The 144,179-nt window shown below is 41.9% G+C and overlaps 1 protein-coding gene, 3 pseudogenes and 2 gene segments (V, D, J or C); all 6 read right to left on the reverse strand.

Moving 5' to 3' along the window:
• Positions 1–7,781: 7,781 nt before the first annotated feature.
• LOC130022878 (immunoglobulin lambda variable 5-39-like) lies at positions 7,782–8,273 on the reverse strand. The segment is given in 2 exon segments: positions 7,782–8,119; positions 8,228–8,273. Coding segments are annotated over 2 exon segments (384 nt in total).
• Positions 8,274–18,284: 10,011 nt separating this feature from the next.
• LOC130022879 (uncharacterized) lies at positions 18,285–81,638 on the reverse strand. The gene is made up of 9 exons (XM_056113603.1): positions 81,579–81,638; positions 79,633–79,651; positions 77,638–77,679; positions 74,446–74,510; positions 69,772–69,787; positions 68,769–68,839; positions 24,789–24,930; positions 24,382–24,690; positions 18,285–18,598 (listed from the first exon to the last, which is right to left on the reverse strand). Exons 1-9 carry the CDS (start codon positions 81,636–81,638, stop codon positions 18,285–18,287), a joined length of 1,038 nt encoding a protein of 345 aa, XP_055969578.1.
• Positions 81,639–116,406: 34,768 nt separating this feature from the next.
• LOC130022880 (immunoglobulin lambda variable 1-44-like) lies at positions 116,407–117,024 on the reverse strand (annotated as a pseudogene).
• Positions 117,025–130,553: 13,529 nt separating this feature from the next.
• On the reverse strand, positions 130,554–131,030 carry LOC130022920 (immunoglobulin lambda variable 6-57-like; annotated as a pseudogene).
• A 981-nt stretch (positions 131,031–132,011) lies between these two features.
• On the reverse strand, positions 132,012–137,872 carry LOC130022881 (immunoglobulin lambda variable 6-57-like; annotated as a pseudogene).
• Positions 137,873–138,673: 801 nt separating this feature from the next.
• On the reverse strand, positions 138,674–143,765 carry LOC130022882 (immunoglobulin lambda variable 2-23-like). The segment is given in 3 exon segments: positions 138,674–138,793; positions 143,237–143,571; positions 143,720–143,765. Coding segments are annotated over 3 exon segments (501 nt in total).
• Between the last annotated feature and the right edge of the window lie 414 nt (positions 143,766–144,179).

Below are 144,179 nucleotides of genomic sequence, written 5' to 3' on the forward strand. Positions count from 1 at the left end.
GCTGAGTCAAGAAGATATGGAATACTTAAAGAGACCTATTAGCATCAAGGAAATTGAAACTGTAATCAAAAGTTTCCCCAAAACAAAAGCCCAGGTCCAGATAGATTCAGTAGCGAATTTTTCCAAACATTTAAAGAGGATCTACTGCCAGTCCTTCTCAAGCTTTCCCAGGAAATTGAAAAAACAGAAACTTTTCCAAACAGTTTCTATGAAGCCCATATCTCCCTAATACCAAAAGGAAACAAAGACACCACAAAAAAAGAAAACTACAGGCCGATATCCCCGATGAACACGGATGCGAAGAATCTCAACAAAATACTAGCAAGTAGAATTCAACAACTCATCAAAAAGATCATACACCATGACCAAGTGGGATTCATCCCGGGGATGCAAGGGTGGTTTAACATTTAGAAATCAATCAACGTAATCCATCATATCAACAAAAGTAAAGATAAAAACCATATGATCATATCAATAGATGCAGAGAAAGCATTTGACAAGATCCAGGACCACTTTATGATAAAAACCCTAGCCAAAATGGGGATAGAGGGGACTTTCCTTATTATAGTTAAAGTCATCTCCCACAAGCCTACAGCAAGCATCAACCTCAATGTGGAAAAACTGAGAGCCTTCCCCCTAATATCAGGGATGAGACAAGGATGCCCACTGTCTCCATTACTGTTCAATATAGTACTGAAAGTACTTGCAATAGCGATTAGGCAAGAAAAAGATATTAAGGGCATCCAGATATGAAAGGAATAAATCAAGCTCTCACTATTCACAGATGATATGATACTATACTCAGAGAACCCTAAAACCTCTACCAAGAAACTTCTAGAAACAAAAGACTTGTATAGTAAAGTTGCAGGCTATAAAATCAATACCCAATAGTCCATGGCTTTCCTATACACAAATAGTGAGAGAGAAGAAAATGACATGAAGAAAACAATCCCATTCACAGTTGTACACCAGAAAATCACTACCTAGGAATTAGTTTAACTAAGGAAGTAAAGGACATGTACAAAGAAAACTACAAAACGCTGCTTCAAGAAATAAAAGAGGACACAAGGAAATGGAAAAATATCCCCTGCTCATGGATGGGGAGAATTAATATTGTCAAAATGGCAATAATTCCCAAAGCACTGTACAAATTCAATGCGATCCCTATTAGGATACCCATGACATTCTTCAAAGAAATGGAGCAAACACTCCTGAAATTTATATGGAACAGTAAGACCCTCGAATAGCTAAACCAATTCTTGGGAAAAAGAAAATGGGAGGAATTAACCTCCCGAACCTCAAACTCTACTACAAAGCAGTAATAATTAAAACAGCATGGTACTGGAACAAAGGCAGAGCTACAGACCTATGGAACAGGGTTGAATATACTGACATGCCCCCCCCAAAACATATGATCACCTAATCTTTGATAAAGGGGCAAGAAATGGGAAGTGGAGTAAGGAAAGGCTTTTTAACAAATGGTGCTGGCAAAACGGGACAACTACATGTAAAAAAACTGAGCTTAGATCTCTGCCAAACACCATGTACAAAAGTAAGATCAAAATGGATCAAAGACCATAACATCAGACCAGAAACCATAAGGTACATTGAAGACAAAGTTGGCAAAACCCTCCATAACATTGACGCTAGTGGTATCTTCAAAGATGTCACGCCACTGGCCAAGCAAGTTAAAATAGAGATAGACACATGGAACTATCTTAAACTAAGTAGTTTCTGCACCTCCAAAGAAACAGTGACCAAAATACAAAGACAGTCTACAGAATGGGAAAGGATATTCTCCAAATACACATCCGACAAGGGGTTGATATCAAGGATATACAAAGTATTGGTTGAACTCCACAAGAAGAAAACATCCAATCCCATCAAAAAGTGGGGCAACGAAATGAACAGAGACTTTCTCAAAGAAGAAATCCGAATGGCTAAAAGGCACATGAGAGAATGCTCTACATCATTAATCATCAGGGAGATGCAGATCAAAACAACAATGAGATATCATTTCACACCACAGAGACTGGCCCACATTCAAAAGAAAAAAAGCAACCTGTGTTGGCGCAGATATGGCGAGAAAGAGACCATCCTTCACTGCTGTTGGGAATACCGACTAGTTCAGCCCTTTTGGAAAACAGTATGGACGTTTCTCAAAAATTTAGAAATTGAGCTCCCATTTGACCCAGCAATAGCACTCCTGGGAATATATCCCTAAGAGGCCAAAAAGTATAGTCGAAGTGACATCTGCACTTGTTTGTTCATTGCAGCACTGTTTACAATAGCTAGAATTTGGAAAAAACCTGAGTGCCTGAGAACAGATGACTGGTTAAAGAAACTTTGGTACATCTACACAATGGAGTACTATGTAGCAGTTAGAAAAAATGAAGTCATAAAATTTACATACAAGTGGTACTACATGGAAAATATTATGCTAAGTGAAATGAGTCAGAAAGAGAAGGACAGACATAGAAAGATTGCATTCATCTGGGTAACATAAAGTAACAAAATAAGAGACTAATACCCGAGAACAGCTGTGATAAATACCAGGTTCTTCACTCCATGGTTTAGAGGACAGCCGCACACTCCAGGGGTAAAGGCAGCTCAGATAGAAAAGGGAGCACCAAATAAAGGGTGCTGGGAAGATCTACCCAGAATGGGAGATGCTTGTTGAAAGTAATCTAAGGACCGAACATGATTGCCACCCAAAGTCTCTTCTGCAGACCACAGCACCCAAAAGGAGAGATAGAACAAAAGGGAGTGCCCTGACACATAGGCAGGGTGGGATGGGGGATGGAGGGGGTGGGAGGTATACTGGAATCTGTGGGGGTGGAGATTGGTACTCGATCATAACTGAAACCCAAGGACAACAACTTCTAAGTCTACAACTGTACCTCATGGTGCTTCACTAAGAGCGATAGCACAGCGGGTAGGGCGTTCGCCTTACAAGCGGCCAACATGGCTGATCCGAGTTCGATTCCTCCGCCCCTCTCGGAGAGCCCGGCAAGCTACCGAGAGTATTCGATATGCCAGACACAGTAACAACAAAGTCTCCAATGGAGATGTTACTGGGCCCGCTCGAGCAAATCGACGATCAACGGGAGGCCCTTTACCTTTTATATTCCAAGGGAGGGCTATAGAAGGATTTCTATCTGTACCATGGTGCTGGTGACCTGAGCAACACAGGCTTAAATTGCGATGTAAATAGTCTTTTAATATCCAGCTCGGAACCTTGCATTCAGACAGGTAGCGAGTGAAGAGCCGAGCCAGTGTATTGATGAGTACTGACCGCAGGTTCTTCAGGTGTTCAGGTCTGACCTTGTCTGGGCCGGGTGCTGTTTGTTTCTTTACCGACGAAATGGCGTGTCGGATTTCGGAAGGGAGAACGTTGGGAACGACATACCCATCCTGTGGAATTTGGTATGTCGGCAAGTGGACATGGCTATCGAAGAGATTTGAGTAGAAGTCATGGATAATCTTCTCCATTGCCGTTCTGGAGGATGTGATGGATCCATCAGGACGTCGGAGGGCAGTCATCTTGGTCTTATAGTTGGCGAAGGACAGGCGGGCGTTATGAATACTTTTCCCGGCTTCTGCCGCATCTACCAGTACTTCTGCTCTTCTCTCTTTGAGGTCTTCCTTGATCGCATCTCTGCACTGCTTTGCAAGCTCGGACGTTAGCTTGTGGTTGCCTGAGGCATGCGCCAAACCACACTGGCGAATTAGCTCAAGAGTTTTCGAAGATAGGCAACTTTTTGTGGCTATCTCTCTCTTGGCGTTCCTTGCACATTCATGGAGGTGCTGAACCAGTCGATCGTATTCCTCGTCAATGTTGTCAACAATGGCATCTTCCCATGTTGCCGCAATAGTACCAAAGAGTTCCCAGTTGGTGGTCATTCTGGGAGTTCTCCTTTTGAACTTTGCAGCCCTTTCTCCCCGCTCTGTGAAGTAGAATTTTGCACGAAGGAGACGGTGGTCCGATCCCGTTCGAAATTTTGGGACAACAGCGACATCAGTCAGGCAAAACCGTCGATTGAATATGATGTGGTCTATTTCGTTGTGGAATCGTCCACCAGGAGACTCCCATGTCCATCGTTTAGATTCTGCCTTCTGGAACTGTGAGTTACCATGAATGGTCTTGGTCGACATGATGAACTCAGACAGTCTCTCACCTCATTCTAGGCCATGGGTCCCGATGTGAAGTTCTTCAGCTGATCTTCTCGGTCCTATCTTGGCATTAAAATCACCCACAATGATCTTGTAGAAGGTGTGGTCTTCTTTATAGAACTTCTCTAGCTCCATGTAGAACTTCTCGATTTCTCTTTCATCATAATGAGATGTTGGTGCGTAGACAACAAAGATAGAAACTGCAGGCAGTGAGCCACATCTATTCAAATGTAAACGTCCGATTCGGGTTGTTAGGCATTCGAATGAATCAATGCTCTTGGCCAAGTTTGTGTTGACAAGGACACCGACGCCTCCAACACCTCTTTTATCGCATGTTCCGAGGAACAATTCTTCTCCAGTGTCGAAAACGGCATGGTGAGATTCATGTCTTCTTGTCTTGGTCAGATCAATGATGTCGTACTTGATCATTCACGCTTGTACCATCAGGTCCTCGATGGATGCATATGATGCTAGCGTACGTGCATTGAAAGTACAGACGATCATTTTTGTCTTCCTTCGTTGTGGCAGCCTAGGTCAGCCTTGAGATTTTGTCGGCCTCTCCTTTCTCATCCTTCTCAGTGCTGCCATGTCGGTGAAGCCTTCAGGGTCAGGTGAATGAGACCAGTTGTAGTTACTGGTTTTGGCATAACAAATACACAGCGGATAGCTTGCCAGGCTCTTCTGTGCGGGCGGAATACTCTCGGTAGCTTGCCAGTCTTTCCGAGAGGGATAGAGCCTTTTGGGGTGACCTCTAATCCCCCTTGTAGGTGTTACCATATTTGAACCCTATCAAATATGGTACGACAATTCCAGAAGATGGGTATTTAGTGTCTTATGATGTGTCGCGCGGCCGCTTGCGGCCGCGCGGGTCCGAAAAACGTCCTGGAGTGGAAGTAGTGTCAAGAGTGGAAGTCTGCCAGTGGGGTATTTATCTGGGTAGGGTGGGTCTCCTGTGCACAATTAGATCCCTGGGTGGTTGATGGAAGCAGACAGGGCAGGGTAGGGTGGGGCTCCTGATTGGAATCCCTTTGTCACCTGTGGTGGTGGGAGCAAGCAGAGAAGCTCTGTCCCTGGGTCCGCCGAGCCTGGAGTCCAAGGTCTCAGAGAGTTCCGCTTATCTTGTTCTGTGGGTCTTCAGTCATGCGTGGGTCTCGGCTGGAGCTGCCGCGCGGGTCCGGAAAGCGTCCTGGAGTGTGGTGACGGCTGGGTAGTGGAAGTAGTGTCCCAATGGAAAACCAGCAGGACCGTACTACTGTTCAAGAAGGGAGACATCTATGACATTGGCAACTATCGCCCGATCTGCCTATTTTCTGTCATCTACAAGTTGTTCACTCGACTCATCTTGAATAGGATTGGCAGAACACTAGATGAAGGACAACCATGCGAGCAAGCAGGATTCCGCAAAGGATTCAGCACCATCGACCATATCCACATGATAACCAAGCTCATTGAGGTTTCTAGGGAGTTCAAGATGCCGCTCTGCTTAACGTTCATTGATTTAAAGAAGGCCTTTGACTCTGTTGAGACGGAAGCGGTCATTGAAGCCCTAGCCAATCAGGGCATTCAAGCCCAATATATCAGGATCCTCCGTGAGCTGTATTGCAGATTCACTACCAGGATCTCACCATTCTACAAAGAAGTGATCGTTGATGTCAAGAGAGGGGTGCGGCAGGGTGATACCATTCAACCGAAACTCTTCAGTGCCACCCTCGAGAACATCATGCGACGACTAGAATGGGAAGGAATGGGAGTGAAGATAGATGGTCGGCAACTACACCACCTCCGCTTTGCTGATGACATTGTTTTAATAACACCAAACATCAGTCAAGCGGCACAAATGCTGGCCAACTTTGACCATGAGTGTGGAAAGGTAGGACTACAGCTGAATCTTACGAAGACAATGTTTATGAGAAACAGCCTTGTTCCTGACGCCCCATTCGCTCTCAATGGAACGACCATCTCCGAATGCAACAGCTATGTGTACCTAGGTTGAGAGGTCAACATGAGAAATGACCTGGCACCCGAGCTGCGCAGGAGGAAGAGAGCGGCTTGGAACGCCTTCAAGAACGTCGAAGAAATAGCTAAGAAGACGAAGAACCTCCGGCTCCGGGCACATCTCTTTGATTCCACTGTTCTTCCTTCATTAACATATGCCTCAGAGACCTGGGCCCTACGCAAACAAGATGAGAACACTATTCAGGTCTCCCAAAGAAGAATAGAAAGAGCTATGCTTGGAATATCACGTTTCACTCAAATGAGAGAACGAATCCGGAGTTCTGATATCCGTCGACGATCAAGGATCAGGGACGCTGTCTCATTTGCCAAGGTGTCGAAAATCAGATGGGCTGGTCACGTAATGAGATTTAAAGACGACCGTTGGACTAGAGCTGTTACTGATTGGATTCCACGGGATGTCAAGAGACCGCGTGGCTGCCCACCTACCAGATGGTCAGACTTCTTCGTCAAAATCATGAACGATCGGTTTGAGGCCCTTCATGTTCCCGGAGCGAACAGATGCCATTGGGCTACACTAGCACGCAACAGGGACAAATAGAGACGTTACTGGCGCCCGCTCGAGCAAATCGACGACTAACGGGAAGTTAAGTGATTAAGTGATATCCAGCTCAATTGTTTCTTGGGCCCTCACTCCACCACCCGTGTCCCAAAACCCTATGCATTTTACTTAAACACCATGGTTTAGAGGGTTGTTCAGGATGACTGATTACAGGCATTCAATATTCCAACACCCACCCACCTTCCTCCCACCATTGTCGCCATTGTCCCAACCACCCCTCAAGCCTGTGTTCCTAGCAGGCAGGCAATAATTTATTTTAAATTGCTTTTTAATCCCTAAAAAATGATCAAAAATTTTTCTGTAGAAGAATATTTGTGAAAATTTTGTGTCTCATCATGGAGACATAAAGTCTTTGCCTGAGGGTTTTACTAAGCTGTTGTTGCAAGTTAACTTTTGTTGTTAATACTTGAGATCGATTGGTCTCTACTTTGCATCCCATCCATCTACTACTGGCATATCAGTAATGTAGATGATGAAGATGCATTTGCTGTTATGTGCTGTAGAAACTCAAGAGCTCTTAACTGGGTTGTCTGGTTGAAGTTCAATTTTTAACTGGAATGTGGCTTTAAGATGTGGGAGTGACTGAAAGGTTTTATCTGGGCAAAAGATGGTCCACCCATCTCCCTCCACGAGCACCCATACCTCTCAGTCGGTAATGGGTGTTTCAGACATATATATAAAAATTTATTTTGTTTCTAGGTTATCTCTTTTGAGATTTATTTGAGTCTCCGCAACAGGACAAATAGATGAGGATCTTACATAGTGGCAGAGGTTGGAAGTGAGTGACTTTTAAAGTTTAATTAGCTGAGTAAAACTATCTCAGCATGAGTTTATCTCTGCATGAGTTGCTTATTGTTATGGAAAGTTCAAAAGAAGGTTTAAATTCAGCTAAGTTAAATAGAAAATTGTTGGATAGATAACTATGAAATAAAAAGTGCTTCCAAATAAAATTTCTACATGCTCAAAGAGATTTGTATTGGAACAGGGTTATTATCTGAGTTTCAAAACAGATGAAAGGTTTTGTACCACTTCCTCATCTGCCTCTATTACTGTGATAAGCATTACTGTACCAAGTCATACAGTAATAGTCAGCCTCATCCTCAGTCTGCAGCCCAGAGATGTGCAGCAGTCCCGCATTGCCTGAGGTGTCTTTGGATCCAGAGTAGCGTTTGGAAACTCCAGATCCCAACTCTGTACTTGTGTAGTAACTAAGGAGAAACCTGGGAAAGTTCCCAGTCTTCTGTTGATACCAGTTTATTCTATAACTGCCAACACTGATACCACTTTTCAGGGTGCAGGTGAGTTTGACTGTTGTTCCAGGAGATGCTGAGACTGAGGGCTCCTGAGTCAGCACAGTCTGGGAGAGGGACCCTGCAAAGATAGACTTGTATTATCTTCATGTAAGAATCGAGTTCAATTCATCAATACTATGAACAAAGAGGAAGTTCTATCAGGCAGATTCTTGAGTCCTATCCATACCTGTGCAGTGAAAGAGGAGCGTGAGCAGGAGAACTGTCCAGGCCATGGTGTACACCACCCTCTGATCCTACAATGGGCACTGACTGCCCCACACCTACTTTTCTCCCTCTGCCAGAGGAGGAGCTGTCCATGCAAATCAGTTAAATTTAATAGCTGCACATCTCCTGCTGAGTGTGTTAATGGGGCTCAGCTGACACTCCAGACAGAAAGGACAGAGTTTTGAGAGGCAGTTCTGGGAGGAAGCGCCTGCAGAGAGCACACACAGGTCCTAGCCCAGAGGACACAGGAGCTGAATCCCACGCATTGTTCACAGGCACGGGCCCCAGGACTTGTTGCTCTGAGTTAATGGTTCTCACTTAGCAGCTGTGCTCAGAAAGTAAGGGAGTTCCACAGCATCTCCTGTTGGCTGGGTTTGAAAAGAAGAGAAAAAATATCCTGACTGCTTCTATTACTGAATATGTATAACCCGTGTTTGTCTAGAAAGATGCGAAATTTGCTGTATTTGAAATAAGTAAAATATTTGTTTTCTTAAAACATAGGAAAAGTTATTTTGTAGGCATTGCACAGAATGGCATGCAATTCAGATAATTTGACATTAAATATCAAGATGTTATATTTTAAGTTTTTTTACTCCACGTATTCTTTTTCCATTTACTATTTGGGCCCACAACTGGCAGTGCTCAGAATCTCCAGGATCTGTACTCAGAAATCACTTCTGGTGATCACCCTTGGGACTATTTGGGATTGCTGGCTTGAGCCCAGTTGTTCATGTGCAAGGCAAATGCTGAATCAATGAATTTCAAAGAAGAGAAATATTCTAACTCTTGTGATATAGTTATAATAGTAGTAAACATAGCTTACTAATATTTATCCAATTATAAAATTATGAAAAAAGTTATATGTTATGAGGGCTGGAGCGATAGCACAGTGGGTAGGGCATTTGCCGTGCATTCAACCAACCCAACTGACCCGAGTTCGATTCCTCTGCCCCTCTTGGAGAGCCATGCAAGCTACCAAGAGTATCTTGCCTGCACAGAAAAGCTTGGCAAGCTACCCATGACATATTCGATATGCCAAACACAGTAACAACAAGTCTCACAATGGAGACGTTACTGGGCCCGCTCGAGCAAATCGATGAAAAACGGGAGGACAGTACTACAGTGCTATAACTGTTGTAAATCAATTTTTAAAACTGTAATGAAGGGTTAATGAATTGGTTAAAGGATAAATTAGTATTCAGAGCCTGGCAAGCTCCCCGTGACGTATTCGATATGCCAGACACAGTAACAACAAAGTCTCCAATGGAGACGTTACTGGGCCCGCTCGAGCAAGTCGATGATCAACGGGAGGGCATTACTTTACTTTACTTATATTGCAATGATGCATGTTTGATCCATATTAAAATACTTTTAAAGTGATATTCCATGTTAACACTTTAATAAAGTGTTTTCTCACAGTTGATTCATGATCAAATACAAATAAATTCTAAAAAGCCAATATAGAAGTAAACATGAAATTTTGACATTGCTCTCCTTGTTTATCTCTCTCACACACATATGCATACAAACTCATGTATATACTATAGATATATTTCATGATACAGATGAGAAAAGAGGAGCTTTATCTTCATTATTATTTCACATTTTAATATGAAATTATTAGAAAATATAAAATAAGTGATGGGAATTGTATACTTTAGTCGTATGTGAATGGAAATGTGCTTCTTATTTTGCATTTGTAGTTTTGGCGAGATGCATGCATTTTACATGTTATAAAGAGCCATTAAATGTAGGCTAGTTTAAAAAAATTTTAATTCCCGTCTCTTCTGATTACTTCATTTAGCATGTTGCTCTCCAGATTCATCCATGTAAGAGATAATTGCATGATCTCGTGTTTTCTCATAGCTGAGTTGCACAAAGGAAAGAAATCCCTGTCTTGGCATTTGTTTGATCAAACTTACCCTAGCAAGTAACTCTTCACTGTGCTTCCCAGACAGGCCCTATTAATGGGACCCAGTTACACAGTTACCACTGGTGCTTTGCTGAAGGAGATTCTTCTTGCTGCAGATTTTGACAGTGAGGATGTTTGGGTCAAGAGAGTTTGATCACTGATTCTGAAGGTACAAAAAGAAGTCCCACAGCTTCAGAGTTCAGAACAACAGTGTAAGCAGAAGAGTGTCTATGTGTGAGGAAGGACACACAGTCATCTTTCAGAGAGACATTCTCTCAGCGACCTGAGGTTGAGTGGGCTTATAGCATTATTTGTTATCTCACTACTGACACTTTTTCTCCAAGGAAACCATACTGCAGTTGACTATGTTAGACCACTGAGATTCTGGGCCTGAAAACTGACAAGTATCTCAAAGCCACTTCCAATGAACCAGTCAAGCTTTATTTTGGTCCAGAGAAGAAATTTGGACTTTATCAGTTCTGTTAACAAACCCTGAAAATTCAAAGACATGGACATACACAAAGAAGAGAGAAAGTTTCTTTCAGGCAATTATCAGAGAAAGAAGTGGGATGAGCTATGATGGGTTATGGAGGAGAAGAAATAGGTCAGAAAATAACAGGAACTTGTATTTATTTATCTCTTTCACCTAGGTGGACAAAGTAATGGAGGCCAGACAATAAAGTCAGCTCTATGAGAGCAATATACGCAAATTGTAGTCCACAGAATGTCAGAATTCTAACTGGTAAAATCAGAGTGAGATTCCTGAAAACAAATCAATACATACATACATGGTCTTTGTATTTATTTTGATTCAGAGTTCAAATTTGCGGGAGTAAAAAAACTGTAATCTGAAAGTGACTTGCAAATCAAATTAGTGCATATTCAGAACATGAAAACTGGATAAGAGTCAGAGATCAGACTCCTGAATCGTTTGAGGTTTTCAACCACTTCCCCCCTTGTACGTGTGTCACTGAGAGAATTCCAGTTGCAATCAGCCATGGAGTAATAGTTAGCCTCATCCTCAGGCTGCAGCCCAGAGATGAGCAGAATCCCTGTCTTAGCAAAGGCATCTTTGGATCTAGAAAAGCGAGTAGGGACTCCAAGGCCCAGGCACTTGTCTGAGTTACCATGGTAGTTAGGGAGATAAGAACTTCTTGGCTTCTGCTACTGCCAGCTAAGCCTGTGGTTTCCAACACTGTAGCCAATGATCAGGCTACAGGTAAGTCTGAGTGTTGTCCCACAAGATGCTGAGAGTGACTGTGGCTGAATCAGCACAGGCTAGGAGAGGGTACCTGCCAAGACACTCATAATTCTGGGAATGAGTCAGGGTCTGAGTCATCATTCTTCTAAGGAAGGTTGTGGGGTATGTCGGGGCTGCCTCTTTGGGTCTGATCCTACCTGTACAATGAGAAAGGTATACAAGTAGGAGAGGAGCCCAGGCCCTGGCACACACCAATCCCTGATCCCACCTCTGAGAATCATCTATCCGTGTGCCCTTTTCTTCTATGTCCATATGTCAGAAGAGGGACTATCTCTGCAAACAAGTTTCCATCCACTAGTTACCCATCCTCTCCCTGAGCCCTGGATCTAGAGGCCTACTCTCAGACCAGAGTCAGCAGGGTGGAAATTTGCCTTCCCCCTTGGGAGAAACCAAAACAAAGCACCTGCGGAAACTAAAGTCCATGCTCTGGTGACTCTGATAGGCCAGAGAAGGTGCAGCTGCAGAGTTCTCAAAAGTGAGTGCACAGGGAACAGCCATCAGGCCAGGCAGCAAGTTTACTGATCTCACTGAACCAAGGAGGAAGAAGCACAGGAAGTTCCACAGTGCCCCCTGCTGATTGTATCTTTAAAAAGTGAAATAAAAATAAAATCGAAAAACATCTCATGGACTAGCTTAATAACTACTTTTAAGTAATATACAACATTTTTTATTTGAGAAAATTAAAGTGTATGTAAAAGCAAGTGGAGCTACCTTCTGGACCAACACAAAATATAGAAAATTTCATGGGAATACTAAACAAACTCTTAAGATTACATGGTTAAATTTTACTTCAAAGTTTTCGTAAGGGCTAGCATGGTAAACAGGCATATTTATGTCCAGAAAAGTGAGCCCTAACCTTGGTCCTTGTCTGAGTCAGTGTACTAGCTCAGGAGATCCTGCAGTGGGCTTCCTGGTTTCTGTTGTGCCAGTTGATCCTGTATTTTTCAACTCTTGTTTTGAATGCGGCCGCCCTAGGTTCTAATCCTTGCCAACCCATATGGTCTCCTGAGCCTGTCTGGAGATGCCTGAATGATCCCTGAGATTCCTGAGCAGATGCTCGAGTATCAGTAGTTGTGACCCCAAAACAAACAAAATGTTTTTTCATAACATTTTAGAGAAGGAAATGTTATCGATTTTTTTTGGAAATGAATAATACAATACTAAATAATCCAATCAAATGAATTTCAAAAACTTCAATTATATATTCTTACAATGTAATTTTGTTTGGATTTTCAGGTTGTACAGCTCTGTGATTGGGAATCACCCTTGGAAGGCTTCAAGGTCCATGCACTTCTGGGTACCTTACTCATGTTTCTGGTGTGAATAGCATGGTGGGACTCATACAGCCCTCAATCAATTTTAACGAGAAATTAAGCTACTTTACAAATAACTAAGTTACAAGAAATTATTGAAATTAAGTCAAAGAAGTTTTTTGGTGTTTTATAAAAATTGATTGTTCAAAGGTTTTCTTATGCTGTATGTCTAAAAATGCATATTTATTTTGAATAGATTATTAGAATATCTGACCTACAAAGTCTTGTGAGTGGAAATAATTGTGGTACATAAAAAGAGGTTCAGGGGCTGGAGCAATAGCACAGCGGGTAGGGTGTTTGCCTTGCACGCTTCCGACCCGGGTTCGATTCCCAGCATCCCATATGGTCCCCTGAGCACCGCCAGGGGTAATTCCTGAGTGCAGAGCTAATAGTAACCCCTGTGCATTGCCTGGTGTGACCCCCCAAAAAAAGAAAAAGAAAAAATAAATAAAATAAAAAAGAGGTTCAAAGAGCAATGGTTTAGTTTAAAACATGGGTTACTAGAGTTATAAAATTGGTTGCAAAACTTTTATCCTATCAATGTTCAAAAGATATCAGACTATCCTGCTGGAATTCGAGACCAGCCTCAGGACTGCTTACTGAAGAAATAAGTGAGGCATTTTAACATTTAAATGGCCAAACTCTGTCCCTTTGGCTCTAGTGGCTTCTGAATATGAATGATTGGGTGAAAATGTGGGAAATGACAGCAATCAGTTTTTTTCCAGATTATGTGTCCATAATCTGAAAAATTATGTGTCCACTGCACCCAGGCTATGAAGTGCATGTTATTATTGATATGGTATGTTAGAACTTTATGGAAAACATTGTCATATAAAAAGAAATGTTTAACCTTATTTGAATTATGTGGAGATTCTAGAACCAGACATGATATTACTGGTAATTTAAACCAGTAATACATTTAAGTAATTTAAACCAGTAGGAGTAATTTAACTGAGTAATTTAAACCAGTTTACCTCAGGAGTGCTTGACACCTTTGCCAGCCATGCATTATCTCATACTATTGTTTTTAACTTTTTTATTGAATCACTATGAGACAGACCCTTATAGCCATGTCATACTATCATAACAAAGAAATACAAGATAAATTATCTAGCATCTGCCTGTGGGGGACGCTTGAGTGGTGGTGGGAAAATTCAAAACAATGGTGGCTGGGAATGTGTAATAGTGGTGGAATTGGTCTTGAAATATTGAATGTAATCAATTATTGTGAAAAAATTTATGAAAATACAATTTAAAACAAAAAACGACATCTTATCATCTCATTCCTAATTCGGTCAAACTGGCAGGCTACCAAATGTAACATGCCCACACGGCAGAGTCTGGCAAACTCCCCGTGGTATACCCAATATGCCAAATACCAGTAACAATGATGGGTCTCATTCTCCTAACCCTGAAAAAGCCTTGAATATGGCACTTTAAAAAAAAAAATCTCAGGGCTAGGACGAAGAAGACGTTACTGGCACCTGCTCGAGGCAATCGACGAACAACAGGGTGGTCGTGATCGTGATCGTGATCGTGACAATTTAAAAACATTAAAGTAAAATAAAAAATTAATTTTTTCACCATGGTTGCAGAAGTGTTATTTTTAAATCTTTATAAAATATTCCATTGATTGAGAAATGCAAATAGTAGGGCACCCTTCTTGCATGTGGACAACTTAGTTGAGACCTGGCACCATATGATCCCCTGAGCCCCATCAGAAGTGATCTTTGAGCACAAAGCCAAGGGTAAGGTCTTATCATTTCCAGGTGAGGCTGCCAAACCAAAAACATAATAATTTTAAAATAAATAAAATATTCAAGTTTTTGGGTCCACTTCCCTCCACCACCATCCCAGTGTACTCCCTTCTCCCAAACACCCTGTGGTTAGATTCCTACTGAAGATCAGTTATCAGTTTCTGTACCTTTGGCCATTTGAAATTCTTCTACTGTGTTTCTTTGTATCTGCACAGGAGAGAGATCATTTGTGTCTGTCCTTCTTCTGATTACTTCATTTAGCATGTTGTCTCGGGATCCATCCATGTAGAAGTTAATTGCACAATCTCATCTTTTCTTATAGCTGAGTTTCACACAGGGAAGAAATCCTTGTCCTGAAATTTCTTTGATCAAATTTACCCCAGCAAGCAACTCTTTACTCTGCTTCCCAGACAAGCCATATTAATAGGACCCAGTTACAGTTACCACTGGTGTGTTTTGCCTAAGGAGATTCTTCCTTTTGCAGATTCTGACAGTGAGAATGCTTGGGTCAGCAAAGGTTGATCCCTGAATCCGAAGATACAAAAGAGAAGTGCCCAAGCTTCATAGTCCAAGAGAATACAAACAATGTTAGCAGAAGAGCATACGTGTGTGAGGAAGGACACACAGCCCATCTTTCCAAAGAGACACACTATCTTAAAGACCTGATTGAGTAGGCTATCACATTGTTTATTATCTCACTCCTGACAGTGTGTCTCCAAGGAAACCATACCTGCAGTTGACTATGTTAGACCCACTGAGATTCTGAACCTGAAAACTGACAAGTATCTCAAAGCCACTTCCAACGAGCCAGTCAGGCTTTATTTTGGACAAAAAGAAGGAATTTGGACTTGATCAGTTCTGTTCACAAACCCAGAAAATACAAAAACCAAGGGCAGATGGAAAGAAGTGTGAAAGTTCCTTTTAGGAAATTGTCAGAGGAAGAAGTGGCGTAAGATATAACAGTCAAGTCATCGAGGAGAAGAAACAGATCAGGGAAGAACAAGGAATTTGTACTTATTTATCTTTTTCAATCAGGTGGACAAAATAATAAAGGCCAGACAATAAGTCAGCTCTATGATAGCAATATACTCAGAACATTAATATATACAGAACATCGCAGCACTCTTTACAATAGCCAGAAACTGGAAGAAATCTGAATGCCCAAGAACAGATGACTGGTTAAAGAAACTTTGGTACATCTACACAATGGAGTACTATGTAGCTGTTAGAAAAGATGAAGTCATGAAATTTACATACAAGTGGTACAACATGGAAAGTATCATGCTAAGCGAAATGAGTCAGAGAGAGAGGGATAGACATAGAAAGATTGCATTCATCTGGGGGATATAAAGTAACAAAATATGAGATTAATACCCAAGAATAGCTGAGATCAGCACCAGGAGGATTACTCCATAGCTTAGTGGCCAGTCGGGCATTCTAGAAGAAAGGGCAGCTCAGATAGACAAGGGAACACCAAATAAAGGGTGTTTGGAGGATCCTCCCAGGAGGGGAGATGCATGTCGAAAGTAGACTATGGACTGAACATGTTTGCCACTCAATGCCTCTTTTGCAGACCACAACACCCAAAAGGAGAGAGAGAACACAGGGGATTGCCCTGCCACAGAGGCAAGGGGGATGGGGGGATGGGGGTGGGGGGGATATTATCTATGGTGGTGGAAAATGGGCACTGGTGGAGGGATGGGTATCTGATCATTGTATAATCAAACCCAAGCACAAAAAATTGTAAATCTACAACTGTACCTCATGGTGTTTCACTAATAAAAAAAATTTAAAAAATATATACAGAACGTCAGGTTTCTAAGTGGTAAAATCAGACTCCTGAAGATCAATCAGTACATACAGGACATTGTATTTATTTTGATTCAGAGTTCAAATATGTGGGAATAGGGAAACTATAATCTGAAAGTGACTTGCAAATCAAATTGGTACATATTCAGAACATGTAAACATAGGATAAGAGTCAGAAATATGTCTCTTGAATCATTTGAGATTTTCAACCACTTCTCTTCCTGTGTGTGTATCTCTATGAGAATTCCAGCTGCACCAAGCCATGGAGTAACAGTCAGCCTCATCCTCAGCCTGCAGCCCAGAGATGAGCAGAATCCCTGCATTGAAGAAGGCATCTTTGGATTCAGGAAAACGAGTAGGGACCTCAGGGTTTAGCCATTGTGTGAGTCACTGTAGTAGTTCAGGAGATACCATGGAGGACTTCCAGGCTTCTGCTGCTGCCAGCTAACCCTATAGTTTCCAACACAGTAGCCACTGCTCAGGATGCAGGTAAGTCTGGCTGCTGTCCCAGGAGATCCTGAGATCTTGACTGTGGCTGAATCAGCACAGACTAGGAGAGGGAACCTGCAAACAAAGACACTCATAATTCTGAGAATGAATCAGGGTCTGAATCATCAGTCTTCTAAGCAAGGTTTTCGGGTGTGTTAGGGTTGTCTCTTCAGGTCTGACCCTACCTGTGCAATGAGAGAGGAACACGAGTAGGAGAGGAGCCCAGGCCCTGGTACACATGAAAACCTGACCCCACCTTTGAGAATTTCTACCCAAGTCCCCTTTTCTTCTTCACCCTATGTCAAAGTAGAGACTATCGATGGAAACAAGTTTCCATTCCTTAATTACCCACACCCTCCTGAGCCCTGCATCTGGAACCCAAATCTCAGCCCAGAGTCAGCAGGAAGATTTGCTTTCCCTCTTGGGAGAGCCCAGCAGGAAGCACCCTTGGAGACTAAAGTCCATGGTCAGGCAACTCTTATAGGCCAGAGAAGCTGCAGTGCAGAGTTCTTATCAGTGAGCTCACAGGGAGCAGCCATGAGGCCCAGGCATCAAGTTTACTGATCTCACTGAACAGATAAGGAACAGCATGGGTACTTCCACAGTGACCCTGCTAATTGTATTTGAAAAAAAAGTGAAATGAAAATAAAATCTATAAAAATCTCATAGACTAGATTAAAAATAATTTTTCAAGTAAGATACAGAATTGGGCTGGAGGGATAGCACAGCGGTAGGGTTTTTGCCTTGCGCAGCCAGCCCAGCCTGAGTGTCATCTTTCAGAACATAAGGAGTAATTCATTAGTGCACAGTCAGCAGTAATCCCTAAGCATTGCTGGGTGTGACAGCCCAAAATCCAAAGAGAAAAATACAAAACCCAAACCCCCAAAATCTAAAGTATCAGTGTTCCATAATAACTTCCTCAATTTACAATGTTCTTTGTAAGTTTTCAGAGCAAATGATTCTTCATTTCATAAGTATTTTTCAATGATTTTCTGAACTTTAATGATGACATAATATAATTAGAATTAATTTTCAAACATTCCATCTGATTATGTTATATTTAATGTATATTAATTTAGAGCAACACATACACTGTATAAAAAGGTTTTCAATTGATGTTATCAATACATAAAATATTGTTTTATTCCTTACTCTTAGTGAGAATGAACATTGTTGGCGATGCTATGTATGGAGGAAATATAATTGACTTTACCCCAATAACATTACCTGTGCATGCCTGGAAAATTCCTTGAATACCAAAGATAAGGAATAGAGTAAATCCTGAATGAGAAGTCAAGTCTCAGACACCAATATTTAAGTGAAGGAATTGATCAAGACCTGGAATAACTTTGTTTATTTGAAAGTTTGCAGGAAGAGTTGTTATTTTTCATCAACAATATAGAAAAAGCTTTGAACAAGGTGACTTCATGAGAGGACCTGCTGTACTCAGCAGCAAAAGATGAAGCTTAGTTCAGGGTTCATGTCTCACTTCCCCACTTCCATCTGTCACTGTGGAAATGGTTGCTGAGCCACAGAGCACAGAAATACTCAGCTTCGTCCTCTTCCTTGGCTCCAGTGATGGTGAGGACTGCCTTGTTTCCAAGCAGGGAACCAGAGAATCTGGCAGGGACATCTGGATGCCTATTACTGGTTCCAGCTATTAGACCCCTGGGTTTCTGGTAGGGATTCTGTTGAATCCAGCAAGCAAGGTGATTGGAAGTCACTAACCCCCCGGTACTGGAGCCACATGTGAGTGTACCTGTGCCTCCAGCAGTTGTGACTAGTGACGATTCTTGAATCACCACATTCTGAGGAGTGACCCGTGAAAACAGACAGGAGACCAAGGACAGAGGATGAGACAATGATATAAACGTGCAGCAGAGCATCCTTTGCCAGTATCCCCCACCAACCCAGAGAGTCCTCCTGACCTGTGCAGTGAACCAGAATTGTGAGCAGAAGAGGAACCCAGGCCATGGTGTAGACAACCCAGTGCTGTGATTTGTCAGACCCCCTCAGCTCAGGAGCAGCCTCCAAGCTCTCCTTATACCTGCTTCCCCTGTGAAGGCGGGGCTGTCATGCAAATGAGTTCCTTAGGGTCTGTCAGCAGTGTGACCATGGCAGAGTTTCTGAGTTGTTCCAAGTCAGTGACATGTACTAGAGGGCTCTAGGGTCTGGGGCTGCATCTCATCGCAGATCCTGCTCTCAGAATATGGCACAGTGCTCCCTCTAGTGACCACTGATGAGAAGATTCACTATTGCTTGTCTTTTTTTCTAGTTTTCTGTAGCGATAGTACAGTGGTAAAGCCTTTTCCCTTTCGCGCAGCCAGCCTGGCCGAGCCGGGTACGATTCTTCCGCCACTCTTGGAGAGCCCGGCAAGCTACCGAGAATATCTCGTCCGCACTGCAGAGCCTGGCAAGCTGCCTGTGATGTGTTCAATATGGCAAACACAGTAACAACAAGTCTCAAAAAAAAAAAATTGAGACGTTACTGGGCCCACTCGAGCAAATCAATGAACAACGGGAGGACAGTGACAGTGTTTTTCTAGTTTTTAATTTCTTTCCTCAGACTGGAAGGTTTTAAGTCTCCAATCATCTAAATTCAGTGTCTGTGATTCCCTAGGCAGGAACTGGATGAATGAGTTTTGTGAAAGAGGAATCTGCACACATCAGCAGATTTCTTTATCCTCCTCCACTTTCCTTAGACAACTCTGTTGAGCAGAGGCTCTGAGGTCTAGGATTCTTTTCTGTTAATTGATGCAAGTTTCTGAGAAACTCATGGAATAATGTGTTCCTTAGGGTCTGTATGGGTAATTAATGATGTCACGTGTAATGCTTCACCTCTACCCGTGCTTTTACAGCTGAGTGCTATTTAGTTCTCAGTTCTTAAATGAAAACAAAACAAAGTCTGTTGTTGATCAAAGGGAACTTGAAGTCCTTGGCATCCTGTTTGTCCTCTGGCTGAGCATCCCAGACCCACCTAAAGTGCTTGAGGATGCTGCTATATAACCCCTGGAATTGGAGAGGTTACATAACCTCAACTACTAAGTCTGAGGTATTTAATGGAAGACTAGCATTAAATAAGGTTTTCTTTATCCATATTTCCTCCATTATTTACCCTCATTAAAAACTTTGGTGCATTGGAGGCCAGCCACACATGTTAGGGGAAAAGGGAGCTCAGGTAGAGAAGGGAGCACCAAATAAAGGGTATTGGGAGGATCCTCCCAGGATGGGAGAAGCATGCTGAAAGTAGACTATAGACCAAACATGATTGTCACTCATTGACTCGTTTGCAAAGCACAACACCCAATAGGAGAGAGAGAACAAAAGGGAATGCCCTGTCACAGAGGCAGGGTGGGATGGGGGGATGGGGGGTGAGAGGGATATTGGGATCCGTGATGGTGGGAAATGGGCACTGGTGGAGGGATGGGCATTTGATCATTGTATAATTGAAACCCAAGCACAAAAATGTGTAAGTCTACAACTGTACCTCATGGTGTCTCACTAATAAAAATTAAAAAAAAAAAAACTTTGGTGTATACCTCTTGTATACCTTGCAAAACGTATCTCTTATTCACAATATTTTAAGTTATATTTGTTGGCACCACCCGGAGTGGACATTCCATTTGAAGATAGTCATCTCAGCATTCTCTCCCCTGTTTGTATAGCTACATTCCAATACCACAAATTTAAAAAATTCTAAAGCTGTCCATTATATTGGAATAATCAGCTTTTGACCTTGAAATATTTTACGAATCACCTAAAGGTAAGGTCACTTCAGCCCATCATTGCTTTGATAGGCTTATAAATGTATTTGTCTTCTTTGTGAACAAATCTAGAAAAATATAGGCAAATTGTCAATACACCAAAATACCCCCCAATACTTAAAACATTCTTCTCAGGAATGATTCCCATAGAAAATACTTAATCTTGGTTCTCTTAGGTCCTGACTTTCTTGAATTCATGTTGGGCTTCTGACTACAACAGGACCTGGCCTTATAACCTTCATGTTTTAATTTGTTTCCTCTATGCTTGAGGCCATTAGAATACAGAAGGTGACTAGTGTGCAACCACAGATGCAAGGTTCTGTGGCATGATATTGCAGACCTCTCCACATTCTTCTTCCTAAGACACCTTAAGTGCATTGGACCTCATATTGTTGCCCCTAAGCAGGAAGTACCTTCAGCAATTTGATGCTCCATTTTCTGACTGACTGGCACAGTCTCCTGCCCCCTTACCTGGCTGTCCTCACTCGGGCCCCTTGGAGGGAGGCGAGTTGAGTTTCCCTCCCCCTGGCCCCTGAACAGAGCCCCAGCAGCCGAAGACCCCCAAAACCAGCCACAGTCATGCTGAGACCACTCTCCACACGTCCGGACAAAGCCTCATGCATGAAGGAACTGGCAGAGGAACCCAGGCATGGGGGTCCCGGGGCTGAGATGTCCAAGCCTGCTCGGATTGGGACTGGGCCTTCTCCACCCAGATCACCCACTTTCCAGTAAATAGGCAACACATCCACCAGCTGCCGCCAGCGCCAGGTTGGTCCCATCAATGGCCAAGACGCAGAGACTATAAAACCCAGCTCCTGGAAGCTCGCAGCCACATTTGGGGCTGAGCAACATCTTATTATCTCACTTTTCCTTTGGAGGACCTGACAGGCTACCAAAAGTATCCTGCCCGTACGGCAGAGTCTGGCAAACTTCCCATGTCATACTCAATATGCCAAATACCAGTAACAATGATGGGTCTCATTCTCCTAACCCTGAAAGAGCATTGAATATGGATCTTTTAAAATCTCAGGGCTAGGAAGAAGGAGACGTTACTGTTGCCTGTTTGAGGCAATCGATGAACAACAGGATGATCTTGATCGTGATCATGATTTCCTGATTGCAGTCAGAAGGTTTTTCTTTGTGAGGGGGGAAATGAAAGAATGAGCCTCAGTTTCTCATTAGCAGCTGTGTTTTAAAAAGTTCAGTTTTAGCTGTCTCCATTCAACACTTTAAGCATCCTCTCACATCTTGGGTTTGCCTTTTTGAGGAAGAGAAATTTGAAATTTCCCATGACAAAAGTTCGACCTTCCACCGCAGAGCTTAGGCTCATTAGGCACTAAGAGAAAATGGGCTATATCTATCTTAAATGGTAAAGTAGATAATGCAAAAGACCTAAATCAGCCAGCTCACAGTGTAAGATCCCTAAATACTCAAGAAAAGCCTGTCAATTGGCAGGTAGCACAAAGACCCACTTTTTCTATAACCCCCTCCCTCCCACCACACACACATAGACACACACAGACACACACACACAAACACACACACACTGACACTCACACACACACACGAGCCATATCTAACTTGCTTCTACACTAAGATTCTATAGTAAGCTTCTATACTATTTCTATTTTCTACTTTGAGCATCATTTTTAACAATATTTTAATTCCTACAAATATTGAAAAATTTGGAAGCATGTAAAGAACACAGAGACAAACTTTCCCTGATCCTGCTTCACTTTTCTGTCTGGGCCCCAGAGAGCGTGAGGGCAGATTAGTTCTCAAGGAGAGAGAGAGAGAATCAGATCAGAGTCAGCAGTGTTTTGAATGTGTCAGAAATTGGTGTCTTGGTTGCTTGACCAGTCTTCTGTTGAAACCAGGATGGATACTGACCCTCAGTGACTACTCCATGCTGAGACCACCTGTGAGAATGTCTGTCTCTTCTGGGTTCACAGTCAGTGAAGGCAGATTCACCACAGCCTGAGAACTGGATCCTGAAATGGAAAGAGAAGCATGGCAGGAATGAAGATTGAAGTCAGAGAAATCCTCCAAAGGCTGGTCACTGAAATCTCCACAAACCTAGCCAGTGAGTAAGGAAGAGGAGGACAAGGAGAAAGAAGAGAGGAATCCACTCATAGTATGACTTTCAAGGACACACTGACCCTTTAGTTGACATTTGACCTCTGGGGCCTCTTTTATGTTCCTTTGGCCTTGAGGGAAGTGTTACTGATGGGTGTGCCTGCTGAAAACCTGAGCCCATTAGCATACATGACCACCCTCAATTGTGTCTTCAATTAAGGACTAGCTCAGCTGGGAGGGGGAAGCCTGGGAATGCTGAGATTTGGGTTAGTCCCTTAGGAGGAAGCACCTGTTGACATTTCTAGTTGAGACCAGAGAGATTTAGATTTTGTGGGACTCATACAGTCTGAATTCGCTGCAAGATCTTGTTCACTTCAAAAGTGTCATGGGCCTGACAGTACAGTGGTAAGGCCCTTACCTTAAATGCACCTGAGCCTGGTTCTATTTCTGGGATCCCATATGGTTCCCTGTACCTGTCAGGATTAATTCCTGAATGCAGATCCAGGAATATCACTAGGCATGGTCATGTAAGGTGTGGCCACACATCCCCCCCGCCCCCCCAAATACAACACTATCCATGGCCCAAAACCAAATTATCAAAAGCATTGATGTTCCCTGGATACTTCCTCATGTTAACAAGTTTTAAATATTTCTCAGAACAGAGGTTCCTTCATATCATAAGAATTTTTCAATACTTTTCTGGAAATTAGTGACTACAGGATATGATTTGAATTAATTTCCAAATATTGCATGGCGCTGGAGCAATAGCATAGCGGTAGGGCATTTGCCTTGCACCCCAGCCTGGCTGCGAGCCGGTTTCAATTCCTCTGCCCATCTCTGAGAGCCCAGCAAGCTACTGAGAGTATCTCACCTTCACGGCAAAGCCTGGCAAGCTACCCGTGATGTATTCTATGTACCAAACATAGTAACAAGTCTCACAATGTTACTGAGTCCGCTCGAGCAAATCAATGAACAACGGGAGGAGAGTGACAGTGCATATATGAATTATGTTATATTTTATGCATATGAATTTATATACACATATACTTATTTAAAGGCCCTCCCGTTGTTCGTCGATTTGCTCGAGCGGGCCCAGTAACGTCTCCATTGGAGACTTTGTTGTTACTGTGTTTGGCATATCGAATACGTCACGGGGAGCTTGCCAGGCTCTGCCGTGCGGGCGAGATACTCTCGGTAGCTTGCCGGGCTCTCCGAGAGGGGCGGAGGAATCGAACTCGGGTCGGCCATGTTGGCTGCGTGCAAGGCAAACGCCCTACTGCTGTGCTATCGCTCCAGCACATATACTTATATTGTATAAAATGAAAATAGATGTTATAAATACATAAATTATTATTTCCTGCCTTACCCCTAGTGAGAATTGTCATTATAATGCTTCTTCTGAGAAAATGTAATTGACTTTACCGTAATAGCATTACTTCATGCCTGGAAAATTTCCTGTGTTTAGCTTGTGTACAAAAAAAAAACTCAAAAGAGAGTAAATCCTAACTTTATGTCAAGGTAGTTCTAGGACAGCAGTATAAAAGTGAAGGAGTTCATCAAGCCCTGGAAAAACTTGGTTTATTTGAAAATTTTCAGGAAGAGTTGCTGCTATTTTTTATCAACAAAATAGAGAAGATCTTGACCTAAGTTACCATTAGAGGACTTGCCATATTCAGAAGCAAAAAATGAAGCTTAACTCGGGTTTATGTCTCACTTCCCCACTTCCATCTGCCACTGTGGAAATGATTGCTGAACCACAGAACACAGAAACACTCAGCTTCGTCCTCTTCTTTGGCTCCAGTGATGGTGAGGACTGCCTTGTTTCCAAGCAGGGAGCCAGAGAATCGGGCGGGAACTTCTGGATTCTTATTACTGGTATCAACTATTAGACCCCTGGGCTTCTGGTAGGGCTTCTGTTGAATCCAACTAGCATAATTATTGGTGGTGACAGCCCCAGCACTGGAGCCACAGGTGAGTGTAACTGTACCCCCAGGATTTGTGGACAGTAACGATTCTTGAATCACCACATTCTGAGAGGTGACCCCTGAAAACAGATGTGACACCAAGGGCTTAGGATGAGATGATATAAAGAAGCAGAGCATCTGTTGCCAATTTCTCCCACCAACCCAGAGTCCCTCTGACCTGTGCAGTGAGTCAGAAATGTGAGCAGGAGAGGAACCCAGGCCATGGTGTAGACAACCCAATCCTGTGATGTGTCAGACATCCTCAGCTCAGGAGCAGCCTCCAAGCTCTCCTTATACCTGCTTCCCCTGTAGAGGTGGGGCTGTCATGCAAATGAGTTCCTCAGGGTCAGTCAGCAGTGTGACCATGGCAGAGTTTCTGAGTTGTTTCAGCTCAGTGACATGCACTAGAGAGGGCCCCAAGGCCTGGGGCTGCATCTCATTACAGAGCTTGCTCTGAGGGCATGGCACACTTCCCCCTCTGGTGTCCACTGATGAGAAGATTCAGTATTCCTTGTCTTTTTTTTAGATTCCAGCCTTCTTTTCTCAGACCTGGAGTTGTTAGGTCCCAAAGTAGCTAACTTCAGAGTCTGTGATTTCCCAGGAAGGAAGTATATGGAGGAATTTTGAGAAGGAGTCTTCAGAAATCAGCACTTCTTCCTTCTCCTTATCCACTTTTCTTAGTTCTTTTGAGCAGAGAACTTAAGCTCTAGGATTGTTCTGTGTTATGTGAAGCATGTTATCCCCAAACTTGTAGAATAATATAGATATTTTGCCATATTGGTGACTACTTATGTCATGTATGTATGCTTCACCAGTCCAATTCTATTTAGAATTTATCTCTGAATGGTGTTTAGTTTTAAGTTCTTAAAGCAAAGCAAACTAAATTATAACAAAATCTCCTGTTGAAAGATGTGTACTCATATCCTTTGTATCCTGTATGTCTCTGTTTGAGATTCCTATTCACATTTTAAGTGCTTGAGAATGGGCTGCCGCAAAGCCCTGCAGTTGGTTTACTTCTATTTGAAGAAGACATAGAAACACTATATTGGGAGGAGTTGCTTGGCTTTGTAGACTTCACAGAGTATCTCTTCAAGTTGCCTGTGTTGGTATCCATGCAGCTGAATATCTTAGCTTTTGAAACTTCAGCAGAGACCATCAGGGCACTCCCAAGTGGCTGCTCCCATTTATGCTTATCTCTAGACACTTTAGGTCTATAGAAATACAGGGCTTTGTGATTGTAAGATACCTGCTGCTCCCTGCTGTCAGTTCATTAGATTTCTCCTTAGAAGCATGACACATCACCCCTTTTGTGGCTTCGACATGAATTCAGGCAAATCTTGATGCTCCACGTGGAATATTTAGGCTTCCTTGTTTATTTAGTCGTCATAAATGAGCCCGTGTTTTTTCATACAATATGCTCTTAGTTGTACGGGACTACAACTAACTGGTCCAGTACAGTTTGGGACTGGACCTGTCAGTAGCTAGACAGTTACACGCACCAACTGCCGTGTAACCCCAATAGCGGCCAGGATCCAGAGATTATCACACCAAGCTCCCGGGAGCTCGCGGCCGCATTCTTAGCCGCGCGACTTTTTATTTACATTTCTCTAAGTTTTCAGGGCACCTAAAATATCCCACCCACACAGCAGAGCCTGGCAAGCTATCCGTGGTCCATGCCAAATAGACCAAATTGATATGCCAAATCCAGTTAAAAAAAAAAATGGATCTCATTCCCCTGACCCTGAATACGGCAAAGTCGAGAAGGATGTGGAAGGAGAGGCTGATAAAATCCCAAGGCAGAAATAGGCTACCAAAACGAAGAAAGACAAAACTGATTGTCTGTACTTCTAATACTTGTATGCTGGCATCTGATGCATCTATTGAGAACCTGATGGTACAAGCACGAAAGATCAAGTATGACATCATTGATCTGACCGAAACGAGAAGACATCAATCACATCATGCCGTTTTCGACACTGGGGAAGACCTGTTCCTTGGAACATGTGATAAAAGAGGCGTCAGTGGTGTCGGTATCCTTGTCAACACAAACTTAGCCATGAGCATTGATTCATTCAAATGCCTAACAACGCGAATCGGACGACTACACTTGAATAGATGTGGCTCACTACCGGCAGTTTCTATCTTTGTTGTCTATACACCAACATCCAGTTATGGTGAAAGAGAAATTGCGAAGTTCTACATGGAGCTGGAGAAATTCTATAAAGAAGATCACACCTTCTACAAGATCATTGTCGGTGATTTTAATGCCAAGATAGGACCAAGAAGATAAGCCGATGAACTCCACATCGGGACCCATGGCCTAGAATGGAACGAACAGGGTGACAGACTGTCTGAGTTCATCATGTCAACCAAACCCTTCCATGGTAACTCACAGTTGCAGAAGGCTGAATCTAAACATTGGACATGGGAGTCTCCCAGTGGACGGTTCCACAATGAAATAGACCACATCATATTCAATCGGCAGTTTTGCCTAACCGATGTTGCTGTTGTCCCAAAAGTCCAAATGGGATCAGACCACCGTCTCCTTCGTGCAAAATTCTACCTCACAGAATGAGGAGAAAAGAATACAAAGTTTAAGAAGAGGACTCCCAGAATGACCACCAACTGGGAGCTCTTTGGCTCTGTTGCGGCAACATGGGAAGATGCCATCATTGACAACATTGATGAGGAATACGATTGAATGATACAGCACCTCCATGATTGTGTGAGGAATGCCAAGAGAGAGATAACCACAAAAAAAAATGCCTTTCTTCGAACACTCTTGAACGTATTCGCCAACGTGGCTTGGCACATGCCTCAGGCAACCACAAGTGAACGTCCGAGCTGGCAAAACAATGCGGCGAAGCCATCAAGGATGACCTCAAAAATAGGAGAGCAGCAGTGCTGGTAGATGTGGAAGAAGCTGGGAAAAGTATTCGTAATGCCCGCCTGTCCTTCACCAACTACAAGACCAAGATGATTGCCCTCCGACACCATGATGGATCTATCACATCTTCCAGAAGGGCAATGGAGAAGATTATTCATAACTTCTACTCAGATCTCTTTAATAGCCACGTCCATTTGCCCACATACCACATTACACATGATGGATATGTCGTTCCCAATGTTCTCCCTTCCGAAACCCAACATGCCATCTCGTCGGTAAAGAAACAAAGAGCACCTGGCCCAGACAAGATCAGACCTGAACACCTGAAGAACTTACCATCAGTACTCATCAATACACTGGCTCGGCTCTTCACACGCTACCTGTCTGCATGCAAGTTTCCATCCCAATAGAAAACCAGCAGGACTGTACTACTATACAAGAAGGGAGACATCCACGACATTGGCAACTATCACCCAATCTGCCTAGTGTCTGTCATCTACAAACTGTTCACTCGAGTCATCCTGAATAGGATTAGCAGAACACTAGATGAAGAACAACCATGTGAACAAGCCGGATTCCGAAAAGGATTCAGTACCATCGACCATATCCACACGTTGCTAAGCTCATTGAGGTTTCTCAGGAGTTCAAGATGCCACTCTGTCTAACGTTCATTGATTTAAAGAAGGCCTTTGATTTTGTTGAGACAGAAGCAGTCATAGAAGCCCTAGCCAATCAGTGCGTACAAACTCAATACATCAGGATCCTTCGTGAGCTCTATTACAGATTCACTACCAGGATCTCACCATTCTACAAAGAAGTAATCATCCATGTCAAGAGAGGGGCTCGGCAGGGTGATATCATTTCACCAAAACTCTTCAGTGCCACCCTCGAGAACATCATGCGATGACTGGAATGGGAAAGCATGGGAGTGAAGATAGATGGTCGGCAACTACAGCACCTCCAAGGTCAGACTACAGCTGAATCTTATGAAGACAATGTTTATGAGAAACAGCCTTGTTCCTGATGCTCCATTTGCTCTCAACGGAACCACCATCTCTGCATGCAACAGTTATATATACCTAGGTCGAGAAATCAACATGATGAATGACCTGGCACCTGAGTTGCGCAGGAGGAAGAGAGCAGCTTGGAATGCCTTCAAGAGCATTGAAGAAATAACTAAGAGGACAAAGAACCTCCAGCTACGAGCACATCTCTTCTTTTCCACTGTTCTTCCTGCATTAACATATGCCTCAGAGACCTGGGCCCCACAAAAACAGGATGAGAACACTATTCAGGTCTCTCAAAGAGGAATGGAAAGAGCTATGCTTGGAATATCACGATTCACTGAAATGAGAAATAGAATCCGGAGTTCTGATCTTCATCAACGCTCAAGAATCAGGGACGCTGTCTCATTTGCCAAGGCATCAAAAATCAGATGCGCTGGACACGTAATGAGGTTTAAAGACAACCGCTGGACTAGAGCCATTACTGATTGGATTCCACGGGACATCAAAAGATCGGTTGGACGCCCACCTACAAGATGGTCAGACTTCTTTGTCAAGACCCTGAATGATCGGTTTGAGGCTCTGCATGTTCCTAGAACGAACAGATGCCATTGGGCTACACTAGCACGCAACCGGGATGAATGGAGACGTTACTGGCACCCGCTCCAGTAAATCGATGAATAATGGGGATTAACTGATTAAGTGATTAAGTGATACTCTTAGATGAGAAAGTTATTCATACGTCCTTCTGTTCAGGACACCAGATTCTCCTTTGTTATTCATCATTTGTCAGAGATGATGGAGTGTATCTCCAACATTAAAAATATTGTTTCAAGCATATATAAACTGAAAACATTTTGGATTTATTTGTACACTCAAGTAAATCGATGAACAATGGGAGGACAGTGACAGTGACAGTGTACTAATTAACCAGGAGACTGTCTTTTTAGTTGTTCCTCTGAATAAGACTGGGAAAATCATTTGCAATTGAGTAAGAAGTGATATATAAACATTTAGGGGTGGGGAGACACAAAGTTGTGTGCACAGACAGAACATGCTTTCATATGTGCCTCATGTCTTTGCATAGTCAGTCTTCACTCACAGCATAGCTTTTGTATTAACATGGATTTCTGAAACAAAGATGATGATTGATGGTCATTCTGGGAGAAATCTGGAAGAACCTACCAACTTATTGATATTTTGGGATGCTGACAGAGTTGATATGATTCAAATAAGTGAAAGTACATTGAAAACTGCTTTGGTTATCTTTTGAGTTGCTTTACTATTGATGGCATTAAACAGAGTGGCTGTGGTGTCATAAAAAGCAGTACATAAGAAGGCAGCTGGAGCTGACATGGTAACCCAGTCTGTCTAAAGAAAAGTACAGAGAGCTAATTGAAATATCTTCAATATATGCCACTGCAATCTACTCAGCAGAGAGAGAATGATCGCAGAACTGTTTCTCAAACCATTGCTTAAGCTTTATGATCCAAATGTAATGAAAACAATGCATTATGAAGCCTTCAGCAGAAAAATAGTAGATGCGTAAAGATGCTATATGTTTTCTTCCCATATATCAATGGACTTATTAACAAAGTGAAATTTCAGTTCTGAAAAGTGATCAGATGTTCAGAGGAGAAATGACCCTATAGAGAGAGACTGTGGAATACTTTGAAGCAGGTCATAGTAAGTGTAAATATTATTTATGTGTCTCCAGATTACCTTGATTTGCAAGGAGGTAAGTTGCATCTCAAGTCACAGTCAGGTGTGTAATTAGAAGCTTTTTATAGAGAAAAGAAATACCAGAGAGCAGACTCCATAACTCAGTCAGTGCTAGAGTAGAAACAGATATTCTCCAACAATCGTGGAAAACAAACCACCAGCCTATAGCCAATGATTCATTACTAAAGGGGACAACTCCACAAATCCCTGATTTAGGAGGTACCTGAAGTCTTAGGATGTATTTATGTGTTTGTTAGCATGGAGCTTATCCAGGATGGTGGCTGACAATTTTTCCTATGATCCCCAGTGGAGGCGGGTGAAGTTTAAGCTAGTGAAGATAGATTTAGAATTTGGTAGGAACTGAACAAGCTCTACTGTGGCCTACTCATAAGAAAAGCTCATCTCTACATCAAGTCTTTTGTTACGCATATCATATGTTGTATCCATGCCCATACTCATTACTAGGATTATATTCATCTACAGTGACAGTTCTTCAAAGTCTAGAATAGCATTCTTTAACCACCATTCCAAGGACTTCTTCACAGGTATAAAAAGGTTGAATCCACCAATCTACCATCATAGTAGTAAATGGATGGTACTGACAGGTCATAGATCTGCTTACAGCAGAGGTGTTATTTCAAAGGTATAGAAAAGGTTGTGAAACATTGATCTAGAATACCTAAAGTAAATGCAACTTTTAAAAGACAGAAAAGTGTGATAGGGGCTAGAGTAAGAGTACAAAGGTCAGCAGTTTGCCTGAGAGGCAGTCAACCTTTTTCCCATCCCCAGCATCCCATATGGTCCACAAAGATCTGCGAAGAGTAATTCCTGAGTGTTGAGCCAGGAGTAACCCCTGAGCGTAGTGGGTTATGATGCCCCGCCTTCCGTGAAAAAACAAATAATCTGATAACTGTAGACTTTGAGAATCTCTTCACTGTATCCTCACTGTGATTGCTTTTGAGTATGTCTTTGATGATCTCCAGTGTGTATCTTCTAGATCTATTCCTGTCCTAACCCTCTAAAAGACCTGCACAGCAGAACCTTCAGATTAGGACCAGACCAAAGATGAGTAATTACTGATGACTTGAAGTAGCTGGAAAAGCATGAACCATAGAGCTGCCTAAGGAGAGGGAATCTGAAGAGCTCACTCTCATCCCTCAGCTCAGAATTATGCTACTCTCCCATAGAGACTTCTCTAACTGCTTTAATTTCATCCCTGTGTTGACACTAGAACTCTAACCAAGACATCTTCAAGAGTGTCCATATATAAGGCAATCTCTAAATTGTGAGTAAATATTCTAAGCTTAAAATTTCAGTCTACAAATTCCACTGACGCTTAAAAAGCAAGCCAAGAGAATACAGTAATCCAGCTTGACACATAGTAGTTTTCAATAAAATGAGGAAACACAGAAATGTGCTACAAATTACGGGCAAAATGAAATCTCAGAAAAAGAATGAGAAGCAACTGAATCTTCCCAGGTCAGAGTGGTCTATGGACTGAAAACTATGGGACCTTCTTGTAATGGGGGTAGAAGATGTTTCTTTCTGCTGTAAGTTACAGCAGCCCCAATCACAACACACAGCCTCTGGCAGAGAAACAGCCCAGCTCCACAAGTAATCTTGGAAATGAATGAAAGAAGAAGCTGAATTTTCAGGGCCTTCTTGGAAGGGGGGCAGGCATAGCAGCCCCAGACACACTAGACCACTGCCAGCATGGAACTGGCCCAGCTCCACAGCTGAATCTCATCAAGATACAAATTGTTCCAGCTCCATAGCTCCCAGAGCTCTTGGCCACAGATACCTCCAAATTTTGTAGCACTGTCATCCCAGTAGGACCACAGAAAATCTGATGGGAAAGTTGTACAGAAAACCACCGACCTCATTGAGCAAAACCAATAATACAGAAGATTGAGTTTGCACCAATCAGCCCAGTAAATCCTAAAACCATAACTTTAGTAATGCCATTGTGAGGCATAATAATTATCACAAATTGATTGTATTGATCTAAGTTTTGATCATTCCATTTCCCTTTGTGTTGGAATTCTTGCTTGTGCAGCTCCTCAGCTACCTGGACTGGGTATCCTGTAGGAATGTTCAGGGAATCCTAGAGGCAATGCTTGGATACTGAGTCTAAGCAATGGTAACGGGTGGAAGGCAGGGACCTATTGTTTCCTGGAGAACAGTATAGATTAATTAAAGATTAATAATTTATCATTGGTCCGGCTTGGGCATTTCCTTTGTGTATGAAACCTTTAAAGGTTTTGTTCCTTTTTAGGGACAGTAGAGATTCTGGGCACGTTTTTCACCAAAAACTGAACGGAGCCCATGTAACCATTCATTTTCCTTCCCATTAATCTTCAGTTTCACCTCCCCTTACCATATGCCCTTGTTCTGCATGTACTGCATTTCTTTTGCTTTTATATAATCACTACTTGTCCTGAATAAACCTGTCGATTGGCCATCAGTCAGTAGCCTGTGTCATAAGGAGCATTGGAATTGACTCCTTGTACCAGGTCACCAGTGGACATCTTTTTGTTGCAATAAGCAATATGACGTAAATTTGTTTGTGCCTGCTAAGAGGACAGGCTTGAGTAGTGGGTTGGAGACATTAGTGGAGGGAAAGAGACAGTGATGGTGGAACCGGTGTTGAAACATTGAATGCCTGAAGTAACTATATTATGAATAACTTGGTAAATCATGAGTCATAATAAAGAATAAAATTTAAAATAAAAAAATTAGTGTGAATTCAAGGAATATTTCAAATATTATAGAATTGAGTAAATTTTGAATCGAAATGCATAGAGATTACAGCAACTATATAGCAAGGTTATTCAAAGACCCAAGGTAACAAGGGCAGGTTTATGTCCTGGTACCTCATCTAAATGTGTCACTGTGTCAAGTACTACTGTATAACAGTGAACAGTAGTATTCAACTTCATCCTCTGATTGGGCCCCCGAGATTGTGAGGGCAGCTTTGTTCCCAAGGATGGAGCCTGAGAACCGGGCTGGGGTCCAGGGGAGTTTTTTGTTTGTGTCATAAATCATTGTTCTGGGAGCTTGACCAGACTTCTGCTGGAACCAATATGGATAGTGACCATCAGTGACTGCTCCAGTGCTAGAACCACATGTGAGAATGACTGTCCCTCCCGGGTTCACGGTCAGTGAAGGCTCCTGAGTCACCACAGCCTGAGAATTGGATCCTGAAATGGAAACAGAAGCATGTCAGGAACAAAAATGGAAGTCGGAGAAATTCCCCAAAGTTTGGTCACTGAAATCTCCACGACCTGGACAGTGAGTAAGGAGGAAAAAGACGATTAGGAGGAGAGAAGTCCTGCTCATGGTGCAGCCTTTCAAGGACATTCTGGTCCCACAGCTGACACAGGACTCTGGGGTGTCTTTTATGTCCCTCTGACCCTGGGGGAAGGGTTTGTGTTGGGTGTGTTTGCTGCAAATCTCAGCCACTTAGCATAAATACCCTCCTCCAGTTCTGTGTCTTCAAGGCAGCACTAACTCTGGGGTTGTTTTTAGCTGGTTTATTCCCCTGGGAGGAAGCACCTGTTGGCACTTTTTCAGTCTGGATATGCTGCAGGCCTTGTTCACTTCAAAAACATCAGTGCCCCCTGTTGATTTCTCAAGATGATGTTTAGTGTATTTCAATTATTCAGAGCAAAGTGGGGTTTTCTTAATAAGTGTTTTTCAGTCTTTTAAAAGATCTTTTTTCTCCATGTAAAACCAAATTCTTATTTTTGCTTTTTTTTTTCTTCAATAGAAGTCATTCAGAATATTGCTAGGATTCAACTCACACCCTTTGAATACTCCCTAGTACCACCACTCTGACTCCATCTTTTACTAATCCTTATTGATACTTCTTTTTTTTGATATTTCTTTCCTTCTGTTCAATATCCTCCTCAAAGTTTCAATTCTGCCTAATGTATACCTATCCTTGCACCCATTTAGCAATTATCTCTTATGTAATTTTCTCTTTCTTTGTATTCATAACTCATTTTATTTGAAAATATTCTTTACTGGTTTTGGGTGTTTATCAAGGTGACATCATGTTTATTGTTAAAAATCTTTGTCTTGGTTTGACTGTAGTTCAGTGGGGAGAGTACCTCCCTCACATGTGGCTGATTAGGGTTCAATCCCCAATATCTCATACCATCTTCTAGCTTGCTAGCAGTGATCCCTGACCACACAGTCAGGAGTAATCCCTGAGTACTGCCTGGCAATAAAGATTTTATAGGTTAGTATGATATTACATGCAGTACAAATATTAGGTCTGATAAATATTTAAAACAGGCAGAGGAAAAAGTATACATTTTTATTCTTTTCTCTATGTTCTTGATGGGTATTTTTTCTGTGAGAATTTTACATTTACAGAAAAAATGCAAAAAATATATAGAGATATCTTATATATGTTTTGTTTTTTACCTGTAATTAGGTATTATGTTAATCTTGATCATTTGGTGTATACTTTAGTTGCTGTTACAATTTCTCCACTTTTTCAATTTCAAATAGTTGTCAGTACACTGAGCTTTTTCTATTCTATTGTGTGGTGACCTCTAATTTAATTTTTACTTTATAATTCCCTAATTATATAGGTCATAAGTTACTGTGTTTATTTTTTATCTTATATTGTGAATACCTAGCAATGTGTTAGACCTATTTTTAAAGGTTATTCATATTTTCTTGCCTTATTCTTTCTGCTGATTTTTAAATAGACTTGCATTTCGTGTTTATTTATTATTGGTCAACTCTCGAGAAATTTGCTAAAGAGTCTGAGGGATATTCTGTATTTGATTCATGTATGTTTTGGTTAGTTTTAATATATGTGTTTATTCAGAAGAAATGAAAATGAACAAATGAACAATTTAATATTCCAGCAAGTAGATTCAGACTTTTCAAGCAATTAAATCATCACCTTGGATATGAGTGATTTTTTTCTGAGTGATCTACAAATGTGTTCCTGAATTACCCTGTATGTGTTATCTTCCATCACAATCTTGCTCCTTGAGTTGGCCTTATGTAAGCTTTTCTTAAAAATTGGGGTGGGAGAAATAATATTTGGGTTGTGGGGTATATTGGGGCTGTCTCTTCAGGTTTGACCCTACCTGTGCAATGAGAGAGGAACACGAGAAGGAGAGGAGTCCAGGCCCTGGTACATAAAAATCCCTGACCCAACCTTTGAGAATTTCTACCCAAGTCCCCTTTTCTTCTTCACCTTATGTCAAAGTAGGGAATATCTATGCAAACAAGTTTCCATCCATCAATTACCCAGACTTTCCTTTTTTAAAAAAAATTTTATTAGTGAAACACCATGAGGTACAGTTGTAGACTTACAAATTTTTGTGCTTGGGTTTCAATTATACAATGATCAAGTACCCATGCCTTTGCCAGTACCCATTTTCTACCACCACGGATCCCAATATTCCTCCCATCCCCCATTCCCCCCACAAGAAGAAAACATCCAACCCCATCAAAAAATGGGCCAACAAAATGAACAGAAACTTTTTCAAAGAAGAAATCCGAATGGTTAAAAGGCACATAAGAAAATGCTCTACATCATTAATCATCAGGGAGATGCAGATCAAAACCACTATTAGATATCATCTCATACCATAGAGACTGGCCCACATCCAAGAGAACAAAAGCAACCAGTGCTCGCGCGGATGTGGCGAGAAAGGGACCCTCCTTCATTGCTGGTAGGAATGCTGACTCGTTCTGCCCTTTCGGAAAACAGTATGGACGATTCTCCAAAAATTAGAAATTGAGGTCCCATTTGCCCCAGCAATACAACTCCTGGGAATATATCCCAGAGAGGCAAAAAAGTATAGTCGAAGTGACCTCTGCACTTGTTTGTTCATTGCAGCACCCACACTTTTCTGAGCCCAGCATCTACACCCAAATCTCAGCCCAGAATCAGCATGATGGAGATTCGCTTTCTGCCTTGGGAAACCCCAAGAGGAAGCACCTACGGAGACTAAAGTCCATGCTCAGGTGACTCTGATAGGCCAGAGAAGGTTCAACTGCAGGGTTCTCAACATTGAGTGTACGTGAAACAGCTACCAGGCCAGGTACCAAGTTTACTTATCTCATTGTACAGATAAGGAAGAAGCACAGGTAGTTCCACAGTGACCCTGCCAATTGTACTTGAAAAAAGTGAAATGAAAATAAAATCTAAACAGATTTCATAGACTAGATTAAAAAAATTTTTCAAGTTAGATATAGAATTGTATATTAGATAAAAAATAAACAGTATTAAAGGATGGGGCTGGAGCGATAGCACAGCGGTAGGGCGTTCACCTTACAAGCGGCCAACATGGTCGACCCGATTTGATTCCTCCGCCCCTCTCGGAGAGCCCAGCAAGCTACCGAGAGTATTCGATATGCCAGACACAGTAACAACAAAGTCTCCAATGGAGACGTTACTGGGCCCGCTCGAGCAAATCGACGATCAACGGGAGGGCCTTTACCTTTACCTTTTATTAAAGGATATGAAAAGTCATGTAGAACTAGTTTACACATTTTCAAGCAAGATATAAAATTGTATATTAGATAAAAAATAAACAGTATTAAAGGATATGAAAAGTCATGTAGAACTAGTTTATACATTTACATAAAATATAGAAAATACCATGAGGGTAGTTACAGAACTCTCAAGATTAAATAGTCAAATTTAATTTCAATGTTTTTCCTAAGGATCTGGAGTACTGATACAGACATCCTCAGATCCAGAAAAATAATCCGTAGCCTTGGCCCTTGTCTGAGTCAGTGTGCTAGCTCAGGAGATGTTACATAGGGCTTCCTGGTTTCTGCTAGATGATTCTGTACTTTACAACCATTTCCTTGAATGTGGCCAACCCCGACTCTAATCTCTGGCATTTCATATGGTCTCTGATGTCAACAGGAGTGATCTCTGTGCAGATCCCTGAGCACTAGTGAGTGTGGCTCAAAAACAAACAAAAATATTTTCATAACATTTATAAAAGAAAATAACATATTTTTGAAAATAAAGAATACAATACTAAATACTCAAATAATTTTCAAAAGAACTAAATTGATATACCTATAACTTTATTTTTGTTTGGATTTGGGGGCAGTACTGGCTATGTGCTTGGGAGTCATCCCTGGAAGGCTCAAAGAACATGCAATTCTGGAGAATTTACCAATGTTTCTGGCATGAAAAGAATGGATATAACCCATTGAGCTAGATCTCTGACTAATCTATAACTTTAAATGTTAAAACAAATGTTCTAAATTACATTTCAAAAATCCCGGTGGTAGGCAATTATATTGATAAAGTGTATACATCCCACTCTGCTGATTTAATCCAAAGAAACATCAAGTGTCATCTTTCAGAACATAAGGAGTAATTCCTGAGTGCACAGCTAGCAGTAACCCCTAAGCATTTCTGGGTGTGACAGTCAAGCAAAACAAAACAAAACAAAACAAAACAAAACCGAAACCCCCAAATCTAAAGTATCAGTGTCCTGTGGTAATGTCCTCAATTCACAATGTTGTTTGTAATTTTTCAAAGCAAACGATCATTCATTTTATAAGTATTTTTTCAATGATTTTCTGAACTTTAATGATAACATAATATAATTGGAATTAATGTTTAAATAGTCCATCTGATTATGTTATATTTAATGTATATTAATTTAGAGCAACACATACACTGTATAAAATGGTTTTCAGTGATGTTATCAATACATAAAATATTGTTTTATTCCTTTCTCTTAATGAGAATGAACATTGTTAGTGATGCTACGTATTGAGGAAATATAATTGACTTTACCCCAATAACATTACCTGTGCATGCCTGGCAAATTCCTAGATTCTGTGATCAGCTTGTATACAAAAACGAAAAGAAAGAGAGTATATCCAAACTTAATGAGATGCCAGGTCCTAGGACACCAGTATTTAAGTGAAGGAATTGACCAAGACCTGGAATCTTTGTTTATTTGAAAGTTTGATGGAAGAGTTGTTATTTTTCATCAACAATATAGAGACGAGGGGCATGGTGCCGCCAGCAGGTCAATTTGTACCTGTGAGGTGAGGTGAGTGCATCAGTAGCCTGATGGCGCCTTCAGACTTCCAGATACCCCAAAATTGCTGCTGTGCCTTTGGCCATACCCAAAAAACTTGGGGCAAAGTTTACCAAGAAAGTAAATGACCAAAAGTTAGGTATCTAGGAAACATACCCACAAACCACCTCCGGCTCAGCTATATAATTGGAGGCATGGCCTCTCTGGTTCCTGATTGAACTACTTAATGTTCATGATCCTAGGGACTCAGAAACAAATCTCAAAACCCAGCGGCTTTTGGCAGAAATGCGTCCGGACCCCACAAAATGTTACTGTCGCCTGGCCACCCCAGGGAGGAAAGGGTGTTGTCACTCCTCCTGTTCCCCATTGGAGGCTTGGTGGCCTTCAGCCTCCAGAGGTCACTAGACAGTCAAGCTTAGGCCCAGAGTGACAAAACTTGTTGAACCTCATGGGATGGGGGTGGAACCAGGTCTGTCCTCCCCACCCCAACGAGACCCCAAGTCATTGCCCACGAACGACCTCTCTGGCTCCTGATCAAGCTGCTTAACGGCCTTGATCCCAGAAACTCAGAAACAAATCTCGAAACCCCACGGCTTTTGGCAGAAATACATCCGGTCTCTGCAGTAGGTTACTGGTGCTGGACCAACCCGGTGGGAATAGGTTTTGTGCCTTGGCCTGTTCCCCCTGGCGGCCCAGTGGCTGCCATCCTTCAGAGGCCACTGGACAGTCATGTTTGGGCCCCCAGTGATGAGACACGCAGGGCCTCACGGGATGGGGGAGGAGCAGGTTCTGTCCTCCTCACCCCAAGGAGACCTCAAGTCATTGCCCACGAACGGCCTTTCTGGCTCCTGATCAAGCTACTTAATGTCCATGATCCCAGAGACTCAGAAACAAATCTCAAAACCCAGTGGCTTTTGGCAGGAATGCGTTCGGCCCCCACAGTATGTTACTGTCACGGGGCCACCCCAGGGAGGAAAGGGTGTTGTCACTCCTCCTGCTCCCCCTTGGCAGCTCGATTGCCATCATCCTCCAGAGGCCACTGGACAGTCAGGCTTAGGCCCGCAGTGACAAAACTTGTTGAACCTCATGGGATGGGGGGGGGAGACAGGCCTGTCCACCTCACCCCAAGAAGACCCCAAGTCATCGCCCAGGAACAGCCTCTCTGGCTCCTGATCAAGCTGCTTAATGGCCTTGATCCCAGAAACTCAGAAACAAATCTCAAAACCCAGTGGCTTTTGGCAGAAATGCGTCCTGAACCCACAGTAGGTTATTGTCGCCGGGCCACCCCAGGAGGGAAAGGGTGTTATCCTTCTGCCTGCTCCCCCTTGGCGGCTCAGTGGCTGGAATCCTTCAAAGGCCATAGGACAGTCAACTCTGGGCCCGCAGTGACAAAACTTGTTGGGTCTCACAGGATGGGGGTGGAGCTGGTCCTGTTCTCCCCATCCCAATGAGACCCCAAGTCATCACCCACGAACAGCCTCTCTGGCTCCTGATTAAGCTGCTCAACGGTCATGATCCCAGAGACCCAGGAGCAAATCTCGAAACCCAGTGGCTTTTGACAGAAATCCCTCCAGATTTAAATGTTAAAATTTCGGAATTTCAAAATCACGTGGCCCTACTGCAGCCACGCGACATCATATGTTATTCATAACCAGCAATAGAACACAAGTCGTCTACTGTTGCCTTTTCAGCTGATCTGAGTGTTGGGGTAAAATCTCAAATAATAATGGAGGGTCTGGTGTCGAAATATTGAGTGTGATCAAAGTAGAGAGAGAGTAATGTGGAAATCATCTGCCCCACAGGTAGAGGATGGGTGTGGGAAAGGAGTATACTGGGGATTTTGGTGGTGGAAAGTAGGCACTGGTGAAGGTACAGGTGTTTCATTGTATGAACAAGACTTAGACCCGAAAGCACTGTAACTGCTCTCACGGTGATCAAATAAATAAAATTATAAAAAATGAAAAAAAGTAAGGTGGAGTTCATGCCCAATTCAATAAGCTAATCAGTGGCTGAATAAATAGCAGTACTCCTAAATAAAAAAAAAATACAATATAGAGACGACTTTGAACTAGGTGACTTCATAAGAGGACCAGCTGTACTCAGCAGCAAAAGATGAAGCTTAGTTCAGGGTTCATGTCTCACTTCCCCACTTCCATCTGCCACTGTGGAAATGGTTGCTGAACCACAGAGCACAGAAATACTCAGCCTCGTCCTCTTCCTTGGCTCCAGTGATGGTGAGGACTGCCTTGTTTCCAAGCAGGGAGCCAGAGAACCGGGCAGGAACATCTGGATGCCGATGACTGGTTCCAGCTATTAGACCCCTGGGCTTCTGGTAGGGCTTCTGTTGAACCCAACCAGCATAATTACTGGTGGTGACAGTCCCAGTACTGGAGCCACATGTGAGTGTAACTGTACCCCCAGGATTCGTGGACAGTAATGATTCTTGAGTCACCACATTCTGAGAAGTGACCCCTGAAAAAAGATGTGACACCAAGGGCTTAGTATGAGATGATATAAAGGAGCAGAGCATCCATTGCCAATTTCTCCCACCAAGCCAGAGAGTCCCCCTGACCTGTGCAATGAGCCAGAAATGTGAGCAGGAGAGGTGCCCGGGCCATGGTGTAGACAAACCAATCCTGTGATGTGTCAGACACCCTCAGCTCAGGAGCAGCCTCCAAGCTCTCCTTATACCTGCTTCCACCTGTAGAGGTGGGGCTGTCATGCAAATGAGTTCCTCAGGGTCAGTCAGCAGTGTGACCATGGCAGAGTTTCTGAGTTGTTTCAGCTCAGTGACATGCACTAGAGAGGGCCCCAGGGCCTGGGACTGCATCTCATTACAGAGCTTACTCTGAGGGCATGCCACAATTCCCCCTCTAGTGTCCACTGATGAGAAGATTCAGTGTTGCTTGTCTTTTTTTTAGATTCCAGTCTTCTTTTCTCAGACCTGGAGTTGTTAGGTCCCAAAGTACCTAACTTTAGTGTCTGTGATTTCCCAGGAAGGAAGTGTATGGAGGAGTTTTGAGAAGGAGTCTTGATGAATCATCACTTATTCCTTATCCTTATCCACTATTCTTAGCCCTTTTGAGCAGAGGATCTAAGCAACAGGATTCTTGTGTGTTAATTAAAGCTTGTTTTCCCCAAACTTATAGAATAATATAGATACTTTGCCATACTGTTAATTGCTTATGTTTTGTATCTATGCTTTACCAGTTTAATTTTGTTTAGAATTTATATTTGAATAGTGTTTAGTTTTCATTTTTAAAAGCAAAGCAAACTAAAATATAAAAAAATCTCCTGTTGACAGGTGGCTATTCATATCTGTTGCATCCTATATGTCCTGTTTGAGCAACCTATCCCCACCTTACGTGCTTGAGAATAGGTTGCTGTAAACCCCTGAAGTTGGATTACTTCTATTTGAAGAAGAAACAGGAACACTTTACCAGGTAGGGTTGCTTGGCTTGGTCGACCTCATAGAGTATCTCTAAAAGTTGCCTGTGTTGGTATCCATGCACCTGAATATCTTGACGTTTGAGACCTCAGCAGAGACCATCAGACAGTTCCACGTGGCTGCTCCTAATTATGCTTATAGACACTTAGACACTTCAGGTCTCGAATATACCCCTATAGAAAGGCTCAGACACACCAGTATAGGGTTTTGCGATTATAAGATATCTCCTTCTGGAAGAGAAGGACTACATGGAGGGCGGGATCCACAGATCCCGAAGGGGGAAAAAAAAAACAGGTTCCAAAAAGAGCCGAGATCATCGGGAAGTCCCAGATGGGGTAGGTACTGAATCCCGCCTCCCCCAGATGGAACCCCGGTGACCAGAAGCCTCTACAAGCACAGCTCGAGTATGCGGGAACTAGGACTGTTCCTCAAAACCACGTGGCTGCTTACGCGGCCGCGTGACATCTCTCTATATACAAAGTGATCAATGGGAAGTAAACCACCCAACGTTTCTCCCTGAAAATCAGAGTTAAGTTTGGAGCACGGCCACAGCCCCAGAAACACAAGGACTTAATGCATAACCCAGCAGCTTGGAGCAGAAAAGTGAACGGGCTATGCGTTAATCCAGGCCATCATGTCTGTCTGGAGGGGAAAGGGTGTTGCCCCATTCGCCCTCTCTTCTCTGGAAAGAAGGATGGCAGCCGCATGGGGGCCTTGTGGACAGCAGGCATGAGCCCGGGGTGTGGGGGCAACTAAAACCTCATGGGAAGAGGGGCGTTCCGGTCCGTCCTTCACGCCCTACCGAGGTCACCAGTTGCCCCCCACGAGCGGCTCTCCAGCACGGCCACAGCCCCAGAAGCACAAGGACTTAATGCAGAACCCAGCAGCTTGGAGCAGAAAAGTGAAAGGACTATGCGTTAATCCAGGCCATCAAGTCTGCCATAGGGGAAAGGGTGTTGCCCCATTCGCCCTCTCCTCTCTGGAAAGAAGGATGGCGGCCACACGGGAGCCTTGTGGACAGCAGGTATGAGTTGGAGGTGTGGGGGCGACTAAAACCTCATGGGAAGGGGGGTGTTCCAGTCCGTCCTTCACGCCCTACCGAGGTCACCAGTTGCCCCCCATGAGCAGCTCTCCAGCACGGCCACAGCCCCAGAAGCACAAGGACTTAATGCAGAACCCAGCAGCTTGGAGCAGAAAAGTGAAAGGACTATGCATTAATCCAGGCCATCAAGTCTGCCCGGAGGGGAAAGGGTGTTGGTCCCTTCTGCCCTCCTCCCTCTGGAAAGAAAGTTGGCGGCCATATGGGAGCCTTGTGGACAGCAGGTATGAGCCGGGGGAGTGGGGGCGACTAAAACCTCATGGGAAGGGGGGCGTTCCGGTCCGTCCTTCACGCCCTACCGAGGTCACCAGTTGCCCCCCGCGAGCGGCTCTCCAGCACGGCCACAGCCCCAGAAGCACAAGGACTTAATGCAGAACCTGGCAGCTTGGAGCAGAAAAGTGAACGGACTATGCGTTAATCCAGGCCATCATGTCTATCCGGAGGGGAAAGGGTGTTGCCCCAGTCGCCTTCTCCTCTCTGGAAAGAAAGATGGCGGCCGCATGGGAGCCTTGTGGACAGCTGGTATGAGCCGGGGGAGTGGGGGCGACTAAAACCTCATGGGAAGGGGGCCGTTTCGGTCCGCCCTTCACGCCCTACCGAGGCCACCAGTTGCCCCCCACGTGCGGCTCTCCAGCACGGCCACGACTCCAGAGCACAGAAACCAATTTCTTAACTATCTGACTTTCAGTAGAAATACTTCCAGGGTCAATAAGTAAAATAGCAGAAATCCAAAACCAACATTGAATTCTTGAACCCAGCTGTAGAAAGCAAATCACTTCACAATGCTTTTTCAGCATGTCTCATTTGGGGAGGGGGGTAAACTCTAAATAATAGTGGTGAATCTTTTATTGAAACAATGAATCTAATCAAAGCAGATAGAGTGTTAACTAGAATTCATCTGCCCCACAGGGACTGGGAGGGGTGGGGGGGTGGAGTTTTATTGGGGTTCTTCACGGTAAAAAATAAGTATTGGTAAAGGGAAATGTGTTTGATATTTGCATGACTGAGACCTAAACCTGAAAGCTTTGTAACCTTTCCCACAGTGATTCAATAAATAAATAAATAAATAAATAAATAAGAAAAAAAAAAAAACAAGATATCTCCTTCTCCACACTATCTAGTCCACTACATTTCTCCTTAGAAACATGACCCATCACCCCTTTTGTGGTCTCCTCATGGGACCTCAGACAAATATTGATGCTCCACTGGGACATTTCAGACTCCTTTGTTTATTTAATGATTATAAATGAGCCTGTGTTTTTTCATTCAAAATGCTCTTAAATAAGGAACTTATCAAAGATAAGTTCATAGGCCCTTCTGTGCAGGACACCAGATTCTTCTTTGTTATTCATCATTTGTTAGAGATGAAGGAGTGTATCTCTAGCATTAAAAATATTGTTTCAAGCAAATATGAACTGAAAATATTTTGGTTTTAGTTATATTAATTAACCAGGAACCTGTGTTTTTAGTTGTTCCCCTGAGTAATTCTGGGAAAATCTTTTGCAAGTGAGAATCAAGTGATGTCTAAACATTTAGGGGTGGGGAGACACAAAGTTGTGTGCACACGCATAGTGGACAGAACATATTTTCACATGTGTCACATGTCTTCTTTGCATAGTCAGTCTTCACTCAGAGCATGATTTTAGTATTAATACAGGGTTGCTAAAATAAAGTTGAGATTTATGTTCATTCTGCGAGAATCAGGAAGAGGCCCTGGATTTCTTGATATGATGGGATCCTTGACAGAGTTGATATGATTCAGGCAAGTTTAAGTATATTGAAAACTACTCTGGCTATCTTTGGAGTTGCTTTACTATTGATGGCATTGAAAAGAGTGGCTGTGGGTTTCATAAAAGCAGTATATAAGAAGGCAGCTGGAGCTGACATGGTCACCCAGTCTGTCTAAAGAAAAGTTTAGAAGGCTAATTGAAATATCCTCAATATACGCTGCTGCAATCTATTCAACAGGGAGGAATGATCACAGAACTTAACCCATTGCTTAAGCTGTATAATAAAAATGCAATGAAAACAATGCATTATGAAGCCTTCAGCAGAAAAATAGCAGATGAGTCAAGATGCTACATGTTTTCTTCCAATATCTCAAGGGATTTATCAACAAAGTGAAATTTCAGTTCTGAAAAGTGACCAGTTGTTTGGAAGATCAATGGCCCCATAGAGAGAGACTGTGGAAGACTTTGGAACAGTCACAGTAAGCGTAAATAACATCATTTATGTGTCTCCAGATTACCTTGATTTGCAAGGAGGTAAGTTGCATCTCAAGTCACAGTGAGTTATATAATTGGAGGCTTTATTTCTATAGAGAAAAGAGATACCAGAGAGCAAACTCCATGGCTCAGTGCTAGAGTAAAAACAGATTTTCTACAAGAATGGTGGAAACCGAACCACCAGCAAATAGTCAATGAGTCAATATAAAAGGGGACAACACCACAAATCCCTGCTCTTGGATGGGAGCCTTAGGATGTATTTATGTGTTTGTTAGCATAGAGTATAGCCAGGGTGATAGCTGACAATTTATCTTATTATCCCCAGGCCCGATCAGCCTTTTGTCTGTCATCTACAAGATGTTCACTTGAGTCATCCTGAATAGGATTGGCAGAACACTAGATGAAGGACAACCATGCAAGCAATTCGGTTTCTGCAAAGGATTCAGCACGATCGTACATATCCAGATGATAACCAAACTCATTGAGGTTTCTCGGGAGTTCAAGATGCCGCTCTGTCTAATGTTCATTGATTTTAAGAACGCCTTTGATTCTGTTGAGACAGAAGCAGTCATTGAAGCCCTAGCCAATCAAGGCATTCATACTCAATACATCAGGATCCTCCATGAACTGTATTATGGATTCACTACCAGGATCTCGCCATTCTACAAAGAAGTGATCATCGATGTCAAGAGAGGGGTTAGGCAATGTAATACCATTTCACCGAAACTCTTCAGTGCCACCATCAAGAACGTCATGCAACAACTGGAATGGGAAGGAATGAGGTGAAGATAGATGGTTGGCAACTACACCACCTCCGCTTTGCTGATGACATCATTCTAATAACACCAAACATTAGCCAAGTGGCACAAATGCTAGGCGACTTCAACTGTGAGTGTGGAAAGGTCGGACTCCAGCTGAATCTCATGAAGACAATGTTTATGAGAAACAGTCTCGTTCCTGACATTCCATTCTCTCTCAACAGAACGACCATCTCCGAGCACAATAGTTAGGTGTACCTGGGTCAAGAAGTCAACATAACGAATGACCTGGCACCTGAGTTGTGCAGGAGGAAGAGAGTAGTTTGGAATGCCTTCAAGAGCATCAAAGAAATAGCTAAGAGAATGAAGAACCTATGGCTCTGGGCACATCTCTTTGATTCCACTGTTCTTCCTGCATTAACATACGCCTCAGAGACCTGGGCCCTACGAAAACAGATGAGAATGCTATTGGAATCTCCCAAAGAGGAATTGAAAGAGCTATGCTTGGAGTATCACGTTTCACTCAAATGAGAGAAAGAATCCCGAGTTCTGACCTGCGTTGAAGGTCAAGAATCAGGGACACTGTCTCAATTGCCAAGGCGTCGAAAACCAGATGGGCTAGACACGTAATGAGATTTGGAGATGACCGCTGGAGTAGAGCCATTACCGACTGGATTCCATGGGATGTCAAAAGACTACTTGGTCGCCCACCTACAAGATGGTCAGACTTCTTCATCAAGACCTTGAACAATCGGTTTGAGGCTGTTCATGTTCCAAGAATGAACAGATGCCATTGGGCTACACTACTACATGACAGAGGGCTGGAGCGATAGCACAGCAGGTAGGGCGTCTGCCTTGCACGCAGCCAACATGGCCGACCCGAGTTCGATTCCTCCGCCCCTCTCAGAGAGCCCGGCAAGCTACCGAGAGTATTCGATATGCCAGACACAGTAACAACAAAGTCTCCAATGGAGACGTTACTGGGCCCGCTCAAGCAAATCGACGATCAATGGGAGGGCCTTTACTTTTACTACGTGACAGAGACGAATGGAGACATTACTGGCACTTCGGTTGTGTGAATTGATGAGTAACGGGAAGTCAAGTGATCAAGTGATCAAATGATCCCGAGTGTAGGCAGGTAGAGATCAAGTTGGTGGAGATGGATTTAGAATTTGGTGGGAACTCGGCCAACCCAGGTTCGATTCCTCCGCCCGCACGGCAAAGCCTGGTAAGCTACCTGTGTTGTATTCAATATGCCAAAAACAGTAACAAGTCTCAAAATGGAGATGTTACTGGGCCGCTCGAGCAAATCAAAGAACAACGCGAGGACAGTGCTACAGTGCTAAACAAACTCCACTGTTGCCTACTCATAAGAAAAATCTAATCTCTGCATCAAGTCTTTTGTTAAGCATATCACATGTTGTATCCATGCCCATACTCATTACTGGGACTATATTCATCCACAGTGATTCCTGTCCTTCAAGGTCTAGAACAGCATTATTTAATCACCACTCGATGGACCTGTCCACAGGTAAGGAAAGGTTGAATCTACCATTCTACCATCATGGTAGTAAATGGAAAGTACTGACAGGTGATAGGTCTGCTTGCAGCAGAGGTGCTAGTTCAGAGGTGTTAAAAAGGTTGCAAAACACTGATCTAGTATACTAAAGTAAATGCAACTTCTAAAAGACTTAAATAATGTGATAGGGGACGGAGCAATAGTACAGTGGGTGAGGGATTTACCTTAGATGTGGCCAACCTCCATTTCATCCCTAGAACCCCATATGATCCCCAGAGCAATGCCAAGAGTAACCCCTGAGAATAACCTGGTATGATGCTCTGATCTCCTTGAAAAAGCCCCAAAAATATAATAGCTGTAGACTTCAAGAATCTCTTCACTGTATCCCCATTGTGATTGCTCTTGAGTATGCTGATGACTGATATCTTAAGTGTGTGTCTCCTAAATCTCTTCCTGTCTTTTTTTTTTTGCTTTTTTGGGTCACACCTGGTGATGCACAGGGGTTCCTCCTGGCTCTGCACTCAGAAGTTACTCCTGGAAGTGCTCAGGGGACCATATGGGATGCTGGGAATTGAACCAGGATCAGCCGCGTGCAAGGCAAACTCCCTATCCACTGTGCTATCTCTCCAGCCCCAAAATCTCTTCCTTTCTTAACCCTCTAAAAACACCTGGGCAGAAGAACCTTCAGATCAGAATCAGACCAAAGATGAGTGATTACTGGTAACTTGAAGTGGCTGGGAAAGCATGAACCATAGAGCTGCCTAAGGAGAGGGAGTCTGAAGAGCTCACTCTCATCCCTCTGCTGAGAATTTATGCTACTCTCCCATAGAGACCTCTCTACTGCTCTCTACTGCTTTGATATCATTCCTTCATTGATACTAGACATATAATGAAGGCATGTTCAGGAGTGTCCGTAAATAAGACAATCTCAGCATTATGAATAAATATCCTTAGCCTAATCCTTCAGCCTACAAATTCCAAATAAAACCTAAAAAGCAAGCCAATAGAATACAGCAGACCAACTCAACACATAGCAGTTTTAAACAAAATGAGGAAACACAGAAATGGGCTACAAATGATGGGCAAAATGAAACCTCAGAAAAAGAATGAGAAGCAAATTAATCTCCCCAGGTTGGACAGGTCTATGGTCTGAAAACTATGGGACATTCTTGTAATGGGGTGGGAGATTCCTCTTTCTGATGTAACATACAGCAGCCCCCAGTCACATCCCACAGTCCCTGGAATAGAAACAGACAAACACCCCAAGTAGTCTTGAAAGGCATGAGAAGAACAAGAAGCTGAATCCTCAGTGCCTTCTTGGAAGAGGCGCAAGCAGAATCTCCTTTTTTCCTGAAGGTCCAGCAGTCCCCAGATACACTAGGCTCTCTCTGGCATGGTGTTGGCCCAGCTCCCCAGCTGAACTTCATCAAACCACAAATGGTTGTAGTTCTATAGCTCCCAGAGCTCTTGGCCATATTTCAAAGTATTGTCCAAATTTCAAAGTATTGTCAGCCCAGTAGGACCACAGAAAATCTGATGGGAAAGCTGCACAGAAGAACACCAAGCTCTTGAGCAAAACCAATAATACAAAAGATTCAGTTAGCCTAACCTGCAGGGGGCTCCCGGTAACCACTCTCCGGCCCGCGGAGGTGGCCCGAGGATTGATCCGATGGTGCAAGGAGGGACCAACCGAATGAACACGAGACACAAGAGACAGAGTACAGCTTAGAAACAGAGAGAAAAAGGGACAGGCTTTATTGAGGGATACAGGCTGTTTATATACGGTCCGGGCAGCTCAGTCAGGAGCAGAAGCAATATAACCATATATGGTAAGGTCAGCAACAAGAGCTTTACCTAACATTCAAGGTAGACATTTGTATATCAAAGGGTCTTAGGGCAGTAGATGCATCCTGGAGGTTACTATAGATAAGGCCAGATAAGATAACTGTCAGCCTGATGTTATTTGCTATAGATCAGGCATCCACTGAGTCAGGAAGCTCTGGCAGACTGTCACCAATGTCTGTCCCAAGCAGTTCCTAACATGGGAACCGTGGCCAGGGTCTATGAGAGGGCTCTTGGCTTCCCACACTAACCAGTCCAGTAAAGACTCAGACCATAACTTCAGTAACACCATTGTGAGATATAACAATTATCACAAGTTGATTTATTGATCTAAGTTTTGATAATTTCATTTCTCTTTGCACTGGAGCTCCTACTGGTGCAGCTCCTCAGCCACCTATGAGAACACTCCAAGGAATCGGAGAGGCAAAAACTTGGATACTGAGATCAAACCCTGGCAACAGACTGAAGCCAGGGACCTAACGTTTCCTGGAGAAAAATGTAGATTAATTAAAGATTAATAATTTCTCATTGGCCAGGCTTGGGACCAATGAAACCTTTGCTGTATGAAACCTTTAAATGAGTATAGGTTTTGTTCCTGAGATACCTTAGAGAATCTGGGTACATATTTCACCAGAAACTACACAGCCCATGTAACCATCAGTTTTCCTCTTCATTAGTTTTCCCTTTCATCTTCCCTTACCACATGCTCTAGTCCTGCACGTGCTGCATTTTTTTGTTTCTATATAATCATTTTCTTACCTTCAATAAACATATCTTTTTGCTGTCAATCAGTAATCTGTGTCTGTGATAATCAGTCACAAGTTGCATTGGAATTGGCTCCTTGTTTCAGGTCATCAGTGCTGAGGGTCAGCACACTTATTACAACACTTTTCTGTTGTAATAAGTAATAGGAAGGAAATTTGTTTGTGCCTGCTAAGAGGGCAGGCTTGGGTGATGGATGGGAAATTGGAGACATTGATGGAGAGAAAGACACACAGATGGTGGGAATGGTGTTGAAAATTTGATGCCCGAAGTAACTATATTATGAACAACTTGGTAAATCATGAGTCATAATTAAGAATAAAATTTTAAATAAAAATCAGTGAAAATTCAAGTAATATTTTAAATGTGATAGAACTGAGTAAAACTTAACTCTAAATGCCTAGAGATTTACAACAACTATATAGTTGATTATTCATAGACCCAAGGTAACAAAAACAAGTTTATGAGCTGGTTCCTTATCTGAATATGTCACTGTGTCAAGCACTACTGTATACCAGCCAACAGTAGTATTCAGCACCATCCTCTGACTGGGCCCCCGAGATTGTGAGGGCAGCTTTGTTCCCAAGGATGGAGCCTGAGAACCGGGCTGGAGTCCAGGAATGTTTTTGGCTCGTGTGGTAAAGCAATGTTCTAGGAGCTTGACCAGACTTCTGCTGGAGCCAGTATGGATCGTGACCATCACTGACTGCTCCAGTGCTGGAACCACGTGTGAGAGGGACTGTCCCTCCCGGGCTCACAGTCAGTGAAGGCTCCTGAGTCCAGCCTGTGAACTGGACCCTGAAATAGAAACAGAAGCATGTCAGGAATGAAGATTGAAGTCAGAGATATCATCCGGAGGTTGGTCACAGAAATCTCCATGAACCTAGGCAGTGAGTAAGGAGGAGAAAAACAAGGTGGGGGAGAGGACTCCTGCTCATGGTGCAGACCTGTTGGCACATCTTCAGTCTGGACATGCTGCATCAGTGCACCCTGTTGGCATGATAATGTTAAGTATATTTTAATTATTCAGAGCAAAGGATTTTTTTTCCTTTTTGGGTCACACCAAGCGATGCTCAGGGGTTATTCCTGGCTCTGCACTCAGGAATTACTCCTGGCGGTGCTTCGGGGACCATATGGGATGCCGGGATCGAACCAAGGTCTGCCACGTGCAGGGCAAACGCCCTACCCGCTGTGCTATCGCTCCAGCCCCGAGAAAAGGATTTTTTTAAAGTTTTTTTCAGTCTTTTAAAAGAACCTTTATTTGCTATGTAAAATCAAATTCTTAAATTTAGCTTTTAAAAAAAATAAAAGACATTCAAAATATTGCTGGCATTCAACTCAGCCTTCAAATACTTCCTAGTACCATCATTATGATCCATCTTTGCTAATTCCTGTTGGTACTTATTTACTTCTGTTCAATATCCTCCTCAAAGTTTTAATTCTGTCTAAGTGTATACCTTTCCTTGCAACATTTAGCAATTATCATTTACAAAATTTCCTCTTTCTTTGTATTCATAACTCATTTTCTTTCTGAAATCTTTTTAATGGGTCTTGGGTGTCTGTCAAGGAGCCAGAATGTTTATTGCTTAAAAATCTTTGTCTTGGGCTTCTGTGCATATGTTACCTGCCCTGCATGTGGCTAGTCAGGTTTTAATCCCCAGTATCTCATATGATCTCCCAAGATTTCTAGGAGTGATTCCAGAGCACACAGCCAGGACTAAGGCCTGAGTACCATGGGTGAAAAAAAGTTTTACAGAGTATTCTGGGACTGCATACAGTACAAATATTAGATCTGGAAATTTTAAACACAGGTAGAGGAAAAATTTTATTTTTTTTCCCTTATGTTTGTGATGGAGATTTTTTTCTGTGACAATTTTACAAATGCTAATAAAACAGAAATTTTATAGACTTCTTATATATGCATATATTTTTACCTATAATTTGGTATTATTGATAAATGCTACAACCTAGATTATCTGATTGCGCCTATAATAACTAAGAATTTACATCAATACTATGATTCTAACAAATAACAGACTTCATACATATTTAACAAGTTTTTGTTTTTGATATAAGGTCACACCCAGCAATTCTAAGGGTTTAATCTTGGCACTTCAGGGTCAGGTGAATGAGACCAGTTGTAGTTACTGGTCAAGAAGGGAGACATCCATGACATTGGCAACTATCGCCCGATCTGCCTATTGTCTGTCATCTACAAGCTGTTCACTCGAGTCATCCTGAATAGGATTGGCAGAACACTAGATGAAGGACAACCATGCGAGCAAGCAGGGTTCCGCAAAGGATTCAGCACCATCGACCATATCCACAAGGTAACCAAGCTCATTGAGGTTTCTCGGGAGTTCAAGATGCCGCTCTGCTTAACGTTCATTGATTTAAAGAAGGCCTTTGATTCTGTTGAGACAGAAGCGGTCATTGAAGCCCTAGCCAATCAGGGCATTCAAGCCCAATACATCAGGATCCTCCGTGAGCTGTATTGCGGATTCACTACCAGGATCTCACCATTCTACAAAGAAGTGATCGTTGATGTCAAGAGAGGGGTGCGGCAGGGTGATACCATTTCACCGAAACTCTTCAGTGCCATCCTCGAGAACATCATGCGACGACTGGACTGGGAAGGAATGGGAGTGAAGATAGATGGTCGGCAACTACACCACCTCCGCTTTGCTGATGACATTGTTTTAATAACACCAAATATCAGCCAAGCGGCACAAATGCTGGCCGACTTTGACCGTGAGTGTGGAAAGGTAGGACTACAGCTGAATCTTACGAAGACAATGTTTATGAGAAACAGCCTTGTTCCTGACGCCCCATTCGCTCTCAATGGAACGACCATCTCCGAATGCAACAGCTATGTGTACCTAGGTCGAGAGGTCAACATGACAAATGACCTGGCACCCGAGCTGCGCAGGAGGAAGAGAGCGGCTTGGAACGCCTTCAAGAACGTCGAAGAAATAGCTAAGAGGACGAAGAACCTCCGGCTCCGGGCACATCTCTTTGATTCCACTGTTCTTCCTGCATTAACATATGCCTCAGAGACCTGGGCCCTACGCAAACAAGATGAGAACGCCATTCAGGTCTCCCAAAGAAGAATAGAAAGAGCTATGCTTGGAATATCACGTTTCACTCAAATGAGAGAACGAATCCGGAGTTCTGATATCCGTCGACGATCAAGGATCAGGGACGCTGTCTCATATGCCAAGGTGTCGAAAATCAGATGGGCTGGTCACGTAATGAGATTTAAAGACGACCGTTGGACTAGAGCTGTTACTGATTGGATTCCACGGGATGTCAAGAGACCGCGTGGCCGCCCACCTACCAGATGGTCAGACTTCTTTGTCAAGATCATGAACGATCGGTTTGAGGCCCTCCATGTTCCCGGAGCGAACAGATGCCATTGGGCTACACTAGCACGCGACAGGGACAAATGGAGACGTTACTGGCGCCCGCTCGAGCAAATCGACGACTAACGGGAAGTTAAGTGATTTAAGTGATAATCTTGGCACTGCACTCAGGGATCACTCCTTGGAGGGCTAAGGTGGCCAAATGGAATACCAGCAATTGAACCCAGGTCAGCCGTATGCAAGGTATGCACCCTATGAGCTGTGCTATTGCTCCAGCCCATTATTTAACAAAGACGTTCTGCTTATGACATTCTTTTGCCTGTGCATGGAATTCAGGTAAACATATTACATTTATTCGTTATTCCTCGTTCAAATCCTGTAAGCCCAGTTAGTTTACCTTTTCTCTGCTATTCCTAATTTTGTGATTTTGAAAAATACTGTATGATATTTTATAGAATGTACATAATATGACCATTTCTGATGTTTTCTCCTGTTTACATTAATATTCTGGGTTTAGGTGTACAACAGTGAGACAGGCAGGTAGATAGGAAAGGCTCCCCATGGAAACGGAATTCCAAGGAAGTAATAAAACCAATAGCCCAAGGCTGCAAAAAATATACCTTGTAGACACAGGAATGGCTCTTGGTGCCAAGCCAAGAGACCCAAAGAAGACTGGGCCCTCGTAGAGAACCTCCAGGAGGAACAAAGGCCAAGAGAGGAATTTCAAAGAGAAACATTAACCAATCCTAGCTCTTTCCCCTTGGCTACCACCCTACTGGTGGACTTTCACTTAGCTAGAAAACCCTACCTGAGGCAGCTTGGGGAAAACCCTATAAAACATATAAAATAGATGTGTGTGTGTGTTTTTTTAGATTATAGCACTGTAGCACTATCCTCCCATTGTTCATCGATTTGCTCAAGCGGGCACCAGTAATGTCGCACAACAAACTGTGAGACTTGTTACTGTTTTTTGGCATATCGAATACATCACGGGTAGCTTGCCAGGCTTTGGTGTGTGGGCAAGATACTCTTGGTAGCTTGCTGGGCTCTCTGAGATGGGCAGAGGAATTGAACCTGGGTCGGCTGTGTGCAAGGCAAATGCCTTACCTGCTGTGCTAATGCGCCAACCTTTTTTTTTAGATTATTAATATCAATTATCTTTATCACATGATGATAAGATTTTTCAGGTAATCAACTTATGTGAGTTTTAGAAAATTATTTACTTCTACTAATAGTTTGTTTTTCTTTTGATGAACAAATAATGGACATGGAATAGTTTATAATACTCCACTTTATCCTTTTATGTTTTATTTTGGGGTCACACTTGACAGTGCTGTGGGCTTATTCCTGGCTCTGTACCCAAGGATCATCTCTGGCAATGTTCACAAAACCGTCTAGGGTGTCAAGGATCGAACCCTATTTGACTGTGTGCAAAGCAAGTGCCCTATCACACTGGCCCCATTTGCAATTGATTAGTGTTGATTCGTCCCTTCCTTATGGACTCAAGTTGTTTTCACTCCTTTGTTATTACCTTGCTATAGTAATTTTATTGATTTTATGATAAGGTCAAAAGATTCAACTTAATTGCCTTCTCCAGCAAATGGTGGATTGTTGTTGAGGTGGCAGTAGTGATGGTGGTGCTGGAATCATTATTGTTTATACTATTATGACTATCAATACTACAACCACCACTATGACTACTACTAATTCTGCTGCTTCTACTACTAGTACTACTACTACCATTGCTGTTGCTATTTCTATTGTTATGGATTGGACATTTACACCAGGGCATTGATATTTTGCCCAGATAAAACTTTGTTCAAAATGTTTAGAAAAAGATAATTAGATGAAAGAGGACAAGCTGCTCACATCAATATTTTAACACCAGAGAAGCTGCTTCATTCTGTGCAGAAGGTGAAATATGAGCTTCAAACTTCAGATAATAATAGTATAAGAGTGAGATTCAGAATCCTGGGGTACTTGGGGTGTCCCAGGGAATAAGCAGCTGCTGAACTCTTTAAGAAGCTCAAGATCAGAAGACACTTTGCAGCCAGAGAGGACTCAGAAGCTAAGTCTCTATCAACAAACAAGCACACATAGCCAGCCCTCATCGGACAAGGAAATTACAGATCATAAGTCCCTGCAGTCAGGAACTGACTCATTAGTACCCCAAGACTCCAGATGCTCCTAGTTGAAACAGCACAGGATGAACGTAAGGTAAGGAGACTTGGCCTGAGACCTGGTCACTGAAGGTCCTTAAACATTCTGGCCTTGCACCCTGCTGTGACCCAAGTTGCTCTTATAATCTGAAGTTTATTGGAAAGCACAATTTTTCTAAATTTTATTATTAAAAATCTGCCATATCAACAATGTTAATGTCTAGAGACGTTTTAACATTAGATTATTGAAAAGCAAAACCTTTATTCTACTTAAATAAGCAATGTCTAAAATCAGAAGTGTTAAAAAAAAAGTGCCCAAAATGGATTTGGTGTGTATTCTTTGTATTCCATTCGATTTCTTTTAGGTTATGATTCTTCCCTGCCCTATCTATGGGGAAGGTAATAAGGAAGAAACTATTTGATTCTGTGGTTCCCCGTTTTCTCAGTAGCAAGAATGTTTGAAGTCTTCCTCCCCCTTTATGACTCTAATTGTACGAATTCATCTTATTACATCTAAGAGTTTTTACTCATAAAAGAAATATTCTCAGAAAAATGACCTCTTATGTATTGGTGCATGCCTTGCAGGCAGCAGACCCATGTTTGATCCCCAACACCTCAAATGATCCCTGAGCATTACCTGAAATGATCCCTGAGCACTGGGATAGGATTTAACCTTGTACACAGTCAAGTGTGCCTCCCCCCCCACAATGGACTTTAGAGTATTCAAGACTCTTACATTATCTCCAGTTCACCATATCATTCTCCTTACCCCCACTCCCTACTTTCTTGGCATTCTCAATTACATAATCCTGAGCCAAAGATTTTCCTTGGTGGCACTTTCAACAGACACTCTTAGAACTAACTGCATAATGTAGAAGTAGAGGTATTTTTCAAATATCACTGTTCATAAAAATCACACTTATATTTCTTCCGAGGGCTGGAGCGATAGCACAGCATTAGGGCGTTTGCCTTACAAGTGGCCAATATGGCCGACCCGAGTTCGATTCCTCTGCCCCTCTCGGAGAGCCGGGCACGCTACCGAGAGTGTTTCGCCTGCACGGCAGAGCCTGGCAAGCTACACATGACGTATTCGATATGCCAAACACAGTAACAACAAGTCTCAAGGCGGAGACGTTACTGGGCCCGCTCGAGCAAATTGATGAACAACGGGAGGACCGTGATACCGTGATATTTCTTCCAAACTGGAGTGCTGGTTGAAATAGATCTTTGCACACCAACAGAAGTTTCTGACTCAACAGGCTGTTATGGGAATTACATTTCCACTAAATTCCCAGTAACACTCCCATTGCAATGCTAAAGGAAATAATTTCGGCTGCCTGTGTAGTTAATGAAATCAATATGACAGTACTGTTTGAATAGGAAGACACTAGCAGGTGGGCTGGGTCTCTGAGTCTCACTGTGGGCTACATAATTTTAAGTTGTTTCTCCTCACCATCATTATAGGCAGGAGAGGAGAGAGTGAACAGGATAAAGAGTCACCTTAGAAAAATGGAGAAACACTGAAGAGAAAGGATGAAGCATATTGATGAACCCCCACATTAAGATATAGCTGCCTCCACTTCCCTGTGTCTTTTCTCTTTCCTCCTTCAAATGATGAGACCTTGTAAACACCTGAAAAATTTGGTTGCACTTCTTCCTGGTCTCACATCATAGTGTAAGTGCTATGGCCCATGTGCAGCTTACAGTGATACTCAGCATCATCCTTTGTAAGAGCCCTCATGATGCTGAGGGCAACTTTTTTTCCAGAGATGGATCAAGAGAAGTGATTGGGGATCACAGAGGGTCTATTAGTTATGTTACATAACACGGGGAATATGGCCTGGTGTATACTGGTACCAACTTGGGTAGTTACCTGCAGAGACTGACCCTGTGTTGAGGCCACAAGTAATGGTGGCAGTCCCTCCTGTAAGTAGGGAGCCTCCTGATGGCTCCTGGGTCACCACTGTGTGGGAATGCACCCCTGAAGATGACAGGAGAGAAACAATCACATAAGATGATGGCTGTCCTGCATCCCTGCCTCATGGCTACCTCGCCTTCTCCCCACCAAGATGGTAGAGTCCTTTCTTCTGACTTGACCGATAGGAGAGGAGACTGAGCAGAAGAATCATGCAGGCCATGGTGGGAAAATCACATGACATGATCTCCTCAGCCTCCTGGGTTGATGTGTGGAGTCCTTGGTTCTTTTCATGCATTTCAGACTCATCAGAGGAAGCAGGGCTTCATGTGAATAAGAGTTCTTATTCTCCACCAGCTCAGTGTTACCACGATGCCCCCTGGAGGAAATCTCGAGAGTAAGAAGGTGCAACCTCACACAGAGAAGAGTCAGCACAATGATTAAGACACTGAGAGACAGTCCCACATCAGTTTCCCCTGTCCCCATGACATTGCTGCTGTATTTATTCTCTAAAAGGTTTTGGCCTTGCAAGATTTTACTTGCCCCCCCCCCCCCCCACACACACACCCTCTCCAGCCCAGTCATTGAGTCTCCATTCCTAACTGCATATTATTTTGAGCACTCTGACCTCCTTCTCTGGGAATGGTAGCAAATCTTCCTCCTGTGTTTGTCCATTAGGAAATCACAGAGATCATATCTGGGGTGTGAAGAGACATGGTTTCCCCTGGACATAATTCTGAACCTTATTCAGAAGCAATGATGGGGGTATTTAGAGTACGGGTTGGACACCCCAAGCTTCACTGTGCGGTTTGGGCAGATATCTCCCTTTGCTCTAACATGTCATGATTACATGAGACAACTTTAATGTACCAGCAGATTTGAGGTAATTATTTAAATACGTAATCATTAAGATATGGCATTCATCTTAATAGCAGATATAAGAAAACTGGAAAATAATTCCTATTTTCAGAAAAAGTAATGGCGTATTAAAGTGCTAATATATATGAATTATGGAGCATTCCATAATTCTTGCTCCAATAAAAATCTCTGGAGATGATGAAATAGACAGGTTGGAGGGTAACAGGTTCACAGTCAGGAAGATAAAAGGATGGTAACAGTTTGTGATAATAACATCAAATTTGTTTTATTACATTGAAAAATAATGGAATTTGACTTATATTTTTAGTTTTTTGGCCACACCTTGTTGTCTTCAAGGGTGATCCTACTGGCCTATACTCAGAAATTGCTCCTGGCAGTGCTGCGGGATCATATGTGGTGCCGGGGATTGAACAAGTTCAATCATGTGCAAGGCAAGCAATGCTACTTCTGTACTAACTCTTTGGCCCCCAATTTGATATTTTTAATTACAATATTTCACTTAATCTCACTTAACTTCCCGTTAGTTGTTGATTTGCTTGAGCAGGTGCCAGTAACGTCTCCATTTGTCCCTATCGCGTGCTAGTGTAGCCCAATGGCATCTGTTCGCTCTGGGAACATGAAGAGCCTCAAATCGATCGTTCATGATCTTCACGAAGAAGTCTGACCATCTGGTAGGTGGACGGCCACGCGGTCTTTTGATATCCCATGGAATCCAGTCGGTAACAGCTCTAGTCCAGCGGTCATCTTTAAATCTCATTACGTGACCAGCCCAATATTGTATTGTAAAATTACAATATTTAGTTTGACTAATAACAAATGCATGGTTATCATCTGCACTTGATTCTTAAGTCATAACAGACAGATTCAGTGCAATTGGTTATAGACTAATGCATCTCTTAGTCAGTGGACTAAATGTATAGATAGGCAGAATAATTTGAAGTGAGGAATAGAGTTGATATCTTAGACAATATTATAAATTATTATAAAACCTATTGAAATATAAATGTATAAATCATAGTTTTAGATTGTAGTTTAAAGCTGGGAATGAAATGCCTTTTACCTTCTTCCCCTTTACTCCCAGGAATCCTTTGGATATATGTGGAATTTTATGGTTCCGTGAAAATTTTAGAGATACTTTTTCTATGTCCTTGGAGAAAGTCATTGGGATTATGATAGGGATTGCATTGTATCTGCAAAAAGCTTTGGGTAGGATGATCATTTTAACAATAGTAAGCCTCCCAATCAATGAACATGGAATATTTCTCATTTACTATGTCTTCTAAAGGTAAAGGCCCTCCCGTTGTTCATTGATTTGCTCGAGCGGGCCCAGTAACGCCTCCATTGGAGACTTTGTTGTTACTGTGTTTGGCATATCGAATACGTCATGGGGAGCTTGCCAGGTTCTGCCGTGCGGGCGAGATACTCTCAGTAGCTTGCCAGGCTCTCTGAGAGGGGTGAAGGAATCGAACTCGGGTCAGCCATGTTGGCTGCGTGCAAGGCAAACACCCTACCACTGTGCTATCGCTCCAGGCTTCCCTATGGTTCCCCCCACAGAGCCAGTTGTCGATTTGCTCGAGCGGGCGCCAGTAACGTCTCCATTTGTCCCTATAGCGTGCTAGTGTAGCCCAATGGCATCTGTTTGCTCTGGGAACATGAAGAGCCTCAAACTGATAGTTCATGATCTTGATGAAGAAGTCTGACCATCTGGTAGGTGGGCGGCCACGCGATCTTTTGGGCTGGAGCGATAGCACAGTGGTAGGACATTTGCCTTGCACGCAGCCAACATGGCCAACCCGAGTTCGATTCCTCCGCCCCTCTCGGAGAGCCCGGCAAGCTACCGAGAGTATCTCGCCCGCACAGCAAAGCCTGGAAAGCTCCCCGTGACATATTCGATATGCCAGACACAGTAACAACAAAGTCTCCAATGGAGACGTTACTGGGCCTGCTCAAGCAAATCGATGATCAACGGGAGGGCCTTTACTTTCCTTTCCTTTACTTTACTTTCTATGTCTTCTATTTCTTTTCAGTGTGACTTATAGTTTATGATGTTTAAGTTTTTCATTTACTTATTCTGTTAGTAATAGGTACCCTGTTTTCTTTGACACAACTAAATGGAAAGTTGGAAAGTTTTTAAATTTCTTTTTCTTTATATCATCATATGTATATTAGTGAACTGATTTTTCAATATTGAGTTTTCTATCCTGCCACTTTACTGTTTGGTTTATTTTTCCTATAGTTTTTTCTTTTAGTTTCAAATAATTGAATGTGTGGGTACACTTCCAAATTCATTCTCTAAGGTGTCACTTTTATATTAAATTTAGATAAAGAGAATATAAGAGATGGGAATTACAAAACACTACCTCTGATAAGTATTGATGTACAATCATTAAACTACTTGGATATAGAATTCAACAGTACATTGAAATAATTATAATGATCGCCATGGGAATTCATCTTTGGTATGCAAGAGTGTCTCACAGTATGAAAGTAAATCATCTCAATACATCATATTAAAAGAATGAAGGACAAAAGCTACGTTAACATTACATGCAGAAAAATGTGGAGAAGATTCAACAACTTTTTGTAATATATATATTCAATAAAATTGGAATGTAAGAAAAATATCTCAATTTAGTATACAGGACACTTTTTTGTGTTTGCTTTTGGAACATACCAGTCTTGCTTCTGGCTCTGTGGGGGGACCATAGGGAGTGTGTGTGTGTGTGTGTGTGTATCTGTCTATCTATCAATCTATATGTGTGTGTGTGTGTGTGTGTGTGTGTGTGTGTGTCATGGTGATTTTATATGCATCTATACTTACAAAGTTGTTTGTGACTGAGTTTTAACCATGCAAGTTTCCAACATCTAACACTTCACCAGTGCACATATCCTGCCACCAATGTTCCCAGTTTCCCTCCCACCCTCTACTTTCCTACCCCACCCTCCTAGCCTACCTCTATGATAAACACATCCCTCTCCCTCCCTCCCTCCTACTCTCTCTCTCTCTTTCTCTCTCTCTTCCATTTTCCTTATTGGCACTATGGTTTGAATACTATTATGAATGCATATCTTGCATATCACTTTACTTCCCTTCTAAGGTAAAAAGGTAAAGGCCCTCTCGTTGATCGTCGATTTGCTCAAGCGGGCCTAGTAACATCTCCATTGGAGACTTTGTTGTTACTGTGTTTGGCATATTGAATACTCTCGGTAGCTTGCCGGGCTCTCCGAGAGGGGCGGAGGAATCAAACTCAGGTCGGTCATGTTGGCCGCTAGTAAGGCGAACACCCTACCACTGTGCTATCGCTCCAGCCTTCTACACACAGATTCCCTTCTACACACAGATTTTGTGTGTAGACTTCTACACTACTTCCCTTCTACACACAGATTTTGTACATTGTGATCATTTTCAACTGTCATTGTCATAGTGGTCCCTTCTCTGTCCTAAACTGCACTCCCCCTTCCCCTTGGTGGCAAGCTTCCTACCATGGACTAGTCCTTTGTTTCTACTGCTTGGGGTATTATTCACATACTGTGAGGTTTTTTTTTTAATATCCCACAAATGAGTGCAATCATTGTTTGTCCCTCTTCCTCTGACTCATTTCACCCAACATGACAGTCTCCATGTTCATCTATGTTGTAAGCAAATTTCATGACTTCATTTTTTCTAACAGCTGCATAGTGTTCCATTGTGTAGATAAACCACAGTTTCTTTATCCATTCATCTGTTCTCAGGCACTTGGACTATTTCCAGACTCTGGGTATCCTACAGAATACTTTTAAAGAACATAAAATAGTGAAAGAATGAATCCACTCTGGCCATCCCATCCCAAATGCCCCCCCCATCCCCGCGCACACACACACACACGCCACTGGTAAATCAGAAGCAACACAAGGATATCCACTTTTACCACCTCAATTCAACATAGTATCAGAATTTTCAACATTAGCAAAGATGACAAGAAGAAAAGACAAAATCCAAGAAATTATGAGGGAATATCTATTTGCACATATATAGTTTATATATAGAACATTCTAAATATCCTAAATATTCATTCTAAATATCCAAATGAAGTTTGGAATACTATGCGGCTGTTAGAAAAAATGAAGCTCACATATGTATTCATATGCCAACTCCTTTTTGAAGTAATAAAAAGTCCTCATAGTAACAAGATTCATCAGAGAAAATATCAATTGCATTTATAGAAATAATTATTGACAACCCCAAAAGGAAATTAAAATATCTGAGTAGTAACTGCCCTAATAGTATCAAATAATTAGGAATAAAATCAACCAAAGAGTGAATAGTTGTATACCGAAAACTGAAAACAGGGAACAAAACCAAAAGAGACTGGTTTCACTTATTTAAGACTGCTTTGCATAAATTAAAAAATACAAACAGTGGCTGGTAAGAGCACTACAATGAATTAAGGGCTAGAATGCATGCTGGTACATACAAGACTCCTAAGTTTGAACTCTGGTAATGCAGATTTTCAATATATATATACACATATATGTTAAAAAACTCCTTCAAGTCATCAACTATATTTTTAAAAAGATAACGAAAGTGACTTCACTAGAGAAAATAAAATAAATAAGTGACTTTAATAGACACATTTCAAAGATTCTCTATGCAGCAATGCACACAAAACATGGACACATGTTTAAATAAGCAATCATCAGAGAAGAATCAAATAAAAGAATAATTAGGCTACCCTACAAAATAAAATAAATTAAAAAAATAATTGTTTGTGAGAACGTGAAGAAAATGGAAACTTTGTGCAATCAAATCTGCCACTATGGAAAACCCATTGTATGTTAACTAACAGAACCTCATCCTCAGACTGGAGCACCTGGAATTTAAGAATACTTTTTCCCCCAAAGCGGGAGTCGAAGGACCAGGCAGGGATCAATGAGTGTTTATTGATTAAATCAGAAATCAATTCCCTGTGGTATTGCTCAAGTTTCTGCTTCACTAGAATTGGTTTGTAATCATCCCTGAGAGTGGCTGTTCTTCCTGGTGTCATGGTCACCAGGGGACTCAGTCTGAGAACTGGATCCTGAAACAAAAAAACTGATTAGGAACAAACACCAGTCAGTTATTAGGAACCAAGGCAGGCCCATTGCTTCCAACTCTAAATTCTGAAAGATCTGTAGATCTGGGAAACTAGGCAAAGAGGCTAATATGGGCCATGGTAAAGGTTGTAAAGATCTCTGACCCTGATGCTCCGAGGGCTTGCTTAAGATGTAAGATGTGTGCTGAAAGTAGACTATGGACCAAACATGATAGCCACTTAGTACCCATATACAAACCATAAGACCCAAAAGGAGGGAGAGAGATTAAAGGGAATGTGCCTGCCACCTTGGGGCGGGGGGATTGACAGGTGGCAGGGTGTGAACATTGGTAGTGGAGAATGGGCACTGATAGGTACTCGATCATTGTATGACTGGAACGTAATCACAAAAGTTTGTAAGTCTGTAACAGTATCTCATTGATGTCGGTGGGCCCTGAGTCCCTTCGTGGTCACCATCTGATGTCGGTGGGCCCCACGGGTGACTTATGTGAAGCGGGGAGGAGAAAGACAGTCACTTTCTCCCCACCCGCCTCTGCCACTTGGGACCCAGGGTTGCTGGGGTCTTGTCTTGCCTCGCAGAAAGGAATTTCAGAGACAAGCAGTGAAGTAAATAGATTTTATTTGGAGGATTTTTAGGTGTGGAGGGGGAGAGAGAGAGAGTAAAGTTAGACACGAAAGCATGAAAGTACACATCTCAAGAGGGGAGATGTGGGCAACACATGTGCTCAGGCACCACATGTGCTCAGCCACGTGGGCGCAAGCAGCACATGGGCTCAGGCAGCATATGCGAGCCCTTCCTTTGTTCAAGGTGGCCTTTATAGGGTTTCTCCAGCCTGCCCCCACGTGGGGCTTCTTTCCAGGTAAAAGTTCGTTGCTAAGGAAGTTACCAGGGAGGTCCAAAAAGAGGAATTTCATGGGGAGGCCTATATCCTGAGGGTCTGCAGATGGTCTTATCAGGCCTTTGTTTTCTGTATCCACAAGTTGGGTCATTCCTAGAATTCTTCTTCCATTGCAAAGGGCCTTTCCCTATCTACCTGCCTACATCATCATGATGATTAATTTAAAAGAAAAAAAGATTTCCTGGCCCAAATCTGGTGCTGACATCTCTAGTGTCATTTTTTTATCTTTTCTTAAGCAACCTGGGTAAAGATCTTGTGCTTGAGGGCCCAATTATGAAAATATAGACCATCATTGAAGTCACCCTCCAATTCTGGATCCTTGGCCAAGGACTCAGTTTCAGGCTGAGATAGAGTAGGATTGTATTTAGTTTGAAGTTTTGTCCCTTGGGAGAAAGTACCAGACGTAACATTTCACTTAACTCAGTATGTGTTTGTGCAGGGTCTACTGATTTCCAACTGAATTTGTTAATCCCCTAATCAACTCTGAGAAGAGGAACATCGTCACCTAATGATGTTCTCAATCTAAGGCTGATGATAGGAATTCTGTAGAGCAAATAGTCTTCTTTCAGACAATATTGTCATATCTTTGTTCTACATTTTTGTCTTATTTCCCCCAATTCAAATACAACCCAATTTTTTTTTGGTAACTTGTTAACAATTTTCTGTAATGTTTTTGTTTGTGCTAAAAATCTTTATGCCTTCTTTTCAATATTGGTGTTACCCTTTGTTGAGTTGTTTCAAAAGAGGTTTTTTGTATATTTGTTTGAATATTACTTTATAAAATATGTACTTTTCCATATACAAATTGCTTCTTTTTGTTTGTATGCAAGAAATGCATCATGACAAAATAGGTTATTTTCTTTATTTTTTATTTAACACAAAATACAAATTAGATACAAATTTCCAACATTAAATACAGAACTTCAAGAAATCTCTTGAATCTTGACTAACTCAGTTCTATGCAGTACACAGTTGCAGGCTTACAATTTCAGTTCACCATCTGCACAAAGGAAAAACACCCATTCTGTTAGACACTGCAAGAACGCACAGAGTTGGGTCAGTTATCAGGGAGATAGAAGGGGAGAGCCACTCTGTATTGGCCAGAACTCTCAAGTGGAATCTAAAACTGTGAGTGTGGTTCCAATGTTGCTTTCTAGTTAATCTTGAACACTTAAGGTTGTGTCAGGCTATAAAGAGATTTTGTTTTCCTTCCTCAGCTCTTACTCAATGAATCTACATTGTAGGATTTTTTTTCTTAATTCAACTTTTCAATCCCAGAAATAGTTCTAGTTTTCTGTGTAATTACTGTAGGAAATGTCTACCAAAGTCCTGGTCAGTTGGTGGTTGGAGAAGGAGTTTGTCACTAGTTGCTTGATCACAAAAACAGTATTTATTTTGGAGGGTCACTCACCTTACTCCAAATCATTAAAAAAATAACAAACTTACCTAAACTAACATTCTGCAAGAAGGGCTACTTTTCAGTTATTTTTATTTAAGGCATCAATTGCATGTTAACTCCATTGGCATTGGCAATATCTAGAAGAAAGACTGGTTAGTCAACTTCTGTGTAAACATATTAGGTTTTTGTTTGAAAGGTATTCTACGCATATTCATGGCATATAGGAGAGGTATTTATTCAATATGTGACAAAATTGGTTCAATTCTTCTTGGGAAATGATTTGTAACTTGTTTGAAAAGATTAATCTTTTTTACCGGATCCAAAGTTTTTGGATAGTCACTTGATTTTGGAAAGGGTGTTTCAATTTCAATGTTTCTGAAGTGGCTGCATCTGCTTTTACTACTTAGAGGGTGCAAGGGGATAATCAATACTATGTATGCAAGGTGATCTTGGTCAGTTACAGAGGGTTGTTACCACAAATAAAAAGATGAAAAATAAACCTCAGCAATTATAAAGATGAGATGTCTGTGATATTAGCTGGAATAACAGATTCATACTATGTCTGATCAGTGTAACATCCTCAATTACACATATTGCTAAGGATATTTGCTGGTCTAATATTACTGAGAAGTACTTTACATAGCTCTTCACTGATCTCTATTTAAGAGTGAACTTTGCCATTTGCCTGCATCCATAGCTACGGAATAGACAGATATTCAAAGTAACACATTCTCTGCTATTTAGGAGAATTTGCAAAGAGAAAAGGTGGGAATGAAGCTGAGAGATTAACCTCTCACAAGAAGTACTACACATCTCATACAGATATGATTTGGGCAGTGATTCCCAGTCATAAAATGGCATGGAAAATCAATAAAAGGGAAGTCATAATGTTAAAAGTAGGATTCAAAGTCTTAAGCAAAGAATGAGTGCTGCTTTATTTATAGAACCCATTATTCTTGAGAATTCATGAAACCCTGGTGAATCAATGGGAATATGATGAGGAAACTGAAGGCTGTACACTGATGTCAAGTTTGCCTCTAGTTTTCTGAGCCTACATCCTATCAATCTAGTGCCAGAATGAGAAGAGAAAAATTACTGGAGGTGCTTTGTTTTAATTTATGCAATCACAATCACAAATCACAAATCATCCTGTTATTCGTCAATTGCCTCGAGCAGGCCCCAGTAACGTCTCTTTCATCCTAGCCCTGAGATTATATTCAAGGCTCTTTAGGAGAATGAGACCCATCATTCTTACTGCTATTTGGCACATTGGGTACGCCACGGGGAGTTTGCCAGACTCTGCCGTGTGGGGAGGCTACATTCGGTAGCCTGCTAGTTTGTCCAAAGTAGGAGTGAGATAATAAGATGCCATAATAAGATGTCGTGAGACCGCGAATGTGAATGCGGCCGCATGGTTCCGGGAGCTGGTTTTTATAGTCTCTGAGTCTTGGCCGTTGATGGCATTACAGGGTGACAGGAGGCCAGTTGGTGGGTGTAACACCCGCCTACTGGAATTTGGAGGATCTGGGTGGAGGATGCTCAACCCCAATCCAAGTAGGCTTGGAGATCTCGGCCCCAGAACCCATGTGGCTTTGTCCCTCTGCCAGTACCTTCATATGTGCGGAGAGTGGTCTCAGCATGGTGGTGGCTGGTCCTGGAGGTCTTCGGCTGCTGGAGCCATGGTCGGGGCGGGGAGGAAAGCTCAACCCGCTCCCCTCCAAGGGGCCCTGGCGAGGACAGCCAGGCGCGGGGGCAGGAGACTGCCTAATTTATGCAAAGCACAATTATATGGAGCGATAGCACAGCGGTAGGGCATTTGCCTTGCACGCAGCCAACATGGCCGACCCAAGTTTGATTCCTCCGCCCCTCTCGGAGAGCCCTGCAAGCTACCGAGAGTATCTCGCCCGCAAGGCAGAGCCTGGAAACCTCCCGTGACATATTCGATATGCCAAACACAGTAACAACAAAGTCTCCAATGGAGATGTTACTGGGCCCGCTCGAGCAAATCGATGAACAACGGGCCTTAAAATCCTTCTCAAAACAGTATTACAATAATTTTTTATTCTTTGCCTCTTATCCATGTTGGAATTAAAATTCTCTCTCCAAACACGGTGGAAAGTTTGAGACTCTCAATTTATATCTTTTCTTTTTTATTTTGTTTTTTGGTAAATAAACACATATTTGAATTATTGAGGCACTGTGACTTACACAGTTATTCATAGTTCAGTTCAAGTGTGTAATGTTCCAAAATCAATCATACCACCAGTGTCAGCTTGCCTTCAACTACGAACGCAATGACAGCTCCTAGATCAGATGCATATCTGATTTGCATATTCTAACAATATTCCTCTTTCCAGTTGCTTTTTTCTTTTCTTTCTTTTTTTTTTTTTGACTTTATGCATCACACTCAGCAATACTCAGGGGTTACACCTGTATCTGCACTCAGGAATTACTCTTGGCAGTGCTCAGTGAACCATATGGGAATTCAGGGATCAAACCTGGGATGGCTGCATGGAAGGCAAACACCCTACACAGTGTACTATTGCTCCAGCCACTTCAATTGGCTTGATTCAAACTTTACCCAATGAAGAAGTATGTCAGTATCAGAGCTTAACTGATAGCTTAGATTCTGAAGTTGAAGCAGGTAAAGGTCCTTGTCTGGCTTGTCACTTTTGGTAATTTATGGTATCTGTGCTAGCCATCCCAGTTTCTCTATTCAAACATTTATCTCCCCTGCCTTTGAGTTTGAAATGCAGCCTCATGAATCCCAGTATACTCTTGGTTCTTGTTACATAAATGATCATGTATCTACCAATTAGAAAATTATCTCATGAACAGAAGGATAAACACATTACTCTCTGGTGACCATCGGCACACATTGTCAAGACACTGTGTGCCTAGATGGTAGTCCTCTTAGCATAGTCAACGAGATGTCTGTGAGATCAGCTAAAACAACACTCATAGAATCGCTGATCAGTGTAATATTTTCAAATTCTTCTTAGGATGATACTATATTCTATACCATACACACACACACACGTACACACACCCCTTTTCACTCCAAAGAAATGGTATTTGACATTAAAATTGTACACCAACTCATTTCTAAAACACAAAGAGCAGAAAATATTTCTGCTTGGGGCATACAGGGTAACTTACTAAAGTATCGTAGTCCACCTGTGACTTCTCTCTGTTGTTGACACATTCCTGAAGCACATCATTATAAGAATCTAAAAGATAAGACACAGAAAAGATTGGTTAAAAGTATGTAATTGGTATTGAGAAATTAAACTAAGTAATTTCTCTTCGTAATGACTTTAATATTAATCATAGGTAAAGTCTGAATAAGATGTGTGTGCTACATGGGACCTCCATATTTTAGGTTTGAAGGTTAAAGAAAATGCTAGATGATTTTAACTGTGGAGTTAATATTGATTATTTCTCTCATAAGACAGAAATATTATCCTCATTCTATCACCACTGATACTGCTCCTAAATGTAGAACTCTTATTTTCCATCTGTACATACATAAACTTCAAAGGTGAACATGAAAGAAGGAAATAGTCCCCCATCCCCCCAAACACAGACCATAACAACCCTATGAGAAAAACAGCTGGGTACATAACTTTATTTTATATGAAAGAGGAACCTGGACCATTCATACTGGTACCACAATCCCTGAGAAGCAGTGTAATGAGCATAGTTCCAGGTAGGAGGGTGGTGAAGGTAGACTCATGTGTGCAGGTAAAGGCTGATGTATGATACTGGGAACTTACAGAGAAAATTGTAACAGTAAGCCTTGTGAGTACACTGAGAAAATATATTCTGAGGAAGCCATCTTTCTTTTCTCCCTCCTACTCTATTTTACTCTCGTTTTCTCATATCATGCTCAACACCAGCACACACACATTTGACAAAAACAATGCAGATTCTGATACAGCATACACAAAGACATTCTTCATGCTCTTCTTGAAAATCTGTTGCTTCCAAGGAATATGACCCATAACTATAGTGCTTCGCCCAGAAATAGCTGTTGTTCACATCTCCAAAATTTATGTGCCCAGAATCTGCTATGTGAAGTCTCTATAGATTGTTTAATAAAAAATGTCCATCCTTTTCATATACAATTTTTATCTACAGTGAGAAAATTTCAAGTACTTACCATATTCTTTATTCACCTGCAATAACAAGAAAAGAGAATAAGAATCAGATGTATAGCGTTCTGTGTATTTATTATTCACTTGGCATCCGGTCAAAAAACAAATAAGTTGAAAAATTCCATCAGCAAGCATGAGAACAACTATGGAAAAAACATGAGCATCTCTGGAGGACTTCCATTCAATCAATGCTCTGCAGTGGTGATGATCAAATTTCTAGATCCAAGAAGTGAAAAGATTTGGGGAGTAAAACCCTAATTCATCCATTTGATGATAATTGTGGATAGTCCCTGTAAAAATAGCATTCAATATCTCCAATGGACACTATAATATTTTCAGATATAGGATATTTATAAAATACACAAACCCAGAAATGGTATTTCTGCATGACAGTCAAACTTACCAGTCAATAGGAAGAACTGCTTTCCTCTCAATCAGTAGAATATTCACTGTCCCACAGTTCTTTCACATATGCTAAAGGGAGGAGAGCAATGATGAATCCAATGGAAAGCTCAACATTTACAAAACATTTTGGATGACTTGGAAAAGGAGCAGAGCATAGATGTGGTTCAATAAAGTAAGCAATTGCTTAATGTGGAAACTTGTACCTCCCAGGACAATAAGTGAAAGCAGAAAAGAAAACCAATGAGAGCACTAGAGAGAGTAATGGTTAGTTCAACTGGGATTGGATCCCTGAACCACATGACTTCCTCAGCATGAGCAGATGTAGCCCTGCAGTTTCCCAGGAGCTTCGAGGTTGGCCCTGGTTGGCCCTTGGGACACAAGGTTTAAGCAGCATCTCCTCTTTGGAATCCGCATATATCTGCTAGCTCAGTTAGTCAAAGATTATTATGAGTGACCTCTCAAAGCCATGCTTAGTAGACTCAATTAAAAAAAAAAGAGTCTAATCTTGGAATCATAGGCTGAATGGAGATAAAATGGATGAATGGAGATAATCCACATGATACTAAGGTACAGGCTATGGTGTAAATTTTAAATAATTGACTGTGTGACTACTTTTGCCAGGAATGAAACCCAGCTCAAGCTACCTTCTTATTAATCTTCTTTTTTTTATTTTTTATTGTTTTGACTTTTTGGGTCACACTAATGATGCTCAGGGGTTAGTCCTGGCTATGCACTCAGTAATCACTCCTGGCAGTGCTCAGGGGACCATATGGAATGCCGGGGAGGGATGAACTTAGGTCAGCTGTGTGCAAGGTAAATGCCCTCCCTACTGTACTATTGCTCCAGCTCCTGCCTACTTTCTTCTTGATGTCTTGATCAAACTTTTACCCTCTTTCAGACAAATAAAGGTTCGCTTTTATTTGACTTTCAATGGCAGGAAAATGCCCTTGAGACAATTATTCTACGATTTTCTCACTTATATAATACTCCATTTCTATACAAGTCATTCATACTGTCCACAATAATATGCTTAAATTCTGAATGTGTCATTAATTCAAATAGCATGGTTTCCCATCCCGTCCTCCTTTTTAATTGGCTTCTCTTTAATCCTGTGATAAATTGCCTACAGAGCCTCAGAAGACATCTAATGAAGGGACATGCATGTCAGTGGAAGACATGGGACGAGCATGTGCATTTGCTCCTCAAAAACAGGGAGAAGAGACACAGTGCCACGGGCACACAGCAAAACTGCTTACAATTCTTCTCTTTCAATGTTTGTAAAGAATAAACTAAAATGACCAAAACAAATACATGAAAGTTACACAGCTTTAGGGACAACATGACTGTTAAGGGAGAACACTAAGGTAATGATCATTTCTAAACCAAGTCTGTAGCACTGTCATAGGAAACCCAGAATCACAACTAGTCTTTAGGCTAAACTATGCAGGAATTTCTAAAAAAAAAGCATGTAAGTATAGAGTAAGTACTATATTCTATCGAGCTTCGAATTTCTTCCTTCTGCAGGAAGGAAAAAGAGTGAGAATCAAACTCTAACGTTAATAGTTGTCTAAGTCACTGGTCTTCACTCCTGAGGTCAAGTTAGAGATTTCAAATGCAAATGGAAAGGAAACTAGTGGATGAGTATTTCCTTGATGTGTTTCTCCTGTGCATTGAAATGCCACTTCCCATGTAAATACAGTGTGAGAGCTAAGGCAATTGCTTTGCATACAATAAATACTGGTTTATTCTTCGGAACCACATAGATCTCCAAGCACCACAAGGGAGAAAGACCACAAATCAGAGCAGCCCCAAAGGCGGAGAACTACTTTTGGTGGCCTCAATAAAAGGTTACTGTGTCTGGCATATCGAATACTCTCGGTAGCTTGCCGGGCTCTCCGAGAGGGGTGGAGGAATCGAACTCAGGTCGGCCATGTTGGCCGCTTGTAAGGCGAACGCCCTACCGCTGAAGGTAAGGCTGAGTAAAGAAAGAAATGGATTTTCTTATTCCAAAAAAGTCAGGGGTTGGAATCTATTGCTAGAGGAGAAGTTCTAGCATAGGGTTTATGGGGAGAAAAGGTGCTTCCAAGAGTAAAGGTCTTCTTGAATCAGTCATCACTTAAGAAGATACTGATTCACTCAATGCATTCAGCATTGATATTATATCTTTCAGCTCCAAGGATCACTGGGAAACATGCCTCTGAATTGAACTAGAAAGGAAATCTCAAGATGCAATGTATGAATGTCAATGGAAAAGACAAACTCATCACTCTGGTGCTTTCACTGTCCTCATCACTTTCCCAGGCAATCATCCTTCGGCGAGTTAACAGTGGAGCTAAGAGGAATCAAGTAAAGGTCAGTTTTTCTGGTCCTGGTAATAAGTGATCTTTTTGCTGCAGATCATTAACGTGGGAGTCAGAGGTGGTGGCAGCTCAAAGGCAACCGCACAGTATCTTTGCAATAAGGATGTGGGCACCAGACTGATATTCCCATGGCACATCGTGTTCCTCTGGATTCTGTTCCTAATGTTTCTGGTTTCCCAAACAAAATTTAATTAATAGTAAGTTATTTTATGTAATATAATGGTGACATATTACATTACATAATCATGTTACTTTGAGTTCTTGTGAATTCTGTTCCTAAAGTTTCTGCTGTTCAATCAAGGAGCATTTCTGTTTTGCAATAAAGGAGCACTTCCATGCTGAAAGTTGATAATGCTAGCAATTATACAAAACTATTTCCATGTTTTCTAACCTCCTTAAACATTGATTGATAAAAGTGGCCACATGTTCATACACTGTTTCCACTTTATAAATCTATGACTGACCACAGTTGTATATCATAATGTGTTGGTTACCCTTAAGAATTTAAATGATTATTGAAAAATATACCTATTACTACTCTGATGTCTGATAGTTAAGATGAAACTCTCTGTCTCTCTGTAGCATAACTATTTTATTTATTTATTTATTTATTTATTTATTTATTTATTTTTCCTTTTTGGGTCACACCCGACAATGCTCAGGGGTTACTCCTGGCTCATGTACTCAGGAATTGCTCCTGGCAGTGCTCAGGGGACCATATGGGGTGCTGGGAATCGAACCTGTGTCAGTCATGTTGGCTGCGTGCAAGGCAAACACCCTACCCGCTGTGCTATCACTCCAGCCCCGTCATAACTATTTTAAAGGTTGAAATTGGATACTTAAAAATACCTTGCACAGAGATTAATAATCCCAGTGAATAATTTTGTGATTATTAATTAATTATTCGTAAATATGTAATTATAATAAATAATTGATAATTCCCAGTGGAAACACATGTCACTACTCCAGTCCATCAAGCCTTCTACATTTTTTTCTTTTGTTTTTGGGATGAACACAGTTATTTTCAGGTGTTACTGTGCTCAGTGAACACACCAGTTAGTGATCACAGGGATCATCTGTCATTCTTGGGAGAAAAACAAGGTCATCTGCATGCAACCAAGTCTCTTATGCCCTGTCCTATCTCTCTGGATTGTACATATTATTTTCTTTTACCTACTACTAAGCACAGCTTGAGCTACTATGTTGGCACCGTGTTCCTCTGAGGAGTGAGAAAAATAGAAAGATCTCCAGGAAGGACTGTGGTGAGGGTGGAGCAGTGAATCGCAAAGGTTTGAAAGTGTGAAAGTGTTTGGGGATGCTGTGTGAGACAATTGTATAGTCGTGATTCTGAGAATTGTGAGTGCAAGCAGGACATATCACCTGAGGAAGCACACAATCAATCTCACTCTCCATTCTGCCTCATTCTCACCCAACACACAAATACAAATTCACACATACCATACACACATACATACACACATATACACACACAACCATATTCAAATTAACAATAGTAATTCTGAAGACCCACCGTCATGCACATCTCTCACACCTGGGATACACTGTATCTCCGGAATATAGACACTGGATAAAATTATTAATCGGAAGAATATAGCTATTCCCCACAAACATGAAATCTTCTACCCATGAGTAATGTCTCTAGACAAAACAAAACCAATTATCAAAACTTATCTGCACAGATACTTTGTACCAGCTGAAACAGTTCAGAATACTTACTGCCTCGTTGTGTTGCTGAAGCCTAAGATTAAAACATAGAAAAAACCATGAGATTCATAGGTATGTGTCCCGTGTATATGTTTCACATGTCAACTATTCAATAAATTAATCAGATAAATTCAAAATCTCTCAGCAAGAGTTCATGTGTGGGAAAGACATATGGTAAGTTATGCTTACCATAAAATCCCTGGACATCTCTGATGTGTCATTGAACTCCTCAAGAAACAATTCTTCTATGCAATCTAAAAGACAAAGAGCAACTGTTAGAGCAGTAGTGCAGCTCAACATTTTATTTAGAATTCAAACAAGAGAAATGGATCAACATATGCTGTGATTTGTTAGAAAGTAAGACTTTGGTTGTTAGTGAGCTGTCAGAATCAGGTCATCAAAATCAGAAAAGAAGGCCGGCCCCTCACATTGTAATTCCAGGAGAGTGAAAATGTGTAAATTAAACCATGTGGTTCTAAACTACTGGCTATGAATGATATTATACATGACAGCAGTATCCCTACTCCAGCTATTGTTAAAGTTTTTTTGTGCCACTAACATCTTGATGTCTTCCTCAAATACCTCTGCCTTTGTCATCCAAAAATACTACACCTCTCTATGATGTTTATCTGTTTCTGGCAATGTACTTCAAATTTAAAGTACAGGAGAAAAATTATTCTATGAGCTGACAGGAGAAAAATTATTCTATAGCTCTATCAGATTATTCTGATACTGAGATGATGCATTGCAGTAGATGTAAAATACTAAAATTATCCACTAAAGCAGTCATGATCAAACATCAGATATTCTTACCCTGTCTTTATCAGTAACTATTTTGATGGGCAGATTTGGAGGACCCTCTGTGCTAGCAGTTGATATCAAGGAAGGATGACAGAGGATCCAATAAAGGAGGGTGGCATGACATGAGCACTTGCACTCTCCTTGCTATACGTGATACATGGAGGTCCATGGACTATCCTACAGCTACCATAGCCACATTGTGAAATGTCTCCATAGGAAGTATTCCAGCACTCACAACACAGTGCAACAATGCAGAAACTATAACCAGTTTTCAAAACTCTTCCACAAGTAGGCAGAAAATAGGAAATGTTCCTTACTTTATGCATAACAGAAAACAGGATTGCAAACATTTTTGTCTAGGCTACAACATTTTCTTCCTTCTCTATCAGGTCCTGCATGACTGGGCAGGAGAGCCACCTGACTCAATTTTCAACTCTCACCAACTCCAGTGATTAAAGGTGCCTTGTAAACACACAGGTACATTGAAAGTTTGTGGAACAGAATGGGATCATTTTCTCTTGACCTTAAGAATGTCATGCCTGCAGTCACATACCAACTACATAACTTATCTCTTGTGCACCCGCTAAAGATGGGAAAGGAGTCGTTCTGAATATTCTTGAGTCAAATAGATTTGGGAATGACGAAAGGCAAGAGTCATCACCAGAAATGCAGAATTCATGTGCTGGAACTAGAACTAGAACTGGAATGAAACAGTCAGCGTTATGGGAGGTCCTCATACTCTGATAATCAAGAGCCCAATTGAGGCCAAATTTCTCTGTGGAGTTTCTGGAGGGTTCTACTATGGGAACAATCTAGGGGAGAGGATCTAGGGTCTGTTCTCAAGGTAAGTTTTCCCTGTCACTAACTCTGCAGTTTCACATAGTTCATCCACCTTCTCCATTCTCTATTTTGGAGATGTCAGTGCCCAATTGCCGTAAGACTTATTTCTTTAATCACCATGGTCTAAGTACTGAGTGTAATGCAATGGGATACTTAGGTATGAGAACTATTATAAGATGGAATTGAGCAAGTAATCAGGATTATAAATGAACAGTTTGGGAATATGGCCATAATTTTTTATTAATTGAAGTATAATTATAATACCTTATATTTCATAATTTAAAGAATACCACTTTTTACTTTCTGTGTCTGGTAGATGTACCTCAGTCATCAGGGAAAAGGTTGGATATGGGTCATGATTGATAAGCTCATGTTTGAGCACATTACATTGCATTACTGAGTGTAATGCAATGGGATACTCAGGTATGAGAACTATTATAAGATGGAATTGAGCAAGTAATCAGGATTATAAATGAACAGTTTGGGAATATGGCCATAATTTTTTATTAATTGAAGTATAATTATAATACCTTATATTTCATAATTTAAAGAATACCACTTAAAACAACTGACATACATAATATAGGTAGACATATAATCAGATATTTTGATTGTGAATATTCTATACTAAACTTTCTTTGCTGGCGGTATAGGCCCATAATATCAAATTATGTAGCAAACAATCATGCATATAGAATCAGACTACATGATTGTATATTGAGAGACACACATGCTAAGTGTTCAAAATTTAAAATATAAAAACTACATAAGTGTTTGCAGAAAAATGATTTGGCTGATATAAAATTAGATTTCTTTTAAAATCAGAGATGTGAAAGTTGTACAGAATCCAAAATCAGCATAACATGCCTGTAAGATAAGATTTGCCTGTAGGAAAACTTCCCAAGTTTTTAAGTTATTGATTCCAGGGTACATACCATCATCCTCTGGGAAGACCAAGTCTTGTTTCTACACAAAAGAAAAGATTAGGAGAATCTGAATGCACACCAAATGTGCACCTTTTTTAATGTAGCATGCTTTCAATGTGACATCACATAACCAGATAAAACTGGGGTGTAGTAAAAGGTCCTACAGAAAGTGGGAAAGACACTAGTAAAAGGATGCTCCTTTCTCTGCACATTTGCCTTGGAAGGGAAATGTTTTAATCCACTCAAGAATATTTTCCATAGACCAGAAAATCCTCTAATTCATCCTTTAGTTTGTCCTTTTTCATCCTTTAATTCATCCTTAAGTTTAGTTGTTGCTCCTGGACAAGTTCTTATGGCAGGCAAGAGTGCAAAACATAACTTTCAATTAGCAAGGTCTTTGAATGTACCATCTACATGAAAAATTTCAAATGGGTATCTGAATTTAACTGGAAACTAGTTAAAAACAGTAAGCATATTTATACCTTACCAGGAAAAAGGAAAACTTTCTGGATTAAAAACATTGCTTTCCTCATCCACATGTCACATGAATCTGGTGGATCCTGGGCATCTAAGCTGTTTATGTGCTCAAAGATGAGCTTATCAATCATGACCCATATTCAACCTTTTCCCTGATGACTGAGGTACATCTAACAGACACAGAAAGAAACTCTCTGTTCTTGTGTTTACCTCCCTTGCTCCTTACTCAACCAGGCCATCTGCAGTAATGTTTTCATATGAATGAATGTGCAAAGGAGAAAAGTTAAGAGAACATTTCACTCCAAGGTACGCGTGCTTACATGTTACTAATCTTCACCTTCTTCATCTACCTTGGCTTCAAATGGATCCACAGGCATTGCTAAAGGAAAGAGAGCACCTGTTATTTCACTCTGATACTCAGCATTTCCTGACAGAGCTCCTCTTTAAGGGAATTGTTAACGAATGTGCTTGGTGGAAATTAAGCAAACACTGCTCATCCATTCTCTTCATGAGTGGAAGACAAACAGGAGCAGAAAAGAAAAGAGAAATAAAGTCCTCTCAGTTCATTAGAGGAACTCGAACAGAATGGATAGGAGAACCTGGAGGATGTCAACCTCATGTGGTGTTGAAATCACACTATTCTTCCTGAACATATTTTTTAAACTTCTCTAACCCTGTTCATTTTCTGAGTGTGCATTCCAATATGCTGTCTCTATGATTATCATCAGTTTGACAGGTTTTTAGCATTATATTTCATCGAATACACAGGATTCAATGAGTAAATTATTCCATTGTTTATTCACTGATCTGTTATTATAAAAAAAATCCTCAGAGTGAGAAATTACTGAGCATATAAAAATAAATCACTATCAAAAATGTGACATTTATCTCATTTGTCCTCTCTAATATGACTCTAGCGTAAATGGAGCTGGATGAACATCTGTGTGAGGAGTAGAAACCCAGTAAATGGACAGTGTATGAAAGAGGAAGAGCTGGGGTGAGCACAAGAACTTTCTGCCATATTAAAAATTTGAAACCCAGATAGAGGCACCAGTTTCAACATGGAGCACCTGTGTTCTCTTTGAACAATACTGACTAGGCGAATCCAGTCACGATAGAACATAACTAGGGCTTAGAATAACCATGTTATCCAACGTCACCTAAGAGTACCAGTACTCACTTTGCAGCTTTCAGTTGTGGGTTTTTTTTTTCCAGTTATCGTTACTGATAGAACCCAGTAAGTTGGATAGAAATATCTACTTCTGGAGGTTGGATAGAAAAACCTATTTCTGGTTCCCAGTTCTAAGAATATTGGAACAGGTAAGAAGTTTACATCTTTTGGGTAAATTTACATAAACTATACAGTGATAGATGCCAAATGTAGACAAGTTCTATGAAGGTCTCTGTATAATGGTGAACAGTTTGGGGATCATGTCCAGATAAGCAATTCTGTCAATACTTTAAAAGATGGGTCCAATTTCCATAGTTTCTATCATGCCTTGGTCAGGTTACTTTGTGAGTGTGCTAAGGTGCTGTTGACTATCTTAGAAGTTAATCATAGATTTCTCATGTGGGTTAACAGTTTTTATTCTCCACCTTAGAGAAGACAAACTCCTAACAAACATTACTTTTACACTTTCTTTGACAGGGATTCTTAGTTGAAGATCCAACACATGTAACTGATTTAACTGCAGTAATGATAAAGCCAGTATCAATTCTTTTATATCAATGCTAATATCAATGCCAATAGTCAACAATGCCAAGTACACAGCATAAATATTCCAAAGCTATAGTCAGTGGTGAAAGGACTTGAGATCAAACAATTTGATTTTGTAGCTGACTGAAAAATTGAACCACTTCTGCAGTGATAAAAGGATTGAGAACCCAAGCCACCAGTTATGGAGAGAAAGAAAGGTGAATTCAGGAAACTTCCTTGAGCAGAGCAGAGACACCTTTTGTCAAAAAGAGCAATCTCTGGCACTCACAAAGAATGACCTACAGTATTGATTTTATTCTTGACGTCAAGCACATGTTTGTTCATTTAAAAGAATTCAAATCATTAAACAGACAATCTTGGACTGCTGTGTGAGATTAAGTAGGCAATAGACAACAGAAAAATGAAAGTACCAACAAAATTACAGATTAAACATTCTGCCTCTGAGTCATGATACACATTCTAAGAATTGAAGTTTATGCTTGTTAGAAACACCGATGTTTATCCCTATCGTTCCCAGCAAATTCAGGATAATCCACAAATAAAGACCAGTTAGAAAAGTCCACATAATTTATCTAGACTCTGTATTTAGAGTGAAAGTCCTTACAGAATACTTACCGGGTTCCTCCTGAGGCATCTGCAATTCCAAAGAAAAAACAACTCTGAGAATCAGACTATATCACATCCTGTTTGCACAGGACTCTTGTTCTTATTTTTATTATTAGCAAAACACCATGCGTTACAGTTGTAGACTTACAAACTTTTGTGCTTGGGTTTCAGTTATACAATGATCAAGTATCCATCTCTCCACCAGTTCCTATTCTCTAGCACTAATGATCCTAGTAGCCCTCCCACCCCATACCCCATCCCCCCACCCCGCCTCACCTCGGTGGAAGGGCATTCCTTTCTGCTCACTCTTTCATTTAGGATGTTGTAGTTTGCAATAGAGGTGTTGAGTGGCTATCATGTTTGGTCTATAGTCTACATTCAGCAAGCATCTCACATCCTGAGCGAGTCCTCCAAACATCCTTTACATGGTGTTCCCTTCTCTATCTGAGCTGCCTTTTCCCCAACAGGACTCTTATTCTTTTAGAGACTTAAGAAAAGTGACCTGTGAAGTCTTGTTAAGTCTAAGCTTCTAAAGAATCAAGAGGAACTATCTAGAGAAGGTACAGGTGTTTTCTGGATAATGGATCTCTCAAATGTATTGTGATTGTGTGATTGGCAAGTTTAAACTTCTCACTGTCACGGTCACGATCCTCTCCTTGTTCATCGATTTTCTGGAGCGGGCCCAGTAACGTCTCCATCATGAGACTTGTTACTGTGTTTGGCATATTGAATACATCACGGGTAGCTTGGCAGGCTTTGCCATGCGGGCGAGATACTCTCCGTAGCTTGCCTGGCTCTCTGAGAGAGGCGGAGGAATCGAACTCGGGTCGGCCATGTTGGCTGCATGCAAGGCAAACGCCCTACCCGCTGTGCTATCACTCCAGCTCTTAAACTTCTCATTTCAATGAAAAGAAGCTTCTCTTATAGAAATACACCTGAAAACAGGATAATGGGATCAGTTGTTCTTACCATCCTGAATCAAGCACTGTCTGCTAAAATTCTTTCTCCACAGTAAATGACATCACAGTTTTTCAAATGCATCTGTCTTTCAAATGTTCACTAAAATAAAGACTGCCTAGAGCTCTTTGTTATATCTGACTGATATAAAAATAATGTAACCATGCCCGAACTTTGATTTGATGACCCTCCTTGATATTTTCTTTGTCAAAATATAAGTAACACATCGTTTTATACCCAGTCACACAAAATTGGTTAAGTTCCCCAGAAAATATCATAACTCCTGTATTCTTAGCCTTTAAAATAAACTCATATGTTGGCAAAGTAATTTTTTAAATATATATCTTAGGTTGGGCATTGAATTTATGAAAATTAAACATTTAGCAAATCTGGTATGAAGGGAACATTTGTTGCTTGCGTTATTTTAGGGGCCCCACCTATTATTCAGGGATAATTCTTGGTAGGACTTCAGACACCATATCCTCTGTCACTGTCACTGTCCTCCCATTGTTCATCGATTTTATCGAGTGGGCCCAGTAACGTCTCCATCGTGAGACTTTGTTGTTACTGTGTTTGGCATATCAAATATGTCACGGGTAGCTTGCCAGGCTCTGCCGTGCAGGCGAGATACTCTCGATAGCTTGCCGGGCTCTCTGAGAGGGGCGGAGGAATTGAACTAGGATCGGCCATGTTGGCTGCTTGCAAGGCAAGTGCCATACCCGCCGTGCTATCACTCCAGCCCATATCCTCAGTCAAATAAAAAAAAATTGAGCTCATTAGGAATGGATTTTAGATGTAGAAGAATTAGTAAAGCTGGAAAGGTGCCTGCCTTGTACACAGTCAACCAGGTTCAAACACCATGTAAATGGTGCTTTGGGTGCTGCCATTAGCAAGGAGTAAGCCAGGTTTGGCCCAATCTAACAACATAAAATGATTATCAGTGATACAAAAAAAAAGCCAATAAAATCAAGTTTCTATTTTATTGAATTCTCACTTACCACAAGGATCCGTGGATACCCAATTTCTCTATATTCTGGAGTCTCTTCAGCTTCCTTCATCACGTTAGTGGTAAAATGGACACACGATAAGGTCAAGTAGTGTGGGGATGCTTCCCAGGAAAGGCAGAGTATTGTCCTGGGATTAAACAAGTATCTAAACTGTGTCAGATTGGTAAACAAGTGTAGATGGAGCTTCTGTTGAAGCAGCATTCAGACTTGCCTGACACTGGAAAGAAGATAGTTTCAGTAACATTGTCACAATCATTTTAACATTTATCACTTTGTAGTTGTTCTTTATTTCATTATTTGTTTTTTGGGTCAACAACTGTCAGCCCTTACTCTGTCCTACCCTTCACCATTCCTGGCTCTGGGGAGCATTTATGGTGGAAGGATGACACACTCAGAAAGATCATTTCTGCCTGATATCAATTTAATGTGGAGTCTAAATTATAACTCTAAGTGGAGTTGATTCATTAAAAAAATGACAGACAAAAAAAAAGCAGTCAAAATAGGTTGCTTTACAGGGTGTGGAAGAGGTAAAGAAAATACCTTGCCATAAGACCACAAGGTGGTAATCCACACAAAATATAAATGTATGAAGTAATATTTCCATAAAATCCTAAAAGTTTACTGCAAAAGCTTATATTATTTATATAAAATACTGTATATAATATATATCATATCTGTATGTATTCATTACGTTTTGACCTCAATCAGGACAGTTTACAAGGAAACCAAAAGTACAAAATTTACCAAAACTGTTGGGCTTGGATTTTAGAAATTGATAGATACGACAATGGAGAAACGTATGGGTAAAGTAAAAGGAGACAGAATAGAGTCAAATGGGCAATGATCAGGGGCCTTGAAAACAGCAATGGAGTAGAGCTGTGGCAGATGTATATATCTAAAGCACAGAGACATCAGGACTGAAGCATGAGACACAAACTATGGTAATGTACCTATAAAATATATCTGCTATGGTGGCATAGTTGAGAGATTAAAGGAAAACGTGGGAATATTGGTGCAGGGCAGTTGACTCTGAATCATGGTTGGTGTTGAAAAAAATTGTCTGAAAATTTAGTATGGATATTTATATTTATACATTATTTATGGTATTAATATTTATATTTTGTATTATATACATTTAATTTATAATCATAAATCACAATACATTAAATTTAAAAAATTAATTTGAGAAAATAAGGAAACAGTGCCCTTTATATTTTAAAAAGTAGAGGTATAGTAAGGGACAGTACCACAGAGGAGGTAAAAGAATATCCTGTGGACAATTACCATTCTTTAGAAAAGACACTATAGAAACAACAAAGACATAGGGTCTGGAGGAAGAATCTGAGCAAAGAGGAATATTCACATTCTCACCCAATTTTTACCTCTGCATTTTAGCACATATTCTAGGCAGTTTATGGTTGTTAGAAACAACCTGTTAATCCCTACTATCCCAGCAGATTCAAGGTGGCCCCCACACTGAGGCCAGCAAGAAATTGCCACATGACTTATCTGGTTCCCAGTTGGTGGTCATTCTGGGAGTTCTCTTTTTGAACTTTGCAGCCCTTTCTCCCCGCTCTGTGAAGTAGAATTTTGCACGAAGGAGACGGTGGTCCGATCCCGTTCGAAATTTTGGGACAACAGCGACATCAGTCAGGCAAAACCGTCGATTGAATATGATGTGGTCTATTTCGTTGTGGAATCGTCCACCGGGAGACTCCCATGTCCATCGTTTAGATTCTGCCTTCTGGAACTGTGAGTTACCATGGATGGTCTTGGTCGACATGATGAACTCTGACAGTCTCTCACCCTGTTCGTTCCATTCTAGGCCATGGGTCCCGATGTGAAGTTCTTCAGCTGATCTTCTCGGTCCTATCTTGGCATTAAAATCACCCACAATGATCTTGTAGAAGGTGTGGTCTTCTTTATAGAACTTCTCTAGCTCCATGTAGAACTTCTCGATTTCTCTTTCATCATAATGAGATGTTGGTGCGTAGACAACGAAGATACTGGGAACTCTTTGGTACTATTGCGGCAACATGGGAAGATGCCAGTGTTGACAACATTGACGAGGAATACGATCGACTGGTTCAGCACCTCCATGAATGTGCGAGGAACCCCAAGAGAGAGATAGCCACAAAAAGTCGCCTATCTTCGAAAACTCTTGAGCTAATTAGCCAGCGTGGTTTGGCGCATGCCTCAGGCAACCGCAAGCTAACATCCGAGCTTGCAAAGCAGTGCAGAGATGCGATCAAGGAAGACCTCAAAGAGAGAAGAGCAGAAGTACTGGTAGATGCGGCAGAAGCCGGGAAAAGTATTCGTAAGGCCCGCCTGTCCTTCGCCAACTATAAGAGCTAGATGACTGCCCTCCGACGTCCTGATGGATCCATCACATCCTCCAGAACGGCAATGGAGTAGATTATCCATGACTTCTACTCAAATCTCTTCGATAGCCATGTCCACTTGCCAACATACCAAATTCCACAGGATGGGTATGTTGTTCCCAACGTTCTCCCCTCCGAAATCCGACACGCCATTTCGTTGGTAAAGAAACAAACAGCACCCGGCCCAGACAAGGTCAGACCTGAACACCAGAAGAACCTGCCGTCAGTACTCATCAATACACTGGCTCGGCTCTTCACTCGCTACCTGTCTGAATGCAAGGTTCCGTCCCAATGGAAAACCAGCAGGACCGTACTACTGTTCAAGAAGAGAGACATCCATGACATTGGCAACTATCGCCCGATCTGCCTATTGTCTGTCATCTACAAGTTGTTCACTCGAGTCATCCTGAATAGGATTGACAGAACATTAGATGAAGGACAACCATGCGAGCAAGCAGGGTTCCGCAAAGGATTCAGCACCATCGACCATATCCACACGATAACCAAGCTCATTGAGGTTTCTCGGGAGTTCAAGATGCCGCTCTGCTTAACATTCATTGATTTAAAGAAGGCCTTTGATTCTGTTGAGACGGAAGCGGTCATTGAAGCCCTAGCCAATCAGGGCATTCAAGCCCAATACATCAGGATCCTCCGTGAGCTGTATTGCAGATTCACTACCAGGATCTCACCATTCTACAAAGAAGTGATTGTTGATGTCAAGAGAGGGGTGCGGCAGGGTGATACCATTTCACCGAAACTCTTCAGTGCCACCCTCGAGAACATCATGCGACGACTGGACTGGGAAGGAATGGGAGTGAAGATAGATGGTCAGCAATTACACCACCTCCGCTTTGCTGATGAGATTGTTTTAATAACACCAAACATCAGCCAAGCGGCACAAATGCTGGCCGACTTTGACCGTGAGTGTGGAAAGGTAGGACTACAGCTGAATCTTACGAAGACAATGTTTATGAGAAACAGCCTTGTTCCTGACGCCCCATTCGCTCTCAATGGAACGACCATCTCCGAATGCAACAGCTATGTCTACCTAGGTCGAGAGGTCAACATGACAAATGACCTGGCACCCGAGCTGCGCAGGAGGAAGAGAGCGGCTTGGAACGCCTTCAAGAACGTCGAAGAAATAGCTAAGAGGACGAAGAACCTCCGGCTCCGGGCACATCTCTTTGATTCCACTGTTCTTCCTGCATTAACATATGCCTCAGAGACCTGGGCCCTACGCAAACAAGATGAGAACGCTATTCAGGTCTCCCAAAGAAGAATAGAAAGAGCTATGCTTGGAATATCACGTTTCACTCAAATGAGAGAACGAATCCGGAGTTCTGACATCCATCGACGATCAAGGATCAGGGACGCTGTCTCATTTTCCAAGGTGTCGAAAATCAGATGGGCTGGTCACGTAATGAGATTTAAAGACGACCGTTGGACTAGAGCTGTTACTGATTGGATTCCACGGGATGTCAAAAGACCGCGTGGCCGCCCACCTACCAGATGGTCAGACTTCTTCGTCAAGATCATGAACGATCGGTTTGAGGCCCTTCATGTTCCCGGAGCGAACAGATGCCATTGGGCTACACTAGCACGTGACAGGGACAAATGGAGACGTTACTGGCGCCCGCTCGAGCAAATCGACGACTAACGGGAAGTTAAGTGATTAAGTGATTAAGTGACTTATCTGGACTGTGTCCACAGTTTTAAAATGGTTGCAGAATACTTACCAGGTTTCTCGGGTTCCTCCTCAGGCACCTGCAATTCCAGATAAGAAGCAACTGTTAGAATTAATTACATTTATCCTGTTTGTCTCCTGGAGCCCCAAGAAAATACGATGAGAAAGCATGTTAAGTTCAAGCTTCTAAGCAGCAAAGGGACCTACCTAGAGAAGGGACAAGCATTTCTTGGGTAATGGATCTTTAAAATGTGTTGAATTTGGCAAGTTTAATATTATCATCTCAATGAAAAGAAATTTCTTTTGGTAAAGAACCCTAAGCACATGAATCAAAGTAATGGGACCAGCTTAGTTTCCATCTTAAATCAACTATCCCCTGCTAAAATTCTACTCTCCATAAGAAAATTATGCCATAGTCTTTCTAATACAGCATCAGTCATTCCTATCTTCACTGAAATAAATATTGCCTAGTGTTTCTGATATACTGAAGATATTCCAAAAATAATGGGTCCAATTTGATGTCTTTACTCAAAATTTCTTTGTAAAGAGTAAGTAACACATCATTTTATATTTAATAACTTAAAGTTCCATAAATTTCAAGAAAATATCTTGTATTTAAATATCTTATGAAATACACCTGTATTCTTAGCAATTATTTATTAAACTCATATATTAATAAAATATTTTATCAAATATATTTTTAGATTGGACATTCAACTATCATGTAAATTAAGCATTTAATAAATTAGTTATAAAGGAAAAGGGTATTTTTTTAAACTTTAGGGGCCCCACCCAGTACTCAGGGATCCTACTTGGCAGGACTTCAGAGACCTTATGCAGTGTCAAAGAAAATATTTTAAAACATTGGAAATGGATCTTAGATGTAGTAGAGCTAGTAGAGCTGGCAAGTGCCTGCCTTGTACATAGCCAACCCACGTTCAAACCTTTGCAATATAAATGCTTTCTTGAGCACTTCATGGAACAATATTTGAGCACACAAATAGCAATAAGCCAGCGTGGACCAGTCTGTTGCACAAAATGGTTTTACGTGGTCTAAATAAAATAAAAAAATTAAACCAGTAAAAATCAAATTTTAGAGAATACTGACTTACCCCAAGAATCTGGGGCTGCCCAACTTCTCTGTATTCTGTATATTCCTCATCTTCCTCTTTCACTGCTGGTAAGAAAGACAGAGTAAATGTCAGTAGTGTGGGGATACTTCTCGGTAACGGTGGAGTTGTGTCTGGATTTGAACAAATATCTCTTGTTTGTGGATTGGTTATTAATTGTGTACTTAGGTGCTATCGATGCAGCATTCAGAATTTCTTCATTTTGGAAAGAGGATACAAAATAAAGAAGTGTCCAAAAAATGAGTGCGACTTTCTAGGAAAATGCAAATGATACAACAGGAAATAGTTAAGAGAAGAGTTCCTAGCAAGCACAACATAAAACTATGAGCTGTACATAGTCTGTACATTGGTTGTGGTGTTCCTTTTCCTGAGTATTTAAGTGATGATATAATACTTGATCCAATGAAACATTCATATTTATAGCATATTTTCATGATCTATTTTTGATATCATTAAACCAGTGGGCTGGAGCGATAGCACAGCGGTAGGGCATTTGCCTTGCACGCAGCCAACATGGCTGACCTGAGTTCGATTCCTCCACCCCTCTCGGAGAGCCCGGCAAGCTACCGAGAGTATCTCGCCTGCACGGCAAAGCCTGGCAAGCTACCTGTGATGTATTCGATATCCCAAACACAGTAACAACAAAGTCTCCAATGGAGATGTTACTGGGCCTGCTCGAGCAAATTGATGAACAACAGGAAGACAGTGACAGTAACAGTGATTAAACCAGAATCACTACCATGATGAGACAAACTGAGGACTGTATATATCAAAGAATAAAGACATGCTACAATGATAGAGAACCTCAATTGTGGGCATTGACAAACCACTTGTCTCTGGTGTTGTGAGTGATCCCCAATACTTGAAAAATCATTTTAATAGACAATTACAGAGTTTTGAAACTGCTTGAAAAATAGATTCCCCTAGATTCAACCAACTGAATTCTACTTAATGTTACAGGACATGAGACTTAAATAAAGACTTAACTTTACTATTTTGCTAAAGGCATAAAAGTGTTGGGAACTACTTTGAGAGAACATCAGAAGTAAAAACTGTGATGAGCCGAAGAGACAATTGAAGCGGTTATGATGCTTTCCTTAAATTCGGCAGACTCAGGTGTGTTCTGCAACAATGACTATCTCTACCAGAATTTCTTAGTCTGGCACCACACCCGCAAGAAGGATTATGAAATAAACCCATAAGCACTCATAATAAATAAAAAAAAAAGTAAAGCAAATAAATAGGACTTGTCCAATCCCTTACTCTGTCTTCAGATCTCACTATTCTTGATTCCAGGGACTGTTTGTTGTGCCAGAGATTGAACCTGGTAGTTGTGTCAAGGGCAAGCACCTTAACCTCTACTATCTCCTCAGTCCTTCATTTTCTGTTTAATATAAACAGTTACTTCTAGTCTGCCTCTTCCTTCCCCATCCCTGAATTTGCCAAATTTAGAAGAGATTTATCAGCCTACCTTTTTTAAAAACAAATAAAGTTTCCCATCACGGGGACACCAAAAGATCAGAAGCAAGCTATGCTCCTGTCGCCAGCCTCAACCATCAACAGATGAGCAGTTGAGACAAAATGTGGAATTTATATCATCACAATCACCTTGGTGACAAGGCACCTGCACTCCCAGAATGTTGACTTTCTAAAGATGCTCCAACTGCCACTGTCTCTACAAACATGTGTTTGTTTGGCCAACTGTAGTATCAACAACAAAGCTCTTTTTTTGCCAATAGTAATTTTTCTTCATCACTAGTAATCTAAACATAGCTACATGAGATTCATATAACCCCAAATTAAACTATTTTAATTTGGTCATAATTTTTCCCTGAGCTCATTATCAGAAAATAAGAAATTTCAGCGATGGGAGTGTCTGGTTTTTAAAATTTTTTATGATTATCACACTGTGATTTACACAGTTATTCACAGTTAAGTTCCAGGTATAAAATATTTCATCAGCCATACCATGTTCCCTCACATATTGCACAGTTTCCCTCTCACCTCTCAGTCTGCTTCCTTCAGAGGCACATATTTAAACTTAATCCTCTGATTTGTAGATTTGTGGCTTATTGATTCTGTGGTTCATATATGTACGTAGATATGATACCTCTAAACTTACGATGAGTGTAATCACTGCCCTGATCCTGTTACCTTCTATTGGCCCTTTTACTCACCACCAACCTCTATTTCTTACCAAAGATCTGTTTTGAAATGCTCCCAATTTACCCAGTTTTGCTTGGTGGTAAGTATACATCAGTTACTCTTTCAGGCTGAACAATATGGATGATATTATTCATCTGTTGTTGAATAGTTGATGGGTCTTCTTTCAGAACCCACCCACATGGGACATATTCTGTACTTTATGTTGTCTTAACACGATAATTACAGTGTTAAGTAAGAAACTGGATTTTATACCTGAGTGTTTCTTCTTTGAGGTGTTGGGGACTCAGGAAACAATAAAAAGTGTCTATGAAACCTAAAGTTGGTTTTTCAAAAGAATAATTAGTTGGCAAACTTTTAGCTATAATCATGATAGAGAGGGCTGGAGCGATAGCACAGTGGTAGGGTGTTTGCCCTGTACGCAACGGACATGGCCAACCCGAGTTCGATTTTTCCACTCCTGTTGGAGAGCCCGGCAAGCTACTGCGAGTATCTCACCCGCATAGCAAAGCCTCACAAGGTACCCATTACGTATTCGATATGCCAAACACAGTAACAACAAGTCTCACGATGGAGACATTACTGGGCCTGCTCGAGCAAAATCGATCAACAAAGGGAGGACAGTGACAATGAATACAATTATTTCGAAAAAGGTTTTACTTCTAAACTAGAGTATCTAGACAAAATGGATAGAATATTGGAATCACACACCACCCTTCAGAATGAATCAAGAGGAAGCAGAAAACCAGAACAATGATGGGAGCTGGAGAAAATACAGGGGGTAACATGCTTGCCTTGCATATGATCATTCCTGGTTTAATCTTCAGCACCACTTATGGTTCCTGGAGCACTGCCAATATCAATCCCTGAATACAAAACTAGGATGAATTCTGAGCACAGTTAGGTATTGTCTCTAAACACAACAAAACCAATAATTAAATTGAAAAAATTATTAAAAATTTACCCCCCCCCAAAATAAAGAGCCCAACTAATGGCAAGGAAACTGGTGAATTTTAGCAATCCTTTAACTTTTTGTCCTCTGTGCTTTCCCCTTTTGTCTTACTCTGCTAACTGATGTCTGGGGTACCAACAAGAATCGCGAATAGCTTTGTGTGATATTCCTTCTGGGCCTGAACTCAGCAGCTCACACAACTTCCTACCTTGTCCCTGGGGACATATTCTACTCATTGTGTTGGAAAGAGTGTTTTTCTGAAGGGATAGCTACAGGTTTCAGACCTAGATAAAGATAGGAAATGTTCCAAGACACTCTAGTTTCAAGACAAAAAGCTATATACAAAGAAAATTGTGTTGGAACATTGTGTGCCTGATACAACTCTATTATAAACAATCTTGTAAATCATAGTGTCTTAATAAAAATTTCAAGAAAATAATATTCACTTACCAGTTGTAATTCCACAGACATTTGTGAAGTGAATGTGTTTTGAGCTTGTTACTCATTAGTTATTTTTCCTCAGACTCAAAATATTCAATTGATGATTACTAATAATAAATTACTTTGGTCTATTTATTCATTTATATATATTTTTTACTTTGGTCTATTTAGTTTGTGTCTAAATTGCTTTAAAATTGAAGGGTCTAGGGGGCTGGTTGTTAGTACAGTGGGCAGAACGTTTATTTACACATAAAGAGATAATCCAACTTCTGTCTCTGGACCTGCATTTGGTCCCTGAGCACTACTAGGAATGATCTCTGAGCGCAGAGCCCCGAGTGTATCTTGAAAACCACCAGTGTGCCCTTCCCCCCCCCCAAAAAAAGTAAATAATTAACTATCAAGAATAAATACATTTGAAGAGTCTATTTCAAGAGTCTGAGTAGGCCAAGTTGTCTCATGTTCCCAAATACTTGAGTCCCAGTGCAATCACCATAGTCCCAGATCGAACTGCATTAGCCAGGTTCTTCCTCAGGCTGACAAGCAGCCCATTACTAAAGAAATAATCTGAATCTGACAAAAGGATTTAAAAAAAAAGTCTGACGGTCTTTTCCAATGCTTTAAAGGTCAGTGGCAGAATTTTATTTTGAAATCAAAGAACTTTCATACTCAGGCTCTATTGATGATCCCTGGTGAACTGACACTTATCTCTGAGAGTACTTTACTCTTGAAGTCAAGCCATTTCATAATGTTTAGTTTTGTCTTCACTTTCTCGTTTAGATGGACTAAGTGCATTTTGAGAGCATGAGATGCGAATTTTTCTCTTCACTTGCCTGTCTTTATGTCTGATTTTCACTCATATGCAAACACACACACACACACACACACTGCCGAATTTCACTTTCATTTTTCACTTGACTGGGGGAGTAGACACACCCAGCTGTTTTTAGAGATGATTTCTGGTGGGGTTGGGACATTGTATGTGGTGCAAAGAAACTGGGTCAGACATGTGTTACTCAAGTATCTTAATCCTTCTACTAACTTTTTGGTGACTACATTAATAATTTTAATACGTTGTGATCAAGAAAACATTTTGTGTGACTTCACAATTTATTGTTAATTTTTTATGTCTAAGTCTATGTCCACCCTTAAGTATTCTCTGTATGGCCCTCCCGTTGATCGTCGATTTGCTCGAGCGGGCCCAGTAACGTCTCCATTGGAGACTTTGTTGTTACTGTGTCTGGCATATCGAATACTCTCGGTAGCTTGCCGGGCTCTCCAAGAGGGGCGGAGGAATCGAACTCGGGTCGACCATGTTGGCCGCTTGTAAGGCGAACGCCCTACCCGCTGTGCTATCGCTCCAGCAATTTTTTTTCACAGAATCTGGTTGTTTTATTGTTTATATATATATTTATATATATATATATTTAAAAATGAATAATGTTTTAAATTTTCAAATTGATGTTTTGAGTTCTTCAACTTTTCTCAACATTTGCTGCTCCAGAGTCCCTCCAGTTGTTTGTGGGGCAGCTGCTGTCCCTTCTGATATAGTGTCATCACTTCCTCATCCCAGGTATCTGAGGGGATTTCAGACACTAGATAGATAATCTCTGACTCTGAGTAGCCCCTGACTCATGCTGGCCTTCTTGTTATCCCTTTACTCTTGTCGTATGATGAAACTGCAGGTCTTTCAGTGTTAGAGAGGAAATCCTTGGAAAAAAAAAGAAGAAAAGGATATCATCGCCCGCTCACTTATTAGAACTGAGATTTATGACTCCTGGATTTTTGTATGTTGCTGAGAATTTTTATCAGAAGTTTGTAAAACTTCCATGTTTTATGTACGTTATTTATACATAACTCTTATGTCTATTGATTGGAAAAATATGTCACCATGACTTGATACCCACTTTTTTTAATGAATCACCATGAGGTACAGTTATAGACTCACAAACTTTTGTGCTTAAATTTCAGTCATACAAAGATCGAGTACCAATCCCTCCACCAGTGCCCATTCTCCACCACCATTGATCCCAATGTCCCTCCCACCACCCCTACCCAATCCCCCCCACCCTGCTTCTGTGGCAGGCACATTCCCTTTTGCTCTCACTCTTCTTTTGGATGTTGTGGTTTGCAATACAGGTATTAAGTGGCCATCACATTCTATAGTCTACTTTTAGTACACATATCCCATCCCGAGCAGACTCTCCAAGCATCCTTTACTTGATGTTCCCTTCAATATCTAAGCTGCCTTTTTCTCCAGCATGTGAGGCCAGCTTCCAAGCCATGGAGCAATCCTCCTGGTTTGTATCTCCTGTTTTGTATCCTTGGGTGTTAGTCTCCATTCTGTTACTTTATATTCCACAGATGAGTGCAGTCCTCCTATGTCTGTCCCTCTCTTTTTGACTCATTTCACTTAGCTTGATAGTCTCCATGTTGATCCAAGTAGATGAAAATTTCATGACTTTATCTTCTCTAACATCTGCATAATATTCCATTGTGTAGATGTACCAAAGTTTCTTTAACCAGTCATCTGTTCACGGGAACTCAGTTTTTTTTCCCGATCCTGGCTTTTGTAAACAGTGCTGCAACGAACATACAAGTGCGGAAGTCATTTATACTATACTTTTTTTCATCTCTGGCATATATTCCCAGAAAGTGGTATTGCTGGGTCAAATGGAGATCAATTTTGAATTTTCTGAGAAATGTCCACACTGTTTTTCAAAAAGGCTGAACTAGTCAGCATTCCCACCAGCAGTGAAGGAGAGTACCTTTCTCCCTACATCCACACCAACACTGGTTGCTTTTTTCATTTGGATGTGAGCTAGTCTCTGTGGTGTGAGATGACATCTCATTGTAGTTTTGATCTGCATCTCCCTGATGATCGGTGATGTAGAGCATTTTTCATGTGCCTTTTGGCCATTCATATTTCTTCTTTGAGAAAGTCTCTATTCACTTCATTGCCCCATTTTCTGATGGAGTTGGATGTTTTCTTCTTGTGGAGTTCAACCAGTGCCTTGCAGATCCTTGATATCAATCCTTTCTCAGATGGATATTGGGTGAATATCCTTTCCCATCCTGTAGACTGTCTTTGTATTCTGGTCACTACTTCTTTTGAAGTATAGAAGCTTCTAAGTTTAAGATAGTCCCATTTGTTTATCTCTATTTCCAATTGCTTGGTCTGTGGCATGTCATCTCTGACGATACCTTTAGCTTCAATGTTGTGGAGGGTTTTTCCGAATTGGTCTTCAATGTATCTTATGGATTCTGGTGTGATGTTGAGGTCTTTAATCCATTTTGATTTGACTTTTGTTCATGGTGTTACGTTAAGGCCTGAGCCCATTGTTTTTAATGTAACTGTCCAGTTTTGCCAGCACCACATTTGTTAACGAGGCTTGCCTTGCTCCCCTTCTCATTTCTTTCTCCTTTATCAAAGATTAGATGATCATATATTTGAAGGTGTGTGTAAGGATATTCAACCCTATTCCATTGGTCTGTGTCTGCCTTTATTTCACTACTATGCTGTTTTAATTATTACCTCTTTGTAATAGAGATTGAGGTTGGGGAAGGTGATGCCTTCCATCTTCTTTTTCCCTAAATTGCTTTAGCTATTTGTGGGAATTTATTGTTCCATATGAATTTCAAAAGTGTTTGATCCATTTCTTTGAAGAATTTCATGGTTATCCTTATAGAAATTGCGTTGAATCTGTACAATGCTTTGGGGAGTATGGCCATTTTGACAATGTTCATTCTCCCAATCCATGTGCAGGAGATATCTTTCCATTTTCTTGTGTCCTCTTTTACTTCATGAAATAACATTTTGTAGTTTTCTTCTTACAGCTCCTTTACCACCTTAGTTAAGCTGATTCTGAGCTACTTGATTTTCTGAGGCATGTTTGTGAATGGGATTGCTTTTTTCATGTCACTTTCTTCTGTCCCATGATTTGGATATAGGAAAGCCATGGACTTTTGGATATTGATTTTATAACCTATGATTTTATTGTACAAGTAAATTGTTCCTAGAAGCTTCTTGGTAGAGGTTTTAGGATTCTCTAAATATAGTATCATATCTTCTGTAAATAGTGAGAGCTTGATTTCTTCCTTTTCTATCTGGATGTCCTTAATATCTTTTTCTTGCCTAACTGCTATTGCAAGTACTTCAGAACAGAAGTGGTGAGTGTGGACATCCTTGTCTTGTTCCTGATCTTAGTTAGGAGGCTCTTAGTTTTTTTCCCCATTGAAGATAATGCTTGCCATAGGCTTGTGGTAGATGGTTTTGACTATATTGAGGAAACTTCCCTCAATACCCATTTTGGCGAGAGTTTTCATCATAAACGGGTGCTGGATCTTGTCAAATGCTTTCTCTGCATCTGTTTTTATGATCATCTGGTTTTATCATTTCTTTTGTTTATATGATGGATTATGTTTATTGAATTACTAATGTTAAACCACAAAAGTCACAACCCCCGCTGTGCTGTAGGTGGGGCCTGGGGGTAGGGGAGCAGGGGGGAAGGGTCACACACCTGAGTGAGGGAGCAAGATGGTGGCGCTGGAGGCGGGCAGGATGGAGGTCCAGGGTTGTTGGGAGGGTTCGGGTCCAAGTGATGAGCATGTGCACAGGCGCGAGGATGGCGCACCAGTGGCTGGTCACACACCTGAGCTGTATACACTTTTTTTAAAAAGTAAATTCAGATACTTTGGGGTAAAATTTTTTCTAAATATCCTTTAATCCTATTTGATGTAGGTCAGAAATTAAAGTTTTTCTTTTGTTATTTATTCCATTTAGTTGACTGACAGATATGGCATCAATTTCAGGAATGTACTTGAGTCTTGAATTATTTACCTTAATTTGATTTATTTTGGGAGGGGTTTGAGCTACACCCTGCAGTGCTCAGGGGATATTCCTAGCTGCACTTTGCTCATCAGTTGTCCCTGGGGGTTGCTGGGAAACTGTATGTGGTGCCGAGGAGTCATATATGGGTCAGCACACGCAAGGCATGCTCCTTACTATCTTTCTAGCATTCTCATTCTAAAAGATAAACACTTTAAAATGCTTATCATAAATCTGAGTTAAGGGATTTTATTTTTAAGCAGTTTAATAACAAGAGACTGGAGCAATATAACAGTGAGTAGGATGCTTACCTTGCACAGGGCTGACACAAGGGTTTGAGCCCTGGTATCTAATATGGTTTCCTGAGAAGTACCATGACGAGTCTCTCTCAGTGAGCACAAAGCCTCGCCCCCAGGCTCAGGCTTTTGTGAGTGATGGTCCTCATTGAACAGCTGTGCATGGAATTCAGAAAGGTCCTACAGCAGCCTTGCTGATTGTATAAAAAAAAAATTTTACAAGCTCTCATATCCCCACTATCAAATAGAAAAAAGAGAATTTTTAAGAAGCCAAAAATTTACCTTATTTGATAAAATTAAAAATTTAGCAATTTTCTTTCAAGTATATGAAATTATATTATGCTTCTATTATACAAAGCAACATAACATACTGAAAACTTCACAGAATACTTTATCATGGTTTAATTCTGCACAGCGGTAGGGCATTCGCCTTACAAGCGGCCAACATGGCCGACCTGAGTTCTATTCCTCCGCTCCTCTCGGAGAGCCCGACAAGCTACCGAGAGTATTCAATATGCCAAACACAGTAACAACAAAGTCTCCAATGGAGACGTTACTGGGCCCGCTCGAGCAAATCGACGATCAACGGGAGGGCCTTTACCTTTACCTTACCTTTAATTCTGTACTTAATTTTGTGGCCACATCCAGTATTGATCAAAGCTTACTTCTGGCACTGAGCTCAGAGATTACTCCTGACAGAGCTCAGGGCCTTATGTGGTGCTGGAGATCCAGCCCAAGTAAGTTGCCTGAAAGGCAAGCTCTCTGTTCATTGTACTGTTTCTCCAGCCCCCAAAGCTTCTTTTCATTTCCCCCACCTCTTAAAAAAGAAAAAAAACACCTGAGTTCTTGTAGAAAATAGTTATATAAGCTGTAAATACCACCTAAAATATATATTACAAGAAAAGCACAATTAATTATAAATAATATTAAATGATAATACAGATGTCCAAAATAAAACTGAACAAATTAGATCACCACACATGTAATACAGGTTTATTTGCTATTGCAGAAGTCTTTGACTTGTTCTTCACAAGAGAACAATGCAAAATCAACTGAATGGCCCTCATTTTCATTTACATCCAGTACCATGAAAGCAACAAAAATATCAACAATTGAGACAAAGTTTCCAAAGAGGATAAGGAGATGACTAACATGGACGAAATATTATGAGGACTCTCAAAGGAGTCATGAGACACTGAAGGCCATAAGAAAGGGAAGCTTCCACATAGCAGGACAGACACCAAACTCCCCTGTAGTTATAGGAAAGACTGACCAAATGTATCACCCAACAACCTGATTTGAAATCATTTTATTTAAACTTCCCACACACACACCGATATACCATAGTATACATATCCTACAAACAACAGCGTAGCCAAAAGCAAACACATTTCTCCTTCAATAAAAGGTTTTGTGATGTTAGTTAAATATGTAGAGTGGTTTTGATGGAAAGCAATTATTTATTTATTTATTTATTTGTCAAATGGCAAGCTCTATTCACTGTGCTCTAAACATCATCTGCTTATTCAGACATGGCACCTGGTTTGTGAAAGGACATAGATGGGTACAACAGAAAACCACCCCTGTGGTGACAAGGCTCTCTTCGTACATTGGAGTGGGAGTGTGAAAATTGGGATAGACAAGCCTGAAAGAGCTGTGCTGTGCAAGATGGATCTAAGGATGAGTCAGGCAGTCTCCCTGGAAGAGAGAGGATGTCTTCAGAAGTCAGGGCTGGTGCCAAGGGCATAACAAGAGAAATGAATGGTGTGAGCTTATGAATACAGCTCTTCCAAACAGAACAGAGTAGAAATCTTGCAGGAAATAAATACTCCTTTATTAAAATGTGAAACTTTTCTCTTCATGTGTATTTAAATTTATTGATGCATACAAAAGTCCATTAAATGGTGTTATAACCTACATCTGTATAACCTACATTTCTGAAAGTTTGCCTCATTTATTTTTTCCTATATATTTATTTTTAATACTACTGAAGTGTCCACAGTGAACTCATTAGAAACCCAGCCCCTGTCTTTTCATTGCTCAATTGAGTGTGTTTTGTATGTTCCCTGTTGAGACCAGGGAAGCTATTGGGTTTGTGTCTCACTGCCCCACTGCTCTGGAGCACAGCGTGAGCATTGAGGCTGCGGTCCCATGCTGCACAGTAATAATCAGCCTCATCCTCAAGTCTGAGCCCAAAGATGGTCAGGGTGGCCACAGTGTTTGACCCAGAACCAGAAAATCTATCAGAGATCGTGGAGGGCCGGTTGTTATCCCTGGCCATCACAGATTTAGGTGTGTGGCTTGGATGTTGCTGCATCTAAACTGTTCCGGGATACCCAACAGTGTTGCTGTTCCCAATGCAGGTGAGTGTGGCTATCTGTCCAAGAGTCTGGGTCACTGTTGGCTGCTGTGTCAGTCCTGTATGGGCCATGGACCCTGAGAGGAACAGAGGAAAGTATGCATGCGGAACACCAGGTTAGTCTCACAAGAGTACAGATGCTCATTAGAACTGGATATTGATGGTTTTCCCCAGGTAAACTCAACACTTACCTATGCAGAAAATGAGGAAGGTGAGGAAGAGAGGAGCCCAGGTCATGGTGAAGCCTTAGACTCTGAAGGCTAAAGCCTGTTGTGGAGATGAAAGAGCTTCTCCAAGTCTCTCTATATCTTCCTACCCTATAGGGGGGTGGAGTTGGTGCATTCAAATAAGCTATTGTTCTCTGTCTCTGCCACCATGGCCCTGGGGACATGAGGAGACGAGGAGCAAAGAGGGCTAGTGACCTGGACCAGAAGTTACACTACCTGTCTCTTGTGACCTGGGGAACATGTACATAGACATTCATACAGGGTGGATGGGGTCTATCCAGAGAAGTTGCATAATCAGGAGTGTTACCATTGTCTTCAATCCAAATCTTATCAGAACACCTAAACAGTTAATGAAAATGACTTGTGTCCTGCTCCTCATTTCTATGCTTCTTACAATGACTGATGTACCCTAGTAACTGATGATTCTGTACAAGGGGTTGGCAGGCCTGTGGATGTTTCTCTCTATACACACTTACTCAAAACAGTTTGTCTCTGCTGAATCTACATAGCATGCTCTGTTCATTTATTCGGACAGTTGATGACTATCTCCCCGCAAAAGATGGAGTGAAGCTAATTTTCCCTTTCAGAGTGTTAGAAACTGGTTTTGAAATGCAACACTGTGGGTATTTTAACCTTATCACCCACAGGTTTATTTCCTATGGAACCCAAGGCTGCTATGCTACATGGAGTGGTGCATATAAGTCCTTGATTTTCTAACAAGGATGAAACATGCTATTTTTGCCCCATCATAACTTTTCTGCAAAAACCTGTGTCCTGGACATAGAACTTTTTCCTATAAGGATAAGAATGGGTTAAAATGCAGTGTAAGACTTACTCAATCTGAAGCCTGCCACTATGGCCCTGACGATATGAGGTAAAGGGCAAAGAGGACTAGCAACCTGGACCAAGAGTTACACTACCAGTTTCTTGTTACCTGGGGAACATGTACATAAACCACATTCCCCCCGAAAAAAATTAGAAAAAAAAACTTCTCAAAAAATTAGAATTTTTAACATTTAAATAACATGTGTGTTGGAGACCCCAAGTCGCTGCCCACAAACAAGCCCTCTGGCTACTCAACAAGCTGCTTAAACCATGATCCCAGACACTCAGAAACAAATCTCGGAACCCAGAAGCTTTTGGCAGAAATCCCTCCAGATTTAACTATTAAGATTTCAGAATTATTTAGATTTATCAGAATTATTAAGATTTTAGAGACCACATGACATCATATGCTATTCATTATCAGCTTGATCACTTGATCACTGGACTTCCCGTTAATCGTTGATTTGCTTGAGCAGGCGCCAGTAACGTCTCCATTTGTCCCTGTCACGTACTAGTGTAGCCCAAAGGAGTCTGTTCGCTGTAGGAACACGAAGAGCCTCAAACCGATCGTTCATGATCTTGATGAAGAAATCTGACCATCTGGTAGGTGGGCAGCCACGTGGTCTTTTGACATCCAGTGGAATCTAGTCAGAAACAGTTCTACTCCAGCAGTCGTCTCTAAATTTCATTACATGACCAGCCCATCTGATTTTTGACACCTTGGCAAACGAGACAGCGTCCCTGATTCTTTATCGTCGATGGAGATCAGAACTCCGGATTCTTTGTCTCTTTTGAGTGAAATGTTATATTCCAAGCATAGCTCTTTCAATTGCTCTTTGGGAGACCCAAATTGCATTCTCATCCTGTTTGCGTAGGGCCCAGTTCTCTGAGGCATATGTTCATGCAGGAAGAACCATGGAATCAAAGAGAGGTGCCCGGAGCCGGAGGTTCTTCATCCTCTTAGCTATTTCTTCCACGGTCTTGAAGGCATTCCAAGATGGTCTCTTTCTCCTGCACAGCTCAGGTGCCAAGTCATTTGTCATATTGACTTCTCGACCTAGGTACACATAACTGTTACTTTCGGAGATGGTCATTCTGTTGAGAGCGAATGGAGTGTCAGGGACGAGGCTGTTTCTCATAAACATTGTCTTTGTAAGATCCAGCTGTAGTCCGACCTTTCCACACTCACGGTTGAAGTCGGCCAGCATTTGTGCCACTTGGCTAATATTTGGTATTAGTAAAACAATGTCATCAGCAAAGCAGAGGTGGTATAGTTGCTGACCATCTATCTTCACTCCCATTGCTTCCCATTCCAGTCATTGCATGATGTTCTTGAGGGTGGCACTGAAGAGTTTCGGGTAAATGGTATCACCCTGTAGAACCCCTCTCTTGACATCAATGATTACTTCTTTGTAGAATGGTGAGATCTTGGTAATGAATCTGTAATACAGCTCACGGAGAATCCTGTTGTATTGAGTTTGAATGCCCTGTTTTGCCAGGGCTTCAATAACCGCTTCCGTCTCAACAGAATCAAAGGCCTTCTTTAAATCAATGAACGTTAGACAGAGCAGCATCTTGAACTCCCAAGAAACTTCAATGAGCTTGGTTATTATGTGGATATGGTCGATGGTGCTGAATCCTTTGCAGAAACCGGCTTGCTCGCATGGTTGTCCTTCATCTAGTGTTCTGCCAATCCTATTTAGGATGACTTGAGTGAACAAGTTATAGATGATAGACAATAAGCAGATCGGGCGATAGTTGCCAATGTCATGGATGTCTCCCTTCTTGAACAGTAGTACGGTCCTGCTGGTTTTCCATTGGGACGGAAACTTGCATTCAGACAGGTAGCATGTGAAGAGCCGAGCCAGTGTATTGATGAGTACTGACAGCAGGTTGTTCAGGTGTTCAGGTCTGACCTTGTCTGGGCCGGGTGCTGTTCGTTTCTTTACTGACGAATTGGCGTGTCAGATTTCGGAACGGAGAACATTGGGAATGACATATCTATCCTGGGGAATTTGGTATGTGGTCAGGTGGACATGGCTATCGAAGAGATCTGAGTAGAAGTCATGGACAATCTTTTCCATTGCCCTTCTGGAAGATGTGATACATCCATTAGGAGGGCAGTCATCTTGGTCTTGTAGTTGGCGAAGGACAGGCGGGCGTTACCAATACTTTTCCCGGCTTGTGCCACATCTTCCAGCACTTCTACTCTTCTCTCTTTGAGGTCTTCCTTGATCGCATCTATGCACTGCTTTGCGAGCTCGGACGTGGTGGAGAATGGGCACTGGTGGAGGGATGGGTACTCGATCATTGTATAACTGAAACCCAAGCACAAAAGTTTGTAAGTCTACAACTGTATCTCATGGTGTTTCACTCATTAAGAAAGATGTGAGGAGAAAGAATGAGAGAAACATTTGTTTAAGAGAAAACACAACCTTCCCCAGAGTGGAAATAGGTAAGCAAAAAAAAAGGGACAAGTAAGTGAGATACATGTCCAAGGGAGAACATGGACTTGAAGAGCAAGCCAACCATAATTTTCTTTCCATGAAGCTTCTTTTCTTTTTTTTCTTCTTTAAGTTTTTCTCTACACTAAAGAATTTCTATAACTCACTGTCCTTATCTCTCAGAAGAGAGCATAAAATGACTCACCATAGCCATGCCTCTCTGGACTCCGTGCCAGGCTTTTCATTTGGGGCACCCTAGAAGGTGGCAGGTGAGTTCCCTCTTTGCCCCAAGGAACCCAGCTCCGGCAGCCAAAAACCTCCAGAACTCAAGTGCCTCCATGCTCCCGGGTGCTCTCCACAAGCTCAGGCCAAGTCTCACCCACGACTAAACATATCACTGGACATCTCATATATCACATCACTCATACTCCAAGAGTAGCGCCCCACATTTGATGGGGTTTAAAGTAGAAGGCAACCAATCTTAGAGGGAAATATATACATATAAATATATATGTATATATACATATATACGTGTATATATATGCACACAAGGCTCAACCCTTAACAATATATTAGTAATATCTTATAGAAGGGTTAATGGCCCCTGGCTGAAATAGAACAGTCTTCACACTCTCTAAGGAAAGTGTTGTAGAGCATTTTCAGCGATTTTGTTTGCTTTTTTTGGTAACAAACAAAACGAAATAAATTATTTCAATTCTGCTTTGGGGCAGGGATTGGGGTTTAGGATGGAAATATCTGAAATATGGTGGTGAGAAGGTGTATTGTGAACTACTTTATAAAAATAAAATTAAATTAAACTTGACAAAAGAATTTCTATAAACTACCAGTTCATTCTCTTAACAAATGTTTTTGGGGGTCTCTCTCTCTCTCTCTCTCTCTCTCTCTCTCTCTCTCTCTGCATAAATATTCATAGAGTAAGTTCCACCCAATTTATAGCAAAAAATGGGATTGGTTTTATTTATTCCCCTGACTATGGGTGTAACATCCAGATATCCACATATAACTTCCAGATATTCAACCATAACTTTTATGTGTATCATTTCTAAGAGATTATCTTTTCTAACATTCCTAGTAAGTTTTAAACCATAACCTCTCATATGAGAGGAGGACTCTCATTCGCCCCACTCTGGGGCACCCTGTGTGAAAACAGCTGGGCGCAGAGTCCCCTCGGCCCCAAGGGACCCAGCCCTGGCAGCCAACCACCGCCATGCTCCAGGCCGCTTTCCAGACCGCATGGCCGCCTCTCATTATAGGACATTTCCTACTCATTTTCCATAATTACCACACCATATTTGATGGGGTTCAGACAGTTGGCAACAAATTATAGAGAGAAATATATAAATATATGCCTCTCAGAGAGCCCAGCAAGCTCCCGAGAGTATCCCGCCCGCACGGGCAGAGACTAGCAAGCTCCCCATGGTGTATTTGACATGCCAAAACCAGTAAAGACAGCAAGTCTCATTCCTCTGACCCTGAAAGAGCCTCCAATCATTGGGAAAAGACAAATAAGAAGAGGCTGCTAAAATCTCAGGGCTGGGAGGAATAGAGATATTACTGGCGCCCACTCGAGTAAATCGACAAACAACAGGATGACAGTGATACAGTGATATTACTAGAACTGAAGACTTGTTGTTTTATCTATTTTATTTTATTTGTTTTTATTGGGCCTGGAGCGATAGCACAGCGGTAGGGCATTTGCCTTGCACGCAGCCAACATGGCCGACCCGAGTTCGATTCCTCCATCCCTCTCGGAGAGCCCGGCAAGCTACCAAGATTATCTCGCCCGTATGGCAGAGCTTGGCAAGCTACCCGTGACATATTCGAGATGCCAAACACAGTAACAACAAAGTCTCCAATGGAGATATTACTGGGCCTGCTCAAGCAAATCGATGAACAACGGGAGGACAGTGACAGTGACAGTGATTTTTTTTTTATTATGTAGGAGTACTGCTATTCATTCAGACACTGATTAGGCTGATTGAATTTTGCATTAACTCCACCTTACTTTTCTTTTTCTTTTCCATTTTCTATAATTTTATTTATTGAATCACCGTGAGAGCAGTTACAAAGCTTTTGGGTTTAAGTCTCGGCCACACAATGAAATACCCATACCTTCACCAGTGCCCACCACGAAAAACTCCAGCATACCCCCAACCCTCCCCCTCTCCCTACCTGTGGGGCAGATGATTTCCAAATCACTCTCTCTACACTTTGATCACATTCAACATTTCGACACCACACTCATCACTATTATTTGGGATTTTACCCCAACACTCAGATCTGCCAAAAAGGCAATAGTAGACAGTTTGTTTTCTATTGCTGGTCATGAATAACATATGATGTCGCACAGTTGCAGTAGTGGCTGCGCAATTTTGAAATTCCGAAATTTTAACAATTAAATCTGAAGAAATTTTCTGCCCAAACCTGCTAGGTTCCGAGATTCATTCCTGAGTCTCTGGGATCATGGCCATTAAGCAGCTTGATCAGGAGTCAAAGAGGTCATTCGTGGGAGGTGACTCATGGTCTCGTTGGGGTGGGGAGGAAAGGGCCGGCTGCACCCCGATCCTGTGAGGCCCCGCATGTCTCGTCACTGCAGGCCCAAACCTAAGTCCAATGGTCTCTGGAAGATGGTAGCCACCGAGCCACCTTGGGGGAGCAGGCGGAGGGACAACACCCTTTCCCCCCTGGGGTGGCCCAGCATCAGTAATCTACTGTGTGGCCCACACGCATTTCTGCCAAAAGCCGCTGGGTTTCGAGATTTGTTTCTCAGTCTCTGGGATCATGTCCATTAAGCTGCTTGATCAGGAGCCCGAAAGGCCATTCATGGGCAGCGACTCAGGGTCTCGTTGGCACGGGGAGAAAAAGGCCGGCACCACCCCCATCCTGTGAGGCCCCGTGTGTCTCATCACTGCAGGCCCAAACCTCACTGTACAATGGCCTCTGGAATATGGTGGCCACCAGGCCACCAAGGGGGAGCAGGTGGAGGGACAACACCCTTTCCCCCCTGGGGTGGCCCGGCAACAGTAACCTACTGCGCAGTCCAGACGCATTTCTGCTAAAAGCTGCTGGGATTTGAGATTTGTTTCTCAGTCTCTGGGATCATGTCCATTAAGCAACTTGATCAGGAGCCAGAGAGGCCGTTAGTGGGCAGCGACTCGAAGTCTCATTTGCACGGGGAGGAAAGGGCCGGCTCCAACCCCATCTTGTGAGGCCCCACGTGTCTCATCACTGAGGGCCCAAACCTGACTGTCCAGTGGCCTCTGGAGGATGACGGCCACAATGCCACCAAGGGGAACCAGGCCAAGGCATGAAACCTATTCCCACCTGGGGTGGCTCAGCACCTTTGGGTTTTGAGATTTGTTTCTGAGTCTCTGGGATTATGGCCATTAAGAAGTTCGATCAGGAGCTAGAGAGGCCATTTCTCCAATTATATAGCTGAGCCGGAGGTGGTTTGTGGTTGTGTCTCCCACATACCTAACTTTCAGCTGTTTACTTTCTTGGTAAATTTTGCCCCAAAGTTTTGGGGTCTGGCCAAAAGCAGAGCAGCAATTTTGGGGTATCTGGAAGTCTAAAGGAGCCATGAGGCTGCTGATATACTCACAGGTACAGATTGACCTGCTGCGTTTTCTCTATTTTAAATAAAATGTGGTTCTATGAAGAATTTGATGAATATTTTTTTAAATATCAATAATAAAAATGCTGAACGACTTTGACCGTGAATGTGGAAAGGTCGGACTACAGCTGAATCTTACGAAGACAATCTTTATGAGAAACAGCCTTGTTCCTGACGCTCCATTCGCTCTCAACGGAACCACCATCTCCGAATGCAACAGTTATATATACCTAGGTCGAGAAATCAACATGATGAATGACCTGGCATCTGAGTTACGCAGGAGGAAGAGAGTGGCTTGGAATGCCTTCAAGAGCATTGAAGAAATAACTAAAAGGACAAAGAACCTCCAGCTACGAGCACATCTCTTTGATTCCACTATTCTTCCTGCATTAACATATGCCTCAGAGACCTGGACCCTACGAAAACAGGATGAAAACGCTATTCGGGTCTCTCAAAGAGGAATCGAAAGAACTATGCTTGGAACATCACGATTCACTCAAATGAGAGATAGAATCCGGAGTTCTGATCTTAATCAACGCTCAAGAATCAGGGACGCTGTCTCATTTGCCAAGACATCAAAAATCAGATGGGCTGGACAGGTAATGAGGTTTACAGACAACCACTGGACTAGAGCCATTACTGATTGGATTCCACGGGACATCAAAAGATCACGTGGACGCCCACCTATAAGATGGTCAGACTTCTTCATCAAGACCCTAAATGATCGGTTTGAGGCTCTGCATGTTCCTAGAACAAACAGATACCATTAGGCTACGCTAGCACGCAACCGGGATGAATGGAGACGTTACTGGCACCCGCTCGAATAAATCGATGAATAACGGGGATTAAGTGATTAAGTGATTAAGTGATCAATGATATATATGTTTAAATGATGTTAATCCTAGTTGTAAAAGGCCCTCCCGTTGATCGTCGATTTGCTCGAGCGGGCCCAGTAACGTCTCCATTGGAGACTTTGTTGTTACTGTGTCTGGCATATCGAATACTCTCGGTAGCTTGCCGGGCTCTCCAAGAGGGGCGGAGGAATCGAACTCGGGTCAGCCATGTTGGCCGCTTGTAAGGCGAACGCCCTACCCGCTGTGCTATCGCTCCAGCCCTAATCCTAGTTGTAAGATGTAGTAAGTATTCCTAAAATGTCAGATATTTGTTGGAGGTCAGAGAGATATCATAGTGGGTAGGGCATTTACCTTGCACCCAGCTGACACATTCCATAGGTCCTAAGTACTGCCAGTTACAATTCCTGAATGCAGAACCAGGAGTAGGCCCTAAGCATCTCTGGCAGTAGCCTTCATTATAAGAAAGAAATTTTGCTTTTATTTATGTGATTGAATCTAGGGTATCTTAGTGGAGAATAGTCTCATACTGCTGTCTGCAACACTGGGGTCAGCACCGTTTTCCAGCAGAACATTTGCACAAGCCTCTTGCAGGCATTGCGGCTTGTGTCAGTATCAATCCAGATACAAACTCAAACAACTGACATTTTATTGATTGATTACTTATTTTTTGATTGGTTTGTATTTGGGTCATAGCCAATGAATAAATAAGCAATCAATCAATACAATGTCAGATGTTTGAGTGAGAAAGTTAGCCTCTGGGATCATTCTTTGTGGGTTGGTACTGACACAAGCCACAATGCCTGCAAGAGGCTTGTGCAACTGTTCTGCTGGAAAATGGTGCTGACCCCAGTGTGGCAGACAACAGTGTGAAACTGTTCTCCACTAGGCTGCTCTCGGAGAGCCTGGCAAGCTACCGAGAGTATTCGATATGCCAAACACAGTAACAACAAAGTCTCCAATGGAGACGTTACTGGGCCTGCTCGAGCCGTAGATCCAATCACATAAATAGAAGCAAAGTTTCTTTTATAATGCAGGTTATTGCTGTACGGGAGACAGCTCTTCCAAACTGGGTGTGGGGGAGTGAAACAACAGTGAGAGATATTAGCAATTGTTGGTAGGAGAAATTGGAAACCTCATACATTGAAGGTAGACAAGTAGCCAGTGAAACTTCTGGAAATACACATCTGACCACCCCGATCATCTAGAATATTATTAAATGACTTGCCTTGGGATGAAAACTTACATTTAAACTAACAAAAACAAATAAACCAATGTTTTTGGCAGCCCTTTGCTTAAGAGAAAACAGATTATCAAATAGCCCAAATGAGCAGGTTCAGCTGAACAAATAAACAAAATGTGCTATGTTCACATGGCAGAATATAATTCAGCAAAAGAGCTTGAATTTCTACTATGCGTAGTTCAATTTATCAGCTGGAAAACACAAATACTTTATCAATTTGCCCAAATGTGCAATAGAACAAAGAGAGAGAGAGAGAGAGAGAGAGAGAGAGAGAGAGAGAGAGAGAGAGAAACCAATAGGAGAGTAAATCTTTAGATTTTGAGATAGTTTTAATTTAGCTAAGGGGAAACGATAGGACATGGAATGGGGTGGAAGTAGCTGATTAGATGGAGATGGATGGAAACTAAACGTGAGGTGGAAGATACAGTCTATACTGAAAAGAGGTATGAAATCACACCTCACACCCCTGAAACTTTTAAAGGTTGTAAACCAGTATGAACTCAGTAGCAGAGTAAACTGCTGTCCCATGCCACATCATGCATGGGCCTAGAAACACTGTATAATAAAAATGTAAATAAAATAATGGAGGTGCAAAGTACCACAATTTTTAGAACCCTTCTATGTGAAATATTCAGAACAGGAGAATTCATAAGATTTGAACGTGGATTAGTGATTTCCTTGGTGTGAGTAGGTTGAGGCAGAATGAGAAGAATTACTAATGGGTTTGAACTTTCTTTCCAGGATGATGAAAATGTTATAAAATTAGATTTTGGTGTTGACTGTGCAACTCTGTCAATTCATGAAACACAATTGAACTGAGCACTGTAAGTATGTTTATACATGATTAATAACAGGTTACATCTAGGATTAGCTACTAAACACACCCAGTCTGAGAAGGAGGAGCCATAGCTGACCCTGTTCAGTGTGTCTGTACTTAGAATTATACTCAGACAGTACAGTCTCCACAGCTCTGTTTCCTGATTTGACAGGTCTTTGTGGGTGGTCACTTAGACCAGTGTTGGGTTTTTGTCTCATTTCCCCTTGAGTCTGAAGCAATGTGTTATTGCTGATACTGTAGTCCCATGTAGAACAGTAATAATCAGCCTCATTCTCAGGCTGCACGCCTGAGATGGTCAGAGAGGCCTTGTTTCCAGATTTCGAACCAGTGAACCGAGCTGGGATCCCTGTAGGTCGAGTACTTCCAAGCATCACAGTTTTGGGGGGAGCACCAGGAATCTGCTGGTACCACCCTGCATTATAGGTACCAACATTGGTGTTGGTTCCGGTGCAGGAGTGGGTCACGGTCTGTCCTACAGACCCTGGCACTGATACCTCCTGTGTCAGTCCAGTCTGCGCCCAGGAGCCTGAAATGGAGCAATGGAGACACAGAGGTGAGACAGTTACTAGCCACAGCCTGTTCTCAAAACAGAGCATTTTTCCACCACCACAGCCCCTCAACCCTGATCATGGTCACTTCCCCAAGTTCCCACAGCCAGTCACCTGGGTACTGAGCTAGCAGGAAGAGGAGGAGGACAGGAGGCCAGGCCATTGCAGAGACACCCTGGACTCTGATCTGGAGCTCCCAAGCGACACAATTGCACAAAGTCCCTCTTATTTTCGTCCCCTGATGAGAGAGTAGAAAAGAGTGCTTTATGCAAATCAACCCCTCTACATTTGGTGAGAGTTGAGTTGGAGGTGGAGCTGGGGCAGCCTCCAGGGTGCTAGAGGTCACAGTTTTTAGTCCCCAGGGAGTGCAGAGCCCCAGGTGACAGTTTCAGTTGAGTTCCCCCAGCAGCATCAGGGACAAGACCACAGCGCCACCTGTTGATTCAGATGTAGACCAAACACAGAACCACAGGATGAGCCAGCACCCTCACAAGTTCAGCTGTCCTCAGACAGATGCAACTGTCCTTAGCTGAATCTTAGGAGCAGATTCTTAAGCTCCCAAATATCCATATCGAGATAGTTATTGTCTGCAGAGCGCATCATCTATAAACATCAACCTCTGAATGCATGTGAAGTATCATACCCAAAAATTTCTGAAGGATATTGAGGAAGGTACTCAGCTTTCCTTGGCAGCACCTCTTCTGAATTTGATGAACACTGGGATGGCTGGTGGAAAGAATAGATTTAAGTTTGCTTTCCTGGAGGGGTGCCCTCTCCTGGAATGAACTCCATCTCACAATTTACTGGGCTTTGAAGGTCAAGCAGGGACACTTGACACAAAAGTGTCAGCAGCTGTCCATGGATACATGTGGCCAAGCCCTGTGTTGATACCTGGAATCTCAGGATGAGTTAGACTCACCGAGGAGCCACAGTGTGTTTATATTGTATGACTTTTCCCCCTTCACTTCCCTTTCATTCTATTTGTTCTTTTGACATTAACTGAGAGACTTATTATTGTTCTGATACTAATCTTTACGTGTGTCAATTTTCATGTAGAATGAGAACTATGTCTTTGACTGGAAGATTTAGTATTAGTTGACATATGTACTTTCATTGAGATTCTCTGTTTTACAATGCTATTAAAAATAGTTTCACACGCGCATAATTCCAACACCACATTCATCACAAATATCACCCTTTCCCTACCCTAGGAAAAATATCATCCATACCCTTCAATCCCATGCCATAGCCACCAATTTTATTGTTTTCCTGTCATATTGCCTTTGAAAGCTTGCTGCTACTTTTCTGAATAATTTTAAGTTCGACCTTAAATGAGAACAATGAGAACAGAGAGCATTCTGTGTCTACCTCCTATTTGACTTCATTCACCATAATATCCTCTTGTTCCATCTATGTTTTTCAGGCTGCCAATTGCATTTTGATTTTGATCTTTGTTATAACTGCACAGTAGTCCATTTTGTATATTTCCCACAATTTCTTGATCTATTCATCCAAGTTTGAGAATTTGAGTTGTTTTCACACTTTGGCTATTGCAATAAGAGTGACAAACTTAGTGCCACACTCTGTCCAGAGTCACACTCTGTCCAGGAGCCCGTTATAGGGCCTCCTATTGTACAGGGTGGGAGGCTTTCATACAAACCCTCCCCTTTTTGGAAGCCCTGAAGGTTCCTCCTTAAATTGGCCAAGACTCAAGCTGAGTAAAGAGAGAGGAGATCAAGGAAAAGGATTCCTCCCCCAATAAGCAAAGAGAGACATCTGCAGGCCAGGAGAGAGCTCACAACTGAGACTCTGGGGAGCCAGGACCACACAGCACCACTCCTGGTGGACACAGGAGATGTGTCACTCCTGGTCCAGTATTGGTCTTTAGAGTTCCACTGGTGACTGAGGTACATTGAAGGAAAGAGAGTGGTATCTGCACTGAATTTAATTCCAAGGTAGACTGGGGCAATGAACTTTCACACCAGCAGAAGCAAACATTATGTGTACAGAATGTATGATGTATGATGCGCCAAAAAACATTATGAATACTTAGTCACAGGGAGCATGTATGCTTTAATACTTTGCCTATCATTTATGCTATCTTTGTAGAAGAAAACTAGGTAAAGGTTTAGTTGTTTTCTTGGCTATAAGTTCAACATGAATCTAAGAGCTGTCTTTCCTGCTATTCAATTAGGCTAAATTGAGGTGGAATGGTGCCCCAGGGGAGCTAGTGATGATTAATAGGAAGACGTTACACTGAGCATTTTCATCTGCAGAGTAAGGGGCGAGCTCAGAGTTGAGCACTTGGGAATCCAAAGCAACGGCCAAATTTTCAAGAACCGGCTCAGTAAGTGGTGACAACAACCAAGGCACCGGCTGTAGGGAATTCATAGCATGCCTTTATTTGGTCTTTATGCACCCTACAAAATAGACAATATCCTGAGTTCACAGGTCAGGACTCAAAGATGGAGTACTTATGGGAGCACAGACCAGCATCATTCAAGGATGGGTGTTGTGCCTAGATCTCTAATAACTGGAAAGGCTACGCCCTAAAATTTCTGGACTGGGACTAACGGAGTTTGGGGGATCAGTTTGAGCAGATATGTGAGCCCACACCAGTGCTGGGAGTGAGGGGGGGACCTCACAGTTGTCCCTGTGTGCAGAGCAGAAAAGTGGGCAGATTTTTAACCATATCCATGAGTCTGGATCACTCTGAGGGTATGGATGGCTGTAATATGTAGGACAGTAATAGTTTGTCTGGTCCTCAGGCTACAGCCAAGAGATGAGCAGAATCCCTGAATTGGCCAAGGCATCTTTGGATCCAGAGAAGCAGTTGGGAACTCCGGAGTCCTGGCCCTTGACTGAGTCTGAATAGTAGATCATGTGATACCAGGAAGGGTTTCCTGACTTCTGCTGATGTCAGACTCTCCTAGATTCCCCAACTCTGAAGCCACTTCTCAGGGTGCAGTGAAGCTCTGGCTGTTGTTCCAGGAGAGGCAGAGAATGAAGGCTCCTGAGTCAGCACAGGCCAGGAGAGGGAACTTGCAAACACAGACAATTATGGGTGCTAACAGAGACCAGGCTTGAGCTTCTTGAGACTCAGAGTCAGAGATTTGCAATGATAGAGGAAAACAAAGAAGGTGGGAATCCAGGTTATTCTGCACACAGACCCTCAGAGACCCTGAGTTGAGGCTGGGCTGACACGGGTATCTCTTATCTCCATCAGGGTCATCAAAGAGAAGGAGCTGTTCATGAAGATTTGTTGCATATATTTGAGATTTCTGCTTCACCCTGAGGACCAGCTGAGTTTGTCTCTTTTATTTTTTCTTCTTTTAGTATATTTAACATTTTTAAATTTTAATTTAGAAACTTTAACTTGCAATATTGATAATAGTAGGGTGTCAAGCTAAAAATCAATCCAAAACTACCCCTCCATCAGAGTGTTATCTTCCCAAAACATGTTCCACCATCATCCCCAACACTTGTCTTAACACTCCATTTTTTAACAGTGATATGCCTCCTACTAAACACATTGTGCATCCATGAGATGTGATCTCTGAAATCTTGTAGGTATATGCCTCTAAGTAGGTATATAGATATACCTTGAAAATCAATGAGAATATAGGTCTGTTTGAAAAAACTTACAAAGAAATTCTAAAATCTCTGATTACATAGACCCATGCCCTAGATTTTAAAAGATTTTTTACTTTTGAGTTTTCGTTAAAAATTTATCAAACTACTTGCTCTTCAGTCCCAAGTTTTTATTTGAACATATATCTCACTTGCTTCTCTCAATGTTTCTTTGCTCACCTATATCTAATCTGCAGAAACCCGTATTCTTTTCTTTTATATATATATTTATTTATTGAATCATTGTGAGAACAATTACAAAGCTTTCAGGTTTAAGTCTTGGTCATACAATTATCAAACACCCATCCCTTCACCAGTGCACATTTTCCACCACCAAAACGCCCAGTATACCCCCATCCCACCCTTACCCTTACCTGTGTGGGAGATAATTTCCACATTACTCTCTCTCTCTACTTTGATTACATTCAATATTTCGACACTAGTTCCACCATTATTATTTGGAATTTCTCCCGAACAAACCTACCTGCCAAAAAGGCCATGTTAGGCTATTTGTTTTCTATTGCTGATTATGAATAGCATATTAAGTCACAAGACCGCAATAGTGGCCATGCGATCTTGGAATTCTAAAATTTTAATAAGTCTGGAGATATTTCTGCCAACAACCGCTGGGTTCTGAGATTCATTTGGGTGTCTTTGGGATAATGACCACTAAGGAGCTTAACAAGTAGCCAAAGGAGTCATTCCTGGAGAGCAACTCAGAGTCTTGTCTGAGCTGAGCTTGGGAGGAGAAGGATGGGCTCTAGTCCTATCCTGTAAGGTCCCACGGGTCTCGTCACTGCTGGCCCAGACCTGGAATGTCCAATGGGCTCCAGAAGATGGCAGCGCAGAGCTTCCAGGGGGAATAGGTGGAGGGAAAACACCTCTTTCCTGCAATACAGGTACTTAAAGATTATACAATGATCAATGGGGTGGCCCTGCTCCAGTGGCCTAATGCAAAGTCTGGACACATTTCTGCCAAAAGCCGCTGGGTTCTGAGATTCATTTGTGTGTCTCTCCATATTCTTTTCTTAAACATGTACATCTTCCTCTCTCTCCCATCAGTCTTTTCTTTTAAACTTTATTGTATTTAATCACTGTGATTTACAAAATTGTTATTTCTTAATGTTGTTTTGTATTTCAAAATGTTTTTCAATTTTTTTTAATTGAATCACAATGACATACACATTTACAAAGCTTTTCACGATAGGATCTCAGTTATGTAATGTTTCAACACCCTTGACCAGTGTACATTTCCCACACCAATGTCCCCAGTTTACCTCCTGTCACTACCCCAACCCCATCTGCCTCTAGTGCAGGCACATTTCTTCTTCCTCTCTCTCTCTCCTTTTCTGCAATATAGTCTGCAATACAGGTACTTAAAGATCATCAGGTTTGTTCAGGAAGTTCAGTATCTTTACCAGGAAGGTAAAGCTGGAGTAGCTTTTATAACTGGGTGGCAGCTTTGGGGTGTGTACGTGACTCCTGGGACTTCCCAGAAGTTCAGGGAGGTAGGGAGAGATAGCCCATCCCAATGCAAATAAAGCCTGGAGATTTCAGTCACAAAAACCACATATCGAATTTTCAGCAGATTAATATCTCTGTGAGGTCTGTCCCAAATGGTGCAGTCCAGGTGGAGGCATGGAAGCAGTGTTGGATTTTGGGAGCAAGCAGTGCCAGGATCTCTGTTTGGGTAGACAATGGGCTAACCTTACCTCTCTGATGTGCCCTGGATTATTCAGCCATGCATGGGAATGAGTTTTTCCTGCAGATTTTTTATCTCTTTTGAAATTGATTGATAGGTCTCTTAAGCAAGGCCTGTGAAAGAGCTCACATGGTAGCACCAGAGTTGATTTGTGGGTACTCAAAGCAGGGCCCTTAGAGAGTACAAGGATGTGGGGGAGATAAAGTATGCCGAGTATTCCCAAGTCGTACCCAATATTTAGAATTATATTAACTATTTTTGTCCTAGTGGGATTTTTTTAGTTGTGCTTATAGAATTCATTATGTTTCTATTTATGTGCATGCTTTATTTTATATTACTTCATTTTATAGCATATGTAAACCAACATTTAAAAAAATTTTATTAGTGAAACACCATGAGATACAGTTGTAGACTTACACATTTTTGTGCTTGGGTTTCGATTATACAATGATCAAATATCCATCCCTCCACCAGTGCCCATTTTCCACCACCATGAATCCCAGTATCCCTCCCACCCCCAGCCCCGCCATCCCACCCTGCCTCTGTGGCAGGCCATTCCCTTTTGTTCTCTCTCTCCTTTTGGGTGTTGTGGTCTGCAAAAGAGACATTGAGTGGCAATCATGTTCATCCATAGTCTACTTTCAACATGCATCTCTCCTCCTGGGAGTATCCTCCCAACACCCTTTATTTGGTACTCCCCTCTCTATCTAAGCTGCCCTTTCTCCTTGCATGTCCAGCTGACCTCTAAGCCATGGAATAATCCTCCTGGTACTTATCTTGGCTATTCTTGGGTATTAATCTCCAATTTTGTTACTTTATGTCCCCCAGATGAATGCAATCTTTTTATGTCTGTCCCTCTCTTTCTGACTCATTTCATTTATCATGATACTTCCGATGTAGTACCACTTGTATGTAAATTTCATGACTTCGTCTTTTCTAACAGCTACATAGTACTCCATTGTGTAGATGTACCAAAGTTTCTTTAACGAGTCATCTGTTCTTGGGCACTCAGGTTTTTTACAGATTCTGGCTATTGTAAAGGGTGCTGCAATGAACAAACAAGAGCAGATGTCACTTCAACTATACTTTTTTGCCTCTCTGGGATGGCCAGGTTGGTCCCATCAACAGCCAAGATGCAGAGACTATAAAACCTAGCTCCCAGAGGAGAACAGCGCAGAGTCTCCTGTCCCTGCGCCTTGCTGTCCTCACTGGGGCCCCTTGGAGTGGGGAGGGTTGAGTTTCTCTCCCTTACCCCCAGCCCTGAGAAGAGCTCCAGCAGCTGAGGACCTCCGGAGCCAGCCACAGCCATGCTGGGACCACAGTCCACACGTCTGGAAGGGCCTCATGCATGAAAGAACTGGCAGAGGAACCCAGGCATGCGGGTCCCGGTGCTGAGGTATCCAAGCCTACTCAGATTGGGACTGGGCCTTCTCCACCCAGACCCCCCATCTTTCAGTAGGTAGGCATCACACCCACCAGCTGCCGCCAGCGCCAGGTTGGTCCCATCAACAGCCAAGATGCAGAGACTATAAAACCCAGCTCCCGGAAGTGCGTGGCCGTATTTGCGGCCTTGAGACATCTTATTATCTTATTTTTCCTTTGGAGAACCTGGCAGGCTACCGAAAGTATCCTGCCTGCATGGCAGAGTCTGGCAAACTTCCCGCGTCGTACTCAATATGCCAAATACCAGTAACAATGATGGGTTTCGTTCTCCTAATCCTGAACGAGCATTGAAATGGCTCTTTTAAAATCTCAGGGCTCGGAAGAAGGAGACATTACTGGTGCCTGTTCGAGGCAATCGACAAACAACAGGATGATCGTGATCGTGATCGTGATCGTGAAGTTCAACTTACCAGCTGGAAAAGACAAATACTATATCAATTTGCCCAAATGTGCACTAGAACCCAAAATAGGGAAAAAACAACATGAGAGTCAATCTTTAGATGAAGAGACAGCTTGGGGGTTAGCTAAGGGGAAAACGTAGGTATGTTAAACAGGGTGGTAGTAGCTATTAGATAGACATGGATGGAAACTAGATGTGGGGTAGTAGATGTATACAGTCTATGGTTTAAGGAGGTGTGAAGTCACACCCCTCAAACTTTTGCAGGTTGTAAACCCGTGTGAACACAGTAGCGGAGTAAACTACTATCCCATGTCACATCCATCATGCATGGGCCTAGAAATATTGTAAAATAAAAATGTAAATAAAATAAAAGAGATGCAAAGTACCGCAGTCTTTTTGGATCCTATCTGTGAAATATCCAGGACAGGAAAAAAAGAATAAAATTTGAACATGGATTAGTGATTTTGTGGAATGAGTAGGGTGGGGTAGGATGAGAAGAAACATTGATAGCTTGAACTTTCTTTCCAGAATGATGGATTTGCTCGAGTGGGCCCAGTAACGTTTCCGTTTTGAGACTTGTTGTTACTGTGTTTGGCATATTGAATACAAAATTTAGTAAAATTAGATTTTGGTTTTGACTATGGAATCTGTCAATTTATGAAGCACAGTTAAACTGGGCACTTTAAGTGTGTTTAAACATGATTAATAAAGGTAACATCTCAAAATAGCTATTAAACACACCCAGACTGTGAAAGAGGAGCCATCTTCGGCCCTGTTCAGTGGGTCTGTGCTCAGAGTCACACTCAGACAGAACAGTCTTCACAGATCTGTTTCCTGATTGACACAGGATAACATGGGGTGGGAGGATCACTTAGACCAGGGCTGGGTTTTTGTCTCATTTTCCCTTGGGTCTGAAGCACTGTGACAATGTTGATACCGTTGTCCCATGAAGCACAGTAATAATCAGCCTCATCCTCAGACAGCGCGCCTGAGATGGTCAGAGAGGCCTTGCTTCCAGATGAAGAACCAGTGAACCGAGCTGGAATCCCTGTAGGTCTAGAATTTCCATATGTCACAATTTTGGGGGCAGCGCCAAGAAACTGCTGGTACCAGTCTGTTCTAGAATAACCGACATTGTTGCTGCTTCCAGTGCAGGAGAGGGTGACTGTCTGCCCACAGACCCTGACACTGATACCTCCTGTGTCAGTGCAGTCTGCGCCCAGGAGCCTGGAATGGAGCAATGGAGACACAGAGGTGAGACAGTTACTAGCCACAGCCTGTTCTCAAAACAAAGCATTTTCCCACCACCCCAGTGCCTCAACCCAGATCATGGTCTCCCACATTATAATTTCCCCAGGTTCCCACTGTCAGTCACCTGAGTACTGAGCTAGCAGGAAGAGAAGGAGGACAGGACAAGCCATTGCAGAGACACCCTGGACTCTGATTTGGAGCTCACAAGGGAGACAACTGCACAAAGTCCCTCTTATCTTCGTCCCCTGATGGGAGAGCAGAAAGGAGTCCCTTATGCAAATCACCCCTTCCACATCTGCCCCTGGGCATACATTTGGTGAAAGCCTAGTTGGAGTTGGAACTGGGGCAGCCTCCAGGGTTCTAGAGGTCACAGTTTCTAATCCCCAGGGAGTGCAGAGCCCCAAGTGACAGTTTCAGAGCTGAATTCCCCAGCAGGCTCAGGAACAAGCCCACAGCACCTCCTGCTGAGTGAGAAAAAGATCACCACAGAGATCATACAATGTGCCAGCACTTACCCAAGTATCAGCTGTCCACAGACAGCTGACCACGACTGCTCCTAAGAGGAATCTAAGGAGCAGATTCTGAAGTTTCTAAAAATTCGTATTCAGGAGGTCATTATGCTCTTAGGGCACGATCTATATCAATCTCTGAGTGTCATGTGAAGTGTCCTGCCTAAAGCATTCTAGGAAAAGTTGTTAAGCTTGTTGAAGGTACTCAGCTTCATTGGTGCATCCTCAAACTTCCGCTGAACCGGATAAACATTGGGGATGGCTAGTCCACAGAATAGATTTAAGGTTTTTCTACCGGAGGGGTGTCCACTCCTGGAATGAACCCTTTCTCATAATTTACTGGGCTTTGAGATCAAGCTGGGACACTTGACACAAGAGTAAGAAGCTGTTCAGAAAACACATGTGGCCACTCCCCGATCCCTGTCTTGGTACCTGACATCTCAGAATTATTTAGAATCACCAAAGTGCCACAATATGTTTTCCTTGTAAACCTGTTTTTCCACTTCCATTCCATTGTGTGGTGATTGTCCTTTTGGCTGTAACTGGGAGGTCCATTCTTTTTTATGATACTAGCCTTTAGGTATGTCAATTATCATGTAGAATGAAAACTATGTCTTTGGAGCATTTAGAATTAGTTGAATGTATTTATTTTTACTGAGATTCTCTGTTTTCCAATGCTGTTAATAATAGTTTCACATGTGCATAATTCCAATACCACACTCATTACTATCAACCTCTCTCTCTACACCAGGAACAATAGCATCCATCTCCTTCAGCCCTATGTCATTGCCACCAACTCAGTTGTTATCCCATGATATTGCCTTTAAACATTTGCTTCTACTTTGCTGAGCATCTTCAAGTTCGACATATGAGACAGAGAGCATTCTCTGTCTTCCTCCTTCTCTTTGACGTCACTCAGCATGATATCCTCTAGTTTCATCTATTTTATATGTTTTGGAGGCTGAAAATTACATGATTTTGACCTTTGTTTGAACTGCATACTAGTCCATTTTGTATATATACCATAATTTATTAATCCATTCACACAAAGTTGGGAATTTGGGTTGTTTTCTCACCTTGGCTATTGCATTAAGAGTGACAATAAACTCTGGTGTGCATATTTCCTTTGGGATTAATGTTTCTGTATTTTGCAGATAGATGCCAAGAAGTATATCATAGAGTGTATCTATATCAGTATATCATAAGGTAGTTCTATGCTTATTTTTGATAGATCAACATATTAGTTTCCACAGAGACTGAACTGGAGGACACTCCCACCAGGAGCTGTTGAAAATTCTTTTATCACCACAACTCTTCCAACAATGGCTATTTCCAGATATATAGATATAAACATAGAAGTTGGTTTAAAAATTAAATTTCCAGGCAGCATCCCTGAGTGGGAAAACTTTTTCCTATCATTCCTCATCTTTCTGTGTACCTATGATAGACCCAATTGTATCAGTTGTGTCTACCTTTTACTTAGCCTTGTACTTAGGCTGCAGCCAGAGATGATCAGAAGTTCCACATTGGCCCACAGAAAAGGGTCTCTGGCTTCTTTTGGTACCAGTACATGCAGTTACCACCAACACAGAAGCCACTGCTCGGGGTGCAGAATAGGCTGATGTCCCTAAAGGTACAGAGAGAGAAAGTGTGGTTGGCTAAGCCAGCAGAGGCTGGAAGAGGAAACTTGCAAAGAGGCAGGTCATGGGATAGAGTCCAGCATTATTTCTTGGATCAGACTTATAGGATAAATCAGGCTGAAGGGTCTTATCTATCACCCCAACACCTGATACATCTATGCAGTGAGAAAGAAGACTGAACAGGGGTCCAGGCCATCATACACAGAGGCCCTGATTCCACAGTAGGACTGGTCAGACCCAGCCTCTCTTTCTTCCCTACTCTCTTCCCAATCACAAGCTCACCAGGCAAAAGAATTTCCACCCAGTGACTTCTCACATCCTCATTGAGCCCTGGTACTAGAGCTCAGCTCACACCTAAATGTGGAGGACAAAGATTTGCTTCACTCTTAGGGAAAGCCCAGGGAGGAAGCACCTGCTGAGAGCACACACTGGCTCTGCTCAGGGGAGTCTGTCAGGCCTGGGAGGTCACAGCTGATGCATCTTCTCTGTAAGTATGGAGCCCAGCTTCAAGAAGTGGCTTCTTTTGGATTTGGAGTTTGTTCTTCAAATTAGAAATATTTTTTTATTTGTCATTGGTTTTACACTCTCATGGTGCATCTAAGTCTCCTCTTTATAAATATAATTCTCATCACTCCCAGACACAAAAAGCTCTTTGAATTTTCCATTTTCTTTCTTTCTGCTAACCAACATAGTTTTCTCTGCACCTATGAATTTTGTTATATTTTGCCAGTTATATATCAAAGTTATTTGCTTCAGTAATTCAGGTTATTCAAAGTTATTTGCTTCAGTAATTACTGAATACCAATGAAACCGTATAATAATTATTTTGTACTTCTTCATCTTTTTTAGCATAATCAATGCAAGTTATCCCAAAAGCAAAATTACGTCAGCTTTAATAAGTGTTCCATATATGTATATGTAAGCACGTATATTTGTTGAATATAGAGTGGAGAGATAGCACAACAGTAAGGCACGCAGCTGACTCCATCGACCCGGGTTCTATTCCTCCGCCCCTTTCGAAGAGCCCGGCAAGCTACCGAGAGTATCTTGCCAAAACTTGCAAAGCCTGGCAAGCTACCTGTGATGTATTCGATATGCCAAATACAGCAACAACAAGTCTCACAATGGATACATTACTGGGCCCACTGGAGCAAATCCGTGAACAAAAGGAGGACACTGCAGTGCTCAGTGCTGTCTCTCTGCCTCTCTCTCTCTGTTTCTCTCTCTCTCTATATATATATATGTATATATATATGGAGTATCTTATAAGTATATGATTTGTGAAGAAGAAAGGAGTTTATGCCACACCTGGTTGTGGTCAAAGCTTATATTCTTGGCTTTGTGATCAGAAATTATTTCTGGATACTTTTACTATTGGTGGGAATGCCTTTCTGGAAAACTATATGGACAGTCCTTCAAAAACTACAAAGTGAGCTTCCATATGACCCCACAATACCACTTCTGGAAATACATCCCAAGGATGCAAAAAAGCACAGCAGAAATGACATCTGCACCTATATGTTCATTGCAGCACTGTTCACAATAGTCACAATCTGTAAACAACCCAAGTACCCTAGAACAGACGACTGGTTAAAGAAACTTTGGTACATCTACACAATGGAATATGATGCAGCTGTCAGGAGAGATGAAGTCATGAACTTTGCTTATAAGTGGATAGACATGGAATTATCATGCTAAGTGAAATGAGTCAGAAAGAGCAGGACAGACAAAGAAGGACTGCACTCATTTGTGGAGTATAAAACAACATAGCATGAGGCTGACACCTAATGATAGTAGATACATGCAACAGGTAGATTGTTCCACAGCTGGAAGCCTGCCTCATGAGCAAAGGGGAGAAGGCAGCTGGAATAGAGAAGGGATCGCTAAGAAAAAGATGGCTGGAAGAATCGGTCAGGATGGGAGATGTGGTCAGAAAGTAGATAAAGGACCAAACATGAAAACCTCTCAGGGTATGTATTGCAAACCATAATGCCCAAAAGTAGAGAGAGTATGGGAAATGATGTCTGCCATGGAGGCAGTGGGAGGGTGGAAAAGGGGGGTAGACCGGGAATATTGGTGGTGGGGAATGTGCACTGGTGGAAGGATGGGTGTTTGATCATTGTGTGATTGTAAACCAAACATGAAATCTTGTAGCTATCTTACGGTCACGATCACGACAACCATCCTGTTATTCGTCAATTGTCTCAGGCCCCAGTAACGTCTCCTTCGTCCTAGCCATGAAATTTTTTAAAAAGTGCCATATTCAAGGCTCTTTCAGAGTTATGCCATCAATAGGCATATATTTCCACTGATTCTATGCCATAGCTATTGCGAAGAGAGGGCTGTGTACATGAGAGTGCAAATGTCCTTTCAGTTTAGCAGCCTGCTTGATTATGTGGTATTTTCATTTGGACTTTTGTTAGAATTTTTTTTGAGGTCCTTCTGTATCCAGTGTACCAACATCAATCCCACCACCTGTGTCAACTTCCCTCCACTAATGTCTCCAGTTTCCCTTAACCCACCCCAGCCTGCTTCTTTAACAAGCACATTTTCAAGATTCATTATTGTGCATTGAGCTCCATGCTTACAATACAGTTCCCTGAGCCTTAGATGTATACATATGCAATACCTGTATATAACCAATGCTTCCAAGGAAACTGCCCCTGACCTTGTTCCCTTCCACCCATTTTCCCTACTTTTCAACCTTTCCATTTCGTTCCTTGCTTGACATTTTCATTACTGATAATCTAAGACCAAGGATTAACTACATTTTCAAAACTTGCTCTCTGTATCACTTTCTTCTATATACCAAAGATAAGGGAGATCATTATGTTAGGCCTCCTCCTTCTAATTTAATTCACTTAATATACTATCCTCCACCCCCATCTGTGCTTCAGGTAATTGCATGACTTCATCATTCCTTTCAACTGTAAAGCATGCCACTTGATCACTTGACTTCCCGTTAATTGTCGATTTGCTCGAGCGGGCCCCAACAACATCTCCATTTGTCCCTGTTGCGTGCTAGTGTATCCCAATGGTGTCTGTTCATTCTAGGAACATGAAGAGCCTCAAACCAATTGTTTAGGATCTTGAAGAAGTCTGACCATCTTGTAGTTGGGCAGCCACGCAGTCTTTTGATGTCCTGTGGAATCTAGTCGGTAATGGCTCTAATCCAGCAGTTGTCTCCAAATCTCATTATGTGTCCAGCCCATCTGATTTTTGACACCTTGGCAAATGAGACAGCGTCCCTGATTCTTGATCGTAAACAGAGGTCGAAACTCCGGATTCTTTCTCTCCTTTGAGTGAAATGTGATATTCCAAGAATAGCTCTTTCAATTCCTCTTTGGGAGACCTGAATAACGTTCTCATCCTGTTTGCATAGGGCCCAGGTCTCTGAGGTGTATGCTAATGCAGAAAGAACAGTGGAATCAAAGAGATATGCCCGGAGCCGGAGGTTCTTCATCCTCTTTCTTCGACGCTCTTGAAGGCATTCCAAGCCTCTCTCTTCCTCCTGCACAGCTCAGGTGCCAGGTTATTTGTTATGTTGACTTCTCGATCTAGGTACACATAGCTGTTGCATTCGGAGATGGTCGTTCCGTTGAGAGCGAATGGGGTGTCAGGAACGAGGCTGCTTCTCATAAACATTATCTTCATAAGATTCAGCTGTAGTCCAACCTTTCCACACTCAAGGTCGAAGTCGACTAGCATTTGTGCCGCTTGGCTAATGTTTGGTGTTATTAAAACAATGTCATCAGCGAAGTGGAGGTGGTGTAGTTGCCTACCATCTATCTTCACTCCCATTCCCTCCCATTCCTGTTGTTGCATGATGTTCTCGAGGGTGGCACTAAAGAGTTTCGGTGAAATGGTGTCACCCTGCCGAACCCTTCTCTTGACATCAATGATTACTTCTTTGTAGAATGGTGAGATCCTGGTAGTGAATCCGTAATACAGCTCACAGAGGATCTTGATGCATTGAGCTTGAATGCCCTGATTGGCTAGGGCTTCAATGACTGCATCAGTCTCAACAGAATCAAAGGCCTTCTTTAAATCAATGAACATTAGACAGAGCAGCATCTTGAACTACTGAGAAATTTCAATGAGCTTGGTTATCGTGTGGATATGGTCGATGGTGCTGAATCCTTTGCGGAACCCGGCTTACTCGCATGGTTGTCCTTCATCTAGTGTTCTGCCAATCCTATTTAGTATAACTTGAGTGAACAACTTGTAGATGACAGACAATAGGCAGATTGGGCAATAGTTGCCAATGTCATGGATGTCTCCCTTCTTGTACAATAGTACGGTCCTGCTGGTTTTCCATTAGGACAGAATCTTGCATTCAGGCAGGTAGCATGTGAAAAGCCGAGCCAGCATATTGATGAGTACTGATGGCAGGTTCTTCAGGTGTTCAGATCTGACCTTGTCTGGGCCGGGTGCTGTTCGTTTCTGTACTGACAAAATGGCGTGTAGGATTTAGGAAGGGAGAACATTGGGAACGACATATCCATTCTGTGGAATTTGGTATGTCGGTAAGTGGACATGGCTATCAAAGAGACTTGAGTAGAAGTCATGGATAATCTTCTCCATTGCTGTTCTGGAAAATGTGAGAGATCATATGTACTTTCAATGCACGTATGCTAGCATCAGATGCATCCATCGAGGACCTGATGGTACAATCACGAAAGATCCAGTACGTCATCATTGGTCTGACCAACACAAGAAGGCGCCAATCTCATCATGCCGTTTTCGACACTGGAGAAGAATTGTTCCTCGGAACATGTGATAAAAGAGGTGTTGGAGGTGTCGGTGTCCTTGTCAACACAAACTTGGCCATGAACATTGATTCATTCGAATGCCTAACAACCCGAATCGGACTTTTACATTTGAATTGATGTGGCTCACTGCCTGCAGTTTCTATCTTCGTTGTCTACGCACCAACATGTAATTATGATGAAGGAGAAATTGAGAAGTTCTACATGGAGCTGGAGAAGTTCTATAAAGAAGACCACACCTTCTACAATATCACTGTGGGTGATTTTAATGCCAAGATAGGACCGAGAAGATCAGCTGAAGAACTTCACATTGGGACCCATGGCCTAGAATGGAACAAACAGGGTGAGAGACTGTCTGAGTTCATCATGTCGACCAAGACCATCGATGGTAACTCACAGTTCCAGAAAGCCAAATCTATACGTTGGACATGGGAGTCTCCCGGTGGATGATTCCACAACGAAATAGACCACATCATATTCAATCGACGGTTTTGCCTGACCGATGTCGCTGTTGTCCCAAAATTCCAAATGGGATAGGACCACCATCTCCTTCGTGCAACATTCTACTTCATAGAGTGCGGAGAAAGGGCTGCAAAGTTTAAAATGAGAACTCCCAGAACAACCACCAAATGGGAGCTCTTTGGCACTATTGTGGCAGCATGGGAAGATGCCATTGTTGACTACATTGACAAGGAATATGATCGATGATCAACTCCATTATTGTGGGAGGAACACCAAGAGAGAGATAGCCACAAAAAAATGCCTGTTTCTGAAAACATTTGAGCTTATTCGCCAACGTGATTTGGCGCCTGCCTCAGGCAACCGCAAGCGAACGTCTGAGCTCGCAAAGCAGTGCAGAGATGCGATCAAGGAAGACCTCAAAGAGAGAAGAGCAGAAGTGACGGTAGATGCGGCAGAAGCCAGGAAAAGTATTCGTAATGCCCGTCTGTCCTTCGCCAAGTACAAGACCAAGATGACTGCCCTCCGACGTCCTGATGTATCTATATCTATATCTATATCTATATCTATATCTATATCTATATCTATATCTATATTTATACATATATATGCATAGATGGCATATATATTTGAATTAATTTTTATTTAAATAGAAATTTTAATTTAAGCGTTAGGATTTATAACTGTGTCAAGACTAGATATTTAGGTATACAATGATCCAACACATCCCCAAATGACTGTTGATTTCCCTCCATCAGTGTCCCCAAGTTTTCTTCCTCTAACCCAACCTGCCTCCATTGAAAGCACATTTTTAAGATTAATTATTGTTGTTCGAGTCCCATGTTTACAATATTGTTCCATGTTCTTTGACATATACATATACAACATCTGTACACCACAAGTGTGCCTCATGCCTCCGTTTTTCTCCTTTTTCACCTATTTCTCTGCGTTCATGGGCTGGAGCGGTAGCACTGCCGTTAGGTAGGGTGTTTGCCTTGCACACAGCCGACAAGGGTGACCTGAATTTGATTCCTCCGCCCCTGACCCTCTCGGAGAGCCTGACAAGCTACCAGCAAGCTCACCCGCACAGCAAAGCCTAGCAAGCTACCCGTGACGTATTTGATATGCCAAACACAGTAACAACAAGTCTCACAATGGAGACGTTACTGGGCCCACTCGAGCAAATCGATGAACAATGGGAGGACAGTGCTACAGTGCTACAGTGTTCTTCCTTCATCTAGGGATAAGGGTTTGCCCCACATTGCTAACTTGCATCCCTTCCATGTTATTTTATATACCAAAGATAAGTCAGGTAATTCAGTATTTAGTCTTCTTCTTCTGACCTACTGCATTATCTTTATATTCTCCAGCTCTATCCAAGTTTCTGTGATTTTTTGACTCCATCATTCCTTGGAACCACAAGATATGCCATTGTGCATCTATAGAAAATGTTTACCATTAACTAATCTGCTGTTGGACACCTAGATGGAATCCAGTGCCTAGCTATTGTATTGTGTGTTGCAATGTACAATCGTGAGCATATGTCCTTTCCAATAAAACGCTTCATATCTTGAGGATAGAGAATATTTTTTGGATTGGGCATTCATATAGCAACAAGTAGGATAGCTGAGTCAACTGAGAGCTGGTGACCTGGTGATACTTCCATAAATTGTGAAGAAGGGATCCTACTTTACCCCACTACTCCCACACTTGTTTTTAAAGATCACGATCACGATCATCCTGTTGTTCGTCGATTTCCTTGAGCAGGCACCAGTAACATCTGCTTCTTCCTAGCCCTGAGAATTTAAAAGAGCCATTTCAATGCTCTTTCAGGATTAGGAGAATGAGATCCATCATTGTTACTGGTATTTGGCATATTGAGTACAACACGGGAAATTTGCCAGACTCTGCCATGCGGGCAGGATACTTTTGGTAGCCTGCTAGGTCCTCCAAAGGATAAAATAAGATAGATAGATAGATAGATAGATAGATAGATAGATAGATAGCCAAAAGTGGTATGTTATTGACATTGTGATTTCTGTTTCCATAAGGAAATGACCACTATTTTTTCACATGCTTACTGGCCACTCATGTGTCTCCTTCATGGATGTGTTCATTCATCTCTTCTCCCCTTTTTGATGGGGTTGTTGGCTATTTTTTATTGCTGTTTAACTCTGTGACTGCTTTATATATTTTGAGTGTTATCTGAAGCATTACGTGTGAATATCTTCTCCCAGTCAGTTGGGTTTCTTTGTATTTTTGCCTAGTTTCTTTTGCCAAGCTAGACCCTTTCAACTTCATACAGTCACACTTGCTTATTTTTGCCAGTGGAATCAGTCTGTTAAAGACTCCTTTGTGAAATATAATTGTTTTGATATCTTCATCCTTCCATTAGATCACTTATAGTCACTGAAGTGCTTTCTTCATCCTATGCCCACTGAATCACCTTTAAGCCAAGTGTGAATTCTCTTAATTACTTTGATAAGGGCTATGGTCTCTCTCTCTCTCTCTCTGAATAATTTACTAACAAAATTATGAAATATCAGTGAAGACATCATTCCCCAGAGTAAAGATTCTAATATTTAAATCTTAAACACACACACACACACACACACACTCATCTATTTGGAGTAAAATCAGCTTATTCCTTGGGGTCATTTAATTTTCATCACATGACTGTGCTGTGGTGGATGAGACCCCAGATTTACGCAAAAGAGACTGGATTCATAATGAAAGAAAAAAATGTAGCCTCATATTGGGAATGATATTACATGTCAAACTAGTCTCTAATGGCTGATATGTAAATACTGAGCTTTAGATTTCTATGTGATAAAAATAATAACAACAATTGTATAACTGAAATCCAAGCACAAAAATTTGTAAGTCTACAACTTTACTTCATGGTGTTTCACTAATAAAAATTTAAAAAATAATAATAATAATAACAAATGGTGAGACGATTAAAGATGATATTGATTGATTCAATGACTCCAAAATGTGGAACATTCACTCCAGAAAAGAGAAGGTGCCCCCTTAGAAGCAGACTCTCTATGCAGTAAAGGCCAGTAAGAAAATTAATCCCACAGAAAATGGGGACATTTTCCCTTACAATTGGCAGACAGGACCATTTTCCTTTACATTTGGCAGAATGGATATTGACAGGTGAACTCATTAGTGTGGGATCAATGAGTCCTGAAACTGTTTAATTCATATCAATATCTTTATGAGTAATAACAATTTTTTCAACGAATTTATCCAATTTTTACTCTAGTCTCAGAAGACAGTATTTTAGTAAGAGCTTCAGTATATCCCCAGTAAAGAACCCAGAATAAATGGACAGATTCTTAGACTCTTGTAATCAACCCAAGATGAATGAGGTCAAAACAGTAACCCTAAACAGGCCAATCAGGGAAGGGGGGCGTTCCGGTCGGTCCTTCACGCCCTACTGAGGTCACCAGTTGCCACCCACGAGCGGCTCTCCAGCACGGCCACAGCCCCAGAAGCACAAGGACTTAATGCAGAACCCAGCAGCTTGGAGCAGAAAAGTGAACGGACTATGCGTTAATCCAGGCCATCAAGTCTGCCCAGAGGGGAAAGGGTGTTGCCCCATTCGCCCTCTCTTCTCTGGAAAGAAGGATGGCAGCCGCATGGGAGCCTTGTGGACAGCAGGTATGAGCCAGGTGTGTGGGGGCGACTAAAACCTCATGGGAAGGGGGCCGTTTCGGTCCGCCCTTCACGCCCTACCGAGGCCATCAGTTGCCCCCCACGTGCGGCTCTCCAGCACGGCCACGACTCCAGAGCACAGAAACCAATTTCTTAACTATCTGACTTTCAGTAGAAATACTTCCAGGGTCAATAGGTAAAAGAGCAGAAATCCAAAACCAACATTTAATTCTTGAACCCAGCTGTAGAAAGCAAATCACTTCACAATGCTTCTTCAGCATGTCTGATTGGGAGGGGGGGGTAAACTCTAAATAATAGTGGTGAATCTTTTATTGAAACAATGAATCTAATCAAAGCATATAGAGTGTTAACTAGAATTCATCTGCCTCACAGGGACTGGGAGGGGTGGGGGGTGGGGTTTTACTGGGGTTCTTCTTGGTAAAAAATAAGTATTGGTAAAGGGAAATGTGTTTGATATTTGCATGACTGAGATCTAAACCTGAAAGCTTTGTAACCTTTCTCACAGTGATCCAATAAATAAATAAAAATAAAATAAAAAATAAAAAATATAAACAGGCCAATCACAAGTAAGGTATTGAAACACTAACGAAAAATCTCCCCAAGAACAAATGTCCTGGTCCAGATAGGTTTCCCAGTGAATTCTATTAAACCTTCAAAGAAGATTTACTGCCTGTACTCCTTAAGCTCTTCCAAAATATCGAAGATACATGAATTCTTCCTAATATTTTCATGAAGCTCACAATAGACTAACACCAAAAGCAGACAGAGATACTCCCAGAGAAGAAACTTTCAGACTAAACTCCCTGTTCAATATCAATGCAAATATCCATAATAAAGTCTAAGTTATTCGTATCCAAAACAGAAAACTCATAAACCCTGATCAATTGGGATTCACCCAGGCATGCAAGGATGATTCAATAAAAACAAATCAATTCAGGTAATACACCATATTAAGGAACCTTCCTCCAGAAAATAATGGCCATGTAGAACAAGTCTACAGTCAGTATCATACTTAATGGTGACAGACAGAAAGAATTCTCTCAAAGATCGGGTACAGTGCAAGTATATTCACTCTCTCCACTACCAGTTAACATAGTATTAAAGTCTGACTATGGCAATTAGGCAATTAAATAAAAATTAAACGGATGCTAATTGAAAAAAAAAGAACTCAAACTATCATTATGCAGACGACATGATAACAAACATAGAGAACTATAAATAGCCCACAAAACCACTGTTAGAAACAAGAAATAATAAAGCAAAGTGGAAGGGAGCAAAATCAATACACAAAAATCAGTCACATTCTATTCTACAAAGAATGAAGCTGAGGAGAAAGCAATCAAGGAGTCTATCCCATTTAAAACGTTATCCAGAACCAACAAGGCTCTCGGAGTCAGCTTAACAAAAGATGTGGGAGATCTATACAATGATATCTTAAAGTCACATAAAAAAGAAATAGAGGGAGATCTTAGGAAGTGAAAAATATACCATTCTCATGGATTGTATTATTTCAATCAATAATATTAAAATGATATCCTACCTAAGCTATTATAACGATTCAATGCAATCCCCATCCAAATTTAGACAGGATTTCAAAAAGTCAATAAGTTTATATCAGATCAGAAAGGACTGCGAATTAGCCAAAAGAACACTAAAAAACAAAAAATTGAGAGGTAATTCATGACCAAATTTGGAACTGCGTCATACACCTATACTGATCAAAACTTAATGGTACTGGAATAAGACAGACACTCTGGTCAAGGGGTCAATTTCGAATATACTATGACAAAACTCCATAGATGTGGTTAGTTAATTTTTTATAAAAGTCCTGAGGACATAAAATGAAGTCAAGAAAACCTCTTTAACAAATGGTGCAGGAAAGATTGGATAACAGCATGTAGGAAACAAGAGCTGAATCAATATTGTACACCTCACACAAAAGTCATTTCAGAGTGGATCAAAGACTTTGAGATAGAACAGAAACTATGAAGTACTTGAGGAAAATATAGAAAGAACACTGCAAGATTAGGGCCTGAAAGGTGGCTTCAAAGAGCTGATAAACTAGCAAAGGCAACAAAATAAAACATTCACAAATGGGATGACAAAAAGTTAAAGAGCTGCATGTCAAAATCAACAAGGGTAAAACTAAAAGACACCAATGGAACTGGAAAAATATTTACAATCAAAACATCAGATAGAGGTTTTATGTATAGGATCCATAAAATACAAAGATAAACACAAAGAAATTAAAAAACCCTATCAATAAATGGTGTCAGGAAATGAATGGACACTTCTCAGAGCAAGAAAGGTGGAGAGCCAGTAGGCACATGGAAACATGGTCATCAGTCAGAGAAATCCAAATCAAGATAATAATGAGGTATCTATCACCTCACACCAGTGAGAATGGTACATATCAAATACAGTAGGAACAAGTTGTGTTTGTGGGGACGTGAGAAAAACTGAGAGCATTTAACTACAGCTGATGGGAAGGTGGTTTGGAAACCCCTGTGCAAAACCTTATGGAGAGTTCTCAGTAAACATAGTGGAGAGCAGCTGTCACTGACAGATCTGAGTTGATGGACCAGAGGGTTCTGGGGAGTTTTTGTTTCATTTCCCCGTGGGTCTGAAGCACTGGGTATTAATTGTTACCATAATTAGACTGACAAAAATAGTCAGCCTCATCCTCAGGCTGCACCCCAGAGATGGTCAGGTAGGCAGCATTGGAGGAAGTCTCGGTGGACCCAGAAAACCTTTCAGGAACCCCGGAGGGTCTTTGATTGTATTTATAGATCACATTTGTGGGGGCACTCCCAGGCCGCTACTGGTACCAGTGCACATAGTTAGACCCAATGTTTCCACTGCTGCGGGTACAAGAAATGGTGACCTTCTCCCCTGGAGATTCAGACACGGAGGGAATCTGATTCAGCACAAACTGGGCCCAAATACCTGAAAGAAAAAAAAAAAACACAGAGATCAGTTACACAGAAGGACATGATCCCAGAAAAGACAGAGAGGTCATCACTAGTAGCCAGCCCCTCCCTGAACTGAAAAATTCCCAACAGGCACTACCTGTACAATAGGCCAGGAAGGTGAGGAGCAGCAGAGTCCGGGCCATGCTGAGACACCCCCACACTTTGTGCCCAGGGCTTGACAGCCACCCTGTGTCCTCAAGGACTTTATAGGGCCTCCTAATTCACAGGGTGGGAGGTTTTTCATGCAAATCTTCCCCTCTTAGGAAGCCATGAAAGCCCCTCCTTGAAATTGGACAAGACTCATGCTGAGTAAAGAGACTAGATCAGGGAGGAGGATTTCTCCAAACAGGGCAAGAGTGACATCTGCTGGGCAAGGGGAGAACTCACAGAACCCGAGAGCCAAGCGGACACAGCACCGCCCCCTAGTGGACACAAGAGATGTGTCCCTCCTCTACCCAAGCCACGTCCTCAGAATTCCAGATCATAACCAAGATTCCCTACATTGCATTTTAATCTCATTTTGCATTTTATACTTCCTAACTGTACTGATGGGGCAGAACAATGTTGAGTTATTCTCTGGAATATCATAAAGTGAATGTGCTACAGTAGAAGGAATGGGAGTCATTTCTGCACTGAATTTATCTATTTATTTATTTATTCTTTTTTTATTAGTTAAACACCATGAGGTACAGTTGTAGACTTGCAAACTTTCCTGCTTGGGTTTCATTTATATAATGAGCGAGCATCCTGAATTGAACCCCATCTCAGAATTTACTGGGCTTTGAGGTCAAGCAGGGACACTTGACACAAAAGAGTCAGCAGCTGTCCAGGGAACACATGTGGCCAAGCCCTGATGCTTGTCTTTGTACCTGGCATCAGGACAAGTTAGACTCACTGAGAAGCCACAATGCGTTTACACTTTTCCTCTTCCCTTCCCTTCCCTTTTATTGCATTTGTTCTTTTGGCATTAACTTGGAGGCTCATTCGTTGTTATGATACTAGCCTTTAAGTGTCGATTTTCATGTAGAATGAAAATTATGTCTTTGACCTGGAACATTTAGTATTAGTTAACTGTATTGATTTTGACTGAAATTATCTGTTTTATGATGCTGTTAATCATAATTTCACATGTGAATAATTCCAACACCACGCTCATCACCATCATCACCCTTTTCCTACACCAGGAACAATACCAGCCATCCCCTTCAACCCCCATGGCATTGCACCAACTCAGTTGTTAACCCATTATATTGCCTTTGAGCCTTTCCTGCTACTTTGCTGAGTATCTATAAGTTTGAAATAGGAGAGAGAGAGAGAGAGAGAGAGAGAGAGAGAGAGAGAGAGAGAGAGAGAACAATCTGTGTCGGCCACCTTCCATTTGACTTCACTCAGCATGATATCTTCTACTTCATCCATGTCTTGTGGACTGCAAATTCTATGATTCTGGTCTTTGTTGGAACTTGAGTCTGGAGCGATAGCACAGCGGGTAGGGCGTTCGCCTTACAAGCGGCCAACATGGCCGACCCGAGTTCGATTCCTCCGCCCCTCTCGGAGAGCCCGGCAAGCTACCGAGAGTATTCGATATGCCAGACACAGTAACAACAAAGTCTCCAATGGAGACGTTACTGGGCCCGCTCGAGCAAATTGACGATCAACGGGAGGACCTTTACCTTTACCTTTACCTTACCCACAATTTCTTGATCTATTTATTCAATGTTGGGAATTTCGGTTGTTTTTACACTTTGGCTATTGCACTAAGGGTGACAATAAACACTGGTGTGCATATATCCTTTGAGATTAATGTTTCTGTCTTTTGAAAATAGATGCCAAGAAATGGTACCAGTGGATAATGTGGTAGTTCTATTTCTATTCTTTGATACATCTCCATATTCATATTTGATTCCACAGAGAATGAACCAGAAGACATTCTCACCAGGAGTGAATAAAAATTTCCTTATCACCATAACTCTTCCAAAACTGGCTGTTTCTGGAAACTTAGATGTAAACGGAGCAGTTTATTTAAATGTGAAGTCTTCAGACAACAACCCTGACTGGGACAGAGTTTTCCTGCCATTCCTCATCTTTCCATGTCCCTATGATAGACCCAATTATGTCCACCCAAACAGACATACTCAGTTTTGTCCTTAGGCTGCAGCCAGAGATGAGCAGAAGCCCTCATTGGTCAAGGCATGATTGAATCCAGAGAAACATCTGGGACCACCTGGGAGTTGGTGCTTTTTGGAGTCTCTGTGGTTGTGCAAGAGATACCAGACAAGGGTCTCTCGTTTCTGTTGGTACCCAGACATGCATTTGCCACTAACACAGAAGCCACTTCTCAGGGTGCAGATGAGGCTAATGCCCCTAAAGGTACTGAGAGGGACAGAGGTTGGGTGGCTATGCCAACAACGGCTGGGAGAGGAAACCTGCAAAGAGGCAGGACATGGGATAGAGTCAAGTATTATTTGTTTGATCAGAGTTTTGTCCTCAATCGAGCTGGAGGGTTTTCTCTATCGCCCCAACACCTAATCCATCTATGCAGTGAGAGAGAAGCCAGAACAGGGGTCCAAGCTATCATATACAGAGGCCCTGATCCCACAGTAGGGCTGGTCTGATCCAACCTCCCATTCTTCTCTCCTCTCTTTCCAATCACAAGCTCACCAGACAAATGAATTTCCATCCAGTGACTTCCCACATCCTCCCTGAGCCCTGGTTCTAGAGCTCAGCTCACACCCAGACTCAGGAAGATGGAGATTTGCTTCACTCTTAGGGAAAGCCCAGGGAGGAAGAACCTGCTGAGAGTACACACTGGCTCTGTTCAAGGGAATCTGTCAGGCCTGAGAGGTCACAAATGATGCATCTCCTCAGTGAGCACAGAGCCCAGCTCCCAGGAGTGGCTTCTTTGGGGTTTGGAGTTTGTTCTTCTAGTTATATTTTTTACTGATTTGACATTGATTTTACACTCTCATAGTGTATCAAAGACTTCACATTATGAGGGTAATTCTCATCACTCCCAGGCACACAAAACTCTTTGAATATTCCATTTCCTGTCTTTCTACTAACCAATGTATTTTTCTCTGTATTGAGGACTTAATTTTGTTATATTTTGCCAGTTATTTTGCCAATTTATTTGCTTCAGTGATTCAGGTACCACATACAAATGAAACTGTATATAATTATTTTTACACTTCTTCATCTCATTTAGGGGCTGGAGCAATAGCACAGTGGGTAAGGCGTTTGCCTTGCAAGTGGCCAATATGGCTGACCTGAGTTCAATTCCTCTGCCCCTCTTGGAGAGCCCGGCAAGCTACTGAGAGTATCTAGCCTGCACGGCAGAGCCTGGCAAGCTACGCGTGATGTATTCGATATGCCAAACACAGTAACAACAAGTCTCACAATGGAGATGTTACTGGGCCTGCTCAAGCAAATCGATGAATAACGGGAGGACCATGACCGTGATCATCTCATTTAGCATAATCAGTACAAATTATCCGCAAAGTAAAATTATATCCGTTTTAATAACAGTGTTCCATATGTATACATAAGCACGTACGTTTCTTGAGTTATATGTATGTATATCTATCTATCTATCTATATACATATGCCATATCTTCTACATCTAGGATCTGTGGAGAGGAAGGGTGTTTATACCACATGAACTGTGCTCAAAGCTTATTCTTGACTCTGTGATCAGACATTATTCCTGGCAGTCTTAAAAAACCTCCACTGTACTGTGTTTTCAGATCCTTAGTCTGTGTTCTATCAATAGGCATATATTTCCACTGATTCTATGCCATAGCTATTGTGAACCTAGTGCTGTGAACATAAGCATGCAACTGTCCTTTCAGTTTAGAAGACTGCTTGATCATGTGGCATTTTCATTTTCACTTTTGTTAGAAATCTTTGTAAGGCACTTTGGTTTCCAAAGTTCCAATACCAATCCCACCACCTGTGTCAACTTCCCTCCCCTAATGTCCCCAGTTTCCCTTCCCTCAACCCTGCCTGACTCCTTAACAAGTAGACTCTTAAGATTCATTATTGTACATTGGACCCTATACTTATAACATTTTTCCATGGGCCTTAGATGTATACTCAGACAATACCTGTACATAGCAAATGCTTCCAAGGAAACAGCCCCTGCCGCTGTGCCCTTCTGCCCATGTTCCTACTTTTTGACCTCTCCATTTCTCTTATTTCTTGACTTTTTCATTACTATAATCTAGGAACAAGGATTTGCTCCACTTTCATAACTTGCTCTTCATATCATGTTCTTCTCTATACCAAAGATAAGTGAGATCACCAAGAATGGCAGAGTTTAGTACCAGGAATTTTACTCAATGACCTGGAGGACAACCACACATGTTAGGGGAAAAGGGAGCTCAGAAAGAGAAGGGAACACCAAATAAAGGGTGTTGGGAGGATCCTCCCAGGATGGGAGAAGCATACTGAAAGTAGACTATCGACCAAACATGATTGCCACTCAATGCCTCTTTTGCAAACCACAGCACTCAAAAGGAGAGAGAGGGAAATGCCCTGCCACAGAGGCAGGGTGGGATGGGGGCTGGGGGGCGGGAGGGATACTGGGATCCGTGGTGGTGGGAAATGCACACTGGTAGAGGGATGGGTGTTTGATCATTGTATAATTGAAACCCAAGCGCAAAAATGTGTAAGTCTGCAACTGTACCTCATGCTGTCTCACTATTAAAAATATAAATTAATTAATAAAAAAAACAAAGATAAGTGAGATCATTTGGTATAGGGCCTCCTCCGTCTGATTAACTCAATTAACATGCTATCCTCCACTTCCATCTGTGTTTCAGGGAATTACGTGACTTCATCATTCCTTGCAACTGCAAAGCATGCCATTGTGTATGTATACCATACCTTTTTTATTTATTCATTTGTCATTGAATGTCTGGGTTAAGTCCATATCCTAGCTATTGTACTAAGTGCTACAGTGAACAATAGAGCTCATATGTCCTTTCAAATGGATATGTTTTGACTTGGAGATAGAAAATTAACATTTTGGCTGGTAAGGCATAGATACTAACAACAAGTTGACTCAAATGGCAGCTTATCTTACTTTGATAAATTTCAGAATTACAAGAAAAAATTCCATATGTTTTCCATAGAAACTGGACCCAGCTGAGGAATCCTATTTTTAAATAGATTTTATTTGGAGAGTTTTTAAGGTTTGGAGGGGGAGAGAGTGAGAGAGAAAGACAGAGGAACACACTCAAGAGAGAATGCAGGCTTCTCCAAGAGAAGAGAGAACCCCTACACACATCCTAGCATTAGACACGAAAGCATGATGGGAGATGCGGGTGACACATGTGCTCAGGCACCACAGTGCTCGGCCATGTGGACGCAAGCAGCACATGGGCCGGGCAGCATATACATTAAGGATTCCTTTTTTTTTTTTAACCACATCATACCAATAGCTGTTATTTCCAGACATATATATATATACTCACAGCTTTCAGGTAATACATCACCATCATTTTTGTGTGTATGTTTCTCTAACTAAGGGAAAAGAGGCACTTTTTTCAGATGCTTTTTGATCATCTCTATGTCTTCTTTGTGGATGTGTCTGTGTCTATCTCCCTATTTTATCATTTTATGATTTAGTTACTGACTGGTTTTTATTCACTAGTTTGTTGAGTGCTTTAAAGATTTTGACTGTTCATCCTTTATGTGAAGTATTATGTATAAATATATTCTCACATTCAGTTGTGTGTCATTTTATTTTAACTATGCCATGCAAAAGTTTTTTAAATTCAGATAGTTGCACATGCTTAATTTTGTACAGTGGAATCAGGCCAATGGAGACCTCTTAGAGAAACATAAATCCTTTGATATTTACATCTTTCCTTTATATTATCAAGCGGTAGGGCGTTCGCCTTACAAGCGGCCAACATGGCCGACCCGAGTTCGACTCCTCCGCCCCTCTCGGAGAGCCCGGCAAGCTACCGAGAGTATTCGATATGCCAGACACAGTAACAACAAAATCTCCAATGGAGACGTTACTGGGCCCGCTCGAGCAAATCGACGATCAACGGGAGGGCCTTTACCTTTTACCTTTTTATCAACACTTAACTGATGTGTGTCCTTTTCCTTGTGCCCTCTGGATCATCTTTAAGTTAAGCAATTCAGTTCGCTGAATTGCTTAGATGGTGCTACAGTGGTTGCTGGAAAGGATCAGAGACATCAATTAAGATAAAGAGATAGAAGTGTGTGATTCTGCTGTTTTGTTTTGTTTTGTTTCTGTTTGCCTGTTTGTTTTATTTTTTCCCCTGGGAATAAAACACAGGACTTTACCATGGAAGGTATGTGTTGTAAAACTGACTGATAGCCCAAACTAGAGCTTGGTATTTTGAAAATAAAACAGAGAGAACAATGAAGAGATGATGGAAACTTGAGAATACAAGCAGAAGAGGGGAGAGTAGCCACGAAATAGAGCTGAGTTGATGAGAAGAGGAGTTTTTGTCTCACTTCCCTGTGGGTCTGGACCGCTGGGTGACAATTGCTGCTATAATCATAGGACAGACAGTAATAGTCTGCCTTGTCCTCAGGCTGCACCCCAGTGATGATCAGGTGTGCAGCGTTGGAGGAACTCTCAATGGCCCCAGAAAACCTATTGGTAACTCCAGAGGGTCTTTCATTGACTGCATAGATCACGTTTGTGCGGGAACTCCCAGAGCGCTGCTGGTACCAGGACACATAGTAATCACCTATGTTTCCACTGCTGCGAGTACAAGAGATGGTGACCTTTTTCCTCTGGAGACATGGGTCACAGATGGGATCTCACTCAGCACAAACTGGGCCTAACTCCCTGAAAGGAAAGAAAAGAAAGATCAATGAGACAGAAAGATACAGTTCCGGGAGAGGAGGGAGACGTCATCATCCTATTGCCACCCCTGCAAAATTCCAAGCAAGCACTACCTGTGCAGGAGTCCAGAGAGGTGAGGAGCAACAGAGTCCAGGCCATGCTGAAGACACCCCCAAGCTTTGTGACCAGGATTTGGCAGTCACACTCTGTCCGGAAGCCCTTTTTAGGACCTCCTATTCCACAAGGTGGGACGTTTTCATGCAAACCTTCCTCTTTCAGGAAGCCTTGCAAGCCCCTCCTTATAATTGGCCTAGACTCAAGCTGAGTAAAGAGAGATTAGAACAGGGAGAAGAATTTCTCCCCAACAGGGCAGGGTGACAGTTGCTGGGCATGAGATTCAAGACTACAGAACACTGCCCCCTGGTGGATACAGGAGAAATTTCACACCTGGGCCCCTGCAGTCCAGACATCGACGTTCTCCAATTCACATCCCTGAGTTTTCCAGATCATAACCAAGATTCTCTGCACTGCACTTAATCTCACTTTGCATTTTATGCTTTCTGACTGTGCAAATTGACCATGACAATGTGAGTTATTCTGTGGAATATCATAAGGTGAATGAGCTAATTCAAGGAAAGGGAGTGGTATCTGCACTGAATTTAACTCCAAGGCATGCTGGGACAAAGAACTTTCCACACTAGCAGAAACAAAGATTATGTGCACAAAATGTATGATCTACGATGCACCAAGAAACATTATGAACATTGAATCAAATGGAGCATGCAACATTTCTAATATATGTTGAATTACGCTGGCCATCATTTATTATAGATTTTTAGAAGAAAACTAGGTACAGATCTAACTGTTGGTTTGGGTATCAGTTCAACATGAATCTAGGAGCTGACTTTCCCATAACTGCACTAGTAACCGTTGAGTTCCTGAGCTCTATCTCTGAGTTCTCTAGGCTAAAACTCCAGTTTGGCTAATTGCAGGTGTAATGGTGCCAGGGATGATTAATGGTGAGACATTACACTGGGTATTTACATCTTCCTGGTAAGGAGCAAGTTCAGAGCTGAGCACCTGGGAGTCAAATGCAGGAGTTTAGCATGTCTAAGACAGGCTGAGCGGTGACAATGACACAGGCCACCTGGTTTTAATATCATGAATACATTTGATTTTTCCACACCGTACAAGTTACACAATATCACGACCTCCTTACACAGATGCAACTTTTATGTTAGTGCAGATCTGGAGCCATCAATAACAGGTCACAGCAGACCTATCAGAGGAAACCCTACAAGCCGGAAGGCAGTGGCGAGATATAGTCAAAAAACTCACGGAAATGAATGCTTCCCCAAGAATACTCTATCCGGCTAAACTCTCCCTCAAAATTGAAGGAACAGTACACTACTTTATAGATAAACAGCAGCTCAGGAACTTCATAGACTCAAAACCAAACCTAAAGCAAGGCCTAAAGGGGCTACTATAAGAAAAGATAAACCCTATAACCACAACACACCCGCACAGAAAGATGACACAAAAACCCATAACCTTTCTCTCTCTCAATTTCAACGGTCTAAATTCACCAGTTAAGAGACACAGAGTGGCAAAATGGATACAGAGACAGAACCCAAAATTCTGCTGCCTACAAGAAACTCACCTCAACAGCCAGAGCAAACACAGACTCAAAGTCAAAGGATGTTTGAGAAAATTTTTGACGACTGGAAAGGCCAGGCCTTTTGGGTGTGCTCATAGAATTCATTATGTATCTAATTATGAGCAAGCTTTATTTTATATTACTTCAATTAAAGCGGTGGAGTGAGAGCACAGTGGTAGGACATTTGCCTTGCACGCAGCCAACATGGCCTACCCGAGTTCGATTCCTCCGCCCCTCTCGGAGAGCCCGGCAAGCTACCGAGAGTATTCGATATGCCAAACACAGTAACAACAAAGTCTCCAATGGAGATGTTACTGGGCCCGCTCGAGCAAATCGATGATCAACGGGAGGGCCTTTACTTTACAATTAAAGGGATAGAGCACTAGCACAGCGGGTAGGGTATTTGCCTTGCATGCAGCTGACCCAGCCGACCCGAATTCGATTCCACCACCCTTCTCAGAAAGCTCATAAAGCTACCAAAAGTATCTCATCCGCACGGCAAAGCCTGGCAATCTTCCTGTGACATATTCGATATGCCAAAAAAGGTAACGACAAGTCTGATAACGGAGACATTACTGAGCCCACACAAGCAAATCGATGAACAATGGGAGGACAGTGCTACAGTGCTACAGTGCATTTCATAGCATATGTAAACTAATATATTTTAATCACTCACTTTAGTGGTGTTGAGGGAAAAGTAAATATAAAATATATAAAGATATCATAAAATTTAGGAGGTATTAAAATGGTCCATACTATTGCAAAACCTGTATTTCTTTTTGAAATTTTCCTTTAAATTATTGAGCAAACCTGCCATAGCTCACTAACAAGCTTGAGAGCCACATTTTTTTAAATTTTTTTTCCCTTTATTTTATTTTATTTTTTTTAAAGTTGTAGATTTACAATTTTTTGTGCTTTGGTTTCAATTATACAATGATCAGATACCCATCCCTCCACCAGTGCCCATTTTCCACCACCATGGATAATATCCCTCCCACCCCCATCCCCCCATCCCCCCTGTCTCTGTGGCAGGGCAATCCCCTGTGTTCTCTCTCTCCTTTTGGGTGTTGTGGTCTGCAAAAGAGGAGAGCCACATTTTTCCAATATTCCTGAATCCCAAATTGACCTTGTGAAAACACAGGCAAATATTTCCTGAAAAATATAGACAGTGTATTGGTTTTAAAAGAGATTATAGGAGGGCCAGAGCAATAGTACTGTGGATAGGACACTTGCGTTGCTTGCAGCAGAATCGGGTTCAATCGCTGGCACTTTATGATCACTTTGAGCATCCACCAACATGATCCCATGTCAGAAATAGAGCAGTAAGTCCCGAGCACCACATGTATGGCCACAAAACAAATCAAGAAAAACGGGGAAGGAGAGGAGGCTCTAATATGTTTAATAGTAACTATATTACTGGAACTGAAGACTTGTTGTTTTGCTCTATTTTATATAAAATGTGGTTCTACAAAAGGGAAGGCCCTGCCACAGAAGCAGGGTGACATGGGAGGGATGGGGGTGGGAGAGATACTGGGATCCATGGTGGTGAAAAATGGGCACTGGTGGAGGGATGGGTATTTGATCATTGTATAATCTAAACCCAAGAACAAAAATTTATAAATCTTCAACTGTAGCTCATGGTGTTTCACTAATAAAAATTTTTTTTAAAAAATTGGTTCTAAGGATAGTTTTGAGGATAACTTTTTAAAAATACCAATGATAGATAGGTTTAAATGATGTCAATTCTAGTTGTAATATGTTGAAAATCTCTCTAAAATGCCAGATATTTCTTGGGGGCCAGAGAGATAGCGTAGTGGGTAGGGCACTTGCCTTGCACCCAGTTGACACAAACATTCCATAGGTCCCCCGAACACTGCCAGGAACAATTCCTGAATGCCAAACCAGTGGTAAGCATCTCTGGGTGTGACCAAAAAACAAACCAATGAATAAATAAGTAATCAATCAATAAAATGCCAGATGTTTGAGTGAGAAAGTTAGGCTCTGGAATCATTCTTTCTGGGTTGATACTGACACAAGCCACAATGCTTGCAAGAGGCTTGTGCAACTGTTCTGCTGGAAAATGGTGCTGACCCCAGAGTGGCAGACAACAGTGCGAGACTGTTTTCCACTAAGCTGCCCTGGATCCAATCACATAAATAGAAGCAAAGTTTCTTTCTTATTATGCAGGCTATTGCTGCGTGGGTGACAGCTCTCCCAAGCTGGGTGTGGGGGAAATGGGAAGACAGTGAAACAATAGTCAGAGATATCAGCAACTCTTGGTAAAAGTCAGAAAAATTGGAAACCTTACACATTGAAGAAAGACAAGTAAGCCAGTGCAACTCTGGAAATATACATCTGACTGAGTTATGTCCCGGGAAGGGAGTTTCACGCCCACATTGACCAGACCAGACGTGAGGATACAAATGCAAGGCCCCTTTTTGCTAGCTTGAGCTAGGGTTCAAGTCTCATCCAATGCCGTGGAGTCTCGACAAAGACCCTGACCCAAGTTGCAGGAAACATTATATATCATTTTGTTAAATGAGAAATGTTTGGCAGTATCCCCAAGAATTGAGGTGAAGCAATCACAAGTCTGTGAGTTAATTGGTTATGACCACCTGCTGTGCCCAGAGATGTCCTACTTATCACAGGACTGGCTAGAGGCTTCTAGGGGATTTCCAGCCTCTGCAAGGACAGTCTCAGGGAATTCTTTAGGAGGAGGGGGGAGGGGAAACAGATATTTAGGTCTACTGCTTGTTTTGCTGAAGTACAGCCTGTCATGGCACCTATGAGGTGCTTTTCAACCTCACAACTGCTCTGATCATCTAGAATGTTACCAATTGGCTTGACCATTCTACCCCTTGAGATGAAAACTAACATTGAAATAAACAAAAACTAGTAAACCAATGCTTCTGCAACCCTTTGCATGAGAGCAAACAGATTATCAAATAGCAGAAATGAGCACCTTCAGCTGAACAAATCAACAAAATGTGGTATGTTGATATATACTGGAATATAATTCAGCAAAGATTCTTGGATATTTACTATGCTTAGTCCAGTTTACCAGCTGGAAAAATACAAATACTCTAACAATTTGCCCAAATGTGAAATAGAACCCCAAATAGGGAACAAACAAACATGAGAGTAAATCTTTAGATTTTGAGACAGTTTGGGGTTAGCTGGGGGGAGGGGTAGGAGCATGGACCAGGGTGGAAGTAGCTGACTAGGTGTAGATAGATGGAAATGAGATGTGAGGTGGCAGATATAGACAGTGTATACGGAAAGGAGGAGTGAAGCCACAACACTGAAACTTTTGAGGGTTGTAATCTGGTGTGAACTCAGTAGCAGAATACACTATTGTCCCATGTCACATCATGCATGGGTCTAGAAATATTGTATAATACAAATGTAAGTAAAGTAAAGGAGTTGCTAAGTACCAAATTTTTTCGAATCTATAATGTGAAATATCCAGAACAGGAAAATTCATGAGGATTGAACATGTATTTTGGTTTCTTTGGAGTGAGTAGGGTGAGATAGGATGAGAAGAATCAAAATGGCTTTGAACTTTCTTTACAGAATGGTGAAAATATTGAAAAATTAGATTTTGGTGTTGACTATGCAAGTCTATCAATTCATGAAGCACAATTGAACTGGGTACTGTAAGTGTGTTTAAACATGATTAATAAAGGTAACATCTCAACATAGCTATTAAACACACCCAGTCTGAGAAGGAGGTGCCGTTATTGACCCTGTTCAGTGGGTCTGAGCTCAGACACACTCAGAAAGTACAGGCTCCACAGCTCTGTTTCCTGTTTGGCACAGGCTGACATGTGGGGATCATTTAGACCATGCCTGGGTTTTTGTCTCACTTCTCCTTGAGTCTGAAGCACTGTGACATTGCTGATACTTTTGTCCCATGCAGAACAATAATAATCAGCCTCATCCTCAGGCTGCACACCCGAGATGGTCAGAGTGGCCTTGTTTCCAGATTTCGAACCAGTGAACCGAGCTGGGATCCCTGTAGGTCGAGTACTTCCAACCATCACAGTTTTGGGGGCAGCACCAGCACCAGGAATCTGCTGGTACCAGCCTGTACTATAGGAACCGACATTGTTGTTGTTTCCAGTGCAGGAGAGGGTGACTGTCTGTCCCACAGACCCTGACACTGAGACTTCCTGAGTCAGTCCAGTCTGCGCCCAGGAGCCTGAAATGGAACATGGGAGACACAGAGGTGAGACAGTTACTAGCCACAGCCTGTTCTCAAAACAAAGCATTTTCCCACCACTGCAGCCCGTCAACCCAGAGCATGGTCTCCAGCATAATCATTTCCCCAAGTTCCCACTATCAGTCACCTGGGTACTGAGTTAGCAGGAAGAGAAGGACAGGAGGCCAGGCCATTGCAGAGACACCCTGGACTCAGATTTGGAGCTCACAAGGGAGAAAACTGCACAAAGTCCCTCTTATCTTTGTCCCCTAATGAAAGAGCAGAAAGGAGCCCTTTATGCAAATCACCCCCTACCCCATCTGCCCCTGGGCCTACATTTGGTGAAAGCTGAGGTGGAGATGGAGCTGGGGCAGCCTCCAGGGTGCTAGAGGTCACAGTTTGTAATCCCCAGGGAGTGCAGAGCCCCAGGTGACAATTTGAGACTGAGTTCCCCAGAAGGCTCAAGAACAAGCCCACAGCACCACCTGCTGAGTCAGAAGATCACCACAGAGATCATACAATGTGCAGGCACTAACCTAATTGTCAGCTGTCCACAGACAGCTGACCACAACAGCTCCTAAGCTGAATCTAAGGAGGAGATACTGAAG

The sequence above is a fragment of the Sorex fumeus genome, unplaced genomic scaffold (assembly GCF_029834395.1).
Source record: "Sorex fumeus unplaced genomic scaffold, SorFum_2.1 ptg000021l, whole genome shotgun sequence".
Lineage (NCBI taxonomy): Eukaryota > Metazoa > Chordata > Mammalia > Eulipotyphla > Soricidae > Sorex > Sorex fumeus.

What these genes read in the sequence shown, in the direction of transcription:
- LOC130022879 (XM_056113603.1), bottom strand. Translation starts at nt 81,638, where the DNA reads ATGAAGGAAGCTGAAGAGACTCCAGAATATAGAGAAATTGGGTATCCA. An exon ending in AGCCAAGGTAGATGAAGAAG is followed by an intron (nt 74,511 to 77,637) that starts GTGAAGATTAGT and finishes TTTGTCTTTTAG; the next exon opens with ATTGCATAGAAGAATTGTTT. An exon ending in AGGTGGACTACGATACTTTA is followed by an intron (nt 24,931 to 68,768) that starts GTAAGTTACCCT and finishes TTTGCATGACAG; the next exon opens with CCCCACCTCTACAGGGGAAG.